This window comes from Bombina bombina, chromosome 1 (assembly GCF_027579735.1).
Source record: "Bombina bombina isolate aBomBom1 chromosome 1, aBomBom1.pri, whole genome shotgun sequence".
Classification (NCBI taxonomy): Eukaryota; Metazoa; Chordata; class Amphibia; order Anura; family Bombinatoridae; genus Bombina; species Bombina bombina.
The window spans coordinates 1,491,478,113-1,491,622,291 of NC_069499.1; positions in this window are offsets into that span (position 1 = coordinate 1,491,478,113).

Genomic DNA, 144,179 nt, shown 5'->3' on the forward strand with positions numbered 1-144,179 from the left:
CTCTAAGTCCTCCAGATACTCACTTCATCTATACTACTTTTATTACCACCTCCCCCCACCATAATGAACCTCCTGTTTCAGGAGTACTAACTACGTGGCTTGTCTTGTCTATGCCACATCTCATCTTTGAATTTTACCATAATGCTGACTTTATTTTTCCTACCTTGTCATGTGAAATTGATTAGCCTCACTTACAAATCGAGTTATAAGTTTTCAAGTTCAATATTTTCAATTCAATTACACTACTTATATATAGTGAAACTTATCCTGTTATATTATTAAAAATATAGAAGGCACATGAAGGCTATTCTTTATTTCCACATTGTGCAATGTATTCCACAACTATTGTCTGCACTTACCTAACTTTAAAATTTTGAATACTTTTCATTTGCAGGTATGTACATTCTTAACTTCCCTACAGATCTAGACTATGTACAATTTTGCATTCCTATATATTTTTATGTTTATGCAACTCTGTGATAACATTCTTGTAACCTTAATGCCTTTCTTTGTGTCTTCAATAAAAAGAATTAAAAAAAAACAAAAAAAAAACACTACACTAAGTCACCACATCTCTCTTGATACTTCCTTTCTTGTCGAGAGCTGCAAGAGAATGACTGGGGGTGGCAGTTAGGGGAGGAGCTATATAGACAGCTCTGCTGTGGGTGTCCTCTTGCAGCTTCCTGTTGGGAAGGAAAATATCCCACAAGTAATGGATGAACCCGTGGACTGGATACACCTTTACAAGAGAAAGACTCTCCCAGCATCTCCGGACTGCAACTTTCACCCATGCTCTCACTAAGAGGCTGACAGGACTACTTAAAACTCCAGTCCTATGCCGAAGAGTACTATCCTTCATAAAAGGCTATCGAAAACTTCTGACACTTCTCTGCCAACCTCCTGGGACAAAAGGCAAAGAATGACTGGGGGATGAGGGGAGTGAGAGGAGTATTTAAGCCTTTGGCTGGGGTGTCTTTGCCTCCTCCTGGTGGCCAGGTTCTGAATTTCCCAAAAGTAATAAATGCAGCTGTGGGCTCTTTCCAATTATGAAGAAAAACTAAATTTAAACGATTACAAGATTTCTCATCAGAAACTTTAGGATCTTTGACCCCTAAAGTAATTAAGGCCTCCTTTAGAAGAGAACAAATATGTTCAACTTTAAACAAAAAAGAGGACATATCAGGTTCAACATCAGATGAGGAATCCTCATCCCAAGAGGAAACTTCACAATCTGAAGACAGAACAGTAATCCCTAGTCTCAGGACACATAGTACTTGTAGAAGGTAAAAACTGAACTACCCTTTTACGCTTGTTTGAAGAAGAGCATCCAACACATTAGTAACTGCAGCCTTGATAAAAAATTATTCATGGCAGGAGGCACTACATCAGCATTATCCTATAATGAACAAACAGTAGGTGCATTAGTACCCAAAGAAACAGCATTAGAATGTTCTGATTGCATTAACAAATCTAAACAAGAGCCACATAAATGAGCTAGAGAAGGCAAACGTGGGTAAACTATAGAAAAACTAAAAAGGGACATGCACTAACCCGACAGACAAAAGCCGGCACACGGGTAAACTATAGAAAGACTAAAAGGGACGTGCGCTAACCCGACAAGTGTTAACCTATGTGCTCAACCCCGACGAGCATAATCCAAAGGCTGATGTGCGAAAAACTAAACAGGTCAAAAAATTTGATGCGTGCAAAACAGCAAAGGAATAGTAAAAAGGAACAGTCCCAGGGATATATATATATATATATATATATATATATAAATATAAAAGTGCCCAAAACATAGCTGCCAGCAAAACCAGTACTGAAACATTTTAGCAGAGGTTATGGAAAAGGAGTATATTGTAGATCCATAAAGGGAGGCAAAAGACAAGTCCCTGCAACCAATTATAGAGGGTTTATGAAATGAGTTGAAAAAAATAATCAAACCATACCCCATATACATCCCTCTGACAAGCACTGTACTCTGAGGGGAAACCAGGCATTAATATAGACTGAAAACCACTCTCTCTGAAGAATCAAATGCATATCTTCAACCACCTCCAGTGGAGGAAAAGTAAAGGCAGAGGTATGTGTGAGGTGGGTTGGGTTTTATAGGGCTCTTGGTTTGGGATCTTTGCCTCTTCCTAGTGGTAGAGAAGCATATGAGTAATGGATCATGGACTCTTACCAACTGTATGAAAGAAAACTGCAGATTCCTGGGAATTCTAAAAGAATTCCACTAAAAACCTTTACTATCACACCATGAAAAAAAAACTGTTCAAACCTTGTGATAAATTATCGTAGTCACAGATTTCCAGGCTTCAATAAGTGTATCGATGATTGAATCAGAGAAACCTCTAAGACTCGGGAAAAAGCACTGAATCGCCAAGCCATTAAATTCAGAGCTTTTAGATCTTGATGAAAATATGGACCCTAAGACAGAAGAGCTTCCCTTAAACTAAGAGTCCAAGGAGGAAAACTGGACATTTGAACCAGATCTGTGTACTAAGTCCTATGTGGCCACACCAGAGTTAGCAGAATTACTGATGAATGCTCCTGCTTGATCCGCACAAAAAGGCAGGAAGATGTAACTTGATTGAATCACCACATCTATGAGATCTGCTTGCACATCCCAAGACCTAGCACAATATCTAGAAAGCTTACGATTCAGATGAGAAAACCATTAAATTTATCTCTGAAAGGCCCCACCGACTTATAATCTGATTGAACAACTCCTGATTCAGGGACCATCTTCCTGGATGAAGACTTTGATGGCTGAGGAAATCCGCTTCCCAATTTCCCATTAATGAAATATAAATTATTGATATTGTACTTTAATTTTGTTCTGCCCATTTTAAGATGTGGGATACCTCCTTCATAGCCAAGGACTGATATATGCTACATCCATGATGTTGTCTAAATGAAATATCAGAAGGATTCTTGTTTGAGAAGAGGCCAACTCTTAACAGCCTTGAACATAGAATGGAGCACCAGAATGTTAATTGGTAAAACTACATGTGCTCTCCGATAACTGCCAGACTGTACCCCATCCTAAAAGACTGGCATCTGTGGTAATGACAACACAAGATGGTATAAGAAAAGAAGTTTCTTGAATCACCAATGAAAGAGTTAGCCTCCAAAATTGAGAACGCCTGGTCTTGATGTCCAGGAAGATTCTGAGTTCGATGAGTGTAATCCCCGTTCCACTGCCTTAACATTTATAGTTGCAGAGGAAGTGAAACCTTGCAAAGGGAATCATGTTGGAAGCAGCAATCATTAAGCCCACTATCTCCTTTAACTAAGCTACTTAAAAGGGATAGTTAACCCAAAAACTTTTTAAATCTTTATTAAAACTTAATTATGTATGTGAAATATTTCAAATAAGTACCTGTTAAATTTTTTCACTCGTTTTCCAATTATTCTTCATCAAATATCTTTAGATAGTAACGCATGCGCATTTTGGCCTCTCAGTCCTAGCGTGACCGTCACTATTCTGGCACAGGAAGCAGGGCGGACTTCATGATAGTGACGTCAACGTTGGTGGGAGTGGCGCACCAGAGCGCTGAAGATTCACGGAACACAAGCATGGGGAATCATCTGTGTTACTTTGCTAGAGGTAAGTATAATAATTACCCCTAGGCTAACGAGCAAGTTGATTTGATCTTAGTAATAGGACGTTAACCCCTAGACTGACTATAATTTTTTTTAACACCTAGAAAAACGAGCATGTTTTTTTCTTATGATAAGGCAGTGACTTATGATAAGAGTGACTAACCAGCAATTATTTTTAACCCCTAGACTAACGAGAAAGTTGTTTTGTTCTTACAACACTCAGATTAAACGCAGGAGCTGCAAAGATTAAAAGCAATAGCAAATTCGGATGCGACTAAAGTTAATTATTAACATCTGAATTTGCTATTGCTTTAAATCTTTGCAGCTCCTGCAATTAATCTGAGTGTTGTAAGAACTAAACACCTTGCTCGTTAGTCTAGGGGTTAAAAATAATTGCTGGTTAGTCACTCTTATCATAAGTCACTGCCTTATCATAAGGAAAAAACATGCTCGTTTTTCTAGGTGTTAAAAAAAATTATAGTCAGTCTAGGGGTTAACGTCCTATTACTAAGATCAAATCAACTTGCTCGTTAGCCATGGGGTAATTATTATACTTACCTCTAACAAAGTTACGCAGATGATTCCCCATGCTTGTGTTCCGTGAATCTTCAGAGCTCTGGTGCGCCACTCCCACCAACGTTGATGTCACTATCATGAAGTCCGCCCTGCTTCCTGTGCCAAAATAGTGACGGTCACGCTAGGACTGAGGGACCAAAATGCGCATGCGTTACTATTAAAATAATTATATGCGCATGCGGACCGCCATGATGTTTCTACCTAGGTAGAACATCATTATAGGGTCCACATAATGTGATAAAAATGGGCTTGGCAATATAAAGATATTTGATGAAGAATAACTAGAGAAAAAATTTAACAGGTACTTATTTGAAATATTTCACATACATAATGAAGTTTTAATAAAGATTTAAAAAGTTTTTGGGTTTACTATCCCTTTAAGGATGCAACAGAGTCTGTTACGTTGCTCTGTGCTGGTCAGTGAGAGACAGTCACATGGCCAAAGAGTCTATAAATACTCCTAGAAAGGAAATCTTTGCCCAAGGACACAAAGAGCTCTTTGGAATATGCATCTTGGGCATGGGCATGAAGAAGCATTAAATGGTTTTCACTGTGACTGGGGAGGTATCAGTTTTCTGGCTAAAGGAGGAAGATTTCTGATTCTTGGACTGGAAAAGGAAGAAAACAAGTAAATCTATTCTATCATTTGGACTTCTTGTCCTGATGTAAAAAAGCATCTATACCATCAGTTACTGTGGCAATAATCGTGTCCAAACCTGGAACAAATAAAAATTTCAATGAAAGGGAACAGAGTGTCTGCCTTTAGACACTAAATACGCAGACCAAGATTTCAGCCACAAGGCTCTTCTTCTCAGAACTGCTACAGCCACATTTTTGCCATTAATGCAAATAATTTCCACAAATGAAAAGCAAATAAAGGTGTTAGCAATCGTAATCATCTGTACATGCTCATGAATTTCTTCAAACAAAATTTCTTCTCTGACTGGCTTCTGCCACACAGGCTCAATCTCAGGCCTGACTAAAACAAAGCTGCCTGTTGAAAGGCCCTTCTATGATAGGCCTCTAACTTCATATCCATAGGATCTTTAATAGAAGTACTATCCTCTAAAGAGATAGTAATTATTTAAGCTAGGGTAGAAATTGTGCCATCCACTTTTGGAATAGTTTCCCAAAGTTCCAAATTTGCAGGAAAAAAAACGAAAACATCTTCTTGAATTTTGAAGAAGGCACAAAAGAAAGACCAGGCTTATTCCATTCCTTGGAGTTCACCTCTGAAACCACTTCAGGTACCCAAAACTTTAGCAGAAGGCTTGAACAATAAGTCCAGCTCAGCTGTTTAACTGAGTTAACCTCCACAGGTTCAGCTTCTTGGATTCCCAGAGTCAGTAAAATGTCTCTTATAAAAGTCTGCTAAAAACAAAGAATGAATACTATAGATTAGATTTTTTTTTATTTAAATGAGGATTTCTAAAGCACAAATAATATATAGTCTTACAACTAACAAAATCCACATTACTATAACAATACATAAATAGCATGTTTTATATATAAGGAATTTCAAAAAATAGTAAAATAAAAAAATAAAAGTATATGGAATACGGAAGTATACATAGGAAAACATGAACAATACCTGATTTTGACTGGAAGAGATCATGTTTCCATTGAAAAGAGAAATTGTCGCAAGCATGATCAAGGCAGTTATCTTGCCCAGCAATGGCCTAAACATGTAAAATATAGAAAGAAAAATAAAACAAAGCTGTCAAAATTAATTTATTTTGATCCATTATTAAATTTAAATCAGGGCTTGACATACACAAAACAGTGGTTATTAATCCACTGGCTACCAGTAAAGAACACAAAAACAGAATTTATGCTTACCTGATAAATTACTTTCTCCAACGGTGTGTCCGGTCCACGGCGTCATCCTTACTTGTGGGAATATCTCTTCCCCAACAGGAAATGGCAAAGAGTCCCAGCAAAGCTGGCCATATAGTCCCTCCTAGGCTCCGCCCACCCCAGTCATTCGACCGACGGACAGGAGGAAAAATATAGGAGAAACCATATGGTACCGTGGCGACTGTAGTTAGAGAAAATAATTCATCAGACCTGATTAAAAAACCAGGGCGGGCCGTGGACCGGACACACCGTTGGAGAAAGTAATTCATCAGGTAAGCATAAATTCTGTTTTCTCCAACATTGGTGTGTCCGGTCCACGGCGTCATCCTTACTTGTGGGAACCAATACCAAAGCTTTAGGACACGGATGAAGGGAGGGAGCAAATCAGGTTACCTAAACGGAAGGCACCACGGCTTGCAAAACCTTTCTCCCAAAAACAGCCTCCGAAGAAGCAAAAGTATCAAATTTGTAAAATTTGGCAAAAGTGTGCAGTGAAGACCAAGTCGCTGCCTTACATATCTGATCAACAGAAGCCTCGTTCTTGAAGGCCCATGTGGAAGCCACAGCCCTAGTGGAGTGAGCTGTGATTCTTTCAGGAGGCTGCCGTCCGGCAGTCTCGTAAGCCAATCGGATGATGCTTTTAAGCCAAAAGGAAAGAGAGGTAGAAGTCGCCTTTTGACCTCTCCTTTTACCAGAATAGACGACAAACAGAGAAGATGTTTGTCTGAAATCTTTTATAGCTTCTAAATAGAATTTTAGAGCACGGACTACGTCCAAATTGTGTAACAAACGTTCCTTCTTTGAAACTGGATTCGGACACAAAGAAGGTACAACTATCTCCTGGTTAATATTTTTGTTAGAAACAACCTTTGGAAGAAAACCAGGCTTAGTACGCAAAACCACCTTATCTGCATGGAACACCAGATAGGGTGGAGCACACTGCAGAGCAGATAACTCTGAAACTCTTCTAGCAGAAGAAATAGCAACCAAAAACAAAACTTTCCAAGATAACAACTTAATATCTATGGAATGTAGAGGTTCAAACGGAACCCCTTGAAGAACTGAAAGAACTAAATTTAAACTCCAGGGAGGAGTCAAAGGTCTGTAAACAGGCTTGATCCTAACCAGAGCCTGAACAAATGCTTGAACATCTGGCATAGCTGCCAGTCGTTTGTGTAGTAAGACAGATAAAGCAGAAATCTGTCCCTTTAGAGAACTCGCAGATAATCCTTTATCCAAACCTTCTTGCAGAAAGGAAAGAATCTTAGGAATTTTTATCTTATTCCAAGGTAATCCCTTGGATTCACACCAGCAGATATATCTTTTCCATATCTTATGGTAAATCTTTCTAGTTACCGGTTTTCTGGCCTGAACCAGAGTATCAATCACAGAATCTGAAAACCCACGCTTTGATAGAATCAAGCGTTCAATCTCCAAGCCGTCAGCTGGAGGGAGACCAGATTTGGATGTTCGAATGGACCCTGAACAAGAAGGTCCCGTCTCAAAGGTAGCTTCCATGGTGGAACCGATGACATATTCACCAGGTCTGCATACCAAGTCCTGCGTGGCCACGCAGGGGCTATCAAGATCACCGAGGCCCTCTCCTGTTTGATCCTGGCTACCAGCCTGGGAATGAGAGGAAACGGTGGAAACACATAAGCTAGGTTGAAGGTCCAAGGCGCTACTAGTGCATCCACTAGAGTCGCCTTGGGATCCCTGGATCTGGACCCGTAGCAAGGAACCTTGAAGTTCTGACGAGACGCCATCAGATCCATGTCTGGAATGCCCCATAATTGAGTCAATTGGGTAAAAATCTCCGGGTGGAGTTCCCACTCCCCCGGATGGAATGTCTGACGACTCAGATAATCCGCTTCCCAGTTTTCCACACCTGGGATGTGGATCGCAGATAGATGGCAGGAGTGATTCTCCGCCCATTGTATTATTTTGGTTACTTCTTTCATCGCCAGGGAACTCCTTGTTCCCCCTGATGATTGATATACGCAACAGTCGTCATGTTGTCTGATTGGAATCTTAGGAATCTGGCCTTTGCAAGCTGAGGCCAAGCCCTGAAAGCATTGAATATCACTCTTAGTTCCAGAATGTTTATCGGGAGAAGAGACTCTTCCCGAGACCATAGTCCCTGAGCTTTCAGGGATTCCCAGACCGCACCCCAGCCCACTAGACTGGCGACGGTCGTGACAATAACCCACTCTGGTCTGCGGAAGCTCATTCCCTGGGATAGGTGGTCCAGGGATATCCACCAACGGAGTGAATCTCTGGTCTTCTGATCTACTTGAATCACTGGAGACAAGTTTGTATAGTCCCCATTCCACTGTTTCAGCATACACAGTTGTAATGGTCTTAGATGAATTTGCGCAAAAGGAACTATGTCCATTGCTGCAACCATCAGCCCTACTACTTCCATGCACTGAGCTATGGAAGGACATGGAGCAGAATGAAGAACTTGACAAGCGCTTAGAAGTTTTGACTTTCTGACATCTGTCAGAAAGATCCTCATTTCTAAGGAATCTATTATTGTTCCCAAGAAGGGAACTCTTGTTGACGGAGACAGAGAACTTTTTTCTGTGTTCACTTTCCATCCGTGAGATCTGAGAAAGGCCAGAACGATGTCTGTATGAGCCTTTGATTTTGAAAGGGACGACGCTTGTATTAGAATGTCGTCCAAGTATGGTACTACTGCAATGCCCCTCGGTCTTAGAACCGCTAGAAGGGACCCGAGTACCTTTGTGAAAATCCTTGGAGCCGTGGCTAATCCGAATGGGAGGGCCACAAACTGGTAATGTTTGTCCAGAAAGGCGAACCTTAGGAACTGATGATGTTCTTTGTGGATAGGAATATGTAGGTACGCATCCTTTAGATCCACGGTAGTCATACATTGACCTTCCTGGATAGTGGGTAGAATCGTTCGAATGGTTTCCATTTTGAACGATGGTACCCTGAGAAATTTGTTTAGGATCTTTAAATCCAGAATTGGTCTGAAAGTTCCCTCTTTTTTGGGAACCATGAACAGATTTGAGTAAAATCCCATTCCTTGTTCCGTCATTGGAACTGGGTGTATCACTCCCATCTTTAACAGGTCTTCTACACAATGTAAGAACGCCTGTCTCTTTATTTGGTTTGAGGATAAGTGAGACATGTGGAACCTTCCCCTTGGGGGGTAGTTCCTTGAATTCCAGAAGATAACCCTGAGAAACTATTTCTAGCGCCCAGGGATCCTGAACATCTCTTGCCCAAGCCTGAGCAAAGAGAGAGAGTCTGCCCCCCACTAGATCCGGTCCCGGATCGGGGGCTACTCCTTCATGCTGTTTTGTTAGTGGTAGCAGGCTTCTTGGTCTGCTTACCCTTGTTCCAGCCTTGCATCGGTTTCCAGGCTGTTTTGGACTGTGAGGCATTACCCTCTTGCTTAGAGGATGCAGAATTAGAAGCCGGTCCGTTCCTGAAATTACGAAAGGAACGAAAATTAGACTTATTCTTGGCCTTGAAAGGCCTATCTTGTGGGAGGGCGTGACCCTTTCCCCCAGTGATGTCTGAGATAATCTCTTTCAATTCTGGTCCAAAGAGAGTTTTACCCTTGAAGGGGATGTTAAGCAATTTTGTCTTGGATGATACATCCGCTGACCAAGACTTTAGCCAAAGCTCTCTGCGCGCCACAATTGCAAACCCTGAAGTTTTCGCCGCTAATCTAGCTAATTGCAAAGCGGCATCTAAAATAAAAGTTAGCCAACTTAAGTGCGTGAACTCTGTCCATAACCTCCTCATATGGAGTCTCTCTACTGAGCGACTTTTCTAGTTCCTCGAACCAGAACCACGCTGCTGTAGTGACAGGAACAATGCACGAAATGGGTTGTAGAAGGTAACCTTGCTGTACAAAAATCTTTTTAAGCAAACCTTCCAATTTTTTATCCATAGGATCTGTGAAAGCATAACTATCCTCGATAGGAATAGTAGTGCGCTTGTTTAGAGTAGAAACTGCCCCCTCGACCTTAGGGACTGTCTGCCATAAGTCCTTTCTGGGGTCGACCATAGGAAATAATTTCTTAAATATAGGAGGGGGGAACAAAAGGTATGCCGGGCTTCTCCCACTCCTTATTCACTATGTCCGCCACCCGCTTGGGTATAGGAAAAGCGTCGGGGTGCACCGGAACCTCTAGGAACTTGTCCATCTTGCATAATTTTTCTGGAATAACCAAGTTGTCACAATCATCCAGAGTAGATAACACCTCCTTAAGCAGAGCGCGGAGATGTTCTAATTTAAATTTAAATGTCACAACATCAGGTTCAGCCTGTTCAGAAATTTTTCCTGAATCTGAAATTGCCCCATCTGACAAAACCTCCCTCATGGCCCCTTCAGATTGGTGTGAGGGTATGACAGAACAATTATCATCAGCGCCCTCCTGCTCTTCGGTGTTTAAAACAGAGCAATCGCGCTTTCTCTGATATGCAGGCATTTTGGATAAAATATTTGCTATGGAGCTATCCATTACAGCCGTCAATTGTTGCATGGTAATAAGCATTGGCGCGCTAGAAGTACTAGGGGCCTCCTGCGTGGGCAAAACTGGTGTAGACACAGAAGGAGATGATGTAGAACCATGTCTACTCCCTTCATCTGAGGAATCATCTTGGGCAATTTCATTATCTGTGGCAGTACTGTCCTTACTTTGTTTGGACGCTTTGGCACAATTATCACACAATTTTGAAGGCGGAGACACATTGGCTTTCATACATATAGAACATAGCTTATCTGAAGGCACAGACATAAGCGACACCAGAACACTACTCAGCGCTAGGTATAGATATTAAGCCTCAAAGAATGAAAAATATTAATTATTAAAATTAAAATACAACTATGTGCTGAAATACTGAATCATAAAAAATACACCTAAGTACTGAAATACTGAATCAGATTGTCTCATACGGCTATTGGGAAGCAACTTTCATAAGTTCTGCAAAATTTGCTTTCATAAGTTCTGCATAATTAGTCTTCCTTGTAAAAAGTTCCAATAGCCAGACAGTACCTTTTGTCTCACAAAATTGAGTGATTTTATTCTGCTTCTTTTTTTGATGGAATCGTTTTCAATCCTGTTGATAGCTTCCAAGCGGATCCTTTTTCCTTTTTGCTCCCTCTCTGCTGCTCCTTTAAATCCCCTCTTTCTCAAGGGATTGTGGGATCCAGGATCCAAAGTAGATAGACAGAAAAAACAAAAGCGCAAAAGAGAGAGGATTCAAGTGCAATTATAACACAAATTAGCGCAGATAAGTGATAAATCTACTCACCAGATGTATGATAAAAAAATGCCTTTATTTATTCACAAGGATAAAACACTTTGTTTCCGTGCACAGCACTCACAGACCACAGGTGACTGGTAACTGGAAGTTTGAAATGGCAAGTGTAAACTTGCGGCAGGGTTTTCCGGACAGCCCGCCCTCAGTATTACAGTCCTGTTTTTTGGTGCTCCTGACGGATGTGAACCCCAACGCGTTTCCCCCGGTGTTCGCCGGGCTTTATCAAGGGGATATTCTCCAGATAGTTTGGTATCAAGGCACAGACATGTTAAACTTGTCAATAAGGCACAAAAACCGTTTTAAAACAAAACCGTTACTGTCTCTTTAAATTTTAAACAGAGCACACTTTATTACTGAATATGTGAAAAAATATGAAGGAATTGTTCAAAATTTACCAAAAATTCACCACAGTGTCTTAAAGCATTAAGAGTATTGCACACCAAACCTTAAAATAACGAAACCGGAGCCGGTTACAGATTTAACCCCTATACAGTCCCAGCTACAGCCTTTGCTGTGACTTTACCAAGCCCAGAGGGGAATACGATACCAAATGACGCCTTTTAGGAACTTTTCCAACTATTTTCAGGTCCTCACACATGCATCTGCATGTCTTGCTCTCAAAAACAACTGCGCAGTAATGGCGCGAAAATGAGGCTCAGCCTACAACTGGGAAGGCCCTTCCTGACTGGAAAAGGTGTCTAACATAGTGCCTGACGTTAAAAAACGTTCCCCAAGTTTATAAGTGTGAAATATCAGCATAAACATGTATAAAATGTGCAAATAAAGTAATCGATTTAGCCCATAAAAGTGTCTGCCAGTTTTATAGCCCATATTAAGCCCTTTATTCTGTTTGAGACTAAGAAAATGGCTTACCGGTCCCCATGAGAGGAAATGACAGCCTCCCAGCATTACACAGTCGTGTTAGAAATTGTCATGACTGCCTAAGTTCTTTGCTTTATCCTTTGTATAGCTGTGTCTTTTCACACTTACATAATCTCCTCCCCATCAAGCTGTTTAAATTTCCCTCCTACTCATACCAAATTGCTTGATTGTTGAATCCAGCTTCTCACCCTCAAACTTCCTTGCAACCTTTGAGACAGACGCAGCTCACCTCTCTACCAAACACAGGACCGGAACCGGCAAGCGGTGACGTCACACGCCATCGCACACGCTGCAAATCCCCAGACTCTGCAGGGGAACTACTCTGTGTCCGGACACCACTCACCCATTACTTCTATAGTAACTTTAAAAAGCGCTTCCTTCACTCCTGTACCGCAGTAAGTTACCATTATTCAACATTTACTCCAGACATGTCTCAGAACCTTTAGTTAAGATGCCTTCGTATTCAAATGCGCTAATAATTACCTAACTTCGTTATTTGTCAGTCTCAGTACCTTAAAAAGCTCAAGTGTCATTAGCTGTATTTTGCCTTATTCTTGTACTGTTATCTGTGCTGCCAATTATGATCAGATACTTTCTGTTTAACTCTTTAACCTTGCAATTGCATGTTATTATTTAAGTGGGAACCAGTTTGTCAATACTGAGTGGGGCTATATGCTCTGTGGTCTCAGCCATTGTCTCACCTATCCTTATAATAAAAGTGAACTGTATCCATTGATTCTGAACCTTGCTGCCTCCCTTCACCTATACAGAATCATTGATACTTTCACAACACTTTTAAAACTGCAGTTGTGGTCCTAAAATTCCCCTCTCTCCTTTACAGGGGTGAGATTACCTTCCACAGGCTGACAATAACAATCAAGCCTATACTATGGACCCAGCAGCCTTATTAGCTCATGTAGAGAAATTAACACAAACTGTAGATAACCTCACTACAGGGTTAAATACACTACAGTTAGAAAATTCTGCTTTAAAGCAATACATCAATGATAAAATTGATACACTCACTACAAGTATTGGTTCTAGTGAACCCCAACCTAATCCTCCACAAACATTTAGTGGTATTCGTTCAGAATTTAGGGAATTCAAAAATTCATGTTCCTTATACTTCCAACTAAAACCCAAAACATATTTCAATGATCATTTGAAGGTTCTCACCACAATCTCTTATCTGCGTGGTGAACCACGTATATGGGCTAATTTGTTTTTTGAGACCAATGACCCATTGCTGTACTCATTTGATCAGTTTTTTTAAAGCAATGGGACAGCTTTATGATGATCCCTACAAACAGCTGTCTGCTGAGACAGCAATGAGGTCTCTGAGACAACATAAAAGGCCTGTGGAGGACTACATCTCAGAGTTTAAGAAATGGTCCCCAGATACACAGTGGAATGACCTCTCATTACGCAATCAATTCCGCCTAGGCCTCTCAGATACTCTCAAGGATGAGCTAGCCAGACAACCCCTCCCAGATACTTTAGAACTCCTAATAGATGCAAGCATCACTTTAGATAGACGCATCAGAGAGAGACGCTCAGAAAGGTCACACTTAGAATCATCCACTAAACATACAGCTACTACATTACCCCCACCTAAAACACCTACAAAAACTTCTGAAATTCCTATGGAACTCGGTTTCATCAGAGGTCCATTAACTCAACAGGAGAAACTAAGAAGAAAAGCTTTAGATCTCTGTATGTATTGTGGAGGGATTGATCACACTGTAAAGGACTGCTCTCAATTACAGCGTAGGAAGGGTAAGATGAACACTACAAATATATGTCTATCTGCTAAACAAACACAGTCTAATCATTGCTCCCTTCCTATCTTATTACAGTGGGATCAGCAAAGACTCAACTCACAAGCAATCCTTGACTCTGGAGCGAGCCATAATTATATAGATCACCAATTCACTACTGTAAATAAAATTCCACTCGTTAAGAAATTGGTGCCTAGTGTACTTCGATTTATTGATGGTAATGAAATAACTTCAGGACCCATCTTATACCATACCATACCATTAAGGCTCACCACACATGACCAACACACAGAGTATCTTACTTTTGATGTTATACCCTCACCTCTATATCCCATTATACTTGGTATCACTTGGTTTAAACAACACGATCCCACTATACAATGGTCAACTTCACAAGTTCTCTTTAATTCTCCATATTGTAAAAATTTGTGTCTCCATCAGGAACAAATTTTACTAGATGTTCCATTACAAATCCCCAAGGAATACATTACATTCGTTGATGTCTTTGATAAAAAAGAATCAGAGAATCTACCACCTCATAGGGTTTATGACTGCCCTATTGATCTCCTGCCAGGTGTTGATATACCTTACGGCCATATATTTCCCCTCTCAGAACCTGAGTTACAACACCTTAAAACTTATTTGGCTGATAACTTAAAGAAAGGCTTTATACGTCCTTCCACCTCCCCAGCTGGGGCTGGTATATTTTTTGTTAAAAATAAAGATCAGTCCCTAAGACCCATTATTGATTACAGAGAACTAAACAAGCGTACAATAAAAAACCGCTATCCTTTGCCTTTAATTCCCCAACTCCTTGATAGATTACAAGATGCTACTATATACACTAAATTGGATCTCAGAGGGGCTTACAACTTAGTACGTATCAAGGAGGGTCATGAATGGCTTACAGCATTCCGTACACGTTACGGCTTATTTGAATATACTGTGATGTCATTTGGCCTCTGTAATGCCCCGGCTACTTTTCAATACTTTATAAATGACATTTTTAAGGATTTTTTGGATTTATTTATGGTGATATATTTGGATGATATACTCATATTCTCTACCTCACGTACAGAACACATCAAACATGTTACCCTAGTATTAACACGGTTGAGAGAAAATTCTCTATATGTCAAACTAGAAAAATGCTTATTTCACTCCAAAGAAATAAAATTTCTAGGTTATATTGTATCACCCCAAGGTATCCAGATGGATAATGATAAGATATCGGTAATCCAAAATTGGCCTTCCCCAAAAAGTAAAAAGGATATACAAAGGTTCATGGGTTTCGCCAATTTCAACAGGAAGTTTATTAAAAATTTCGCTGATTTGACAAGACCATTAACTAACTTGACCAAATCTGATACACACTTTCGATGGAACGATGATTTAGAACAAATTTTCAATTTTTTAAAAAAGGCTTTCACTACGGCCCCTATCCTCCAATTCCCTAATTCTAAGTTACAGTATATCCTGGAAGTGGATGCATCTAATTATGCTTTGGGAGCAATCCTCTCACAGAGGCTGACTCCTAAGGACCCTCTACACCCTGTCGCCTTCTATTCACGAATACTTAATTCAGCTGAAATCAACTACCCAATTGGGGATAAAGAACTGTTAGCAATCAAGACTTCATTAGAACAATGGAGACACCTTCTGGAAGGGACCATTCTTCCAATCTTGATCTACACGGATCACAAAAATCTAGAATACTTACAATCTAATAGGACTCTTAGTGCACGGCAGGTCCGATGGAACCTATTCTTGGCTAGGTTTAATTATCTTATCACCTACCGTCCTGCAAACAAGAACAAGAAGGCTGATGCCCTCTCAAGACACTTGGTGGACCAAGTTCCGCATCCAAACCTCTCACCCTTAATTCCTCTTGACAGGTTCTTAGCTTTAACTGTAGAACAAAACAATCAGTTCAAATCGGCACAACAGGCTGACTCAAATAAACCATTACAGGTCTTGGATTTACACACGGATGGGTTGTATTATCACCAACAACAAATCTATGTACCCAACAGTCTCAGACCAACAGTCTTAAAAACTTTACATGACTCCCCATCTGCTGGACATATGGGCATAAAGAAAACTCAAGAATTAGTCTCCAGATACTTTTGGTGGCCAACTTACCTCTCCGATATCGCGGATTACGTTAAGACCTGTATGATCTGCGAAACTACTAAAAAAGGGAGGACTCCCCCGTACGGAAAATTGATCCCCTTACCGACTCCTGACCGTCCTTGGAGAGACATAGCTATCGACTATATAGTCGACCTGCCTATCTCAGAAAGGAATAACACCATATTAGTAGTCGTGGACCTATTTAGTAAAATGGCACATTTTGTGCCCTACCATAAACTCCCAACTTCTTCTGAAACCATTTCCTTAATGATCCACCATGTGTTCAAGTATCACGGACTCCCGAATAGTATCACCTCAGATAGGGGTACTCAATTTACCAGCCACTTCTGGAAACAACTTTGTCACTCACTAGGTATTTCTAGACGTCTCAGTACCTCTTTCCATCCACAAACTAATGGCCAGACTGAAAGAACAAACCAGTGCATTGAACAATACTTAAGATGTTTCATCTCAGCTAAACAAGAGAACTGGACCCAACTTCTGCCATACGCAGAATTCGCCTTCAACAATTCCATTCATTCTTCTACTAACTCCACACCGTTTTTCATTAATTATGGTTTCCATCCCTCTTTTGAATGGGATTCTATGGTCGGCAACACTTGTCCTGTTGTGAATGACCTCATCAACACTATTAGTGAATCCTTTTCATTAACTGCTGAAAATATTCGCATCGCCAAGGATCGGTATAAATTTCATTTTGACAAGAAAAGGATTCCCTCGCCTAAATATGCTGTAGGTGACTACGTTTGGTTATCGACACGTAATCTACATTTACCCCTTCCTTCCAGGAAACTGTCTTCCAGCTTTATTGGACCATTCCCCATCGTAAAGATTGTGAATATGAATGCTGTCACCCTCGCTTTACCAGCAAATCTGAAATCCCATCCTACCTTTCATGTGTCTCTCCTCAAGCCTTATAGACAGCTTCGTCACCATGATCCTTCTATTCCTATACTTCCTCATCTGCAGGATGCCACCCTGGAGTATGAGGTACAAGATGTGTTGGACTCCCGACGCTTTCGAGGGCAGCTTCAGTATCTGGTTCATTGGAAGGGCTATCCTGATTCTGAGGACTCCTGGGAACCGGCTTCTAATCTATCTGCCCCCCGATTGGTGGCCAGGTTCCATGAACGTTGTCCTGATCGCCCTGGACCCGATCCCCGGAGTTGATCCTTGGGGGGGGGGGTCCTGTCATGACTGCCTAAGTTCTTTGCTTTATCCTTTGTATAGCTGTGTCTTTTCACACTTACATAATCTCCTCCCCATCAAGCTGTTTAAATTTCCCTCCTACTCATACCAAATTGCTTGATTGTTGAATCCAGCTTCTCACCCTCAAACTTCCTTGCAACCTTTGAGACAGACGCAGCTCACCTCTCTACCAAACACAGGACCGGAACCGGCAAGCGGTGACGTCACACGCCATCGCACACGCTGCAAATCCCCAGACTCTGCAGGGGAACTACTCTGTGTCCGGACACCACTCACCCATTACTTCTATAGTAACTTTAAAAAGCGCTTCCTTCACTCCTGTACCGCAGTAAGTTACCATTATTCAACATTTACTCCAGACATGTCTCAGAACCTTTAGTTAAGATGCCTTCGTATTCAAATGCGCTAATAATTACCTAACTTCGTTATTTGTCAGTCTCAGTACCTTAAAAAGCTCAAGTGTCATTAGCTGTATTTTGCCTTATTCTTGTACTGTTATCTGTGCTGCCAATTATGATCAGATACTTTCTGTTTAACTCTTTAACCTTGCAATTGCATGTTATTATTTAAGTGGGAACCAGTTTGTCAATACTGAGTGGGGCTATATGCTCTGTGGTCTCAGCCATTGTCTCACCTATCCTTATAATAAAAGTGAACTGTATCCATTGATTCTGAACCTTGCTGCCTCCCTTCACCTATACAGAATCATTGATACTTTCACAACACTTTTAAAACTGCAGTTGTGGTCCTAAAATTCCCCTCTCTCCTTTACAGGGGTGAGATTACCTTCCACAGGCTGACAGAAATATGGCTAGTCATACCTTAAGCAGAAAAATCTGCTAACTGTTTCCCCCAACTGAAGTTACTTCATCTCAACAGTCCTATGTGGAAACAGCAATCGATTTTAGTTACTGTCTGCTAAAATCAGCTTCCTCTCACAAACAGAAATCTTCATCCTTTTCTGTTTCAGAGTAAATAGTACATACCAGCACTATTTTAAAATAACAAACTCTTGATAGTAGAATAAAAAAACTACAACTAAACACCACATACTCTTAACCATCTCCGTGGAGATGATGCCTGTGCAACGGCAAAGAGAATGACTGGGGTGGGCGGAGCCTAGGAGGGACTATATGGCCAGCTTTGCTGGGACTCTTTGCCATTTCCTGTTGGGGAAGAGATATTCCCACAAGTAAGGATGACGCTGTGGACCGGAGACACCAATGTTGGAGAAATATATGAATAAACCCTTGGCTGCAATTGTTGCGTCACTGTGGAGACACATATGTAACACATTGCTTTTTAGCTGGTTGCTTTATTTCTCATAGTAAAAAGGTGCAGGGTAGCGCTAATGAAAGCACAGAGCTCAATTTATATATGGTAAATCTATACTAATATGGTAATGTGTAAAAAATGTTTGTCTAAAAAAAGATAATAACTATGTGAATCTTTAAAAATTTATTATACAATAGTCATATAACAATAGTGCTGGCACTGATTAAAACAGTATAATGAAAAAGGACATAAGGATAAAATACATAAAAAATGGGTATTAATTTCAAGTAATATTGGCAAGAGATAATAATGGCAAGAGAAAAAGTTAGCTTGCTAAGTATTTTTGGCAGCCTAAACTGCAAATGTGTCCGTATTGGATAATTCACAAATGTTCTCAAATTGGGCACACAAAATTACCGTCTCTGCTATGTGTGGAGTTGTCCGTTGTTTTTATTGAGTCCCGTGACTTTGTGCAGAGTGATTCTCCTGGTGTAAGTAGAGCAAGTATTATTGTAGAGAGCACGCTGATAATTGTAATCCTTCAGTGCTTGCTGTGAATGATCCTGTAGCGTCCTAGGAAAATGGCCACAGTAGCAGATGTAAGGGTAGGTCCTGGGACCGAAGGTATTAGCTGGCTTCTGATGCTTTGTTTGACAGCTGTACCAAACGAGTCCTATTACCCTTACAGTATCAGAGTCGGGAGTGTACTTAAAACCCCAGATGTATTGCGGTAATCATAAGGTGGACACAAGCGGTAGGCAGATCATGGGCCGGTTAATTAAGCATATATCAGCCTCTGTGTATTGTGAGAGGGATATTGCACCGTACCTACTGTAACCACTTGAATCAGAGTAAAAAGTTAGATGCAGACGAGCAAATCTACGCGTTTCAGCCCGATAGGCCTTTATCAAGATGCTCGTTCTGTGTTAATCCAGGTTTAAATGTCTATAAGATCCTCCTTATTGGTTGGGAAGTTCCCTCCTTGGTGGGTGTGTTTCCAATTGGATTCGCAGGTGTGTTTGATGTCATTCAAGTTTTGGGAGCTTGTTTTCCAATTTGTATGGGAAAAAAAACTTTTTCTCTTTTTAGACACATTCGTTACAAACCTTGCAATAAATGTATGTACATATGTACAGGGAGTCACAATTGAATATGAAGCATAAATGTAAAGTGTACAGATATTCCATATCTATCTCTCATATAAGGAAAAAAAAGTTAATAATAATAATAATAATATTACTAACTCCTATTATTAACTTTTTTTTCCTTATATTACTAACTCCTTTAAATTCATTTATTCAACAAAAGTACTCCCATACAAAAATATTGTTCTGCATTCACACATTTCGAAACATTGTTTCTCATTCGATACGTCAAAGTGAACTCTTCATTTTCTCTTGAATTTCTGCTGTCACTTTCCTAGGTTATATATGAAGATCACGATTACATGCAACATAGCAAAAATACGGCATCACATAGATCGTTTTTTCTAAGATCGATTTTCTAAGTTCATACATATTACACCTATGAGAGATAGATATGGAATATCTGTACACTTTACATTTATGCTTCATATTCAATTGTGACTCCCTGTACATATGTACATACATTTATTGCAAGGTTTGTAACGAATGTGTCTAAAAAGAGAAAAAGTTTTTTTTCCCATACAAATTGGAAAACAAGCTCCCAAAACTTGAATGACATCAAACACACCTGCGAATCCAATTGGAAACACACCCACCAAGGAGGGAACTTCCCAACCAATAAGGAGGATCTTATAGACATTTAAACCTGGATTAACACAGAACGAGCATCTTGATAAAGGCCTATCGGGCTGAAACGCGTAGATTTGCTCGTCTGCATCTAACTTTTTACTCTGATTCAAGTGGTTACAGTAGGTACGGTGCAATATCCCTCTCACAATACACAGAGGGTGATATATGCTTAATTAACCGGCCCATGATCTGCCTACCGCTTGTGTCCACCTTATGATTACCGCAATACATCTGGGGTTTTAAGTACACTCCCGACTCTGATACTGTAAGGGTAATAGGACTCGTTTGGTACAGCTGTCAAACAAAGCATCAGAAGCCAGCTAATACCTTCGGTCCCAGGACCTACCCTTACATCTGCTACTGTGGCTATTTTCCTAGGACGCTACAGGATCATTCACAGCAAGCACTGAAGGATTACAATTATCAGCGTGCTCTCTACAATAATACTTGCTCTACTTACACCAGGAGAATCACTCTGCACAAAGTCACGGGACTCAATAAAAACAACGGACAACTCCACACATAGCAGAGATGGTAATTTTGTGTGCCCAATTTGAGAACATTTGTGAATTATCCAATACGGACACATTTGCAGTTTAGGCTGCCAAAAATACTTAGCAAGCTAACTTTTTCTCTTGCCATTATTATCTCTTGCCAATATTACTTGAAATTAATACCCATTTTTTATGTATTTTATCCTTATGTCCTTTTTCATTATACTGTTTTAATCAGTGCCGGCACTATTGTTATATGACTATTGTATAATACATTTTTAAAGATTCACATAGTTATTATCTTTTTTAGACAAACATTTTTTACACATTACCATATTAGTATAGATTTACCATATATAAATTGAGCTCTGTGCTTTCATTAGCGCTACCCTGCACCTTTTTTCCATGTTTTCTCCCATTAGCGTTTTGGAGATTCGCTAATGTTCTGGGTCAGCTACAGAGCCTGAGAGTGTTAGTATCTTTTACATTAACTTTTGCAGTTATTTCTCATAGTAGCAACCTCAGTGTGTGGCATGGGCAAGCTGTCTAATGGTCAACTTTTTTATTTATACACACACACTATATATATCTATATATATATATATATTTTATATATAACATAATTTATGTAAGAATTTACAAGATAAATTAATTTCTTTCATATTGGTAAGAGGTAGTGACTAGTGATGTCGCGAATAGTTTGCCGGCGAATAGTTCCCGGCGAACATAGTATGTTCGCCTTCGCCGCGGCGGGCGAACATATGCTATGTTCGATCTGCCCCCTATTCGTCATCATTGAGTAAACTTTGACCCTGTATCTCACAGTCTGCAGACACATTCCAGCCAATCAGCAGCAGACCCTCCATCCCAGACCCTCCCAGCTCCTGGACAGCAGCCATTTTAGATTCATTCGGAAGCTGCATTGTTAGTGAGAGGAGGGACAGTGTAGCTGCTGGTGATTTAATAGGGAATGTCCACTACAGTCCTGAAGGACTCATCTGATCTCTGCTGTAAGGACAGCACCCCAAAAAGCCCTTTTTAGGGCTAGAACATCATTTTTTTTATTTATTTTTTTTCCCTGTGTAATCTAATTGCAGTTGCCTGCCTGCCAAGCCACTTGCCCAGTGCCACCACTCATATCTGTTGTAACAGTAGTGTAAATTTAAAAAAAAAAAACTTTTTTGACTGTGAAACATCAGTCTGCTTATGTAATCTTATTGCAGTTGCCTGCCTGCCTGCCTGCCTGCCAGCGTGTGTGCCAGGACCACTTGCCCAGTGCCACCACTCATATCTGGTGTAACAGTAGTGTCAATTTAAAAACAAAAAACTTTTTGGACTGTGAAACATCAGTCTGCTTTTTTGTGTCAGGCTCACAGCGTATACTGTGCCCACTTGCCCAGTGCCACCACTCATATCTTGTTTAATAGTAGTGTAAGTGTAAGTGTACATTTAAAAACAAAAAAAACTTTTTGGACTGTGAAACATCAGTCTGCTTTTTTGTGTCAGGCTCACAGCTTATACTGGGCCCACTTGCCCAGTGCCACCACTCATATCTTGTTTAATAGTAGTGTAAGTGTACATTTAAAAATATATATATATTTTGGACACTTTCTGCCTGGGAAACAAACATCAATTTTTCTGGCCGCTGCTACAGCAGCGGCTGCAACAATACTTAATTTTTCAGGCATGTGTACATGCCTAATTTTTCTGGCCTCTGGTGCAGCACTGTGGCTTCAAAAACCAAACCAATAAAAAAAGGCACATAACAGGGATTAAACTGATAGGAATAGTACTACTTAACACACCACTCCTATCTGGTGGCACGCGCAGTGCCCCAAATTTGAAGTAGGAGGACCGACCAAGCATCTTTTTCCATCTCCCGGTTCCTAAAATCCATGCCATATACACATCCCCTGATAGGGAACGGAACAGGGATTAAACTGATAAGAATAGTACTACTTAACACACCTTATAATAACGCAGAGAGAGGAGTCTGAAGAAGAGGAGTCAGAGGAGGAAGGTGGCTTTGAGGAGGTGGAAGACCAAACACAGCAGGCGTCCCAGGGGGCTTGTTGTCACCTTTCGGGGACCCTTAGTGTTGTACGTGGCTGGGTGGAGGAAGAGACCTTCAATGACATCAGTGAGGACAAGGAACGGGACATGGCTAGCTTGGTATCCAAACTTGTGCAAATGGGGAGTTTGCGGTTGTGCAAATGGACTGTTTGCGGTGCGTTAAACGGGGAGTTTGGTCTGTCACTGTGAAGCGGGCGTAACCCTTACACTACCTGATCGATACAAAATCATACCTGATGTTTTAAAGCACGTTATTCTAAACAATTTAGGAATGTTAGGTGATTTATGCCCTTTATGGATTAAAACCAGACTCTGCATCAACTATGTAATTTTCCGTGGGAGTTTTGCCATGGATACCCCTCCGGCATGCCACAGTCCAGGTGTTAGTACCCTTGAAACAACTTTTCCATCACTAATTCGCCTGCCTATTGAAGTCAATGGGGGTTCGCCCGGTTCGCGAACGGAAAATTTTAAGTTTGCGACATCACTAGTAGTGACGTATGGGATATACAATCCTACCAGGAGGGGCAAAGTTTCCCAAACCTCAAAATGCCTATAAATACACCCCTCACCACACCCACAATTCAGTTTAACGAACAGCCAAGTAGTGGGGTGATAAAGAAAGGAGTAAAAAGCATCAACAAAGGAATTTGAAAATAATTGTGCTTTATACAAAAAAAATAATAACCACCATAAAAAGGGTGGGCCTCATGGATTCTTGTCAATATGAAAGAAATTAATTTATCTTGTAAACTCTTACATAAATTATGTTTTCTTTCATGTAATTGGCAAGAGTCCATGAGCTAGTGATGTATGGGATATCAATACCCAAGATGTGGAACTCCACGCAAGAGTCACTAGAGAGGGAGGGATAAAAATAAACAGCCATTTTCCGCTGAAAAAATAATCCACAACCCAAAATATAAGTTTATTCTTCAAATGACAAGAAAAACTTAAATCAGCAGATGAATCAAACTGAAACAGCTGCCTGAAGAACTTTGCTACCAAAAACTGCTTCTGAAGAAGCAAATACAACAAAAAACAGTAGAATTTAGTAAATGAATGTAAAGACCACCAAGTTGCCGCTTGCAAATTTGACCAACTGAAGCTTCATTCTTAAAAGTCCACGAAGTGGAGACTGATCTAGAAGAATGAGCGGTAATTCTCTGAGGCGGTGCCTGACCCGACTCCAATAAGCTTGAAGAATCAAAAGCTTTAACCAAGAAGCCAAGGAAATAGCAGAAGCATTCTGACCTTCCTAGGACCAGAAAATATAACAAATAGACTAGAAGTCTTCCTGAAATCTTTAGTAGCTTCAAAATAATATTTCAAAGCTCTCACCACATCCAAAGAATGTAAGTATCTTTCCAAAGAATTCTTAGGATTAGGACACAAGAAAGGGACAACAATTTCTCTACTAATGTTGTTAGAATTCACAACTTCAGGAAAAAATGTGAATGAAGTCCGCAAAACCGCCTTATCCTGATGAAAAATCAGAAAAGGAGATTCACAAGAAAGAGCAGATAACTCAGAAACTCTTCTAGCAGAAGAGATGGCCAAAAGGAACAACACTTTCCAAGAAAGTAGTTAAATGTCCAAAGAATGCATAGGCTCTAAAACAGAAAGAACAAAGATTTGTCCCTTCAAGGAACTTGCAGACAAACCCTTATCCAAACCATCCTGAAGAAACTGTAAAATTCTTACAATTCTAAAAGAATGCCAAGAAAATTCATAAGAAGAACACCAAGAAATGTAAGTCTTCCAAACTCGATAATAAATCTTTCTAGAGAGATTTACGAGCTTGTAACATAGCATTAATCACTGAGTCAGAGAAACCTCTATGACTTAGCACTAAGCGTTCAATTTCCATACCTTCAAATTTAATGATTTGAGAACATGCTGGAAAAACGGACCTTGAAACAGTAGGTCTGGCCTTAACGGAAGTGGCCAAAGTTGGCAACTGGATATCCGAACAAGACCTGCATACCAAAACCAGTGAGGCCATGCTGGAGCCACCAGCAACACAAACGATTGTTCCATGATGATTTTGGAGATCACTCTTGGAAGAAGAACTAGAGGCGGGAAAATATAAGCAGGTTGTAAACACCAAAGAAGTGTCAGTGCACCCACTGCTTCCGTCTGAAAATCCCTGGACAGGCATCTGGGAAGTCTCATATTTAGATGAGAAAACACATCTGGATGGAGGGACCACCCCCCTGGATGTAAAGTCTGACGGTTGAAATAATCCGCCTCCCAATGTCTATACCTGGGAAATGCACCACAGAAATTAGACAGGAGTTGGATTCCGCCCAAGCAAGTATCCAAGATACTTCTTCATAGCTTGTGGACTGTAAGTCATACGCTGGAGATTGACAAATGCCACTGTTTGAGATATTGTCTGTCTGAAAACAAAATGAACGGTTCTCTCTTCAACAGCTCCCCAACCTGAAAGACTTGCATCTGAAGTGAACATAGTCCAGGTTAGCCGAACAAAAGAAGCCCCTTGAACCAAATGCTGGTGATTTAACCACCACGTCAGAGAGAGTCAAACATTGGGATTTAAGGATATTGTGATATCTTTGTATAATCCCTGCACCATGGATTTAGCAAACAAAGCTGGAGAGGTCTCATGTGAAAATGAGCAAAGTGAATCGCATCCGATGCTGCAGTCATGAGACTTAAAATTTCCATGCACATAACCACAGAAAGGAATGACTGAGACTGAAGGTGCCGACAGGCTGCAACCAATTTCAAACGTCTCTTGTCTGTTAGAGAGAGTCATGGACACTGAATCTATCTGGAAACCTAAAAAAGGTGACCCTTGTCTGAGGAATCAAGAAACTTTTGGTAAATTGATCCTCCAACAATGTTTCCAAAGAAACAACACTAATTGATTTGTGTGAGATTCTGCAGAACGTAAAGACTGAGCTAGTACCAAAATATCATCCAAATAAGGAAACACCGCAATACCCTGCTCTCTGGTTTCCATAAAGCAGGGCACCTAGAACCTTTAAAAAGATTATTTGAGCAGTTGCTAATCCAAATGGAAGAGCAATTAATTGGTAATGCTTGTCTAGAAAAGAGAATCTCAGGAACTGAAAATGATCTGAATGAATCGGAATATGAAGGTATACATCCTGCAAGTCCATTGAGGACATAAAATGTTCTTGCTGAACAAAAGGCAGAATAGTCCTGAAAGTCACCATTTGAAAGATGGTACTCTTACATAACGATTCAAAATTTTCAGATCCAAAAATTGGTCTGAATGAAATTTCCTTCTTTGGGACAAATGAATAGATATGAATAAAACTCCAGACCCTGTTCCTGAAAAGAAACTGACATGACTACCCCTGAAACTCCAGGACTGAAACACACTTCAGGAAAGCCTGAGCTTAACTGGATTTGCTGGGATAAGTGAGAAAAAAAATCTTCTCACAGGAGAACTTACTCAGAATCATATTCGATACCCTTGAGAGACAATACTCTGAAACCATAGATTTTGGACAGAATTTATCCAAACATCCTTGGAAAAAAAGCTTAATCTGCCCTCTACCAGCTGAGCTGGAATGAGAGTCGCACCTTCATGTGGACTTAGGGGCTGGCTTTTGGTTTCTTAAATAGCTTGGAATTATTCCATTTAATGAAGGTTTCCAATTGGAAACAGATGCCATAGGGAAGGAATAGGTTTTTGTTCCTTAATTGACAAAAAGAACGAAAACGATTAGGAGCTTTATATTTACCCTTTAGGTCTCTTATTACCTTGGAAAGAAAGAGATAGCAATCTAGACTTAAAAAGTCATATCAGCATTCCAAGAATAAAGCCACAAAGCTCTTCTAGCTAAAAAACAAAATTTATGCTTACCTGATAAATTCCTTTCTCCTGTAGTGTGGTCAGTCCACGGGTCATCATTACTTCTGGGATATTAACTCCTCCCCAACAGGAAGTGCAAGAGGATTCACCCAGCAGAGCTGCTATATAGCTCCTCCCCTCTACGTCACACCCAGTCATTCGACCAAGAACCAACGAGAAAGGAGAAGCCAAAGGGTGCAGTGGTGACTGGAGTATAATTTAAAAATTTTTAGACCTGCCATAAAAAACAGGGCGGGCCGTGGACTGACCACACTACAGGAGAAAGGAATTTATCAGGTAAGCATAAATTTTGTTTTCTCCTGTTAAGTGTGGTCAGTCCACGGGTCATCATTACTTCTGGGATACCAATACCAAAGCTAAAGTACACGGATGACGGGAGGGACAGGCAGGCTCTTTATACGGAAGGAACCACTGCCTGAAGAACCTTTCTCCCAAAAAACAGCCTCCGAAGAAGCAAAAGTGTCAAATTTGTAAAATTTGGAAAAAGTATGAAGAGAAGACCAAGTTGCAGCCTTGCAAATCTGTTCAACAGAAGCCTCATTCTTAAAGGCCCAAGTGGAAGCCACAGCTCTAGTAGAATGAGCTGTAATTCTTTCAGGAGGCTGCTGTCCAGCAGTCTCATAGGCTAACCGTATTATGCTACGAAGCCAAAAAGAGAGAGAGGTAGCCGAAGCTTTTTGACCTCTCCTCTGACCAGAATAAACGACAAACAGGGAAGACGTTTGTCGAAAATCCTTAGTTGCCTGTAGATAAAATTTCAGGGCACGGACTACATCTAGATTGTGTAGCAGACGTTCCTTCTTCGAAGAAGGATTAGGACACAAAGATAGAACAACAATCTCTTGATTGATATTCCTGTTAGTGACCACCTTAGGTAAGAACCCAGGTTTAGTACGCAGAACTACCTTGTCTGAATGAAAAATCAGATAAGGAGAATCACAATGTAAGGCAGATAACTCAGAGACTCTTCGAGCCGAGGAAATCGCCATTAAAAACAGAACTTTCCAAGATAACAGCTTGATATCAATGGAATGAAGGGGTTCAAACGGAACACCCTGTAAAACATTAAGAACTAAGTTCAAACTCCATGGTGGAGCAACAGTCTTAAACACAGGCTTGATCCTAGCTAAAGCCTGACAAAAAGCTTGAACGTCCGGAACTTCTGACAGACGTTTGTGTAAAAGAATGGACAGAGCTGAAATCTGTCCCTTTAAGGAACTAGCGGATAAACCCTTTTCTAAACCTTCTTGTAGAAAAGACAATATCCTAGGAATCCTAACCTTACTCCATGAGTAACTCTTGGATTCGCACCAATATAAGTATTTACGCCATATTTTATGGTAAATCTTTCTGGTAACAGGCTTCCTAGCCTGTATTAAGGTATCAATAACTGACTCAGAAAAACCACGTTTTGATAAAATCAAGCGTTCAATTTCCAAGCAGTCAGCTTCAGAGAAATTAGATTTTGATGTTTGAAGGGACCCTGGATCAGAAGGTCCTGTTTCAGAGGTAGAGACCAAGGTGGACAGGATGACATGTCCACTAGATCTGCATACCAAGTCCTGCGTGGCCATGCAGGCGCTATTAGAATCACTGATGCTCTCTCCTGTTTGATTCTGGCAATCAATCGAGGAAGCATCGGGAAGGGTGGAAACACATAAGCCATCCCGAAGGTCCAAGGTGCTGTCAAAGCATCTATCAGAACCGCTCCCGGATCCCTGGATCTGGACCCGTAACGAGGAAGCTTGGCGTTCTGTCGCGACGCCATGAGATCTATCTCTGGTTTGCCCCAACGTCGAAGTACTTGGGCAAAGACCTCCGGATGAAGTTCCCACTCCCCCGGATGAAAAGTCTGACGACTTAGGAAATCCGCCTCCCAGTTCTCCACTCCCGGGATGTGGATTGCTGACAGGTGGCAAGAGTGAGACTCTGCCCAGCGAATTATCTTTGATACTTCCATCATTGCTAGGGAGCTTCTTGTCCCTCCCTGATGGTTGATGTAAGCTACAGTCGTGATGTTGTCCGACTGAAACCTGATGAACCCCCGAGTTGTTAACTGGGGCCAAGCCAGAAGGGCATTGAGAACTGCTCTCAATTCCAGAATGTTTATTGGCAGGAGACTCTCCTCCTGATTCCATTGTCCCTGAGCCTTCAGAGAATTCCAGACAGCGCCCCAACCTATTAGGCTGGCGTCTGTTGTTACAATTGTCCAGTCTGGCCTGCTGAATGGCATCCCCCTGGACAGATGTGGCCGAGAAAGCCACCATAGAAGAGAATTTCTGGTCTCTTGATCCAGATTCAGAGTAGGGGACAAGTCTGAGTAATCCCCATTCCACTGACTTAGCATGCACAATTGCAGCGGTCTGAGATGTAGGCGTGCAAAGGGTACTATGTCCATTGCCGCTACCATTAAGCCGATCACCTCCATGCATTGAGCTACTGACGGGTGTTGAATGGAATGAAGGACACGGCATGCATTTTGAAGCTTTGTTAACCTGTCTTCTGTCAGGTAAATCTTCATTTCTACAGAATCTATAAGAGTCCACCAGAAGGGAACTCTTGTGAGTGGAAAGAGAACTCTTCTTTTCGTTCACCTTCCATCCATGCGACCTTAGAAATGCCAGTACTAACTCTGTATGAGACTTGGCAGTTTGAAAGCTTGAAGCTTGTATCAGAATGTCGTCTAGGTACGGAGCTACCGAAATTCCTCGCGGTCTTAGTACCGCCAGAAGAGCACCCAGAACCTTCGTGAAGATTCTTGGAGCCGTAGCCAATCCGAATGGAAGAGCTACAAACTGGTAATGCCTGTCTAGGAAGGCAAACCTTAGATACCGGTAATGATCTTTGTGAATCGGTATGTGAAGGTAAGCATCCTTTAAATCCACTGTGGTCATGTACTGACCCCTTTGGATCATGGGTAAGATTGTCCGAATAGTTTCCATTTTGAACGATGGAACTCTTAGGAATTTGTTTAGGATCTTTAAATCCAAGATTGGCCTGAAAGTTCCCTCTTTTTTGGGAACCACAAACAGATTGGAGTAAAACCCTTGTCCTTGTTCCGACCGCGGAACCGGATGGATCACTCCCATTAGTAAAAGATCTTGTACACAGCGTAGAAACGCCTCTTTCTTTATTTGGTTTGTTGACAACCTTGACAGATGAAATCTCCCTTTTGGGGGAGAGGATTTGAAGTCCAGAAGGTATCCCTGAGATATGATCTCTAACGCCCAGGGATCCTGGACATCTCTTGCCCAAGCCTGGGCGAAGAGAGAAAGTCTGCCCCCCACTAGATCCGTTCCCGGATCGGGGGCCCTCAATTCATGCTGTCTTAGGGGCAGCAGCAGGTTTCCTGGCCTGCTTGCCCTTGTTCCAGGACTGGTTAGGTCTCCAGCCTTGTCTGTAGCGAGCAACAGCTCCTTCCTGTTTTGGTGCAGAGGAAGTTGATGCTGCTCCTGCTTTGAAATTCCGAAAGGAACGAAAATTAGACTGTCTAGCCTTAGGTTTGGCTCTGTCTTGAGGCAGGGCATGGCCTTTACCTCCTGTAATGTCAGCGATAATTTCTTTCAACCCGGGCCCGAATAAGGTCTGCCCTTTGAAAGGTATGTTAAGTAATTTAGATTTAGAAGTAACGTCAGCTGACCAGGATTTTAGCCACAGTGCTCTGCGTGCCTGAATGGCGAATCCGGAATTCTTAGCCGTAAGTTTAGTTAAATGTACTACGGCATCCGAAATAAATTAATTAGCTAGCTTAAGTGTCTTAAGCTTGTTTGAAATCTCATCTATAGTTATTGAGTCAAGAGTCTCTTCCAGGGACTCGGACCAAAAAGCGGCCGCGGCCGTGACAGACGCAATACATGCAAGGGGTTGCAATATAAAACCTTGTTGAACAAACATTTTCTTAAGGTAACCCTCTAATTTTTTATCCATTGGATCTGAAAAGGCACAGCTATCCTCCACCGGGATAGTGGTACGCTTGGCCAGAGTAGAAACCGCTCCCTCCACCTTAGGGACCGTCTGCCATAAGTCCCGTGTGGTGGCGTCTATTGGAAACATTTTTCTAAACACAGGAGGGGGGGGGAAAGGGTACACCGGGCCTATCCCACTCCTTAGTAATTATCTCTGTAAGCTTCTTAGGTATAGGAAATACGTCAGTACTCGCCGGTACCGCATAGTATCTATCCAGCCTACATAATTTCTCTGGGATTGCAACGGTGTTACAAACATTTAGAGCTGCTAAAACCTCCCCTAACAGTACACGGAGGTTTTCGAGTTTAAACTTAAAATTAGAAATGTCTGAATCCATTCTATTGGGATCAGAACCGTCACCTGCTGATTGAAGCTCTCCGTACTCATGTTCAGCATACTGTGACGCAGTATCAGACATGGCCCTATTATCAACAGCGCACTCTGTTCTCACCCCAGAGTGATCACGCTTACCTCTTAGTTCTGGTAATTTAGCCAAAACTTCAGTCATAACATTAGCCATATCCTGTAATGTGATTTGTAATGGCCGCCCTGATGTACTCGGCGCTACAATATCACGCACCTCCCGAGCGGGAGATGCAGGTACTGACACGTGAGGCGAGTTAGTCGGCATAACTCTCCCCTCGTTGTTTGGTGAAATATGTTCAATTTGTACAGATTGACTCTTATTTAAAGTAGCATCAATGCAATTAGTACATAAATTTCTATTGGGCTCCACTTTGGCTTTAGCACATATAGCACAGAGATATTCCTCTGAATCAGACATGTTTAACACACTAGCAAATAAACTAGCAACTTGGAAATACTTTTCAAAGTAATTTACAAATAATATGAAAACGTACTGTGCCTTTAAGAAGCACAGAAAAAAGTTATGACAGTTGAGAAATAATTAACTGAGAAACTATAACATCAAAGGTAAAAACACAATTTTAGCAAAGGATTGCCCCCATTAGCAATGGATAACTAACCCTGATAGCAGAAAAAAAGTACAGAAATAAACGTTTTTTATCACAGTCAGCTACAATCTCACAGCTCTGCTGTGAGTGATTACCTCCCTCAAAATAAGTTTTGAAGACCCCTGAGCTCTGTAGAGACGAACCGGATCATGCAGGGAAGACAAGAGACTTCTGACTGAATTTTTTGATGCGTAGCAAAAGCGCCAAAATAGGCCCCTCCCCCTCACACACAACAGTGAGGGAGATCAGTAAACTGTCTTAAATTAAATAAAACGACTGCCAAGTGGAAAAAAACAGTGCCCAAAACATTTTTTTTTTTTTTTTTTTTCACCCAGTACCTCAGAAAATTAAACGATTTAACATGCCAGCAAAAACGTTTAACATCAAATAAATGAAATGACATTAGAAAGCCTGTTGCTAGTCACTGCAAATTAGGCTAAAGTCTTATGCATACAGTATTATCCCAGTGAAGTGCCATTCCCCAGAATACTGAAGTGTAAAATATACATACATGACAGCCTGATACCAGTTGCTACTACTGCATTTAAGGCTGAGCTTACATTATATCGGTATGGCAGAATTTTCTCAGTCAATTCCATTGTCAGAAAATAATATGCTGCTACATACCTCTTTGCAGATTAACCTGCCCGCTGTCCCCTGATCTGAAGTTTACCTCACTCCTCAGATGGCCGAGAACAGCAATATGATCTTAACTACGCCGGCTAAAATCATACAAAAAACTCAGGTAGATTCTTCTTCAAATTCTACCAGAGAAGGAACAACACACTCCGGTGCTGTTATAAAATAACAAACTTTTGATTGAAGGTATAAAACTAAGTATAATCACCACAGTCCTCTCACACATCCTATCTATTAGTTGGGTGCAAGAGAATGACTGGGTGTGACGTAGAGGGGAGGAGCTATATAGCAGCTCTGCTGGGTGAATCCTCTTGCACTTCCTGTTGGGGAGGAGTTAATATCCCAGAAGTAATGGTGACCCGTGGACTGACCACACTTAACAGGAGAAATAGCTGAAGACATAGATCTAACATCCATCTTGATGATATAAAAAAAAAATGGCATCAGAACTGATTAGTATGTTGCAGAAAGCAAACAATGCTATATAAATCAGAATCCAATTCTTGTTGCGCTAATTCTACAACAAAAATGTTGATGCAGCTGCAACATCAGCCAAAGAAATTGCAGGCCTGAAATGACCCAAATATAAATAAACTTTCCTTAGAAAAGATTCAAGTTTCCTATCTAAAGGAACTTAAGTACTATCTTCCATAGGAATAGAGGTACGTTCAGCAAGAGTAGAAATAGCCCCATCAACTGGAGGATCTTTTCCCAAACTCTATATTAATTGCTGGTAAAGGATACAATTTTTAAAACCTTGAAGAAGGAAAAAAAGAAGTACCCGGCTTATTCCATTCCTTATAAATCATATCAGAAATAGCATCAGGAATAGGAAAAAAAACCTCTGGAGTAACCACAGGAGGTTTAAAAACAGAATTTACTAGTTCTAATATCAAGAGGACTATTTTCCACAATATCCAAAAATAATTAACACTTCTAATAAAGAACGAAAAATACTTCATTTAAAATAAATAAGTAGGTTTGTTAGTGTCAATATCTGAGGAAGGATCTTCTGAATCAGATAGATCCTCATCAGAGGAGGATAATTCAGTATGTTTTCGGTCATTTAAAATTTCATCAACCTTATGAGAAGTTTTAAAAGACCTTATAATAATTAGAAGGCAGAATAGCAGACAAAGCCTTCTGAACAGAATCAGTAATAATTCTTTAAATTTCATAGGTATAACACACATATATACATAAACATACACACAATATATATATATATATATATATATATATATATATATATATATATATATATATATATATATGCATATGCAAAAAAAGAGAGAGGATAGATGAAAGAAGGGCGCAATCACTAATAATATGTCTTTGGACAATAATCAACAATAATTCAGAGCAACTAACCCTATTTAAAGGGTAGAAAAAAGTAAATGCATAAAAATAGTAAAAAAAAATTTGAGAAAGATAGTATGATAAACTATCTGTATCTATTAGTCAGTAAAATAGATACTTTGTATGTAAACTGTAATGCATAGAGGTAGGTTTCTAGAGTGTATATTATTTTATAATGTCAAATAAAAGGGACCTTTGAATGCATTAGGCAGATCCTCTGAGGAAGAAGGCTGTAAAGTATTAATGCCTTTGAAACACGTCAGGATAACTTGTCTGCACTATCTAATTTTAAAAAAACTTTTTAGCAAACAGCTGTGGACTTTAAGTCACAGAGTGAGGTCCTTATATTCTGCCCTTATATTGTTGGTCTGCGGACTATGTGCTGTGTTAAATTTGAAATAAATTGAGCTTGTAGTGTATTTATCAACAGAGTTGCACTATTACTATCTATATTTATTTTACATGCACATGGCCACTTGAGACCTAAACATCGACAAAGACAGAGATAAAGACCCAACAGCTGTTACTTACATCCCTGGGAGACGGAGGGAGTTTTCTGCTGACACTACCCGACACTTACCTCATACAGATTGAGGTTGAGTGTGAGTAGACACCCTAAGGGGACCTTTTATTCCGAGCACTGGGTATTACTATTATCACCATTTATTCTACTTCTTCTACCTAATATGCAATATTGTCTTGGTGCTTAATTCACCCTGTTTGTCGGAACTGCTACCATCTGTTCACGTGCCACTAGCACTATAGCTCATAATACTGTAAAAGACTATTTTCTGTATTGTTAATATTTATTATCTGCATTTTATTTGTTATTGTTGTTTTCTTATGTGAACCTGCTCCTGCTGCTTATATTTATATTTTTATTTTTGTGAAATCAAGCATTCAAAGGTCCCTTTTATTTTGACATTATAAAATAATATACACTCTAGAAACCTACCTCTATGCATTACAGTTTACATACAAAGTATCTATTTTACTGACTAATAGATACAGATAGTTTAACATACTATCTTTCTTTTTTACTATTTATGCATTTACTTTTTTCTACCCTTTAAATAGGGGTAGTTGCTCTGAATTATTGTTGATTATTGTCCAAAGACATATTATTAGTGATTGCGCCCTTCTTTCATCTATCCTCTCTCATTTTTTGCATATTTTATCTTATCAGGACTGAGGGGTGTAGGGACCCACCGGCCCTGATAGATAGATTAGGGCTGCAAATTGTTCACACATTAGTTACACTCTTTTGGTTCTTCTTTGAGCCAAATGTACACCTTCTCTGTTTTTTCAAATACATATATATATATATATATATATATATATATATATATATATATATCTCTAAAAAGACAAGCGCACAGAGACACCTCTCATAGTGCAGATCAATTGGATTTATTTACACAAACATTTAAAATACAAGATAAGCTGTGGAAGGTATTCCTTACTCACAAATATGACCTCAATCGAAATGAGGTAAGATAAGGCAATTGGGTACTCAAAGTGTCCCCACTTGTAGCCTGGAAAGCGCCGGGCTGTAAAGGCAGTCCTCAAATCTCAATTCCGTAGATGAGGCTTTATGTTATTCTTTCCGGTAATAGTGGTCACAGTTCCTCATATGCTTGTTAGCAATCAAAGATGAACTTAGGTAAATATAGCACAATACGCTCTATTCAGAGCTGTAAAATACCGCTATGCTTCTCTTGTGATACTCAAAGAGAGCTCTCGGCGTGTCTGTCGGCAGTGACGTAAGGTGGGCGAGGCCCAAATTTTGGTGCATCGCTAGCATTATTCTTTATTTAGTTCTGTGTAACAGAATCGTATTTAACTGTTTTTTGTTGTTTTTTTTAGTATAGTCCTAGAAAACTATTATTATGTGCAAAATAGTAAGTCAAGTAATGAACTCAAACAGCAGCTCTAGGCTGGCATCAAATTTGAAATATGCTATACAATAATTTTACCGAAAATATAAGGCAAAAAAAAGAAAAACAAAAAAACAAAAAATCCAAATTTCGGCCGAAACTATCTGCGGCCGTAATTTCGGTGCATCCCTAGTTTACATTATTTTAGTGCTCTTTGAGTGTTTTATTAGTCCCACAGCTGGTACACTTTATATATATTACATACTATACTTTATATATACATTTTTTGTCCATTTGCCATGTACCAGCAGTAAGAGGCTTAGAATACCATTTATATATATTAGATTATTTACCAGTTTTTGTCAGTCATGTTTCTATGTATGGTTTAAGTACATTAGCATGTCACATTGTATTATGTTTCTTAGCATTCTTAGTATGGTCACTGTTTTAACACTTTGTGATTGGTTGACATTTTGTATATCAGCACACCTTTTGAGCACACCTGAAGATCTCTGATGAAGCGCACTGAGTATGCGCGAAACGCATCAGATCCGCACTACCTAACCTTGTACACAGTTTAGTGCACCACCTGTACTTCTTGAATAAAACTATTTGGTTTATCGTTCCTGATGGTCCTCGTTTTTTGTTGCTTTTGAGAGATATATATATATACACACACATATATTCTCTCTCTCTATATATATATATATATATATATATATATATATATATATATATATATATATATATATATATATATATATATATATATATATATATATATATATATATATATATATATCCCCCTCAGTTTACGCCGGGGTTAGGTTCCAGAAGGAATGGTTGCAAATCGAAACCGTTGTAAATTGAAACCCAGTTTATAATGTAAGTCAATGCGAAGTGAGGGAGTTAGGTTCCAGGCCCCTCTCAAAAACAGAATTTATGCTTACCTGATAAATTACTTTCTCCAACGGTGTGTCCGGTCCACGGCGTCATCCATTACTTGTGGGATATTCTCCTCCCCTACAGGGAATGGCAAAGAGAGCACACAGCAAGAGCTGTCCATATAGCTCCCCCTCTGGCTCCTCCCCCCAGTCATTCGACCGACGGTTAGGAGAAAAAGGAGAAACTATAGGGTGCCGTGGTGACTAGTGTATAAAGAAAAAGAGAAATTTTTCAAACCTGATTAAAAAACCAGGGCGGGCCGTGGACCGGACACACCGTTGGAGAAAGTAATTTATCAGGTAAGCATAAATTCTGTTTTCTCAAACATTGGTGTGTCCGGTCCACGGCGTCATCCATTACTTGTGGGAACCAATACCAAAGCTTTAGGACACGGATGAAGGGAGGGAGCAAATCAGGTTACCTAAACAGAAGGCACCACGGCTTGCAAAACCTTTCTCCCAAAAACAGCCTCCGAAGAAGCAAAAGTATCAAATTTGTAAAATTTGGCAAAAGTGTGCAGACAAGACCAAGTCGCTGCCTTACATATCTGATCAACAGAAGCCTCGTTCTTGAAGGCCCATGTGGAAGCCACAGCCCTAGTGGAGTGAGCTGTGATTCGTTCAGGAGGCTGCCGTCCGGCAGTCTCATAAGCCAATCGGATAATGCTTTTCAGCCAGAAAGAAAGAGAGGTAGCAGTAGCTTTTTGTCCTCTCCTCTTACCAGAGTAAACGACAAACAAGGATGAGGTTTGTCTAAAATCCTTTGTTGCTTCTAAATAGAACTTTAAAGCACAGACTACATCTAAATTGTGTAACAAACGTTCCTTCTTTGAAACTGGATTCGGACACAGAGAAGGAACAACTATTTCCTGGTTAATATTCTTGTTGGAAACAACTTTTGGAAGAAAACCAGGCTTGGTACGCAAAACAACCTTATCTGAATGGAACACCAGATAGGGTGGATCATACTGCAAAGCAGATAATTCAGAAACTCTTCTAGCAGAAGAAATAGCAACCAAAAACAGAACTTTCCAAGATAGCAACTTGATATCTATGGAATGTAAGGGTTCAAACGGAACCCCCTGAAGAACTGAAACAACAAAATTTTGACTCCAAGGAGGAGTCAAGGGTCTGTAAACAGGTTTGATTCTGACCAAAGTCTGTACAAAAGCTTGTACATCTGGCACAGCTGCCAGTCGTTTGTGTAACAAGACAGATAAAGCAGAAATCTGTCCTTTTAGAGAACTCGCTGACAATCCCTTTTCCAAACCTTCTTGGAGAAAGGAGAGGATCTTAGGAATTTTAATCTTACTCCAGGAGAATCCCTTGGATTCACACCAACAGATATATCTTTTCCATATTTTATGGTAAATCTTTCTAGTCACAGGTTTTCTGGCTTGGACCAGAGTATCTATCACTGAATCTGAAAACCCACGCTTGGATAAAATCAAACGTTCAATTTCCAAGCAGACAGCTGCAGAGAAACTAGATTTGGATGTTCGAATGGACCTTGTACTAGAAGATCCTGTCTCAAAGGTAGCTTCCATGGTGGAGCCGATGACATTCACCAGGTCTGCATACCAAGTCCTGCGCGGCCACGCAGGAGCTATCAGAATCACCGAGGCCTTCTCCTGTTTGATCCTGGCTACAAGCCTGGGAAGGAGAGGGAACGGTGGAAACGCATAAGCTAGGTTGAACGACCAAGGCGCCACTAATGCATCCACTAGAGTGGCCTTGGGATCCCTAGATCTGGACGCGTAGCAAGGAACCTTGAAATTCTGACGGGACGCCATCAGATCCATGTCTGGAATGCCCCATTATTGAGTCAACTGGGCAAACACCTCCGGGTGGAGTTCCCACTCCCCCGGATGGAAAGTCTGACGACTCAGATAATCCGCCTCCCAGTTGTCTACTCCTGGGATGTGGATTGCAGATAGGTGGCAGGAGTGATCCTCCGCCCATTTGATGATTTTGGATACCTCTCTCATGGCCAAGGAACTCCTTGTTCCCCCCTGATGGTTGATGTAAGCTACAGTCGTCATGTTGTCTTGACTGGAATCTTATGTATCCGGCCTTCGCTAGTTGAGGCCAAGCCCGGAGAGAATTGAATATCGCTCAGTTCCAGGATGTTGATCGGGAGAAGAGACTCTTCCCGAGACCATAAACACTGAGCTTTCAGGGAATCCCAGACCGCGCCCCAGCCTAATAGACTGGCGTCGGTCGTGACAATGACCCACTTTGGTCTGCGGAAACTCATTCCCTGAGACAGGTGATCCTGGGACAACCACCAACGGAGTGAGTCTCTGGCCATCTGGTCTACTTTAATCTTTGGAGACAAGTCTGTATAGTCCCCATTCCACTGCTTGAGCATGCACAGTTGTAATGGTCTTAGTTCCTTTTGCTCGAATTCATCTATGTCCATTGCTGCAACCATCAACCCTACTACTTCCATGCACTGAGCTATGGAAGGCTGCAGAATAGAGAGAAGAACTTGACAAGCGTTTAGAAGCTTTGACTTTCTGACTTCTGTCAGGAAGATCTTCATTTCTAAAGAATCTATTATTGTTCCCAAAAAGGGAACTCTCGTCGACGGAGACAGGGAACTCTTTTCTACGTTCACCTTCCACCTGTGAGATCTGAGAAAGGCTAGAACAATGTCTGTATGAGCCTTTGCCTTGGAAAGAGACGACGCTTGAATTAGAATGTCATCCAGATAAGGTGCCACTGCAATGCCCCTTGGTCTTAGAACCGCTAGAAGGGACCCGAGTACCTTTGTGAAAATTCTGGGAGCAGTGGCTAGTCCGAATGGAGAGCCACGAACTGATAATGTCTGTCCAGAAAGGCGAACCTTAGGAACTGATGATGATCTTTGTGGATAGGAATATGTAGATACGCATCCTTTAAACCCACGGTAGTCAAATATTGACCCTCCTGGATTGTAGGTAAAATTGTTCGAATGGTTTCCATTTTGAACGATGGAACTCTGAGAAATTTGTTTAGAATTTTTAAATCCAGAATTGGTCTGAAAGTTCCCTCTTTTTTGGGAACTACAAACAGATTTGAGTAAAACCCCATTCCTTGTTCCACAGTTGGAACTGGGTGTATCACTCCCATCTTTAACAGGTCTTCTACACAATGTAGATAATCCATATACACCAATGTAGATAATCCATATACACCTGTAATGTATGTTCTACCCAAAATACATAAGGACATTAAAAACCCTCCAGGGCATCCTATTGTTGCAAGTACCAATTCAGTCTTTACAAATATTTCAATATTTTTGGATAAGATCTTACGGCCCTATGTTGAACGCTCCAGTTCCTTCATTAAAGATACTAATGATTTTTTATGCAAATTGGACTCCTTAGATCTCCCTAGTAGTAAATTTATTATGTTTAGTTTAGATGTAGAGAGTCTCTACACTAATATAAAACATTCAAGTGGCATTGACGCTGTAGAAAATACATTAAGAAATGACATTCAATACACCTCTGCACAAATAGATTTTTTTATCCAGCTTCTGACAATTATACTATGTGGGAATTACTTTCTCTTTCAGGATGACTATTTCCTCCAACTCCAAGGTACCGCCATGGGTTCCAACGTCGCCCCAAATTATGCAAATATTTTTATGAACCTCTTTGAGGAAAAATTTGTTTTTTGTAACGAATTATTTGTTCAGTATGGCGCCACCTGGTGGCGGTATATTGACGATATTTTCGGCATCTGGTGGGGCGACGTTGGAACCCTTGAAAGGTTTGTGAATGATTTAAATTCATCAACAAGATATATAAAATTGAAATTGACTTGGAGTGAGGAGGTGGTTGATTTCCTGGACGTGAGAGTAATGAAATTTGGCAATCAGTTTAAAACTGATTTATTTAAGAAAAAAACTGACCGAAATAGTCTTTTGCGCTTTGAAAGTGCTCATCCGCCTTCTCTCCTAAAGTCTCTACCCCACAGTCAAATGTTGCGAGTGCGCAAAATTGTCTCAGATGAGAAAACATTAAATAAGAGATTGACTGAGATGGGTGAGAGATTTCTGGAAAGGGGTTATCCCAATAGTCTAATAACGAAAGAAATTGAGAATGTAAAATTGATTCCAAAAATAGATTTATTGCACCCTAAGGATAGAGCAAAGAAGGAAAACAATCAGAAAGATAGACTTATCCTTGTAACAGAATATAATGCACAGAGTAATGAAATACAGCGCATCATTAGGAAACACTGGAATATTTTATCTGACTGTAACCCATCTATTATAGAATTTCAGAGCCCTCCTATGTCTGCTTTTAAAAGAAGTAGTAATATCCAAAATAAATTGGTCAAAGCTGACATTGGTCCTAGCACTAAAAACAAAAATAAACCTAGGTATATTACTACAAAAAATACAGGTTGTTATCCCTGTCTAGGGTGTTCCTGTTGCAGCAACATGAGTAAAGGGTCAGTTTTTTATCACCCTCACACTGGCAAAAAGTATAACATAAAAGGTTATTTTACATGCTTGACCACTTTCATAATATATATGATTAAATGTCCATGTGGGGGGGTTTATATAGGGGAGTCCACCAGATCCGCTAAGGAAAGAATAATTGAACATAAGAGCAATATTAGAACTGGCAATGTGAAAGCTCCTCTAGCTGCCCATTTTATAAAAGCAAACCACTCTATAAGTCAATTGAAATTTCAAATAATTGACAAAGTTGATATTCCACGTAGAGGGGGGGATAGAGAAATTCTATTAAAGCAAAAAGAAGCATATTGGATATATGAATTAGGGAGTCTGGAGCCTAAAGGTTTAAATAGAGACTGGGACCTCACAGTATTTCTATGATTATTATTGATAAGATGTAAATTATAACTGTTGTGAAAGTTTGATAAGAAATTAGTAATTTTACTAATCATGGATACACTGCAATGTATACAGAATAAGAAATGTATAAATGTAAGCTTATGAGTAAGTTAAGTGTTTGAGAAAGAAGAAAGAGTTAAATACACTTGAGCGCCACCTAGTGGTACACATGTATATAAGTCACTTGTTAGTTTGTATCAGGTATGGCATGAATAAGGGAGACTAATCCCGAAACGTTGCCTTTTTTACCTCCTTAATAAAAGAATATTGCATCTGCTGTCACCTGCCTGCTTTTCCTTTGACACAATGTAAGAATGCCTGTCTCTTTATTTGGTTTGAAGATAAGAGAGAAATGTGGAACCTTCCCCTTGGGGGTAGTTCCTTGAATTCTAGAAGATAACCCTGAGAGACTATTTCTAGTACCCAGGAATCCTGAACATCTCTTGCCCAAGCCTGAGCAAAGAGAGAGAGTCTGCCCCCCTACTAGATCCGGTCCCGGATCGGGGCTTACCCCTTCATGCTGTTTTGGTAGCAGCAGCAGGCTTCTTGGCCTGTTTACCCTTGTTCCAGCCTTGCATTGGTTTCCAAGCTGGGAAACGTTACCCTCTTGTCTAGAGGCTGCAGAGTTGGAAGCCGGTCCGTTCCTGAAATTGCGAAAGGAACGAAAATTGGACTTATTCTTAGCCCTGAAAGGCCTATCTTGTGGGAGGGCATGGCCCTTTCCCTATTAAGCAATTTTGTCTTGGAAGATACATCCGCCGACCAAGATTTTAGCCAGAGCGCTCTACGCGCCACAATTGCAAACCCTGAATTTTTCGCAGCTAAACTTGCTAACTGCGAAGCGGCGTCTAAAATAAAGGAATTAGCTAACTTAAGTGCGTGAATTCTGTCCATGACCTCCTCATATGGAGTCTCCCTACTGAGCGACTTTTCCAGTTCCTCGAACCAGAACCACGCCGCTGTAGTAAAAGGAATAATGCACAAAATAGGTTGAAAGAGGTATCCTTGCTGTACAAAAATCTTTTTAAGCAAGCCCTCCAATTTTTTATCCATAGGATCTTTGAAAGCACAATTGTCCTCAATGGGAATGGTCGTGCGTTTGGCTAGTGTAGAAACCGCCCCCTCGACCTTAGGGACTGTTTGCCATGTTTCCTTCCTGGGGTCGACCATGGGGAACAATTTCTTAAATATAGGAGGAGAAACAAAAAGGTATGCCTGGCTTCTCCCACTCCTTATTCACTATGTCCGCCACCCTTTTAGGTATTGGAAAGGCATCAGGGTGCACCGGGACCTCTAGGAACTTGTCCATCTTGCACAATTTTTCTGGGATGACCAGATTGTCACAATCATCCAGAGTAGATAGCACCTCCTTAAGTAATGCGCGGAGATGCTCTAATTTAAATGTCACAACATCAGGTTCTGCCTGCTGAGAAATTCTTCCTGTATCAGAAATTTCTCCATCTGACAAACCCTCCCTCACTGCCACTTCAGACTGGTCTGAGGGTATGACAGATAAATTATCATCAGCGCGCTCCTGCTCTACAGTGTTTAAAACTGAGCAATAGCGCTTTCTTTGAAAACCTGGCATTTTGGATAAAATATTAGCTATGGAGTTATCCATTACTGCCGTCAATTGTTGCATAGTAACAAGCATTGGCGCGCTAGAAGTACTAGGGGTCGCCTGCGCGGCCATAACTGGTATAGACACAGAAGGAGAGGATGCAGAACTATCCCTACTTCCTTCATCTGAGGAATCATCCTGGGCAACCTTACTAAATGTGACAGTACTGTCCTTACTTTGTTTGGACGCCATGGCACAATTATCACATACATTTGAAGGGGGAACCACCTTGGCCTCCATACATACAGAACATGATCTATCTGAAGGTACAGACATGTTAAACAGGCTTAAACTGGTTAATAAAGCACAAAAACCGTTTTTAAACAAAACCGTTACTGTCTCTTTAAATGTTAAACAGGGCACACTTTATTACTGAATATGTGAAAAACTATGAAGGAATTATCCAATCTTTACCAAATTTTCACCACAGTGTCTTAATGCATTCAAAGTATTGCACCCCAATTTTCAAGCTGTTAACCCTTAAAATGCGGAAACCGGGAGGCAGAGCCAAGCCTTGCTGGGACATGGCTGCTTTTCTGTGAAGCTCCGGAGCTGTTGCTGCTCACATAACAGGAGCCGATGTGATGGGGACCTAACCTAGCAGTTGCTTTTACCTACAACGACTCCTACCAGCCAAGGGGATACCCCGATACCTTTATCTACCTCCCTCCCTCTTCCCTTTCCACCTGAACTTAAGGAGCCTCAGAGCGCCACAAAAGTCCGGTCGCTATCTTGGACCGGATCATTCTCTGCTTACAGCCGTCAGTGCTCACCTCCATCAAGCCTAGCCCAGCATCACCAGTGGAGCGCCAGGAGCAGACCCCGGATCGCGATCTAGAAGATTGAAAATTGAGGACTGGCCTCACTCATCTCCCGGTGGTCACGGGCGCCCGCTTTTAAATTGTACACGCCGCTCCCACGTGGCGCTCCTCTCAGAAGACGAAGGGGATTGACGGAGACAGTCAAGGCTCCAACTTCCAGACTACGGGTAAAGTAGTAACATACTGACACAGTCTATACACCATACAGGGGGTCAGGAGGGAGGGAGCTCCTTGCCTGTTGGGCTATACACAAAGGAAGAACTAATATAGGCCTGTCACCCCTTATATGGCCTTGCAGACAGACAACTTTCTCAGAGACTTAAATTTTTTATTAACGAAGCAACATTAGGATATCAATCTAAAGCTGCAAACTCACTCCATTCACACAGCTAGATGAACTACATCCTATAAATAACCATATGATCAGTTGTCAGACTGAGGCCTAGCAGTTCCGTATATCAAAGGAGAAGGAGACATCTCTTTTTGCAGAGTCATTATATATCCAATAGGTTGGGGTCTGATACAGACCAAATTAGAATCTTCTCACAGATTATTTCTACTGAGCCGCACGCAGGGGGCAAGTTCACAGCAACCTGACAATCCTTCCTCAACCTCCTAAATTAACGGCCCTTATAGAGGTCAAAACCATAAACAATAAAGCCACACTGTGTTACTATACTAAAGCTGCCAACCCACTTTATACCTGCAACGGGTTGAACTATACTCTAAAAGCAGCCACAGAATCTGCTGCAAGATTGAGGCCTACTGACTTCAGACACCCAGAGAAGAGAAAAGACACGTTTCTTTACATAAAGTTGCCCCAAATTTCAAAGGGAGCGGGCCTGGTGCAGATCAAATTAGAACTCTCTCAAATAATTTCTATCTAGGGGGTATAGGACATTGGGGACCCTGCACTGTTCACTTCAGGCAGACCAGGATGTCACAGCGCAAAGGGCCTAAACCAGAGAAAGGCAACAAAATGGTAGCAACCACACCCTCAGTATCTGCCTTTTTCCAACCTTCAGATTCCAACCCAGTAGAACTCTCTCACTCACAAGAATTACCTTCTACAGAGATGCAATTAGAATATACCCCCTCACAATATAAAACATTACTGTCTCTACCGTCACAAATTGCAGGTCTCCCCTCTAAGTCAGATTTCGAGTCACTGAAGTCCTTTATAAAGGGCGAAATGAGAGACCTGAAAAAGGACCTGAATGATATGAGCTCCAGACTTGATTATACTGAAGAGGGTCAGGGGGCGCTCAACTCTATGGTTAGCACTAACTCCCAACAACTCTCCATACAGGACTCAATGGTGCATACCTTACAGGAAAAGCTTGAGGACCTCGACAACCGTGGGAGGAGAAATAATCTTAGGATTAGAGGAATAACTGAGGAGGTATCACCAGAGCAACTGAAACCTTATGTTACAGACCTGTTCCACTTTCTAAATCCCAGAGCATCCCCACTACTAAACGACGACATTGAACGGATCCACAGAGCGTTGAGACCTCCACCTAAGCCTCCTGCCCCACCCAGAGACGTGATCCTCAGGTTTTTGAGGTTCACTACTAAAGAAGAGATCTGGCAAGCTGCGAGATCTAGAAGATCTATAAATTTTAGGGATCACACCTTACAAATTTTTCAAGACCTTTGCCCACAAACTATACAGAGACGAAGAGAGGTCAGGTTTCTCACTAAAGCTCTACAAGACCACAACATCAGATATCGTTGGGGATTCCCATTCAGTCTGATCATCAACCACAACTGATCACAAATCATCTATAGAACTTTTCAAGACCTGGACAACGTGTCCAAGAAACTGAATATCAACATTGAACCTCCAGATGAAGATGTCCTGGAAACTGCTGCAAGACCCACGGACAAAATTAAAAACCCACCCAAAGAGCAACGTTCCCAATGGAATAAAGTCCAATCCAAGAGAAGGAAAACGGACAACGCAGTCTCAGGCCCATCAAGTCCTCAGGACCCTTAAACATACTACTATCTGGCACTAAAATCCAAACTCCAAATTCCATGCTGCCAGAGTCAACTGGATGTGTCAGGGAGCTTCTCCTGACCTATACTCACCCGGACTGTTCCTGGTCGTAGGTAATGGGTAAGAACTTCCAATTAGTCAAAACAACTGAGTTTGTTTTTGAGACTTTTGTTGCTATGACCCTGTTGAATATTGTTGCTTGCTTCTTATCCTCTCATTTATAGCCCCTTGCATGGATAATCAGACTAGCTTCATGAATAATGGACAAATTAAAGCTTAACACATGTCATGTTAGTAATGTTGGGACTAAGTACTGACAATATCAGCTAATAATGATGATATGATTTTGACCATTACGATCTCCATGTCTTATTCCTGATGTTTTCACCTCCCTTCCATATCTCCCTTCCCCTCTCTCCTCTTCCCATCCCCTTATCCTCTTCACAGGTCCCCGCCTGAAACTCCTACTTACTTTTTGACAATTCATTCAGAGCAATATGCAACACCAGTTACTCCCCAAACAAGGTGTATAGTTTTACAAATACACTTTATGTTGGATTAGTTAAAATGCTTATTTACATTGTTTATGCAATATCTCTTGCCTTTTACTGGACAAAGTTCAGGTCTACCATGATATATAAAATAGAAATGTGCCTGTCATTTGTATTGTTACATGTACAGAAATACTCTAATGTCGATGGATAAATCACATTTTAAAATACTCTCTCATAATGTAAAGGGGCTCAATATCCCACAAAAGAGAACTATTGCTTTTAAAGATTACAAACGACTTAAATGTGACATTGTGATGTTACAGGAGACCCATTTTAAAAGGGGACGGGAGCCCAGAGCTTCCTTTAAGAAATTTGGGTCAGCTTATTTCTCTTCCAATAACTCTAAACATAATGGGGTATGCACAATGATTAACAAGAATTTTCCTTTCCAGGTGACCTCAATAGATAAAGACAAACAGGGCAGGTACTTAATTATCTCAGGGCTATTGAATCATAAACCCTTAACCTTAGCCAATGTCTATGCCCCCAGTCTGAATACCCCTATTTTCTTCAACCAGTTTTGCAATAAATTACTATAATCCACTAGGGATGGTTTGGTCATTGGGGGGGGATCTCAATGCTGCCCTAGACCCAACACTAGATTGCTCAGCTGGCAAATCAGCCATTCCCACTAAGACCCTGAAACTAATTAGGTCCAAGTTAACCACACTAGCCATACACGACGTCTGGAGGCTCCACCACCCATGTGAAAGGGATTTCACCTTTTACTCACACCCACACCAAAATTATTCAAGAATAGACTACATACTTACTGATGTTAATAGTTTAGCACACGCAAGTCACTCGGAGAAATACCCCATAACATGGTCTGACCATGCTATGGTCAGCTGAACATTTAGTCTCCCTATAGACACCAAACAATCACGGTCATGGAAATTAGACGAATCCCTCTTAACCCCTTAACGACCAAGGACGTACGCCACACGTCTGGAAAGCAGCTGGAAGCGATCCTGCTCGCTTCCAGCTGCTTTCCGGTTATTGCAGTGATGCCTCAACATCGAGGCATCCTGCAATAACCCCCCTTGGCCATCCGATGCAGAGAGAGCCACTCTGTGGCCCTCTCTGTACCGGACATCGATGGCCGGTTTCGTTGGTGGGTGGGAGCCAGTCTGGGAGGCGGGTGGGCGGCCATCGATGGGCTGTATCATGTGGAGGGGGGCGGGATCGTGGGCGGGAACGCCGGGCACGAGGGTGCGCGCGCGCGCAGGGGTAGGAAGCGGGTGGGAACCGCTACACTACAGAAAAGTGATGGGATTAAAGTGGCAGTGATTGCCAAATTTATTTACATATATGTGAATCTAAGAGATCTGGGAGGGGTGGTGGGTTGGTCTTTTGGGGGGGGGCAAGCTACACTACAGAAAATCATTAAAAAAATAAAAATAAAAACATATTTTACTATAAACTGGGTACTGGCAGACAGCTGCCAGTACCAAAGATGGCTACTAATAAGTTAGAGGGGGATGGGTAAAGAGCTGTTTGGGGGGTATCAGGGAGGTTGGTGGCTAAGGGGGGATCCTCCAGAGCAGCATATGTAAGTATGCCTTTTTTTTTATTTATTTTTTATCAAGGATAGCTTTTTTTTTAGTACTGGCAGACTTTCTGCCAGTACTTAACATGGCGGGGACAATTGTGGGGTGGGGGAGGGAAGAGAGCTGTTTGGGAGGGATCAGGGGGTGTAATGTGTCAGGTGGGAGGCTGATCTCTACACTAAAGCTAAAATTAACCCTGCAAGCTCCCTACATGCTACCTAATTAACCCCTTCACTGCTAGCCATAATACACATGTGATGCGCAGCGGCATTTAGCGGCCTTCTAATTACCAAAAAGCAACGCCAAAGCCATGTATGTCTGCTATTTCTCAACAAAGGGGATCCCAGAGAAGCATTTACAACCATTTGTGCCATAATTGCACAAGCTGTTTGTAAATGATTTCAGTGAGAAACCTAAAATTGTGAAAAATTTTACTTTTTTTTTTATTTAATCGCATTTGGCGTTGAAATGGTGGCATGAAATATACCAAAATGGGCCTAGATCAATACTTAGGGTTGTCTACTACACTACAATAAAGCTAAAATTAACCCTACAAGCTCCCTACATGCTCCCTAATTAACCCCTTCATTGCTGGGCATAATACACGTGTGGTGCGCAGTGGCATTTAGCGGCCTTCTAATTACCAAAAAGCAACACCAAATCCATATATGTCTGCTATTTATGAAAAAAGGGATTCCAGAGAAGCATTTACAACCATTTGTGTCATAATTGCACGAGCTGTTTGTAAATAAATTCAGTGAGAAACCTAAAGTTTGTAACAAAATGTGTGAAAAAGTGAACAATTTTTTTTATTTGATCGCATTTGGCGGTGAAATGGTGGCATGAAATATACCAAAATGGGCCTAGATCAATACTTTGGGATGTCTTCTAAAAAAAAATATATACATGTCAAGGGATATTCAGGGATTCCTGGAAGATATCAGTGTTCCAATGTAACTAGCGCTAAGTTTGAAAAAAAGTGGTTTGGAAATAGCAAAGTGCTTCTTGTATTTATTGCCCTATAACTTACAAAAAAAGCAAAGAACATGTAAACATTGGGTATTTCTAAACTCAGGACAAAATTTGGAAACTATTTAGCATGGGTGTTTTTTGGTGGTTGTAGATGTGTAACAGGTTTTGGGGGTCAAAGTTAGAAAAAGTGTGTTTTTTTCCATTTTTTCCTCATATTTTATATTTTTTTTATAGTAAATTATAAGATATGATGAAAATAATGGTATCTTTAGAAAGTCCATTTAATGGCGAGAAAAACGGTATATAATATGTGTGGGTACAGTAAATGAGTAAGAGGAAAATTACAGCTAAACACAAACACCACAGAAATGTAAAAATAGCCTTGGTCCCAAACGGACAGAAAATGGAAAAGTGCTCTGGTCACTAAGGGGTTAAAGGACCCATTAATAAAGATTCACTTAACTAAGGCTATTGAAGATTACTTCAAGATAAATAACACCCCAGATGTGTGTCAGCAAAACATATGGAATGCCCATAAGTGCGTTCTTAGGGGCGAGTTGATTGCTCTAAAAGCTGCCAGATTAAAGCAACAGCAATGCTACTTAACTTCACTACTTACTGACTTATATAAACTCCAGGAAATACATAAATTATTTCCTAAAGACCGATCCCTCCTAGATAGTCTAGAACATAAGCGACTGCAGCTTAATTGTTACTTAGGAAAAGAGGCTAAACGCAATGCTCTCTTCCTTAAAAAAACATATTTTGAAGGTGCTAACAAACAAGGCAGGCTCTTAGCCAGGCAGCTCAGAAGAAAAACTCTCAATAGATACATTCTTCACATTAAGGACGAGACAGGGAAAGACGGGCACTCATCAAAAGATATTGCAGATTGCTTTAGGCGCTACTATCACTCATTATATAACTTGTCAGTAAACATTCATCCTCCAGCGCAGGTGGCCATTCATGATTATCTGACTCAGTTACACCTGCCCCAAATTAGCGACGAACAGAGGACTAATTTAGACGCCCCCATATCAACTGAAGAAATCAAACTAGCCATAAAATCTCTAAAATCAGGTAAATCTCCAGGCCCAGACGGATTTAGTAACACTTACTACACAACCTTCAAAGATATCCTGATCCCACACCTTCTGACATACTTTCAAAGTATAGAACAAGGTAAGGCCTATCCCCCCACGGCCCTACAAGCTAACGTTACACTAATCCCAAATCCAAATAAATCTTCTCTATCTCTAACTATAGACCGATCTCCCTTCTGAATTCAGATGTGAAGATCTTCGCTAAAATCATTGCTAACAGACTCAATTTAATATTGCCTACTATTATACATCGCGACCAAGTTGGCTTCGTACCATATCGAGAAGCAAGGGACAACACAGTGCGTAACCTGCACTTGCTATGGTATGCTAAGACAAATCATATCCCCTCTCTCTGGATTTCCACCGATGCTGAAAAGGCCTTCGACAGAGTAGGATGGCCTTTTCTAAAAGCAACACTACAGGCATATGGACTTGGCGATAAAATATTAAATAAGATCTTTGCGTTATATAACGAACCCAGTGCTAGAATTGCCCTTAATGGAGTCCTATAACCCCCATTCCAGATCACAAATGGTACTAGGCAAGGTTGTCCCCTATCTCCCTTGCTCTTCACTTGTCTTATTGAAACTTTAGCCACTAAAATTAGATCCAATAACAAAATCCAGGGCCTGAGGGTGGGGGGAAAAAGATTACAAATTGTCACTTTTTGCAGACGATATCTTGTTTTCTTTATCATCACCAATGGAATCAATTCCCCACTTACTTGAGGAATTGGAGACATTCCATAACCTCTCTAATTATAAAATTAACCAAAATAAATCCGAGATGCTAGGGGTGGCCATCGACTCTTCAACGAAAGACTTGATCACCCAAATTTGCCCATTTAAATGGAGTAAAGATTCATTAAAATATCTGGGAATCCACTTAACAGACTGCCCTGAGCTACTGCACAAGCTGAATTACTCAAACATAAAAACAGATTTAACGAGAGACCTCTCGTCCTGGACCAGGAAACGCCTTTCCTGGTTAGGGAGGACAAACACAATTAAAATGAATATCTTCCCAAGACTGCTTTACATCATGCAGACCCTTCCTATCCAACTCCCTAGCACATACATCCCACAGCTGCAGCAGCTGTTCAGCTCGTTCATCTGGAACAGACGTCCCCCTAGGATAAATAAACTTACAATGTTCCGCCCCACGTCCCAAGGCGGCCTAGGAGTCCCGGACATTGATTCATACCGTAGGTCTATATTCCTCCAAAGAATTCACGACTGGAGAATCCATAGGGAACACAAAAGATGGGTCTCATTAGAAGAAGCACTTAACCCTTGTCTTCATCTTCCTTCCCTATGTTGGAACCCAGGTTTCCAGGCATTTTTTTAAACGAATCAATAACCCAATTACCCAAGAAACATTGAAGATCTGGGAATCATCCAACAGGATGAACCCATATATCTCTTCTTGCCCAGGCCCATTGACATCACTCCTACACAATATTGAATTCTCCTTACTCTCCCTAGCTAACGGCTTAGAGACACAATATAAAGATTCTAACATCCAACTCCTGACTTTAGCTACTAATGAACAGATAAAATCCCAAGGACAACTAACTGATACAGGCCACGATTGGGCCAGAAATTGGTTCACGTACAGAAAGGTGCACCATTACATCACAACACATCAGCAACACCTTAACATGTTGCGACCACTAACCAACATCGAGAAGATATACACCTCAACACCACCGGTTAAGCATAGTCTTTCATATATTAATAGCATTATTACCCAGTGGCCTCCAGGCAACCTGCCACGCTCCATAGAGATGTGGGAGAGGGAACTGGGGATCGTCATTACACCTCCGACTGCGACAAATATCTTTCATAACACCAAGTCAGTCTCAGTGTCTGCATCTATTAAGGAACTTAACTATAAAATACTACATGGGTGGTACCTGACTCCTAGGAGACTCCACAAGCTCTTTTCGCAGACCAATAATCGCTGCTGGAGGTGCGGACATGTTGGCAGCGGCATGGGTCACATGTGGTGGTGGTGCTCCCAGATAAACACACTGTGGCGAACAATGATTTTAGAAATAGAACATATTTTTCAAACAAACATTCCATTGGACCCTCTTGTGTGGTTACTAAATAAACCATTTAAACTACCCCAACTTCACTTCAAACCTCTGCTAAAAATTATGACGAATAGCCTGAAAGTCCTAATAGCGCAAAATTGGAGATCATCAGAGATTCCCTCGATGGCTATGTGGCGTAGCAAAGTCACAGATTTGATCGACCTAGAGGAATATGGCTCCTTTTTGCATGATAAAAGGGAACAATTTATAGAACTACAAATAACCTGGGTAAATTACATTAAATCCATTGAACCCCAAACTAGTCCACCCGACAACATGTAGAGGCCTTCTGGTCAGTAAATAACGTTAGAATCTGTCCAAACACAAGCGCAGCCTTTGAATCACATTTCTAGGTAGATTTCTGTACATGAAGAGATGAGCATTGAGATGTCCTTATTTTATCACTGTCAGTTTAATATTGTTTCAGAAAACGGTTAAAACGAGAATCTAAGATGCACGGTAATTATTTTTTCTTGTGAGATTGATATTGCAACTATTATTGCATTTCTTCTTGTTCATGTTTTTGATTTAACTGTATCATGGATTCTTAATAAAAAGTATTGGAAAAAAAAAATGCGGAAACCGGAGCCGTTTGCAATTTAACCCCACTACAGTCCCAGCCACAGCCCTTGTTGCGACTTCACCTATCCCAGGGGGGTATACGATACCAATTCAAGCCTTCTAGGAACGTTTTCAGTGGATACCAGACCCTCTCACATGCAGCTGCATGCACTGCACTTAAAAGAAACTGCGCAATAATGGCACGAAAATGAGGCTCTGCCTACTACAGTGAAAGGCCCTTCCTGACTGGGAAGGTGCCTTAACTAGTGCCTGGCGATAAAAAACGTTCCCCAAATAATAAAAAGTGTGAAATCCACTTCAAACTTTAAATAAAAACTTAAATAAACAAATCGATTTAGCCCTTAAGAGTGTCCACCAGTTAATAGCCCATAATAAGCCCTTTATTCTATTTGAGTCTAAGAAAATGGCTTACCGATCCCCATGAGGGAAAATGACAGCCTTCCAGCATTACACAGTCTTGTTAGAAAAATGGCTAGTCATACCTTGAGCAGAAAAGTCTGCAAACTGTTCCCCCCAACTGAAGTTCTCTGGGCTCAACAGTCCTGCGTGGGAACAGCAATTGATTTTAGTTACTGCTGCTAAAATCATACTCCTCATCCCTTTCTGTTTCAGAGTAAATAGTACATACCAGTACTATTTCAAAATAACAAACTCTTGATAGAAGAAATAAAAAACTACAACTAACACCACAAACTCCTCACCATCCCCGTGGAGATGCTACTTGTTCAGAGCGGCAAGGAGAATGACTGGGGGGCGGAGCTATATGGACAGCTCTTGCTGTGTGCTCTCCTTGCCATTCTCTGTAGGGGAGGAGAATATCTCACAAGTAATGGATGACGCCGTGGACCAGACACACCAATGTTGGAGAAATGGTCATAAGTAACACCTAATACATTATTTTAAAAAATTTGAAATGAAGAATTTAAATGCTAGACAGATTTAAAACCTAATAAAATAATCACACAACACAGCATATATTATTAAACTAAGTTAAATGAACAAAAATATTTGCTAAACAGCATTATAAACCTAATAAAAAAATCACAACACAGACTTCACTTGCATTTTTCTGCAAACTGTTCTTTCTATGCATTCCAATCTGGACTGAGTTAGACAGGAAGATCTTGTTCCTTTGAAATCTGTTCAAACGCTCAGGTCTGGTTAAACTGATTAATTTCAGCTTGCTTGGCTTTGCTGCAACACAAGCAGACAGCTCCACCTACTGGCTATTTTAATAAATGCACTGCTTCTCAATGCTTTTCAATAGCAGTCACATGACTGGAAAAAAAGGTTGTTATTCTGAAACTGTGTAAATTGAACCGTTGTAAAACGAGGGCTGTGTGTGTGTGTGTGTATGTGTGTGTGTGTGTGTGTGTGTGTGTGTGTGTGTGTGTGTGTGTATATACACGTATATATGTAAGTATATATGTATTGACAAGCTTGCATGTCTGAGACTTTATCTGCACAACCCGCTATGACATGAAACCCAAAAGACATGAAACCCAATTTTTTTTCTTTAAGTATTCAGATAGAGCATATAATTTTAAAGAACTTTCCAATTAACTTTGATTATCAAAATTACTTAGAGGGACAGTCTACACCAGAATGTTTATTGTTTTAAAAGACAGACGATCCCTTTATTACCCATTCCCTAGTTTTGCATAACCAACACAGTTATAATAATACACTTTTTACCTCTGATTACCTTGTATCTAAGCATGTGCAAACTGTCCCCTTCTTTCAGTTCTTTTGACAGACTTGCATTTTACCTAATCAGTGCTGGCTCCTAGGTAACTTCACTTGCGTGAGCTCAATGTTATCTATATGACACACACAAACTAATGCCCTCTAGTGGTGAAAATCTGTCAAAATGCATTTAGATTAGAGGCAGTCTTCAAGGTCTAAGAAATTAGCATATGAGCCTTCTAGGTTTAGCTTTCAACTAAGAACACCAAGAGAACAAATTGGTGATAAAAGTAAATAAGAAAGTTGGTTAAAAGTACATGCCCTATCTGAATCATTAAAGTTTATTTTGGACAAGACTGTCCCTTTAATTCTCTCGGTATCCCTTTGCTGAAGTATCAAAAATACTCTACTGGTAGCTAGCTGAATAACTGACATTAATTTGAGAAATTCACTAAGCGCCTGCTGTAAATGACCCTTAGCTCAGATAAATTGAACCCAAGATATTTACGATGATATTTATTGCAATATATTGATTAAATTATATTAATTTAAAATAGGGCAACTGGTTGATTAAAACCTAACTTTGTGCAATGACAATAAATGACCATAGAACTGACAAATATATAATGTCAATAATACAGTAATAAATACAATGTTAAAAATACAATGTTAAAATAGTAAGTCCCTCATGGATCCATGTGATAACAATACTAATACAAGCAATACACAATTAAAATACCTCGGTATCAGTGGATGTTACAAATAATTAAATAATTAAACTGATGCACAGTAATTCCTAGGACAGGTTAATATTGTTGGTACATAAGTAAATACTTCAACTTTGCCCTCCTTCGAGCTGTAACTCAGTTGTTTAGACTGATGCACATAAAACGCCTAATGTGTTCTGATGACCTTGAATGTTAGGTTTTAAAACTATATCCAACTTAGGTCAAACTGGGACTCTTATCCCCGGTAACGACCGTGGCTAATACGGTTCAATTTACCCTTTATATAAGGTGCTGCTGAGAGTGACGTTCCTACTGTGTAAGATACAAAATCGTAAAAATGTGCAATTTTTAACAATAATAATAATGTGGATTATGTGCAATAACAATTTGTACTAACACACAGTGATTCCAAAGACAGTTGAATCTTGTGGATGCGTTGGTGAACGTGTGCCCTCCTCCTAGCTGTGAACTCAGCACTTAGGGCTACAAATAAACCTTCAAATATAATGTATTATGATGCCAGATGTTGTGGGCTGGACAAACTCTCTCTTACTTGGGTCAAACCGGGACTTCCGCTCCCGGTAACGACCGCGGTCAATATGATATAGTACACCCTTTTATTAGGGTGCTACTGTGAATGTTCCTATTGTGTAAACAAAAAAATTAAAATATTGTTGAAAATGTGCAATGGTGTACCAACGTGCTGATTTGTATGTGCTAAAATAATCAATGTGAAAAATATACAAATTTGACAATGAAAATGGGAATAAAAATACAAAATCCAATGAATGAGTGAAAATAAATTCAAGTGTTTATACGGTGAATAATAGTGTCTCGCTAATGCTGTGACTCAGCTGTCACGGGATGCAGCTGTTTTGGATACAAAAAAATCAACAGAGTGGTGTAAGAGTTCAAACACTATAGTGCATAATCTTCAGTGCGGCTTTTCAAAATGTGAGGTTCACGGATTCAATAACCCAAAACAGTTTTTTAGAAAAGACCTTAGCTTCGACGTATGTAAACGATCCCAAAGTCAGTGGAATTTGATGCTTATCCTACTTGCATCTTCTATGCATTGAAAAACTGATCAAAGAAACCCCCCTTTATAACCATTTCTCCGAGAAACATCATGGAGATACAAAATCCTTGAAATACATAGGAATACAGAAGGTCCCTATGAATTGGAGAGGGGGAAACCATGAAAAAGTTACTAACAGAAGAATCAAAATGGATCTTTTATCTGGACTGTCTATACCCGAGAGGGTTAAATAATAAAGATGATCTGTCCCAGTCAAATCAATTCTCCCTGTTCCCAAGGAATGAGTGAAAATAAAGTCAAGTGTTTAGACGGTGAATAATAGTGTCTCGCTAATGCTGTGACTCAGCTGTCACGGGATGCAGCTGTTTTGGATACCAAAAAAATCAACAGGGTGGTGTAAGAGTTCAAACACTATAGTGCATAATCTTCAGTGCGGCTTTTCAAAATGTGAGGTTCACGGATTCAATAACCCAAAACAGTTTTTTAGAAAAGACCTTAGCTTTGACGTATATAAACGATCCCAAAGTCAGTGGAATTTGATGCTTATCCTACTTGCATAGTTTGTGTGGTGGTTTTTCTGTGTAGTGGTTGTTCTTTAAGTGATAGTGTTCAATCTTGCCTTAGGATTGAGTCCTTCTGCCGAAAAAAGAATATAATAGTGTAGATTGCTACGTGAAAGTAACTAATATTGAAAATTTCCTTACCAGCCAACGCGTTTCGGTTGTGTATTGACCTTTATCAAGACTGGTTTTATTTTTCAAACAAGGTCTCTAAATACCCTGTTATGTGTGACCTTTTCGTAATACCGGAAGTGATTATCTAAACGCTCCGGATTTGGAAACTGTTACTTTCTTCATAATTTTTTCGTATTGCCCTTTTACAAATTTAGGGATCTTTATCTTTCTGGTGTTACTTCTTACCTGATAAGTGTAAGATGAGTCTAATGGTCTTTTGTAAGACTGCCTGCATGTTCCGATTTCTACTTTTTCTTATTGGGTAATGGGAGTATATTGTGTCGCTTCTATGATTGGCTGAATCTAGGGGTATGTGAAAAGTTAGTTCCCCCATTGGTTGTATGACAAGGTGTGTGCTCGAGCTGTCGTTTGATTGGGTGGATATCGCTACAGACGAAACAGACCCTTATTTATAAATAATAACGTTAATGTGTATAGTTTCTAATTTATACATCAACTAAAAACAATTCCTCTACAGATGGATTTATAAAAGATCCTCGCCTGATATATTCGGGTTTTCCATCAGTTTCAACTAATAACACTTTATCCGGGAAAATGTAGCTTATTTTTTCATTTAAGTATCCCAGTTTAGAATGTTTGGATAGAACACTTCGATACATCCGTGATTTTTCACGAATTCCAACAATGCAGAAGTTATACGGTTTGGGAATGTCAACATTTCTATCTTTGAGTTTATAATTTATATTATGGATTGTTCAGGGGGTTACGCGTTCCCTATATACAAATAGCAGTAAAAGAATATATGTCTATTATTTTAGATTATCTATAAGTTGTACCTAAAAGTGGATTCCTCCTAAATATTGGAGCGGTTAGCTACTACCCAAAAGTGTCGTCACATTCTCAAATGTCTGATCATTTGTGTTTTTAACTCTTAGCCTTTGAAATGGTTTACATATAAAGTGTTCAGATTTCTACTGAAAAAAGCCTACATCTACTATGATGAGTTAATTTGGTGTTAACTGTTGAGATCTATATTTTTCATTAAGGCAAGGGTTTTGAAGTAGTGTGTTTCATTATACTTCTTTACCATTACACGTCTTTTTGGTTAGGTAGTCAAAATGGTTAAATTTAGCCTACATTAGCTGCATAATTAAATGTTATTTTTGTGGGACTACAACTGTAGTTATCTAAGTGTGAGGGCGAATCTAGCAGGGAAGAGAGAATACTAAAATTCATTAGTTGCCGGATGGAGATCATGATGCTACTGGTTGGGTGTAATTATACCTAGCACAGAAGAGGCGGTTTCTTCTTCAAGTGGTTTGCTTAAATTAATAATCTACAAAGGGTAATTCTATAATGGACAGTTTATAGTGTGCAGAGTTTAGAGATAAATATATTGTAAAAACTATAATCAAAGGGTTCCTTCAACGCAAGGGAGATGCTTAATTTATGAGAGTTTCTTATTATTTAGTTTTTTTAAATCCTTGGGAACAGGGAGAATTGATTGAATCGAAGTGTGTTAGATTCTAAGGTTTCCACTGGTTAAAAGTCTCTTGGTTTTCAAAGTTGTTCAGAGTCTAAGACATTGGATATATTTGTGCTTCCTTACTTTCATTAATAGATGTAAAGTTCCTTTTCTATATCACTTGAGGTGAGGAGGGTGAGACAAATTTATGTTGTTATTTTCATCAATAGGCCCAGAGGTTTCTAATGGCTAGTTCAAGAGATTAGTAGATTTAAACATATCTCTTAGATTTTTCAAAGTTCTTTTAATTGAAGTTTAGAAGGTAGGACAGATCCTCTATTATTTAACCCTCTCGGGTATAGACAGTCCAGATAAAAGATCCATTTTGATTCTTCAGTTAGTAACTTTTTTCATGGTTTCCCCCTCTCCAATTCATAGGACCTTCTGTATTCCTATGTATTTCAAGGATTTTGTATCTCCATGATGTTTCTCTGAGAAATGGTTATAAAGGGGGGTTTCTTTGTTCAGTTTTTCAATGCATAGAAGATGCTCACGTATTCTGTCCCTTAATGGCCTGGACGTCAGCCCAACATATTGAAGGCCACAGGGACATTGAATCAAGTAGACATTTCTGTCTTGACAGCGAATTAGATCTTTAATTTTATATTTCTTTGTGCTGTTATTTGCTTGGAATTCAGCGGTCTTTACACCGCTTTTACATGCTTTGCATGTATGACAAGGGAAAAAGCCCCTCACTGTCTTCCCGAATGGATCTTTTATTTCGGGTAACTTCTTCCTTTGTGTACTGAGTGCCAATTTGTTTTTTCAAATTATTGGCCCTCCTGTACACGAAAGTTGGTTTCTGTGGTAATTTTCCCCCAAGAATATCGTCGTCTTTAAGTATATTCCAATGTTTTCGGAAGAGGTCTTCGATAATTCGACTGTGATTAGAGGTACATTAAGGACATATTTCTCCTCATTCTTTTTGGTCCTTTCTTTATATTTAGTTAGATTTCTTCTTTCAATTCTTCTTACTTCTTCTATCTTTCGATCCAATGCTCCTTCAGTATAACCTCTGTCGAGAAACTTAGCCTTAATTATTTGTGCTTGCTCTTCCCATTTGGAGGGATTAGAGCAATTTTTCTTCATCCTGAGAAGCTGTCCCTTTGGAATATTACTTTTCCAGTTTGTGTGGTGACAGCTTGTTTGGTAGACATAGTTATTACTGTCCACCTTTTTGAAGAAAGTTGATGTCTCGATTACCCCTTCCTTTACCTCTATGTTTAAATCAAAATAGGTAAGTGATGTTTCACTCCATTCATAAGTAAAGTGCAGGTTGGCCTCATTCCTATTCATGACATTTATAGTATGTTCTAGATCTTCTTGTGACCCTTTCCAGATCATTATATCATCAATGTACCGGTGATAGAGGACGAAGTCCGCGCTTGCTGGGCAGGATTCCCAGAAGATCTCTTCCCATTTAGCCATGTAGAGATTGGCATAGCTGGGCGCGAACCTGGTCCCCATCGCCGTGCCACAGACCTGTCGATAAAACTTCCCATTATTACAAAAGTAATTATGATGTAGTATGTAATGGATACTGTCCAAAATAAAGTTGCATTGTTTTGATGGAATTTCCGTATCTTTCTCCAAATATAATCTAACCGCTTTCAACCCTTCCTCATGGGGTATGCTGGTGTACAGGGCGGTTACATCACACGTCACCAAAGTATAGTTGTTCCCCCACGTCAAATCTTCCAGAAGGTTTATTATCTGGGTTGAATCCCTTAAATAGGTGGGACGTTCCTTTACACATTTCTGTAAATGTCTGTCAACATACTCGGACAGATTACTGCTCAAGGACCCTATCCCTGATATTATCGGCCTTCCGGGGGGTTTGTTAAGATTTTTGTGGATCTTTGGGAGATGGTATATAATTGGAGTTCTAGGATGCTGTACATTGATATAGTTGTACTCTTTGTCATTCAGAATGTCATCTTCCTTAGCTCCCTTCAACAAATCAGTCAACCTCTTACTGTATACACTGACTGGATTTTCTTTTAGTTTTTGATATGTGTTCTTATCACCCAGGATCCTCTCTGTCTCTTCATTGTAGTCTGTTCTATTCATCACCACAATTCCCCCGCCCTTGTCCGCGGGTTTGATCGTGAGGTTGTGGTTCTGTTCTAGTTCTTTAATTGTTTGAAACTGTTTCCCGGATAAGTTCTTATTTTTCAAACTCAACTTCTTGAGATTAATGTCCCGTATCTCTCTGCATACTATTGTCTCGAAGGCCTCTAATGCGCTCCCTTTATGAGTTAGGGGATAGAATGTGGACTTTGGTTTAAGATCTGTGTGTTTATAACCATCTTCTTGTACTATATGGTCATATTCTTTAAATCCATACCCCATCCTCTCAAGGGGGGATTTGAGAAAAAACTTTTTTAAAGTGAGTTTCCTGATAAATTCTTTGTATTCACAAAAGTATTAAATGTATCAAGACTCCTGGATGGTGCGAATGATAAGCCCAGTCCTAGAATAGATTTCTCATTTTCATTTAGTTCATAAGAACTCAGATTGAATATCCCTTTATCACTCCCCTTGTCCTTGTGATCATTCTTATTATCTTCTTTCTTCCTCATTTTCGCACCTCCTCTCTTCCCTCTATGGGTCTTGTTTTTACCCTTGTTGTTGATTGGTTTTGCTCCCACTCTTTGTGGTAGTGATGATCCAATTCTAAAAAAGAAGAGGAGGAGGAGGAGTGGGGTATTTGCGTGTTGTGTGGTGTTGGGATATTGGATCCATTGGTTCTGGTGTCTTTTTCTCTGACACTTTGTTCTTCATAATTCTCACTTCTCTTAGCTTCTTTTGGTTTCTCAGTGTTAAGATGGTCTCTTGGTTTCTGCTGTCTTTTCATCCCTCTGGGTTTTTCAAAATGTTGATCACGTCTTGTGTCAAAGGGTCTCTCTTCTTCATGGTCCCATCTATATTGGAAATCTCTTCTATCAGGATGAGGTTGTCTGTATGAGTCGTTCTGATTTTTCCAATCTCTCTCAGGGTAGTTTTGATTACTCCAGTTTCTTTGTTCATATCTCTCTCTGTAGTGGTGTTCATTTTGTCTTTCTTTCTCCATATAAGCCTGTTTTGTGCTCCATTCTTCCCCTTCTTTTTTCGTAATGTTCGTTCTCCCATCTTTGATTATTGTATGGCCCCTCATAGTTGTTTCTGTAGGGCCTATTATAAGTGTGTGGCCCCCCCATGATTGTGGTACGGCCCCCCATAGTTTCTATAGGGCCTATTTGAAATTTGCGCCCCCCCATAGTTGTTTCTGTTGTATCTATAAGAGTTATTCAAAAAATTTATATTTCTTTGATTGTATGGTCGAGTATAATACTCATCTCTCGGAGTGTTCAATCTATATGATCGTTCTGTTTGTATATTGTCCCTATAATTTTCTTCTGTATTATTATTCCCAAAGTGGGGGTGTGTGGTTGAATTTCTAAGTTTTTTGAGTTAGTATTGACTCTTAAAATTTTAGTTTTTCTATATGATACTTTTGTCCATGTGTTAGGATCATCAGTATCATTTTCCACATGTGTATTCTTCCAATTTGAGTTCTCCTCAACCTCCAAATTGTTCTGTTCTTCCTCATTTTTCTTCTCTATCTCCCTCATAAGTTTCTTGGTCTTCTTTTTTATGATCTCCTCCTTAATTTTACTTACTCTTTTAACTAAAGTTTCTTTCTTATATGCAATATCCTCACATTCTGGCCCTGAACTTTCTAAGTTTACAATAAAAACTTCATTATCTTTAATTTCAAGATCTATATTGGTGATTAGTGTTTCTCTATATTCAATAATTAATTTCATCAACTGTTTTGAAGTCTCTATTAGCACATTCTTCCATTTTTCTGCTATAGTGTCTGAGAGTGGAAATGCACAGTCCTTTTGTACCAATAACCCCTTTGGGATGACTTCTAGTTCTAGACATTTCTTGAGGAATGAAATTTTCCCTTTATATTTAACCTCAGAAACTAGCAGTTTTTCCATTTCTCTAAATATTAAATGTAAGTCTATAGTGTCTTCTTCTCCCATTAAGTTATCTTTTTTTTCATTTTTATTAATACTGATATCAATGGGCTGTCTCAGGCTTTGAAAAGAATTCATAATATTCAGATGTGCTACTATCAGCGGCTGCTTTGTGAAAACTAGGGTGAGTAAGATTTTAATTTGAGAAATTCACTAAGCGCCTGCTGCAAATGACCCTTAGCTCAGATAAATTGACCCCTAGTGGTCAGAAAGACGTGAAAAATCAAGGATATATCAGAGCGCCAACTGGTGGAGGCAGGGTCCTAATAAACCAAAAGCACTCTCCAAGATATTTACGATGATATTTATTGCAATATATTGATTAAATTATATTAATTTAAAATAGGGCAACTGGGTGATTAAAACCTAACTTTGTGCAATGACAATAAATGACCATAGAACTGACAAATATATAATGTCAATAATACAGTAATAAATAAAATGTTAAAAATACAATGTTAAAAAAGTAAGTCCCTCATGGATCCATGTGATAACAATACTAATACAAGCAATACACAATTAAAATACCTCGGTATCAGTGGATGTTACAAATAATTAAACTGATGCACAGTAATTCCTAGGACAGGTTAATATTGCTGGTACATAAGCAAATACTTCAACTTTGCCCTCCTTCGAGCTGTAACTTCGTTGTTTAGACTGATGCACATAAAACTCCTAATGTGTTCTGATAAAAAATGACCCTGAATGTTAGGTTTTAAAACTATATCCAACTTAGGTCAAACTGTGACTCTTATCCCCGGTAACGACCGTGGCTAATACGGTTTAATTTACCCTTTATATAAGGTGCTGCTGAGAGTGACGTTCCTACAGTGTAAGATACAAAATCGTAAAAATGTGCAATTTTTAACAATAATAATAATAATAATAATGTGGATTATGTGCAATAACAATTTGTACTAACACACAGTGATTCCAAAGACAGTTGAATCTTGTGGATGTGTTGGTGAACTTGTGCCCTCCTCCTAGCTGTGAACTCAGCACTTAGGGCTACAAATAAACCTTCAAATATAATGTATTATGATGCCAGACGTTGTGGGCTGGACAAACTATATCTTACTTGGGTCAAACCAGGACACCCTTTTATTAGGGTGCTACTGTGAATGTTCCTATTGTGTAAACAAAAAAAACAAAAAAATTAAAATATTGTTGAAAATGTGCAATGGTGTACTAACGTGCTGATTTGTATGTGCTAAAATAATCAATGTGAAAAATATACAAATTTGACAATGAAAATGGGAATAAAAATACAAAATCCAATGAATGAGTGAAAATAAATTCAAGTGTTTATACGGTGAATAATAGTGTCTCGCTAATGCTGTGACTCAGCTGTCACGGGATGCAGCTGTTTTGGATACAAAAAAAATCAACAGAGTGGTGTAAAGGTTCAAACACTATAGTGCATAATCTTCAGCGCGGCTTTTCAAAATGTGAGGTTCACGGATTCAATAACCCAAAACAGTTTTTTAGAAAAGACCTTAGCTTCGACATATGTAAACGATCCCAAAGTCAGTGGAATTTGATGCTTATCCTACTTGCATCTTCTATGCATTGAAAAACTGAACAAAGAAACCCCCCTTTATAACCATTTCTCCGAGAAACATCATTGAAATACATAGGAATACAGAAGGTCCCTATGAATTGGAGAGGGGGAAACCATGAAAAACATAATTTATGTAAGAACTTACCTGATAAATTCATTTCTTTCATATTAGCAAGAGTCCATGAGCTAGTGACGTATGGGATATACATTCCTACCAGGAGGGGCAAAGTTTCCCAAACCTCAAAATGCCTATAAATACACCCCTCACCACACCCACAAATCAGTTTAACAAATAGCCAAGAAGTGGGGTGATAAGAAAAAAGTGCGAAGCATAAATATAAGGAATTGGAATAATTGTGCTTTATACAAAAAAATCATCACCACCACAAAAAAGGGTGGGCCTCATGGACTCTTGCTAATATGAAAGAAATGAATTTATCAGGTAAGTTCTTACATAAATTATGTTTTCTTTCATGTAATTAGCAAGAGTCCATGAGCTAGTGACGTATGGGATAATGACTACCCAAGATGTGGATCTTCCACGCAAGAGTCACTAGAGAGGGAGGGATAAAATAAAGACAGCCAATTCCGCTGAAAAATAATCCACACCCAAAACAAAGTTTAAATCTTATAATGAAGAAAACTGAAATTATAAGCAGAAGAATCAAACTGAAACAGCTGCCTGAAGTATTTTTCTACCAAAAACTGCTTCAGAAGAAGAACACACATCAAAATGGTAGAATTTAGTAAAAGTATGCAAAGAAGACCAAGTTGCTGCTTTGCAAATCTGATCAATCGAAGCTTCATTCCTAAACGCCCAGGAAGTAAAAACTGACCTAGTAGAATGAGCTGTAATCCTTTGAGGCGGAGATTTACCCGACTCGACATAAGCATGATGAATTAAAGATTTCAACCAAGATGCCAAAGAAATGGCAGAGGCCTTCTGACCTTTCCTAGAACCAGAAAAGATAACAAATAGACTAGAAGTCTTTCGGAAATTCTTAGTAGCTTCAACATAATATTTCAAAGCTCTAACTACATCCAAAGAATGCAATGATCTCTCCTTAGAATTAGGACATAATGAAGGAACCAAAATTTCTCTACTAATGTTGTTAGAATTCACAACCTTAGGTAAAAATTTAAAAGAAGTTCGCAACACCGCCTTATCCTGATGGAAAATCAGAAAAAGGAGATTCACAAGAAAGAGCAGATAATTCAGAAACTCTTCTAGCAGAAGAGATGGCCAAAAGAAAACAAAACTTTCCAAGAAAGTAATTTAATGTCTAGTGAATGCATAGGTTCAAACGGAAGAGCTTGAAGAGCCCCCAGAACCAAATTCAAACTCCAAGGAGGAGAAATTGACTTAATAACAGGTTTTATACGAACCAAAGCTTGTACAAAACAATGAATATCAGGAAGAATAGCAATCCTTCTGTGAAAAAGAATAGAAAGAGCAGAGATTTGTCCTTTCAAGGAACTTGCAGACAAACCTTTATCCAAACCATCCTGAAGAAACTGAAAAATTCTCGGAATTCTAAAAGAATGCCAGGAAAAATGATGAGAAAGACACCAAGAAATGTAAGTCTTCCAGACTTGATAATATATCTTCCTAGATACAGATCTACGAGCCTGTAACATAGTATTAATCACAGAGTCAGAGAAACCTCTTTGACTAAGAATCAAGCGTTCAATCTCCATACCTTTAAATTTAAGGATTTGAGATCCTGATGGTAAAAAAGGACCTTGTGACAGAAGGTCTGGTCTTAACGGAAGAGTCCACGGTTGGTAAGAAGCCATGCGGACAAGATCCGTATACCAAAACCTGTGAGACCATGCTGGAGCCACCAGCAGAAAAAACGAGCATTCCTTCAGAATCTTGGAGATTACTCTTGGAAGAAGAACTAGAGGCGGAAAGATATAGGCAGGATGATACTTCCAAGGAAGTGACAATGCATCCACTGCTTCCGCCTGAGAATCCCTGGATCTGGACAGATACCTGGGAAGTTTCTTGTTTAGATGAGAAGCCGTCAGATCTATTTCTGGAAGTCCCCACATTTGAACAATCTGAAGAAATACCTCTGGGTGAAGAGACCACTCGCCCGGATGTAACGTTTGGCGACTGAGATAATCCGCTTTCCAATTGTCAATACCTGGGATATGAACCGCAGAGATTAGACAGGAGCTGGATTCCGCCCATACCAGTATTCGAGATACTTCTTTCATAGCCAGAGGACTGTGAGTCCCTCCTTGATGATTGATATATGCCACAGTTGTGACATTGTCTGTCTGAAAACAAACGAACGATTCTCTCTTTAGAAGAGGCCATGACTGAAGAGCTTCTGAAAATTGCACGGAGTTCCAAAATATTGATTGGTAATCTCACCTCCTGAGATTTCCCAAACCCCTTGTGCTGTCAGAAACCCCCATACAGCTCCCCAACCTGTCAGACTTGCATCTGTTGAGATCACAGTCCAGGTTGGAAGAAAAAAAGTAGCCCCCTGAACTAAACGATGGTGGTCTGTACCACTTCAGAGGGTGTCGAACAATCAGTTTTAAAGATATTAAATGAGATATCTTTGTATAATCCCGGCACCACTGGTTCAGCATACAGAGCTGAAGAGGTTGCATGTGAAAATGAGCAAAGGGGAACACGTCCAATGCAGCAGTCATAAGAACCTAGAATTTCCATGCATAAGGCTACCGAAGGGAATGATTGAGACCTAAGGTTTCGATAAGCTGAAACCAATTTCAGACGTCTCCTGTCCAACAGAGACAGAGTCATGGACACTGAATCTATCCGGAAATCTAAAAAAGGTTACTCTTGAGGAATCAACAAACTGATTGGTTAATTGATCCTCCAACCATGTTCTTGAAGAAACAACACTCATAAAAAGCTGGAAAGGATCTTTCCATTGAAAATGAGCAAAGGGAATTGAATCCAATGCTGTTAAAACTTCTATGCATATATAGCAACTGAAGGAAATAGAGACTAAAGGTACCGACAGACGGAACCCAATACAAATTGTCCCTTGTCTGATAGAGACAAAGATAGTGACATAAACCATCTGGAAACCTAAAAAAGGTGACCCTTGCGTGAGGAATCAAGAGCTTTTGAAAAAAGATCCTCTAACTATGTCCTGAAGAGCAAATGAAACATATGAGAATCCGCATCCACAGGAAATAATCTGAATGAAAACAGAAAAATGAAGAATATGCATTTATTGTATCTAAAGAAAACAAATAATGCTATCAATGACCACAAAAAGGCAGAATAGTTTGAATAAAACTCCAAAACCCAGTTCCTAGAAAAGGAACTGGAATAAAAACCCCAGAAGATTCCAGGTCTGAGCAGCGCTTGAACCCCATGGGTACCCAGCCATGCTTCAACAGTATCCAAAATATATAGGACAGAAACACACTGAAAGAAAGTGTTAGTCTTACTGGAATAAAATCAAAGAAATTTGGACAAAATAGAACCAAATAAATTTCAAAGAAGTCTAAACCTGCCCCTTACCAGCCAAGCTGGAATACGGCACGTACATCGCAACATTAGGGAGCTAATTTCGAACCCCAATTAAAAACATGTTACTTGGGAAAGAACTCAGGATTTGTTCCTTAATAAGAACAACCAAACTAGTATAAGCTTAAAGTTTTAGTCTTAGAACTGAATCTTGAAGCCCATAGTAACAGTTAAGAATTGAATCCAATTATAATTGATTATCTTAGAACAAAAGAAATATGGATTTTTTTTATTTTTTTATTTTTTTTTTAAAAAAAATCACAGAATTCTTCTAGCTAAAATAGCTAAAGACATAGATAACCTACATTTGCGAATATATTCAATAAAATGAAGACACAAATGAAATCATTAGCATGATAGTCCAGTTTAAAGGACCAGTCAAAACATAGGACTTGCAAAATGCAAAACAACAAGACAAATGCAACGGCACCTAAGTCTAGTAAATGTTGTCCCTTTAACAATGCTAAAATAAATCATGATCTGATACTTGATCTTAAAGTAAACAGAAAAAAATGAAGCAATTGCAATATCACAGGACCAAGAAAAGTACCTGAAACTAAATAATTTTCCAAAAATAAGATACAACTATATAAAGGAAAATAAATACTATTTTGCTATAAAAAACAATAGCATAATTAGTAGGAGTAGAGATAGCTCCAATAAATTGGAGAACCCTCCAAATTGAATTTAACTGCTGACAAAGAATATAGTTTAAAAATAAAAGAAAATTCTCAGCCTATTCCATTCCCTAGTATGGGGAATTGGAAAGAAAACCTCTGAAATCACAGAAGAATAAAAAGGCAGAAATAGTGTCAGCTAGTCTTAAAGAACTAGTTACCTTAATATCCAAAATAATCAACACCTTTTCAACAAAGAACAAATGTACTTTAATAATAAAAAAATTATATAAAAAAGTAGATTTGTTAGTGTCAATATCTGATAAAGAGAATTTCTGAAAGAGAAAAAAACATCATCAGAGAAGGATAAATCAGTATGTTGTTGGTCATTTGAAACTTCAATAATTAAAAAGGAAGTGAAAAAGACCTAAAAATCGTATTAGAAGGCACGAAGTCCGACATAGCCTTAATCAGAAAAAATATTTCTTATAAATCTTCTAAACATTTCTTGCACTTAAGAATGGAAATGTATAAAGCATAAATACTAATGGAATCTGCACGTAAAACAGAATTTATGCTTACCTGATAAATTACTTTCTCCAACGGTGTGTCCGGTCCACGGCGTCATCCTTACTTGTGGGAATATCTCTTCCCCAACAGGAAATGGCAAAGAGTCCCAGCAAAGCTGGCCATATAGTCCCTCCTAGGCTCCGCCCACCCCAGTCATTCGACCGACGGACAGGAGGAAAAAAATAGGAGAAACCATAGGGTGTCGTGGTGACTGTAGTTAGAGAAAATAATTCATCAGACCTGATTAAAAAACCAGGGCGGGCCGTGGACCGGACACACCGTTGGAGAAAGTAATTTATCAGGTAAGCATAAATTCTGTTTTCTCCAACATTGGTGTGTCCGGTCCACGGCGTCATCCATTACTTGTGGGAACCAATAGCAAAGCTTTAGGACACGGATGAAGGGAGGGAGCAAATCAGGTCACCTAAACAGAAGGCACCACGGCTTGCAAAACCTTTCTCCCAAAAATAGCCTCCGAAGAAGCAAAAGTATCAAATTTGTAAAATTTGGCAAAAGTGTGCAGTGAAGACCAAGTCGCTGCCTTACATATCTGATCAACAGAAGCCTCGTTCTTGAAGGCCCATGTGGAAGCTACAGCCCTAGTGGAGTGAGCTGTGATTCTTTCAGGAGGCTGCCGTCCGGCAGTCTCATAAGCCAATCGGATGATGATTTTAAGCCAAAAGGAAAGAGAGGTAGAAGTTGCTTTTTGACCTCTCCTTTTACCAGAATAGACGACAAACAGAGAAGAAGTTTGTCTGAACTCTTTTGTAGCTTCTAAGTAGAATTTTAGAGCACGGACTACATCTAAATTGTGTAGCAAACGTTCCTTCTTTGAAACTGGATTCGGACACAAAGAAGGTACAACTATCTCCTGGTTAATATTTTTGTTGGAAACAACCTTTGGTAGAAAAACAGGCTTAGTACGCAGAACAACCTTATCTGAATGGAACACCAGATAGGGTGGAGTACACTGTAGAGCAGATAACTCAGAAACTCTTCTAGCAGAAGAAATAGCAACCAAAAACAAAACTTTCCAAGATAACAACTTAATATCTATGGAATGTAAAGGTTCAAACAGAACCCCTTGAAGAACTGAAAGAACTAGATTTAAACTCCAGGGAGGAGTCAAAGGTCTGTAAACAGGCTTGATCCTAACCAAAGCCTGAACAAATGCTTGAACATCTGGCACAACTGCCAGTCGTTTGTGTAGTAGAACAGATAAAGCAGAAATCTGTCCCTTTAGAGAACTCGCAGATAATCCTTTATCCAAACCTTCTTGTAGAAAGGAAAGAATCCTAGGAATCTTTATCTTATTCCATGGGAATCCCTTGGATTCACACCAGCAGATATATCTTTTCCATATTTTATGGTAAATCTTTCTAGTTACCGGTTTTCTGGCTTGAACCAGAGTATCTATCACAGAATCTGAAAACCCACGCTTTGATAGAATCAAGCGTCCAATCTCCAAGCCGTCAGCTGGAGGGATACCAGATTTGGATGTTCGAATGGACCCTGAACAAGAAGGTCCTGTCTCAAAGGTAGCTTCCATGGTGGAACCGATGACATATTCACCAGGTCTGCATACCAAGTCCTGCGTGGCCACGCAGGAGCTATCAAGATCACCGAGGCCCTCTCCTGTTTGATCCTGGCTACCAGCCTGGGAATGAGAGGAAACGGTGGAAACACATAAGCTAGGTTGAAGGTCCAAGGCGCTACTAGTGAATCCACTAGAGTCGCCTTGGGATCCCTGGATCTGGACCCGTAGCAAGGAACCTTGAAGTTCTGACGAGACGCCATCAGATCCATGTCTGGAATGCCCCATAGTTGCGTCAACTGGGCAAAGATCTCCGGGTGGAGTTCCCACTCCCCCGGATGGAATGTCTGACGACTCAAATAATCCGCTTCCCTGTTTTCCACACCTGGAATGTGGATCACAGATAGGTGGCAGGAGTGATTCTCCGCCCATTGTATTATTTTGGTCACTTCTTTCATCGCCAGGGAACTCCTTGTTCCCCCCTGATGATTGAGATACGCAACAGTCGTCATGTTGTCTGATTGGAATCTTATGAATCTGGCCTTTGCTAGCTGAGGCCAAGCCCTGAGAGCATTGAATATTGCTCTTAGTTCCAGAATGTTTATCGGGTGAAGAGAATCTTCCCGAGACCACAGTCCCTGAGCTTTCAGGGATTCCCAGACCGCGCCCCAGCCCACTAGGCTGGCGTCGGTCGTGACGATGACCCACTCCGGACTGCGGAAGCTCATTCCCTGGGATAGGTGATCCTGGGTTAGCCACCAACGGAGTGAGTCTCTGGTCTTCTGATCTACTTGAATCACTGGAGACAAGTCTGTATAATCCCCATTCCACTGTTTCAGCATGCACAGTTGTAATGGTCTTAGATGAATTCGCGCAAAAGGAACTATGTCCATTGCTGCAACCATCAATCCTATTACTTCCATGCACTGAGCTACGGAAGGAGGAGGAATAGAATGAAGAACTTGACAAGCGTTTAGAAGCTTTGACTTTCTGACTTCTGTCAAGAAAATCCTCATTTCTAAGGAATCTATTATTGTTCCCAAGAAGGGAACTCTTGTCGACGGAGACAGGGAACGTTTTTCTATGTTCACCTTCCATCCGTGAGATCTGAGAAAGGCCAGAACGATGTCTGACTGAGCCTTTGCCTTTGAAAGAGACAAAGCTTGTACTAGAATGTCGTCCAAGTACGGTACTACTGCAATGCCCCTTGGTCTTAGAACCGCTAGAAGGGATCCGAGTACCTTTGTGAAAATCCTTGGAGCAGTGGCTAACCCGAATGGGAGGGCCACAAACTGGTAATGTTTGTCCAGAAAGGCGAACCTTAGGAACTGATGATGTTCTTTGTGGATAGGGATATGTAGATACGCATCCTTTAGATCCACGGTAGTCATAAATTGACCTTCCTGGATTGTGGGTAGAATCGTTAGAATGGTTTCCATCTTGAACGATGGTACTCTGAGAAATTTGTTTAGGATCTTTAAATCCAGGATTGGTCTGAAAGTTCCCTCTTTTTTGGGAACTACAAACAGATTTGAGTAAAATCTCATTCCTTGTTCCGCTGTTGGAACTGGGTGTATCACTCCCATCTTTAACAGGTCTTCTACACAATGTAAGAATGCCTGTCTATTTGGTTTGAGGATAAGTGAGACATGTGGAACCTTCCCCTTGGGGGTAGTTCCTTGAATTCCAGAAGATAACCCTGAGAAACTATTTCTAGCGTCCAGGGATCCTGAACATCTCTTGCCCAAGCCTGAGCAAAGAGAGAGAGTCTGCCCCCCACTAGATCCGGTCCCGGATCGGGGGCTACTCCTTCATGCTGTTTTTTTAGCAGCGGCAGGCTTCTTGGCCTGCTTACCCTTGTTCCAGCCTTGCATCGGTTTACAGGCTGGTTTGGTCTGTGAGGTATTACCCTCTTGCTTAGAGGATGCAGAATTAGAGCCCGGTCCGTTCCTGATATTACGAAAGGAACGAAAATTAGACTTATTCTTGGCTTTGAAAGGCCTATCCCATGGGAGGGCGTGGCCCTTTCCCCCAGTGATGTCTGAGATAATCTCTTTCAATTCTGGCCCAAAGAGAGTTTTACCCTTGAAGGGGATATTAAGCAATTTTGTCTTGGATGATACATCCGCTGACCAAGACTTTAGCCAAAGCGCTCTGCGCGCCACAATTGCAAACCCTGAATTTTTCGCCGCTAATCTAGCTATTTGCAAAGCGGCATCTAAAATAAAAGAGTTAGCCAACTTAAGTGCGTGAACTCTGTCCATAACCTCCTCATATGGAGTCTCTCTACTGAGCGACTTTTCTAGTTCCTTGAACCAGAACCACGCTGCTGTAGTGACAGGAACAATGCACGAAATGGGTTGAAGAAGGTAACCTTGCTGTATAAAAATCTTTTTAAGCAAACCCTCCAATTTTTTATCCATAGGATCTTTGAAAGCACAATTATCCTCGATAGGAATAGTAGTGCGCTTGTTTAGAGTAGAAACTGCCCCCTCGACCTTAGGGACTGTCTGCCATAAGTCCTTTCTGGGGTCGACCATAGGAAATAATTTCTTAAATATAGGAGGGGGAACAAAAGGTATGCCGGGCTTCTCCCATTCCTTATTCACTATGTCCGCCACCCGCTTGGGTATAGGAAAAGCGTCGGGGTGCACCGGAACCTCTAGGAACTTGTCCATCTTGCATAATATTTCTGGAATGACCAGGTTGTCACAATCATCCAGAGTAGATAACACCTCCTTAAGCAGTGCGCGGAGATGTTCTAATTTAAATTTAAATGTCACAACATCAGGTTCAGCCTGTTGGGAAATTTTTCCTGAATCTGAAATTTCCCCATCTGACAAAACCTCCCTCATGGCCCCTTCAGATTGGTGTGAGGGTATGACAGAACAATTATCATCAGCGCCCTCCTGCTCTTCAGTGTTTAAAATAGAGCAATCGCGCTTTCTCTGATATGCAGGCATTTTGGATAAAATATTTGCTATGGAGTTATCCATTACAGCCGTCAATTGTTGCATGGTAATAAGCATTGGCGCGCTAGAAATACTAGGGGCCTCCTGCGTGGGCAAAACTGGTGTAGACACAGAAGGAGATGATGTAGAACCATGTCTACTCCCTTCATCTTGTCATGTTTGCATCCGTTCATCGCCGTGTCGCCGCGGCTCCCGGAACTTCTCTGTGTGTCTGACGTCATGTTGCTTAGCAACATGACGCTTTCTCAACACACCCCTCTGATGACGATTACGCTCCTGCCCTTTAAACAACGGCGGGAGATCTGAATCTGGGCCCGTTTGTTTGCTACCCTTTGGATTGTGAGTACCGTATCTTTCTGATCTTTTGTGTACCGATTTCTGCCTGCCTGACCAAGCCTCTTGCCTAATCCCTACTTGCTGATATTTGGATATAGACTTCTGCCTGCCTGACCTTGCCTGTAGCTTTTACCCTTTTGCTGATACTTGGATGCCGACTTCTGCTTGCCTGACCTTGTCTTTTGCCTATACCTTTTGCTGATATTTGGATGCCGACTTCTGCCTGCCTGACCTTGCTTTTGCCTTTACCTTTAAACCTTATCTTTGATAAACAAAACCTGCTTAAAGGGACATTCTACTTTTACAAGCTGCAAAAGAGAACTTTGCCTTTCTGTTTGTTATAAACCTGCTTAAAGGGACATTTTACTTTTACAAGCTGCACAAGAGAACTTTGCCTTTCTGTTTGTTATAAACCTGCTTAAAGGGACATTTTACTTTTACAAGCTGCAAAAGAGAACTTTGCCTTTCTGTTTGTTATACACCTGCTTAAAAGGGACATTTACTTTTACAAGCTGCAAAAGAGAACTTTACCTTTCTGTTTGTTATACACCTGCTTAAAAGGAACTTTTACTTTTACAAGCTGCAAAAGAGAACTTTTCCTTTGTTTTACAAGCCTGTTAAAGAGGACCTATTTCAGAAGCTTCAAGTAAGAGCATTTCCTTTTTGTTCTTTTTACTACTTAAAGGGACGTTTTATCCTTTGTGGCTTTCCTGCATTCTGGAACAATATTCATTTTTGTTTTCTTCTAATCTGCTTCCTGAGTGGGTCACGTCCTGGATATTTCTCAGTGTGCTAGCGTGTGCTTTTCAATTCACGCTAGCAGTTGGGTTACATCCCGGATTGATTCCAGAGCGGCTGACATTACAAACGGGCCACTAAAATGGACCCCACTGAATTATCTATGGCCGTGGCTCACCAGGGACAGCTCTTGGGTTCTCATGCCACTCACTTGCAGTCTCTGGACACTAAACTTGATCAAATTACTGCTCTATTACAAAATTTGGTTGCTACAGCACCTCCCAATCCTAATCCCAATCCAAATCCGATTGAGGCATTACCTCCTCCGATTCCTAACAATCAGTCTCAGGTACAACTAAGTCCCAGGATACCTCTTCCGGATAAATATGATGGGAATCCTGAAGAATGTAGAGGCTTTCTGAATCAATGCCGTCTTCATTTCCGAAATAGCCCTACTCTCTTTGCTACTGCCTCTTCTAGAATCACATTTCTTATTTCCTTAATGAAAGGAAAAGCCTTGGTTTGGGTATCACCTTTGCTAGAAAAGAATGATCCTATACTGTTGGATGTTGATACATTTTTATCTACATTCTCAAACGTATTCGATAAACCTGGAAGGTCATCCGCTGCTGAAGCTACTCTCCTGGATTTACGTCAAGGAAATCAACCAGTCTCTCAATATGCTATTGAGTTCCGCACCCTTGCCTCTGAAACCACTTGGAATCAGGGAGCACTCAGAGCCGCTTTCCGTAAAGGACTTTCTGAGCGTCTCAAGGATGAATTGGTGTATCGTGAACTTCCAGAGTCCTTAGAAGCCTTAATAAATCTCTGTATCAGTCTCGACGCCAGGTTTCGTGAACGCCAACAAGAAAAGGATAGAACACAGAGGACTTCAACTCGAACTCCTTTTCGTTTGGCTCCTCGTTTTTCTAATCCAGTCACTCCAGCCTCTCCTACTACTGATCAGGCTGAACCCATGGAAGTAGGAAGTATAAAATTAACTGAGACTGAACGCTTGAGAAGACGGACTCTTGGCTTATGTCTGTACTGTGGCCTTAAAGGGCATTTATTAAGGGATTGTCCTACAAGGCCAGTAAAAGCCAGGGCTTAACTCTAGTCCAGGGAACTGAGTTAAGCCAAAATAGTGGTCATTCCCTATACAAGAAACTCTTTGTTCCAGTAACTCTTCTAATTGGACATAAGAAGATCTATACCCAAGCTCTAATTGATTCTGGTGCTGGAGGTGTGTTCATTGACTCTACATTTGTTTCTACTCATTCTATACCCTTACTAAAGAAGGAGTATTCCATTTCAGTCTCTACGGTCAGTGGAGATCCTTTGGGTTCTGGATACATTCAGTTTTCTACTCAACCCTTACTCTTCACCGTAGGAATACTTCATTCCGAGACAATTTGTTTCGATGTCATTCCCACTCCACAATTTCCCATTATCTTGGGATTACCCTGGCTCCAGATTCACAATCCCATTTTTTCTTGGACTTTCGGTGAACTCATTTCCTGGGGATCTACATGCCAGACTAAATGTCTTCAAAAGATTACTAAGTTACCACTCACTATTGCTCTCACAGTTGAAACTCCGGAATCCTTACCTATGCATTACCATGACTTTGTGGATGTTTTCTCCAAAAAAGAAGCTGAACGTCTTCCTCCTCATCGCCCTTTTGATTGTCCCATTGATCTCCTTCCTGGGGCTGCCTATCCTCGTGGCAAGACATATCCACTTTCTAAACCAGAAAACATGGCTCTGGAAGAATATATAAAAGACAATCTGGCTAGAGGATTTATTCGACCCTCTTCTTCCCCCGTAGGGGCTGGTTTCTTTTTTGTGGGAAAAAAGGATGGCGGATTAAGACCCTGTATTGATTATCGTGGATTGAATCAGATTACCATCAAGAACAGTTATCCTCTGCCCCTTATTCCTGAACTTTTTACTTATCTTCAGGGAGCCACCATTTTCACCAAACTCGACCTACGTGGTGCATACAACTTGATCCGTATACGCGAAGGAGATGAGTGGAAGACTGCCTTTAACACTCGATTTGGGCATTATGAATATTTGGTCATGCCCTTCGGGCTATGCAATGCTCCGGCGGTTTTCCAACATTTTGTAAACGAGATCTTTCGTGATTTTTTGAATATTTTTGTTATCATATACCTGGACGACATCTTAATTTTTTCTCAGAACCATCAAGATCATGTGCATCACGTCAAGAAAGTACTTCAACGTCTAAGAGAATTCCATCTGTTTGCTAAACTGGAGAAATGTTCCTTCCATCAAAAATCCATACCCTTTCTGGGTTATGTAATATCGGCATCTGGATTCGAAATGGACCCTACTAAACTTTCTGCCATATTGGATTGGCCTAGACCTGATTCTTTGAAGGCTTTACAACGTTTCCTAGGCTTCGCCAATTATTACAGAAAGTTCATCAAGAATTTTGCTACTATTACTTCTCCTCTTACTTCTCTCACTAGAAAAGGACAAAACTGTAAAGTATGGCCGTCTGAGGCTATAGAAGCTTTTGAATCTCTCAAAGAAGCTTTTTCCTCAGCTCCTATCCTTCGTCATCCAAATCCTGAGTTTCAATTTATTCTGGAGGTAGATGCTTCCTCTGTTGCTGCTGGAGCTGTTCTGTCTCAACGAATACCAGAGACTGGAAGGATTCATCCTGTTGCTTTTTTCTCTAAAAAATTCACTCCTTCCGAATTTAACTATGACGTAGGGAATAAAGAGTTGCTTGCCATCAAAATGGCATTGGATGAATGGAGACATTGGCTGGAAGGTACTTCTTTGCCATTTACTATACTTACTGATCATAAGAACCTTCTGTATCTCCAAACAGCCAAACGATTAAATTCCAGGCAAGCACGCTGGTCATTATTCTTCTCTCGGTTTCACTATAATTTGTCTTACATACCTGGTTCAAAAAATATTAAAGCAGACGCACTTTCCAGACAATTTCAAGATACCCCAGTTCCTGAGTCTGGTACCATTCTTCAACCTCATGAAGTCATTGCCCAGTTAACAACTTCTTGGTTACAAGAATTACAGTCCGCTCAAAAGCATCTTCCTTTGTCCTGTAAACCTCCCGATGGTTTACTCTTTGTTCCTGAACGCCTTCGTTCCAAGATTTTATTTTGGGCTCATGATAGTCCCCTTTCTGGACATCCTGGCATCAGTATTACCACTCGAAACCTCAAACAACATGTCTGGTGGCCTACACTCTCTCAAGATGTGAAGGATTACGTCTCAGTATGCACACAATGTGCCATGAACAAAACTCCACGCCAACTTCCTTCAGGGTTACTCCAACCATTGCCTATACCTCACCAGCCTTGGACTCATGTATCCATGGACTTTATTACTGATCTTCCCTTGTCCACTGGGAACAATACTATCTGGGTGGTGGTCGACAGGTTCACTAAGACGGCTCATTTTGTACCCTTGCCAGGATTACCATCTGCCAAAAGACTCTCTGAACTTTTTATTCTACATATTGTAAGAATCCATGGATTTCCTCTAGATATTGTGTCAGATAGAGGGGTACAATTCGTTTCACGATTTTGGAGGTCACTTTGTAAACATTTTGGTACTACTATATCTCTCTCTACTTCTCACCACCCACAATCGAATGGTCAGACTGAAAGAGTAAACCAGTGTCTTGAAACATATCTTAGACATTATGTGGATCATTATCACTCTAACTGGACTTCTTACCTTCCTTTGGCTGAATTGGCTCATAATGCCCGGTACAATTCCTCCCTTCAGACTTCTCCTTTTCATGCAGCTTACGGATATCAGCCTAGGACATTCCCTTTGCATACTTCCTCCACAGTGAATCCTGCTTCTGATCTTACAGCCCGAAGATTAACTCGACATTGGCAGAAGATACATCGTATTCTTTCTGTAACTTCTAGACGTTACAAGTTCTTTTCAGATCTTCGACGGAAGAAGGCTCCCAAATATCGCCCTGGTGATAAAGTTTGGATTTCCTCTCGATTTCTTCGCCTGAAACAACCTTCTAACAAATTGGGACCACGATATGTGGGTCCTTTCCGAATACTGGGTCAGGTGTGTTCCACTGCTTATCGGGTAGCTTTACCCAAGTCTCTCAAAGTCCATCCGGTATTCCATGTTTCTCTTTTAAAACCTGTGATGATTAACAGGTATTCTAAGCCTTTTTCTAAACCTCCACCGTTATTGGTGCATGGACATCCTGAGTTTGAAATCAGCCATATTCTAGATTCCAAGTTGCGGGGCAAGAAATTGTATTATCTCATTCATTGGAAGGGTTATCCAGTCACGGAACGTTCCTGGGAACCTGCTCATCAAGTAAATGCTCCTGTTTTGGTCAAGACCTTCCACAAGACTCATCCTGATAGACCTGGTCCTGTCCCCCGGAGGGGTCCTTGAGGAGGGGGGTGCTGTCATGTTTGCATCCGTTCATCGCCGTGTCGCCGCGGCTCCCGGAACTTCTCTGTGTGTCTGACGTCATGTTGCTTAGTAACATGACGCTTTCTCAACACACCCCTCTGATGACGATTACGCTCCTGCCCTTTAAACAACGGCGGGAGATCTGAATCTGGGCCCGTTTGTTTGCTACCCTTTGGATTGTGAGTACCGTATCTTTCTGATCTTTTGTGTACCGATTTCTGCCTGCCTGACCAAGCCTCTTGCCTAATCCCTACTTGCTGATATTTGGATATAGACTTCTGCCTGCCTGACCTTGCCTGTAGCTTTTACCCTTTTGCTGATACTTGGATGCCGACTTCTGCTTGCCTGACCTTGTCTTTTGCCTATACCTTTTGCTGATATTTGGATGCCGACTTCTGCCTGCCTGACCTTGCTTTTGCCTTTACCTTTAAACCTTATCTTTGATAAACAAAACCTGCTTAAAGGGACATTCTACTTTTACAAGCTGCAAAAGAGAACTTTGCCTTTCTGTTTGTTATAAACCTGCTTAAAGGGACATTTTACTTTTACAAGCTGCACAAGAGAACTTTGCCTTTCTGTTTGTTATAAACCTGCTTAAAGGGACATTTTACTTTTACAAGCTGCAAAAGAGAACTTTGCCTGTTTGTTATACACCTGCTTAAAAGGGACATTTACTTTTACAAGCTGCAAAAGAGAACTTTACCTTTCTGTTTGTTATACACCTGCTTAAAAGGAACTTTTACTTTTACAAGCTGCAAAAGAGAACTTTTCCTTTGTTTTACAAGCCTGTTAAAGAGGACCTATTTCAGAAGCTTCAAGTAAGAGCATTTCCTTTTTGTTCTTTTTACTACTTAAAGGGACGTTTTATCCTTTGTGGCTTTCCTGCATTCTGGAACAATATTCATTTTTGTTTTCTTCTAATCTGCTTCCTGAGTGGGTCACGTCCTGGATATTTCTCAGTGTGCTAGCGTGTGCTTTTCAATTCACGCTAGCAGTTGGGTTACATCCCGGATTGATTCCAGAGCGGCTGACATTTCTGATGAATCAGCTTGGGCAACTTCATTATCTGTGACAGTACTGTCCTTACTTTGTTTGGACGCTTTGGCACAATTATCACATAATTTAGAAGAGGGAGACACATTGACTTTCATACATATAGAACATAGCTTATCTGAAGGCACAGACATGTTAAACAGGCTTAAACTTGTCAGTAAAACACAAAAACCATTTTAAAACAAAACCGTTACTGTCTCTTTAAATTTTAAACAGCACACTTTATTACTGAATATGTGAAAAAATATGAAGGCATTGTTCAAAATTTACCAAAATTTCACCACAGTGTCTTAAAGCATTAAAAGTATTGCACACCAATTTTCAGAGCTTTAACCCTTAAAATAACGAAACCGGAGCCGGTTACAGTTTTAACCCCTCTACCAAGCCCAGAGGGGAATACGATACCAAATGACGCCTTCTAGGAACTTTTCCAACTATTTTCAGGTCCTCACACATGCATCTGCATGTCTTGCTCTTAAAAACAACTGCGCAATAATGGCGCGAAAATGAGGCTCAGCCTACAACTGGGAAGGCCCTTCCTGACTGAAAAAAGTGTCTAACATAGTGCCTGACGTTAAAAAACGTTCCCCAAGTTTATAAATGTGAAATACCAGCATAAACATGTATAAAATGCCCAAATAAAGCAATCGATTTTGCCCATAAAAGTGTCTGCCAGTTTTATAGCCCATATTAAGCCCTTTATTCTGCTTGAGACTAAGAAAATGGCTTACCGGTCCCCATGAGGGGAATGACAGCCTTCCAGCATTACACAGTCTTGTTAGAAATATGGCTAGTCATACCTTAAGCAGAAAAGTCTGCTAACTGTTTCCCCCAGCTGAAGTTACTTCATCTCAACAGTCCTATGTGGAAACAGCAAAGGATTTTAGTTACTGTCTGCTAAAATCATCTTCCTCTCACAAACAGAATTCTTCATCTCTTTCTGTTTCAGAGTAAATAGTACATACCAGCACTATTTTAAAATAACAAACTCTTGATAGTAGAATAAAAAACTACAACTAAACACCACATACTCTTAACCATCTCCGTGGAGATGTTGCCTGTGCAACGGCAAAGAGAATGACTGGGGTGGGCGGAGCCTAGGAGGGACTATATGGCCAGCTTTGCTGGGACTCTTTGCCATTTCCTGTTGGGGAAGAGATATTCCCACAAGTAAGGATGACGCCGTGGACCGGACACACCAATGTTGGAGAAAAGTATATCATAATAACTTATTACAAACCATAGCTAAAGATAAACATTTATAACATTTAAAATAAATCAACTTAGCTTTGGTAGAACTGAAACTCAGTTAAGCATTTTTCCAGAAGTGGCTTCTGACTCAGGGACAAACGGAGACATCTTGCAATATGTAATAGAAAAAACAACATATAAAACAAAATTGATCAAATTCCTTAAATGACAGTTTCAGGAATGGGAAAAAATGCCAGTGAACAAGCTTCTAGCAACCAGAAGCAATAAATAATGAGACTTAAATAATGTGGAGACAATAGTGACGCCCATATTTTTTAGCGCCAAAAAAGACGCCCACATTATTTGGCGCCTAAATGCTTTTGGTGCCAAAAATGACGCCACATCCGGAACGCCGACACTTTTGGCGCAAAAAAACGTCAAAAAAAATGACGCAACTTCCGGCGACACGTATGACGCCGGAAACAGAAAAAAAATTTTGCGCCAAAAAAGTCTGCGCCAAGAATGACGCAATAAAATGAAGCATTTTCAGCCCCCGCGAGCCTAATAGCCCACAGGGAAAAAGTCAAATTTTAAGGTAAGAAAAAAAATTGATTAATTCATATGCATTATCCCAAATATGAAACTGACTGTCTGAAATAAGGAATGTTGAACATCCTGAGTCAAGGCAAATAAATGTTTGAACACAAATATTTAGAAGTTTATATAAAAGTGCCCAACCATAGCTTAGAGTGTCACAGAAAATAAGACTTACTTACCCCAGGACACTCATCTACAAGTAGTAGAAAGCCAAACCAGTACTGAAACGAGAATCAGTAGAGGTAATGGTATATATAAGAGTATATCGTCGATCTGAAAAGGGAGGTAAGAGATGAATCTCTACGACCGATAACAGAGAACCTATGAAAAAGACCCCGTAGAAGGAGATCATTGAATTCAAATAGGCAATACTCTCCTCACATCCCTCTGACATTCACTGCACGCTGAGAGGAAAACCGGGCTCCAACCTGCTGCGGAGCGCATATCAACGTAGAATCTAGCACAAACTTACTTCACCACCTCCATAGGAGGCAAAGTTTGTAAAACTGATTTGTGGGTGTGGTGATGGTGTATTTATAGGCATTTTGAGGTTTGGGAAACTTTGCCCCTCCTAGTAGGAATGTATATCCCATACGTCACTAACTCATGGACTCTTGCTAATTACATGAAAGAAAAGTTACTAACAGAAGAATCAAAATGGATCTTTTATCTGGACTGTCTATACCCGAGAGGGTTAAATAATAAAGATGATCTGTCCCACCTTCAAAACTTCAATTAAAAGAACTTTGAAAAATCTAAGAGATATGTTTAAATCTACTAATCTCTTGAACTAGCCATTAGAAACCTCTGGGCCTATTGATGAAAATAACAAATTTGTCTCACCCTCCTCACCTCAAGTGATATAGAAAAGGAACTTTACATCTATTAATGAAAGTAAAGAAGCACAAATATATCCAATGTCTTAGACTCTGAACAACTTTGAAAACCAAGAGACTTTTAACCGGTGGAAACCTTAGAATCTAACACACTTCGATTCAATCAATTCTCCCTGTTCCCAAGGATTTTAAAAAAAACTAAATAATAAGAAACTCTCATAAATTAAGCATCTCCCTTGGGTTGAAGGAACCCTTTGATTATAGTTTTTACAATATATTTATCTCTAAACTCCGCACACTATAAACTGTCCATTATAGAATTACCCTTTGTAGATTATTAAATCAAGCAAACCACTTGAAGAAGAAACCGTCTCTTCTGTGCTAGGTATAATTACACCCAATCAGTAGCATCATGATCTCTATCCGGCAACTAATGAATTTTAGTATTCTCTCTTCCCTGCTAGATTCGCCCTCACACTTAGATAACTACAGTTGTAGTCCCACAAAAATAACATTTAATTTGCCTTAATGAAAAATATAGATCTCAACAGTTAACACCAAATTAACTCATCATAGTAGATGTAGGCTTTTTTCAGTAGAAATCTGAACACTTTATATGTAAACCATTTCAAAGGCTAAGAGTTAAAAACACAAATGATCAGACATTTGAGAATATGTGACGACACTTTTGGGTAGTAGCTAACCGCTTCAATATTTAGGAGGAATCCACTTTTAGGTACAACTTATAGATAATCTAAAATAATAGACATATATTCTTTTACTGCTATTTGAATATAGGGAACGCGTAACCCCCTGAACAATCCACAATATAAACTCAAAGATAGCAATGTTGACACTCCCAAACCGTATAACTTCTGCATCCCGGATAAAGTGTTATTAGTTGAAACTGATGGAAAACCCGAATATATCAGGCGAGCATCTATTATAAATCCATCTGTAGAGGAATTGTTTTTAGTTGATGTATAAATTAGAAACTATACACATTAACGTTATTATTGATAAATAAGGGTCTGTTTCGTCTGTAGCGATATCCACCCAATCAAACGACAGTTCGAGCACACACACCTTGTCATACAACCAATGGGGGAACTAACTTTTCACATACCCCTAGATTCAGCCAATCATAGAAGCGACACAATATACTCCCATTACCCAATAAGAAAAAGTAGAAATCGGAACATGCACGAAGTCTTACAAAAGACCATTAGACTCATCTTACACTTATCAGGTAAGAAGTAACACCAGAAAGATAAAGATCCCTAAATTTGTAAAAGGGCAACCCAGAGGCAGAACTTTTTTTCACTTTCTGCGATGAGGTTTTTTTTTATGGAAACATTTTCTGCAGGTTATTTTAAAATAAAATACAATTTTAAATTAGGCAATAACACTAAAGCACCTGCTCAGTTCTAATGTGTTGATTAACTGGAGAATAATACAATTGTAAAAGTTTTATAATATATTGCAGCAGTTGAAAATTGGATTGCAAATTAGCTGCAGACAAAAAAATGAATTGTAAAATGTATCCAATAAATATGTTTCCTTTTCTCTTGATCTAACATAGAAATGTAGTAATAAAAAAGGTGCATTGCTCATAAGAATGTAATTCAGAAAACACACCTTTACAGAATGGGAAAAGTTAGGGGGCTTGGAGCCAGTCAATACTGCATATTTGCGCGGTGTTAAAGAAAACTTACAGTGCTGCCAGAGCAAAGCTCTTTTTGAAGAGAACAGCCTGATGTGGAGCAGCGCTGCAAAGATAAAGCAGTAACAGTTCCTGCATGTGCCCTTTTCTTTCTGCAGACATTAGAGCTGCGCATCTTCACCTGTCTCACGATTCGATTACGATTATCATCGTAACGATTCGATAAGATTCTACGATGCATCGCGATTACCGCCCAATTTTTAAATTTTTCAGAAAAAATAATTCAAGCAGTCAAAATATTGAAATAAACTCTTTATTTTATTAGCTCAAAAAAAGGACACTCTTCCTGTGGCAAAGTCTGAACACAGCAGACAACAACAGTTTATAGAACAGTAAATACTAACAGGCCCATTTATCAAGCTCCGTATGGAGCTTGAAGGGCCGTGTTTCTGGCGAGTCTTCAGACTCGCCAGAAACACAAGTTATGAAGCAGCGGTCTAAAGACCGCTGCTTCATAACCCTGTCCGCCTGCTCTGAGCAGGCGGACAGGAACCGCCGGAAATCAACCCGATCGAATACGATCGGGTTGATTGACAGCTCCCTGCTGGCGGCCGATTGGCCGCGAGTCAGCAGGGGGCGGCGTTGCACCAGCAGCTCTTGTGAGCTGCTGGTGCAACGTTAAATGTGGAGAGCGTATTGCTCTCCGCATTTAGCGAGGTCTTGCGGACCTGATCCGCAGTGTCGGATCAGGTCCGCAAGCCCTTTGATAAATGGGCCCCTAAATGGCAATTGTTGTATTGGTTTGGAAACAATATTATGGCATCAAACTGTAGTTACAGAGTACGTAGTGTAAAAAGTGCAGTGCTCACAGTGTACTTCTTCAATAAAAGAAAATATTTAAATGTATATTTTATATATAGTAAGTACACTATACACTTGTAAAGAAACATGAACAACAAATAAAATGTCTAACCTATCTATGTTGGTTTTAATTTAATGTATTTACTTACTTAGTAATAATAATATAATAATAGACATTAAATTAAAACCAAAATAGATAGGTTAAGCTTACCACCATAATACCTTATTTGTGTGAAAATTGTCCTCAGAAAACAAAACATAAATCCCTTATAGGTACAAAATTACAGGTGCAGTCCACTGTGCCTTCATGACTGTCAATTTGTGGCAAACAAACATCACGTGAAGAATCTGGAACGCAACACACAGCACAGAGTGTGCACACAACACACATGTGATTGTGACATATACAATTAGTTTACACAGTTACAGACTTACAGTAGTACTAGAGAGACATTTAAAACAAGTAGCATTGAACTGAACTACTATAACTACAGTTTCTTCTTGATTATATTATCTTTATGGGATCACAAATATAATTAGTTAGTTATTAGTTACTGTTAAAGCAGTACTACACACAACTGAACAGTGACTGAGTCTGTCACTGAACAGTACACAGCAGTCACACACAAACAAACAATACATAAAAAAGGACACAGACATCAAGGAGTAAATCATGGTGAAGAAAGGGTGGCACGCCACTCACCTGAGGTGTGTGTGCTTTATTTTTGTATTGTGCTGTTGTGTGTGTGCTGTACTGTCTGTAGTGTACAGTATATTTGTGATCCAATAAAGATTTACTCAAGGCTTTTCCTTCCCCTAATATAGTGGTTTGGCTTCAGTCTCACTCTCTGCACACTCAGACAGTTAGACAGTCACACTCACTAGACACTCAGACACTAGAGACACAGTGGGACACACACAAACAAAAACATTCAAAGGCACCACAGCCAGTCAGCCACAGTCACATTCACACTCACAGACACACAATCTTATCACATACAAACAAAAACATTCAAAGGCAGTTAAGACACTCATCTCACACACACTCATAGATATAGATACATACAAACTTTTCAAACTGGCACTCACTCACAGTCACACTCACACACTCATAAAGACAGTTAGACAGTACACACATTGTTATTGTTAACTGGTTGGTTATATTAGGTTAACCCCTACAGATCTGCCTGGGAGTGGGATGGCATTTGGGATTGGGATCATAAACAAAAACATATGATATCTTTCTTAAAGGGTCTATTTAAAATAGACAATTTTTAGTGTGAATAATATTGATAATCCCTTATGCACTATGCACTCACTGCATTGCAAACAATACAGGGGTGTGCTGTAAACAATAGCACAACATCTACAAAACAGAGCACTTCCTGATTGGCAAACATCACAGTAACACTAGAAGTAGTAATAGACATTATACAACAAGTAGCATTGAACTACTAGATTTACTAACTTTGATTATCTTTATGGGATCACAAATATATTGTTACACAACACACACAGTCACACACAGTCAAACAATACCAAAAAAAACACACATCATAAAAAGAGTGAATCATGGTGAAGGATGACACTGACACGCACACATGAGGTGTGTGCAGTTGTGTGTGTGTGACTGACAATGAGTGACGTGGTCGGTCGTGTCGTGTACTAGTATATTTTGTGATCCAACAAAGATTTATTCAAGGTTTTAAGCTTCATTTTTCAAAAAGCTATAAGCTATATAACAGTAACAAATATAAAATAACTTAACAGTAGTCTGCACTGGGCAGTGGGGCACACAGCACATTCTTCTGGATGTGCCAAAAAACATTAAATATTAATATTCTAAACCTGAATCACTACTCAGAATTATGGAATATGTTGGTTTTTCTGTAAGAACACTAGTTGATCCACATGCTCTGGTTTGAGGGTGCTTCTTTTTGCCGTTACCACATCTCCTGCAGTGGAGAAAACCCGCTCTGCAGACACGCTTGTACCTGGGATACACAAGTATCGCTTTGACAAATGAGAGAGGAGGGGAAATATGACCTCATGTACATGCCACCATTTCAAAGGGTCTTCAGTGAGAGGCAGAGATGGGGCTTTACAATATTTCTCTATTTCCTCTTCAGCCTTGGCATAGGGGGTCTTGGGTTCTATTGTACCTTCAGTGTCAGTGAAAGACTGTCCCAGCAAAGTCATGAGCAGCGATGTGGACTTTCTTTTGGGAGGAGAAGGGTTATCCTCCTCGATGGGTGATTCTTCTTCCAGAGTTTCTTTTCCCTCAGGCAGTGGCACTTCATCCACGTTTGTCCTCCTAGATGTAACTGTACTAGTACACTCAATCTGTGTTTGAACAAAAGAATAGAAAAAATAGCATTCATTATTACCTCGAGCAGCCAGCCAGCTAATGCTATGTGTGTGCTCAGAGAGACAGTAATGCATAAATAAATGCATGCAACAGCTCACATCTATTAGGAAGGACTCGGGAGTGGACGGAGGAGGAGGAAAGTTGACTTACTGTGGCGTTTTCGAACTGACTTATATAATAAACCTTGTACTCATTAAACTAGCTACTAATCAAGCTACTGCTAGCTAGCTAAGCCTATTTTGTTATGGATGGTATGTTTTATGTTTGTTTTCAATTTATACATTTTTCAAGAAACATGATGCAATTAAAATTACCTCCAAGGATGCAGCCTCCTCAGTCACTCCTCTGTATATCTCCAATCTCTCCTCCTCTGTGAGAATAAAAGGCAGTCCCTTAAAACGAGGATCCAGGGCAGAGGCTGTATAAAGTATCTTCTTCTCTGCCTCACTGCTGTACCTCTTCAGGAGATCTGTTTTGATGGCATTCTTGATCTCATGGATCATGGGTGTGTCTCCCATGGTGTCTGTCATGTTCTGGAGCAGTTGTGCATTTAGAGGGGCAATGAGAGAAACAGTTGGATTGCGCTCTTCTGACATCAGTGTGGTTACATCTTTCATTGGCTTTAATGCACTCACAGCATCCTCTGCATTTGACACATCTGTTTCGTTGAGAGTGCAGAGATCTGACTCACTTTTTCTGACTTCTGGAGACAACAATGTGGCACAGATTGCAGGTTGCTGTTCTAGGAACCTCTCGACCATGTCATATGAGCTGTTCCACCTTGTTGTCACATCAGTTATCAGCTTATGATTCTTCAGGCCAAGACATTTCTGTTTTTCTTTCAGACAGTGGTTTGCTGTAGTGCTGCGGTGAAAAAATGTTGATATTCGTCGCACTCTGCCTAAAAGCCTGGAGAGCGTGGCCACTTTCAGCGCCCGCTGGGATGCGAGATTCAGTGTATGGGCGAAGCATTTTACATGAGGGAATTTTCCAACTTGAGCAGCAACAATCATGTTCAACGCATTGTCGGTCACAAGCACTACAGATTTATCGGACAGCTGTCATTCTTCCACGACACGAGACAGTAGCTCTGCCAGATGAGAACCCGTGTGAGATTCATAAACTGCTCTTGTTAGCAAGGACTGGAAGATCTTGTCGCATGTGCTGCAAACGTAATGTGCAGTTACTGTTACATAAGACTCCGTCGTGACTGAAGTCCATGAATCACACGTTATTGCGACTCGACTGGCTTGGCTCATTGATGCAATTACCTGAGCTTTTGTTTTGTGGTAGAGTGCAGGTATAACGTTTTCTGTTAAGTGATTGCGTGACGGGATCTTATAACGTGGCTCTAGCGTCTTCAACAGGTTGCGAAACCCAAGGTTTTCCACAACAGAGTAAGGCCGTAGGTCCTTCGCTATGAAAGTTGCCACAGCTTTGGTTATTCTCTTCCCTTTTTCAGAGTTGGGCGGCAAAGTTGACAGCATTGCATCAATTCTTGGCTGATGAGCTTCAGCTAGTCTTGTTATTTCCTTGGCAGTGGCACTGGCGGCAGCGGCAGGGGTTAGCATCTCAGAGTGAAAACGTCTAACGTGATTTCTCAAGTTAGTAGTATTCCCTAGGTATTTAATTTTTGTGTGACAGGCTTTACAAACCGCGTGTGTCTTGTCCAATTTGTGCTTTCCAGTATGTTCATAAAATCCAAAATGTGTCCAGATGCTTGCTTTTAAAATGCTAGGTGCATTTTTTATCTCTATCTTTTTTGTCTCCCTCTGTCATTTTAGCATGACATGTACATATGTGACGGATGATGTTGTTGTCAATGTCTAACTCTGTCAGTGTTAAAAAAAAAGAAAAACCACTAAGTTCCAGTTGTCAAAATGTCAAGCCGCAAATGTAAAATCAACAAGTACTAGTAACTTCAACTACTTGCCAATGCCATACATTTTGCGAACATAAATTTTAAAACAAATTGCATTGCAGGGGACATATCTCACTGACACTGTAAGTTACTGTAATATATTACACACTTAAAGGTGCAATGAAACCCAAATATTTACTTTCATGATTCAGATAGAGAATACAATTTTAAATAAACATCATAACTAACTTCTATTATTTAATTTGCTTCATACTTCTCAGATATCGTTTGTTGATGACATATTAGCAATGCATTGCACAGCACACACATTACTTACTATATAATACTTAGTGCACGACACAAGGAGGAGGCTATGCATTTCAACAAAGGATAAGCAAATTATATAATAGGGAAAGTTGTTTAAAATTGCATGCACTTTCTTGAATCACAAAATGGGTTTTATGGCCTTTAGTTTAGTATGTTTAAAAATGCAGCTTTTAGCCTTGTTAAGTTTTGTTAACTTATAAAATAAAAACAGGGATTGGGTTCTTCGGATTGGCATCTTTTAAGAGAGCACTCAGAGTCAGCACATGCATTTGCAATTGCATATTAAATTGCATATATAAAATTTATTATATTAAAAAAATAAATACTATTATTATATATAAAAAGTGTGTATTATTAAAATATTTGAACTTCAGACCAGGCCATCCATCCATGTGAAAAACATGTAGATAGATATAGATAGATACAGATTAGACTAATAGAGACATTAGACAATAATAGTATACTATATTTATAATACATTTTATATATGCAATATTATTCAATAATGCAGCAATTAATTATGCAGCAGCCTGAGCCTCAGTCAGCTCAGCAGTAGTAGTAGTACATACTACGTTAAGTAAATAAGGCAAGTATTTAATTGTACCCCTTATTGTGTAATAAATGTGTACCCCTTATTGATTTGCTCTTTCAGTAAGTTAATAATTAGTTTACCTATGGCAAGTAGGCACTAGGCAGGCATTGAGGCAATAGGCATGGCAATGGCAATTATGGCATGGCATTGGCAAAATGTACAACGTTTTGGTAACTAAGCAGTTAGTCTAATTCTCACCATAGGTCTCCTCCTCTGTCTCCCACAAAATAAAAATGAGCCCGCCGTGTAGACTCTGAGTCGGAATCGTCATCACATTCACCATCATCAATCTCAGGCAACACACTCCTGCTTTGCTCCTACTGCGTAACTTCGGCACTTCCAGAGACCGCCCATGGTTGCTTTATTGGGTGACGTGACGTCAGTGACGTCAAAACGCTGTACCGCGCACTTTCTGTTACTTGTCCTGGAGGCTGGTCACGTGGGTAACGTTAACCGATTATCGCGTCTCAGCGCATCGATGCAGAATCGTTTCGTGTCGCATCGCGATGCATCGTCAAAACGATTATTTTTGACAGGCCTAGCAGACATGCTGCATTTTCTGCGATGACATCTCAGATCACTGCATGTTCTGCCTTGGGGAAGGGCAATACGAAAAATTATGAAGTAAGTTTCCAAATCCGGAGCGTTTAGATAATCACTTCCGGTATTACGAAAAGGTCACACATAACATGGTATTTAAAGACCTTGTTTGAAAAATAAAACCAGTCTTGATAAAGGTCAATACACGACCGAAACGCGTTGGCTGGTAAGGAAATTTTCAATATTAGTTACTTTCACGTAGCAATCTACATTATTATATTCTTTTTTCGGCAGAAGGACTCAATCCTAAGGCAAGATTGAACACTATCACTTCGCTTAAAGAACAACCACTACACAGAAAAACCACCACACAGAAACTATGCAAGTAGGATAAGCATCAAATTCCACTGACTTTGGGATCGTTTACATACGTCGAAGCTAAGGTCTTTTCTAAAAAACTGTTTTGGGTTATTGAATCCGTGAACCTCACATTTTGAAAAGCCGCACTGAAGATTATGCACTATAGTGTTTGAACTCTTACGCCACCCTGTTGATTTTTTTGTATCCAAAACAGCTGCATCCCGTGAAAGCTGAGTCACAGCATTAGCGAGACACTATTATTCACCGTATAAACACTTGAATTTATTTTCACTCATTCATTGGATTTTGTATTTTTATTCCCATTTTCATTGTCAAATTTGTATATTTTTCACATTGATTATTTTAGCACATACAAATCAGCACGTTAGTGCACCATTGCACATTTTCAACAATATTTTAATTTTTTTGTTTTTTTTGTTTACACAATAGGAACATTCACAGTAGCACCATAATAAAAGGGTGTACTATATCATATTGACCGCGGTCGTTACCGGGAGCGGATGTCCTGGTTTGACCCAAGTAAGATATAGTTTGTCCAGCCCACAAAGTCTGGCATCATAATACATTACATTTGAAGGTTTATTTGTAGCCCTAAGTGCTGAGTTCACAGCTAGGAGGAGGGCACAAGTTCACCAACGCATCCACAAGATTCAACTGTCTTTGGAATCACTGTGTGTTAGTACAAATTGTTATTGCACATAATCCACATTATTATTATTGTTAAAAATTGCAAATTTTTACGATTTTGTATCTTACACAGTAGGAACGTCACTCTCAGCAGCACCTTATATAAAGGGTAAATTGAACCGTATTAGCCACGGTCGTTACCGGGGATAAGAGTCCCAGTTTGACCTAAGTTGGATATAGTTTTAAAACCTAACATTCAAGGTCATCAGAACACATTAGGAGTTTTATGTGTATCAGTCTAAACAACTGAGTTACAGCTCGAAGGAGGGCAAAGTTGAAGTATTTACTTATGTACCAGCAATATTAACCTGTCCTAGGAATTACTGTGCATCAGTTTAATTATTTAATTATTTGTAACATCCACTGATACCGAGGTATTTTAATTGTGTATTGCTTGTATTAGTATTGTTATCACATGGATCCATGAGGGACTTACTTTTTTAGCATTGTATTTTTAACATTGTATTTATTACTGTATTATTGACATTATATATTTGTCAGTTCTATGGTCATTTATTGTCATTGCACAAAGTTAGGTTTTAATCAACCAGTTGCCCTATTTTAAATTAATATAATGTAATCAATATATTGCAATAAATATCATCGTAAATATCTTGGAGAGTACTTTTGGTTTATTAGGACCCTGCCTCCACCAGTTGGCGCTCTGATATAAGCCAATAACAAGAGACATATGTGCAGCCACCAATCCGCAGCTAGCTCCCATTAGTGCACTACTGCTCCTGAGCCTAACTAGGTATACTTTTCAACAAAGGATACCAAGAGAATAAAGCAAATTAGGTAATAGAAGTACATTGGAAAGTTTTTTTTAAAATCGCATGCTCTATTTGAATCATGAAAGAAAAATTTGAGTGTTATGTCCCTTTAAGGAAAACACATCCAAAACCAAATGTCAAGTTTAAAAAAAAACTCACAGTAAATCTCCAGCAAATCAAACAACTGCTTTCAGCCTAATTTTCATATTACAGCAAAGTATATTTTAAAGGGACATTGCACTGTAAATGTTTCTCCTCTTTAATGTGCTCTCAATGATCTGTTTTACGATGAAGTATCAAATTGTTTAGAAATAGCGCCTTTAACTTTATTTTGACATTTCACCTCTTAACAACTGTACGTTGCTAGTTGTTAAGGGATTGTTTGGCTATAATACCAGACCCTCCCTGCTGAAGGATAGCTAAAATAGCGCAGTCTCGCCTATTGAAAACATCACCCCATAGAAAGACCATCGATATACTGAATATGATTTTTTTAATATGCTTTATAGAAACAAAAGACAGCAAGCAGCAATTAAGTTCCTAGTTGGGGGTGGAGGAAAATGGTAATACATTTTACTTTTTTTTTTTTTAAATTGTTCTCTCAAAGTATTGGCCATTGTGTGAAAACAGAGAGATAAGATAAGGAGGACTTAAAGGGACATGAAACCCAATTTTTTTTTCTTTACTGATTCAGATAGAGAATACAATTTTAAACAACTTTCTAATTTACTTCTATTATCTCATTGGTTTCATTCTCTTGGTATCATTTGTTGAAGTAGCAGCAATGCACTAATGGTTTCTAACTGAACTCATGGGTGAGCCAATCACAATAGATATATATATGCAGCCACCAATCAACAATTAGAACCTAGAGTTTCTGCTGCTCCTGAGCTCTCCTAGATAAAGCTGTCAGCAAAGGATAACACAAGAAGGAAGCAAATTAAATAATAGAAGTAAATTGGAAAGTTGTTTAAAATTGTATGTTCTATCTGAATCATGAAAGAAATTTTTTAGGTTTCATGTCCCTTTAATGTATAGAAATATAAGATAAGGAGGTCTGCTGTTTCTGCAGGCTCAGTCCATTTATATTGGCATGTTCGTGAGGCTTCAATAACCAAAAACAGTTCGGAGTGGATGTTAGCTGTGGCGTCCTAGCACGCAGAACCTCAAGCTCGCGTGTACTCACGATACCCCTCCTCCATGGGCCCCTACCAGTCTCTACACTCCAGCACATTCGTTTTACCAATAATAATACACCATCCCACACATCAGTAATGTAATGAGATCCAAACATCAAATATTAAAAAAACAGTAAAATTGGGACTTAATCCTGTAAACACAATAACCATGATAGTGGGACGGAGAATTGCCCCACCATACTCTTCCAAATACTCAACCCCAGTGAACCCTTAATGCACAATGGACAAACAGGTCAGTTTGAACACAGTCTTTCCCTTGGACTGCCTGTATTATCCGACACATTAGGGTCTTTACATACATACCATACAAAACTAGTGTTTTTGCCAACTAGTGTTTTTGCAAATGGATAACAATCTTGCGAAACTACTGCCATAATGTGCTCCACAAATGGTTAGGCTCCTAAGCATACGCATTTTAAACAACTATCTGAATCATGAAAAAACATTTGCTACAGTTAATTTTCAGTAGCTACATTCACCCACCACTTGCCTCATTTGGAGTAGCCAATCTGGCCATGGTCATTATGATAGTATAAAGTGTACTGTTTTTCAGTTCTTATCTAGTGATTTATGCGGCCATATTGAAATCTAGATTTCACTGCATTCCAGTGCTGATGTGTGTTTGCACATGTGCATCAGATCTCCTCCAGATACCTACAGTGAAATCTAGGTTCCAAAATGGCAGCATCCATAATTAGTGGGAGGTGTATAAAATGTATTTAGTGTCTAATGCCCCTTTAACAATAAAAAGGACAATAAGCACCTTACCAACATTGGGTAAGACATGAAAGTTCAATGAAAGGGAAGGTTGCACAAAAAAAAAAAAGTAAAGTGGGGGAGGCACATTTTGGAATTTTGCCATGGGAGCTACATACCCTAGAAACTGCTCTGATGGTTACTGTCGCTTTCCACACAGCCTTGTTTGCAGACTCGTATTGCCTGTTTTATACGTCTTTAAAGGGATAGTAAGCACCTTGAGATTTTAATATTATATATTTAGTTTTGTGTAGCAAACATGATTCCAACATACTTTTATTATTTATTTTGCCCCTTTTAATCAAATCTAACTGAAAATTGTAGATATGTTTTAGAGGTGGAAATGCAGACTGCTGATTTTTCAATACTAATTCAGCTATGTCTTTCCCAAATTGGCTTTAGCTGATAACAGTTAAACAATTTACTTTATACTAACTTAAAGGGACACTGAACCCATTTTTTTTTTTTCGCGATTCAGATAGAGCATGCAATTCTAAGCAACTTTCTAATTTACTCCGATTATCATATTTTCTTTGTTCTCTTGCTATCTTTGTTTGAAAAAGAAGGCATCTAAGCTAAGGAGCCAGCAAATTTTTTATTCAGACATCTGGACAGCACTTGTTTATTGGTGGATGAATTTATCCACCAACCAGCAAGAACAACCCAGGTTGTTCACCAAAAATGGGCCAGCATCTAAACTTACATTCCTGCTTTTTCAAATAAAGATACAAAGAGAAGAAAATTTGATAACAGGAGTAAATTAGAAAGTTGCTTAAAATTGCATGCTCTATCTGAATCATGAAAGAAAAAATTTGGGTTCAGTGTCCCTTTAAAGCAGGGGTATCAAACAATGTATCGGAGGGCCACTGGCCTAGTGTCCTGCGCTCATGGGGGCCGCTTTAACTGAGTAAGTGCTAGATATACTAGGAACTGTAAGTGACATTTACCCAAGTAGTAGTGCATGGTGGGAGTTGTAGCCCACAACAGACATACACAGTTGTTTATATTTCTCTTGTGAGTGCCAAGTGAAGTGATCATTCTGGAACTGAATAACAACGTCAAAAGTGGCATTTATCCAAGCAGTGCATGGTAGGAGTCTATACTGGACTCTTGTTCTATATAGGCACTCAAAATATAAATATAAAGACATCAACTTGTTACACTTCTTAGAACCCTAAAACAAATTGACAGCCCAAATTAATGGTTTACCTTAAACAAGGAAGGACCACATGAAACTATCTTTGGGGTCGCATTTGGCCCCAGGACCTGTACTTTGAGACCACTGCTTTAAAAGGGACAGTCTACTCCAGAATTTGTATTGTAAAGAAAGAAACCCTATTTTACCCATTCCCCAGTTTTGCTTAACCAGCACGGTTATATAAATATTCTTTTTACCTGTGTGATTACATTTTATCTAACTCTGCAGACAAATCGCTTATTTCAGTTTTGCATTTCAGCCAATCAGTGCTGACTACTAAGTAACTCCACAGGAGTGAGTACAATTATCTACAACGACACAAATTAGCACCGTCTAGCTGTAAAAAAAAAAAACTGTCAAAATGCACTAAGAGGCGGCCCTCAAGGGCTTAGAAATTTGCATATCAGGCACAAAAAGGGGGCGCACAGTGAATTATAAGTAAATATAATACCACGTCAGAGAAAACAACTCAACAGACCAGCAGTTCAAAACAAATTGTCCAAAAATGCTGTCGTCCAAAAGGTAGGTCCTGCAAGATTCACTTCTAGGACAGGCTGCACTCTCCTCACTCAGTGAAGGAACTGAATCTCTAAATAAAATGTGAGGTGCCACGTGTGTATCGATATATACACACACGTTTCAATAGGTATATAGCTGGTATAAAGGTACCCAAATGTGCTATAAGACGCAGGCTGGATTTTCTGCAGTAGACCAGCTAGCTGGTCTCCGGTCAACAGGAACACTGTCACACTGGAACAGGGCAAACTGCTTATGGTTGAAATACTCGGTAGCTCAAGCTCATAGAAGGCCAAGGTTAAAAGTTTTAAAACTAAACATTTATTCAAGATAATGACACGTTCACAACTTAAAGTGAAAGTCAATCCTAGTGTTTTACAGACGCTAGGATTGACTATTGAAACAAATAAATGGGACTTATTCATGAAGTATCTTATACTTCATGAATGCAAGTCCCCTTTATTTGTTTCAATAGTCAATCCTGGTGTTTGTACAATGCTAGGATTGACTTTCACTTTAAAACCAAGTTCCTTAAAAACAATGAGCAAAGAATAAAATATACAACGCGTTTCTCAGCGGTAACACTGTTTCATTAGGCGTCATTTGGGTTCTATAGTGAAATGAGTTCCTTTATACCAGCTATATGCCTATTGAAACGTATATATATATCTCTCTCGACACACACATGCGGCGCCTCTTGTTAGATTTTTTAGAAAATAGCATATGAGCCTACCTAGGTTTAGCTTTCAACAAAGAATACCAAGGGAACAAACAAATTTGATGATAAAAGTAAATTGGAAAGCTTTTTAAAATTGCATGCCCTATCTGAATCATGAAAGTTTAATTTAGACTTGACTGCTCCTTTAACCTACAGGGTACGTCGGCAGTTGTTGACATACCCAATGTCGGCAAGACTGCACTAGCATGCCTCCGGAAGTGAGGCATGCAGCACTAGCGCAGCTTTGCCACAGCTGGCAAAGCTACTCTAGCAAACCCCTTAATGACCACGCAACATACAGGGTACGTTGGTCATTAACCCTTTGAGTGCCAATGACGGCTCTGAGCCGTCGCAAATTGTCCCAGTCAGGTGCTGACGACAGCTCAGAGCCGTCGCTAGCACTCACCCACCTTAAGGGCAATCTGGGGGCTCCCACTGACTCACACACCGGTGATCTGGCCTGTATAGTGACAGGCATTGCCGATGCTTCACGTTTGGCGCGGTGACATCACGCGCAATGACTTGATGTCACAGCGCAACTTTATTTAAAATTGACATTGGACAAGTATAGGGAGATGGGGGCATGCTGCTTAGAAGCCTAAGCCTACATACCCCCAACACCCACCAATGGAAAGGTAATCACATAATCTTTCCAACAGTATAAGTCTTGGGGATATGGGGGTGGGAAAGGGTTAAAAAATAAATATATTTTAAAAATAATAAAAAAAGTAAAAATAAAAAAAATAAAAAAAGCTCAAAAGCAGCTTAGCACCCAGGTGAGAAATGGCTTAGCAGCCAAAGGGTTAAGGGGTTAATGACTATGACCATCCATGAAGTCAGCAAACTAAAAACCATATTGGCTCCTCCAAATATGGAAGTTTGGCCATTGACAAAACAATTGCTGTAAAAATTATGTTATTTTGCTTTAAAAACCAATAAGGCTTGGCTGATATGTTATTATATAGTAAAACAGAATTGTCTCATAATTACAAGGTGTTTACTCTCCTTTTAATTGTCCTCAGCATAAGAAAATGATAGATAAGGCTAAACCTATACAGAAATTCAGTGGTAGACAGTGAGAAAAGCAACACATGTTCAACGTTACATTACAGGGAACTAATTATAAAGAAAGTATAAAGCAAAAAATAATACAATTGTACTATACAAATAAACATTTTATATAAATAATAGAACACTTTGCATGCTCAATAAGATGGTTATCAATGGGGCAATATATTGTATGCTGATTTTAGCAAGCACTCTCAGCGGAACTTATTACAAATAACCACCCTCTCACATTCTGCCCCTGCTCAGCGACTCAGATAACGGTAAAACTTTATCCTCATGTGCTGCCTGAATGTCTATAGTGGTGTAAGCTAAATGCAACACTCAAGCAATTACACGTGCAGCCTGTCTGACGTTTCACTCCATTTTTGCAGATTAGCCAAATTTCCACTCACCCCCAGCTGGCTTTTAACCTCTTCCCTTTCCATTGAGGACGCGGAAAGGTGTGTGTTTTTTGTTTTTTCTTGGTACGTGACGTCACTAGCTCCGCAGAAGCGCGTCGCCTCCTTCTTCTTAGATTCCCCTCCCCAGCTCCCCTCGAATGTTCAGAGGCGGAGCCGCACCCCTTCACTGGCCTTGAAAATGGCGCGTATTATCTGTCATATATATGGTATTGGGGCGTTGTTTCAACACATTAAAAGTTTGAATGGTTCAAGTACTGTGTGCCTTACTAATGTCTGAATTCAATATTGACTGAACTAATATACTGATACTATAGAAAAAAAATATATTTCCTCAACAAAAATATTTTAAGAACAGCTTTTAAAATGTAATTATTGTGCAATTGAGAATTACTCCAAGGTAAATATTGGGGAGTTATTTTAAAAATAACCTGTAGGGTGGGGGAACACGAAGTTCTTGAGAACCTCTCACCTGATGCAAATTATGAAGCTTCGCCATAAACCCTGGATTACTGAGACATCAAAATCTGAAATCATTCCCTGAAACCGATATCTAACCGCATTCCTCTTTAATACAGTACCTTGTAAAACCGTGTGTGTCACATTTAATTTAGTCATCATACCCAGAAGAGGATAAATTACCATTGATATAATAAGCAACATAAAGTAACAATTTATTGTGTCACACAAGGGAAGATAGTAAGCCAGCCATTAAGAACTTTGGGGGGGGGGGGGGGTATTTGTTAGGATAAGATGACCAGATGTCTTATTTATACAGGATTGTTCCTTTTTTTTTTTTATCATTACTGTTAACGCTGGTTTTTACTTTTCTGTCCATCACAGTGCTATAGCATGCAATATCTGCAGCTAACCAGAGAAACATGGCTGAGGTGGCAACTAGGGTTGCCAATTCAGCCATGTTTTCCTGGACACATGTGAATTATACATGCTGCAGGGTGTGCAGGTAGGAACACAAATTTAAAGCCTGGACAGCACACAAATAGTGACATTGAGCAGCACTGGCAACCCTAAACTAGATACTTCAGCTGCTGTCCAGCTATGAGTTGAAAAGAAAAACAACAATAGCCAATTAGCAGTGCTGAGGTCATGCTTTGTTTTGCTGTGATCTCATTGTAAACGTCCTTAAACTGAATAGGAAAATAACATGACTGTTTCTGCACATGACAGATGCACGCTCCCTTGCAAGTCCTGGGACTAGCATCTTAAGTGGCTGCTTAAAGTCTCTACAGTTTTTAGATAAAATATCTTCCTTTTTTACATAGAGATGTTTAGGTAATATTTTCTAGTCAGCTTTTTACAGCTATGCTGCATCACTTTCAAGTGCTTCAACATTTGGGCGTCAATTTATTTTCATTCATTATTCAATTTAAAATAATAGTTTGAAATGCTGCAACCAAAACCTAGCCTAATAATTCATCCTTTTAATTTTGAGTCGTCGTCAATTAAGTGTCTTTTTTTTTCTCCTCAGATCAAATTTACCACAGGATCATATGTTAGGGTAAGAGTTTGAATCTATTCTCCGGGGGAAGGTAACAAAAATTAGAATACCACATGAGAAACTGTGGGGATATAAACTTCCATTTTCACACCAGGAAACCAAACTAAATGAAATTCCACATAACAAAAAAACGTTATAGCACAAAATTCTCTACCACACCTGGACAACCCTGGGGTGTCAAAAATCCGACACTGAACCCAATTTTTTTTCTTCCGGGATTCAGATAGAGCATGCAATTTTAAAGGGACAGTCTAGTCCAAAATAAACTTTCATGATTCAGATAATGTAATTTTAAACAATTTTCCAATTTATTTTTATCACCAATTTTGCTTTGTTCTCTTGGTATTCTTAGTTGAAAGCTAAACCTAGAAGGTTCATATGCTAATTTCTAAGACCTTGATGGCCACCTCTTCTCTCAGGGCATTTTGACAGTTTTTCACCACTAGAGGGTGTTAGTTCACGTGTGTCATATAGATAACACTGTGCTCATGCACGTGGAGTTCAGGTGAGCCAGCTCTGATTGGCTAAAATGGATGTCTGTCAAAAGAACTGAAATAAGGGGGCAGTTTGCAGAGGCTTAGATACAAGGTAATCACAGAGGTAAAAAGTGTATTTATACAAATGTGTTGGTTGTGCAAAAATAGGGAATGGATAATAAAGGGGTTATCTATCTTTTTAAACAATGAATATTCTGGTGTAGACTGTCCCTTTAAGCAACTTTCTAATTTACTCCCATTATCAAATTTTCATTCTCTTGGTATCTTTATTTGAAAAGCAAGAATGTAAGTTTAGATGCCGGCCCATTTTTGGTGAACAATCTGGGTTGTTCTTGCCGATTGGTGGATAAATTCACCCACCAATAAATAAGTGCACTCTCAGCGGAACTTATTACAAATAACCACCCTCTCACATTCTGCCCCTGCTCAGCGACTCAGATAACGGTAAAACTTTATCCTCATGTGCTGCCTGAATGTCTATAGTGGTGTAAGCTAAATGCAACACTCAAGCAATTACACGTGCAGCCTGTCTGACGTTTCACTCCATTTTTGCAGATTAGCCAAATTTCCACTCACCCCCAGCTGGCTTTTAACCTCTTCCCTTTCCATTGAGGACGCGGAAAGGTGTGTGTTTTTTGTTTTTTCTTGGTACGTGACGTCATTAGCTCCGCAGAAGCGCGTCGCCTCCTTCTTCTTAGATTCCCCTCCCCAGCTCCCCTCGAATGTTCAGAGGCGGAGCCGCACCCCTTCACTGGCCTTGAAAATGGCGCGTATTATCTGTCATATATATGGTATATATGAAAAGCAAGAATGTAAGTTTAGATGCCGGCCCATTTTTGGTGAACAATCTGGGTTGTTCTTGCCGATTGGTGGATAAATTCACCCACCAATAAATAAGTGCTGTCCAGGGTGCTGAACAAAAATTGCCTGGCTCCTTAGCTTAGATTTCTTAAATAAAGATAGCAAGAGAACGAAGAAAAAATTATAATAGAAGTAAATTAGAAAGTTGCTTAAAATTGCATGTTCTATCTGAATCACGAAAGACAATTTTTTTCCGTTCAGTGTCCCTTTAAGTAGAGGAAGTTAATCCCTTGAGTGCTAATGACGGCTCAGAGGTTCTCCTACCCCGGCGATCGGCCTGCATAGTGACAGGCATCGCCGGGGCTTCAAGTTATGTGCGGTGACATCACACGCAATAATGTGATGAAGTCACCGCGCAACTTTGTTTATACTTAACAATGTTAAGTATAGAAGCAGGGGGCATGCTGCTTAGAAACCTGTATCTCAGACATCTAAGCAGCTACAGACCGGGGGGGGGGGGAGTTCAAAACATATTGTTCAAAAAATAAAAAAAAACTTTAAAAATCTTAGCACTCAAAAGGTTAAAGGACCAGTCAATACAGTAGATTTGCATAATCAACAAATGCATGATAATAAGACAATGCAATAGCACTTAGTCTGAACTTCAAATAAGTAGTATATTTTTTTAAAATAAATTGCAAAGTTATGTATATTTCCACTCCCCTTGTATCATGTGACAGCCATCAGCCAATCACAAATGCATATACGTATATGCTGTTAACTCTTGCACATGCTCAGTAGGAGCTGGTGACTCAAAAAGTGTAAATATTAAAAGACTGCACATTTTTTTAATGGAAGTAAATTGGAAAGTTGTTAAAAATTGCTGCTCTATCTGAATCATGAAAGTTTAATTTTGACTTGAGTGACCCTTTAAAAAAAAAAAAAAAAGTCTGTGCTATCTTTCTTCAAAGCCAGACTAATATTCTTAAAAAATACACATCCAAATTTGCCTACATATATACTGTAGTTCATATTTAATTTTGTATTATATCCATGGAGTCCATAATCATTGTATTATATCCCTTTAACCCCTTAATGACCAGACCATTTTTCAATTTTCTTACCCTTAAGGACAAGGGCTATTTTTACATTTCTGCAGTGTTTGTGTTTAGCTGTAATTTTCCTCTTACTCCTTTTCTGTACCCACACATATTATATATAGTTTTTCTCTCCATTAAATGGACTTTCTAAAGATACCATTATTTTCATCATATCTTATAATTTAGTATAATTTTTTTTTATAAAATATCAGGAAAAAATGGAAAAAAACACACTTTTTCTAACTTTGACCCCCAAACATCTACAACCACCAAAAAACATCCATGCTAAATAGTTTCTAAATTTTGTCCTGAGTTTAGAAATACCCAATGTTTACATGTTCTTTGCTTTTTTGCAAGTTATAGGGCAATAAATACAAGTAGCACTTTGCTATTTCCAAACCACTTTTTTTCAAAATTAGCGATAGTTACATTGGAACACTGATATCTGTCAGGAATCCCTGAATATCCCTTGACATGTATATATATTTTTTTAGAAGACATCCCAAAGTATTGATCTAGGCCCATTTTGGTATATTTCATGCCACCACTTCACCTCCAAAATACAATCAAATAAAAAAAATCGTTCACTTTTTCACAAATTTTGTCACAAACATTAGGTTCTCACTGAAATTATTTACAAACAGCTTGTGCAATTATGGCACAAATGGTTGTAAATGCTTCTCTGGGATTCCCTTTGTTCAGAAATAGCAGACTTTTATGGCTTTGGGGTTGCTTTTTGGTAATTAGAAGGCGGCTAAATGTTGCTGCGCACCACACGTGTATTATGTCAAGCAGTGAAGGGGTTAATTAGGGAGCTTGTAGGGTTAATTTTAGCTTTAGTGTAGTAGACAATCCCAAGTATTGATCTAGGCCCATTTTGGTATATTTCATGCCACCATTTCACTGCCAAATGCGATCAAATAAAAAAAACTTTACATTTTTCACAATTTTAGGTTTCTCACTGAAATTATTTACAAACAGCTTGTGCAATTATGGCACAAATGGTTGTAAATGCTTCTCTGGGATCCCCTTTGTTCAGAAATAGCAGACATATATGGCTTTGGCGTTGCTTTTTGGCAATTAGCAGGCCGCTAAATGTCGCTGCGCACCACACTTGTATTATGCCCAGCAGTGAAGGGGTTAATTAGGAAGCTTGTAGGGAGCTTGCAGGGTTAATTTTAGCTTTAGTGTAGAGATCAGCCTCCCACCTGACACCCCCCCTGATCCCTCCCAAACAGCTCTCTTCCCTCCCCCACCCCACAATTGTCCCCGCAATCTTAAAGGGACACTGAAACCAAATTTTTTATTTCGTGATTCAGATAGAGCATGACATTTTAAGCAACTTTCTAATTTACTCCTATTATCAAATTTTCATAATTCTCTTGGTATCTTTATTTGAAATGCAAGAATGTAAGCTTAAATGCCGGCCCATTTTTGGGTCTAGGTTGTCCTTGCTGATTGGTGGATAAATTCATCCACCAATCAAAAACTGCTGTCCAGAGGTCTGAACAAAGAAAAAAGCTTTTTTTTCAAATAAAGATATCAAGAGAATGAAGAAACATTGATAATAGGAGTAAATTAGAAAGTTGCTTAAAATTGCTTGCTCTATCTGAATCACAAAAGAAAAAGTTTGGGTTCAGTGTCCCTTTAAAGGGACACTGAACCCAAATGTTTTCTTTCGTGATTCAGATAGAGCATACAATTTTAAGCAACTTTCCAATTATCAAATTTTCTTAATTCTCTTGGTATCTTTATTTGAAATGCAAGAATGTAAGTTTAGATGCCGGCCCATTTTTGGTGAACAACCTGGGTTGTTCTTGCTGATTGGTGGATAAATTCATCCACCAATAAAAAAGTGTTATCCAGAGTTCTGAAACAAAAAAAATCTTAGATACCTTCTTTTTCAAATAAAAATAGCAAGAGAACAAAGAAAAATTGATAATAGGAGTACATTACAAAGTTTCTTTAAATTGCATGCTCTATCTGAATCAGAAAAGAAAAAATTTGAGTTCAGTGTCCCTTTAAGTACTGGCAGAAAGTCTGCCAGTACTAAAATACATTTTTTTTATTTTTTTTTATTATTTATTTAGCTCTGATGAACCCCCCTTAGCCCCCAACCCCCCTGATCCCCCCCAAAACAGCTCTCTAACCCTCCTCCCACTACCTATTTGCCTCCATCTTGGGTACTAGCAGCTGTCTGCCAGTACCCAGATTGCTCCCCAAAATAAAGTTTTTTTGGGGGGTTTTTTTATAATATATAGCTTTTTCTGTAGTGTAGCTGCCCCCTTCCCTCTCCCTGATCCTTTGATATTATTTTTTTTTTTATTTTTCCCCCCTCCCTCTCAAGCTGCATTTCCTTGATCATTGGTGGCAGTGGTTGCTGCGCACACGCCCCCGCAGGCCCCCCCCCCCCGCCCGCGCCCGGCACCCGGCGTGCACATTGCACTTACAGGAACCGGTTAGCCATGGGCTGCCCACCCGCCTCCCTGCTAAGCTCCCACCCACCAACAATCGGCACCATCGTTACCGGTGCAGAGAGGGCCACAGAGTGGCTCTCTCTGCATCGGATGCTTGAAAAACGGTATTGCAGGATGCATCAATATGGAGGCATCACTGCAATACCCTGAGAGCTGCTGGAAGCGATCGCAATCGCTTCTAGCACTCAATTAGACCAAGGACATGCCAGGTACGTCCATTGTCACTGACAGTTTTTGCAGGACGTACCTGGCATGTCCTTGGTCGTTAAGGGGTTAAAGGGACATAAAACCCAAAATTTTTCTTTCACGATTCAGATATAACACACAATTTTAAACAAATTTGCAATTAACTTATATTATCAATTTTTCTGTTTTCTTGTTACCCTTTGTTGAAAAGCAGGAAGGTAACTTCAGGAGTGTGCATGTGTCTGCAGTTTTGCAACAGCGTAAAACATTAGCAAGAGCACTAGATGACAGCTCTATTTCTTCTTATGTAGTGCTCCAGATCCATTACTCCTGGGAATTACTGTTTCCTACCACTAGCAGGAGGCAACAATTGCCAAACCCCAAGAACTCTATAAAACCCCTCCCACCTCACCAGTACCTCAGTCTAACGTATAGCCGAGCACAAAGATGACGGAAAAGTAATGAGCAACAAAATAGGAGCAGGGGAAAAAAATTGTGCACAAATAAGAGAAGAAAAACCACCAAGAAAAAAAAAAAAAAAAAAACAGGGTGGGGTCTTGTGGACTCTCACCCCTATGATAAAAAAATATTTTATCAGGTAAGCATAAATTATGTTTTCTTTCATAGAGGTGGTATGAGTCTAAGATCCATTACTCCTGGAAACTAATACCCAAGCTGTGGAGTCCACAAGTAATAACAGAAAAGGATGGTGTAACATCTGGGTGGACAGGAGTTCACTCTTTCACTGTTATTGACAAAACTGAAAGTTCACACATATATGCAATATAATAACAATATGGTTTATTATGCGTGTATTACAAACATATTAATCAGCTTATCAAGCAAGACCATTATTAAAGGGACATTAAACACTTTGAGATGGTAATATAAAATAATAAATTGTATATACTGTTTAAAAAAATAACTCTGCAATATACTTTCAATATTTATTTTGTTTCCTTTTCCTGTAATTCCATTCTGAAATTGTGAGCTTTTCAGTTCCTGTTAGAAGTGGAAGTGCAGAACACGGTTAGATTCAACCCAGCCATTGGCTGCACACTCTAGAAACCTATTTATAACTGTCCCTAATTGGCCACAGCAGAGAAGGTAACCTACGTTACAACATGGCAGCTCCAACTGTTTTATAGACACTAAAACTTTACACTTATATTGTCAATATTTCAACAGCTAATTAAACTTTAAAAAATTAATCTACGTGCTATTCTCAGACTAATCTTTTATTTGAATGCATCATTCTATCTAGCATTTATTTAGTGTTTAATGTCCTTTTAAACTATCTTGTGTAACTTAGCTTCAGAAATTTGCAGATGTAACAGGGATGTCATCTAGTCAGCACAATTACATCATTCTTTACTCTATTGCATTACTCCAATCTTCTTCTGTCTAATTTTGTAATTTAGTCAAATCTTTCAGTCTCCTCACATTAAGTCTAGTCTCAAACTAGCACGTTCTACTAATTTAAAACAGTAGTATAAGACGTGTCTATGTGTTATATCAACCATATAAAAGAAACAAAAAACAGTAGAGAAACCTATGCAACAACATCTTAAAGACATTTTCATTAAAGGGATATATGCTAAACATGCACATATACTGAAGCTATGTATGCATACTGAAAACTATTTATCTATGCTGTGTATATATTCTCTACTAAGCAATATTGATTAATATTTGTTTATGGAATCATGAACATTATCCCATCCATTACAGATGGGATCCAAAAAAAACATTTTTTTTCCACTGAGAAACCAAATCCACAACCCCAATAGAGCCCTTTAAAAAAAAAAAAAAAAAAGACAACTAAAAATAACCAACAGGCAAAAATAAATCAACCTTAGACAACTGCCTGAAGGACATCCTACCAAAGGCTGCATCAGAAGAAGCAAAGACATTAAAATGGAAGAAAAACGAATATGAAAAAGACCAAATATGCGATTTGCCAAATTGTTCCATTTGATAAAACATTCTAAAAACACAAGTAGTAATAACTGGTCTGATGGAATGAGCAGAAAACCATCTAGATATAGGCAGACCTGCTTCCAAGAAAGCTATATAAACCAGTAGCGTCAACCAAAAAGCCAGAGAAACAGCAGAAAATGTCTGCCCTTTCATAGAACCAGCAAAAGGAACGAAGAAACTTACAGTTTGTCTGAAAATCTTAGTAGTGTCTACATAACACTACAAAGCTCTAACAGAATCCAAAACAGGAAGCGATCACTCTGAATAATTTTAAGGATCAAGACATAAAGAAAAAAACAACAAAGTCCCAACTAATAATGTCAGGGAAGGAACACAACCGTATCATAAAATAATATAAAAAATAAGATAAGGAGCAACAGAAGAAAGAGTAGAAACAAAACTTCCAGAAAGAAGTTTAATATCCACCTGATGCATAGGTTCAAAAGGAAGAAACTGCAAAATCCTCAAGACCAAATAAATGATCAAGAGGGGGACAAAATGGATAATAACAGTCTTAATTCTAGGCCAGGCTAGAACTAGACTTTAAAGGACAGGAAGATTAGCAATTGTCTATGGAACATAACTAAAAAGGGCAGAAATCCAACCCTTCAAAGAACTGGCAGATTAACCCATATCCAAGCCATACTGTATAAACAGTAAGAAAACTAGGAGTTCTAAAAGCATACCAAGAAATAAAGGCCTTCCAGACCTTTAAATAAAAATTCCCCTAGTCACAGACTTACAAAGCCTGCATAAGAAACTCAGCAACTGAGCAGATAGTTTAAACACAAACAGAGTTGTCTAGATCAGAATTGATCTGATAGTTCCCTCCTACTAATGAACAATGAATAGGTTGGATTTCCCATCAACTTGAGTCTTTACAGGGAACCTAGGAACATAGGACAGAAAAAAACATCCCTTGGGAGGCCTGGAGGCCTTGATCTGAAACCTATTAAATATCCTTGAGACTATAATGAGAAAAGAACCAAGACAGATTAAAACCAAGCTTCCTGAAAAAGGAATAACCTACCCCCTACCAGAGCCTCTAGATCAAGGACTGTATCTACATGCAAACTTGGATAGGGGGAGAGGATAAATAAAACTGCTGGAAATGTTCCAGTTAAACCAATAGGAACTGGACGTGTCAGCATTCTCCAGAGCATATAAATAGGCCTGGTAAATAGGTTTGCAGCCTTGCAAACAGAGGGATTAGTGCTCAAATTCAGTTATAGACACTGAAGCATTTATAAAAACTATTCTATTATTTCCAGACAGAACCAGAAGAACTCTGATACCTAGCGGAGGAAAGAGATTTCTGAGCCCTGTTCTGACGAAAGGTACAAACACAAAGCTTTAAAATAAAACACCTTGGACTTCAAGTCCTAAGGAAGAAAAGCTCCTAAACCCCCAGACACCATAGACATAATGGAAATCCAATTCAGAATCAAATACAATCTTTCCCTGTAAAGAAAGAGTTAATAGTCTGGAAAAAAAAAATCACTGCAGCAGACCAAGATTCTAGTTATATTGCTTTTCTAGAAAGAACAGCTAAAACCATTCTCTAGCACAGTGATTTTCAACTTTTTTTTGCCGTGGCACACTTTTTTACATTAAAAAATCCTGCGGCACACCACCATCCCAAAATTTTACAAAATCACACATTGTAGCCTAATACAGTATATATATATATATATATATATATATATATATATATATATATATATATATATATATATATACATACACTGTACTGTGCTGTCATGCCATGCCTCCTACAAACTAAAGAGGGACACCCCCGCACTGTTGTCAGTCTGCCGCGGCACACCTGAGGATCTCTCATGGCACACTAGTGTGCCACAGCACACTGGTTGAAAAACACTGCTCTAGCATTAAAGAAATATGTCATAAAATACATCACAAATGAAAGCATTTGCACATTTAAACATCATAAAGAAATTTAAAAAAAATCTTACTGGCAGGATCATAAGAAATCTGGCCAGAAAGACTATATAACCAAAAGAACAAACAGCCACATCAGCAATATATATTACTGGACTGGAAATATAACTTGCTTGCAAATAAGTCCTCATAAAGAAGGTTTATAACATCCTATCTAAAGGGACTATAAAGAAAGAACTATCTTCCAAAGGAACATAGCACATTAGTCAGAGTAAAAATGGCCCAACCACTTTGGGAAAAGCTTCCCAAAGCTGAATAAGAGAAGCATGAAAAAGATACAAATTCTTAAACCTTGAAAAAGGAAAACAAATTAAACCTGGCTTAGTCCAATTTCTGGATATAATCACAGAAACAAATTTAACCAAGGGTTTTACAGTATCTAAACACATAACTGGTATATCCTGCATCTACTTTAGGATCATTAACCCCAAAAGTAAGAAAGCAAATTCTCCTAAAAAGAGAATTAATATGCTAAACATAAAACAGAATAAAACGATGTCAGTAAAAATATCAGAGGACTCTTGATGACATAGAAAACCACCCCTCTGAGGACACAGCAGCCTCAAAACTAGAAACATTAAATGGACAGTCTACTCCAGAATGTTTATTGTTTAAAAAGATAGATAATCCCTTTGTTACCCATTCCCCAGTTTTGCATAACCAAAACAGTTATATTAATATAATATTTACCTCTGTGATTACCTTGTAACTAAGTCCCTGCAGACTGCCTCCTTATATCAGTTCTTTTGACAGACTTGCATTTTAGAAAATCCGTGCAAACTCCTAGGCACACATGAACTAACGCTGTCTAGCTGAAGAAAAAAAAAACAGTCGTATAGTCTAGATCTAAATGGGACACCATTCCCGCTAATCCCACTACGCACCTGAACTTACTAATACACCTGTTGGTAGCTGCCAGATTACTCACTATGCAAAGCCGATTCTTACTAATGCATATGTTCAATATATTGATACCTGTATCTGTTTATCCTATGCAGAAGCAATGTCTTTATTCAGGAGGGACCCTACGTCATGGAAAATTTAAATTTGAAGAGCTTCCTGCTCTGTCCGACCCATCTCTACTGCTGGAGTGTGGGGCCTGGGGGGCCCGCGGACTAGCCGGACCCGGAACGAGTCATGGCCACATACACACAGTGAGTTCTCCCCTTGTTCACAACATATATACACTCATAGCTAAATGTTATCCATGGCCCTTGGGAGTGCATGTACTCCAGATCGTGACCCACCATTATGGCTATGAAGCTATGAATTATAAGATAACCTCATGGAATATTGGGGGAATAACCTCCCCTGCTAAACGAAGCATGATTTTACAACACCTTAATACAATGCGCACAGACATAGCTCTACTCCAGGAAACCAGGCTGTCTGCAATAGAACATGAAAAGCTAAAATCTAGGTGGGTAGGCCAGGTCCTTTACACGCCAACAGAGGGCAGAAAACGTGGTGTGGCCATATTAGTTAGGAAAGGACTCTCGATATCCTTTACAGACACAGTGACGGATAGTGGGAGTAGATATATAATCACATTAATGCACGCTCATAATTTTACCTACGTGGTGTGTAATGTTTATGTCCCTAATGCTTACTGCCCCAGTTTTTGGTCTGAATTGCTGGCAAAGCTGGCCACTTACGACAATCCACTTTTAATTGTTGGTGGCGACTTTAACCTAGCACAAACTATGCCCTTAGACAGATTCAAAGAGCCCACAACACCTAACACACCCATAAGAGACATCTCAAGACATAAGAGGGAAGCACATCTAATGAGTATGTTTATGGAGAATTTAGACCTAGTGGATACATGGAGGGCGCAACACCCCGACCAGAGAGATTACACTTGTGTCTCCAAATCACACAGCACACTGTCACGTATCGACTTTTTCTTGACTTCTAGAGCTCTTACATCTCAGATTCATTCACCCAAGATTGGACAAATCACAATTTCGGATCATGCTCCGATTCATTTGAGGCTCCAGCCGATAGCACAGGAACATGTAAATAGATCCAGGAGGTTTCCTGTATATTTATATGATAACGCAGAATTTAGGCAAGGCCTTAAGCAGGCATGGACGCAGTACATAGCAGACAATAACCAACACATGGCAGAGCTAGATTTGTTCTGGCATGCCTCCAAAGCAGTCATGAGAGGCCACATTACTTCACACACCGCTCACTTTAACAAGTTGTCCAAGAAAATAGACGGGCAATTTCTATCACGACTAACAGAGGCTTATAATAATTACCTTTTGAGCCCCTCTCATGTCACGAGACAAACCTACTATGAGCTTAAGAAAACTAGGAACACCTACTTGATTCAAAAAGATAACAGATACAATATCCATAGACAAGGCCAATTCTATAGACACGGAAACAAGGCAGGCAAATTGATGGCTAGATTGGTAAAGGCACACAAACCTAGATCATATGTAACTTCAATTCAAACGCATTCCGCTATGGTGACACACACAAAAGAAATTATGGTGGAATTGGTTAAATATTACCAATCGTTATATCCTCAACAATGCATAAATGTAGAAAATAAAAGTAAATTCTGGGGAGAAATTATAACTCCTTCTTTGACTGATGCACAGAGAGACACCTTAAATGCTCCAATAAGTGCCTGAGAGTTATCAAGAACGATTAAACAACTTAAACTGGGCAAAGCGGCTGGCCCAGATCGGCTTCCTGCCGAGTACTATAAACTCCTAAATGAAAAAGTTAGCCCCATACTGGCATCCCTATACTCAGAATACTTACTTAACAGCACCCAGCCCAATATACACTTCGCAGAAGCAAACATTTGCATCTTACCTGATAGAAATCCCACACTCACATCTTCCTACAGACCGATTTCACTGCTTAACAGTGACTACAAATTACTAACAAAAATAATGGCGGATAGACTGGCACTGGTCCTCCCCTTTCTGGTTCACCCTGACCAGACTGGATTCGTCATGGGACGCTCCTCTGTGGTGAATATAAGGAAACACTGGCTGTATCCTCTCACTATTGGTATAACACACAGTCAAAAAAAGAATCTACTCTACCAGATGCCTGTCTTTTGGCGTTAGACGCCGAAAAAGCTTTTGACAGGATTGAATGGGACCATCTTTACACCGCCATGACTCGCTTCGGTGTAACTGGTGCATTCTTTAACCTTATCCAGACTTTATATACTGCCCCCAGGGCCTCAATTATAATAAATGGCGGATTATCTAACCCTTTTAACCTGCAAAGAGGGACCCGACAGGGATGCCCCCTCTCCGCGTTGCTCTTTGATTTGGCCATAGAACCTTTGGCCTGCTACATTCGACAGTACAGTGAGGGAATCGACATTAAAGGCCACAAACAACATTTATCACTATACGCAGATGACTTCCTTCTGTTTGTCAGTAATCCGTAATTAAATGTACCCAAACTCTTGGAGATTATAGACACTTTTGGAACTTTTTCGGGTTACAAAATTAACAAGGATAAGTCAGAAGTCACTTGGCTAAAAAACACGAAGCGACATACACTTAGTAACACTGGCCTTCAAATAACAGACGGCACATTCAAATATCTGGGCATCCACATACATGTAGATCCAAACAAACTACACCCGTTAAATATCAGCAAAACTCTTTCAAACATACGGGATATGCTGCTCGGATGGGACAAACTCCCCCTGTCCTTGACGGGTAGGATACACCTCTTTAAAATGATAGCTCTACCCAAAATACTTTACCCCTTACAGATACTTCCATTAATGCTAACGCAACGAGATGCCAAGACAATACAATCTGTCTTAGGTCAATTTATATGGAAAGGAAAAAAGCAGAGAATAGGCAGGCTTAGCATGGTTATGCCATTTACCAAGGGGGGACTCCACCTCCCAAATATTCTATGGTACAATTGGGCGACGTTGACCAAGATAGTACTGGACTGGTTAGTTGGGAATGAAAAATGTATAATCCCCACATTAGAGTCAGGTCTCACACATCCGATACACCTAGCCTTTTTACCCCACACAAAGCTAAACTCTCTACCACCTGAAATCCAACATCATGTTCTATTTAGGGACCCTCTAAGAGTATGGGCAAAATTGTGGGGAATAAAATTTACCACTGGCAAATTCCTCCCTATCCAGGGAAACCTGTCCTTCCTACCAGGATATACCCCAGCCATATTTAAAACCTGGAAAGAGAATCACCTCACTACAATCGGACAACTATTTAATCCATTGACACTAGATATCCATTCTTTTCAAGAACTACAAAATACCTATCAGATACCGATCACACATAGATTTGCATATCTTCAATGTAGGCATTATGTTGCAAAATTAAAATCAGAGGGCTTGCTCACTACGGGAAACAATCATATTAACACTTTATGCTTGTTAGCTAAACAGGGCACATACAAGCTAGCGAACACATATGACCTCATCCTTAAACACCATTACATTCTGACCACCCAAAAGATGTCACTGTAATGGTTCACCTGCAGGGACATAGAAATAGATTCCAAACAGCTGACAGCTAGTTTTGAAGTAGTCAGGAACACAACTTTATCAGCAAATCTGAGAGAAACACATACAAAAATCCTCCAAGCATATATTACTCCGGCCCTTAGATCCAAGTGGATACCCGATGCGGAAAATGTCTGCATCAAATGTAAACTAGCAAACCCTGATTGGATTCACTTGTTTTGGGATTGTCCCAAGCTAAAATGGTTCTGGAATAAAATAGCATTCTGGTTAACAAAAGTAACCAAAAAACAAACACTCCTCTCGGCACAGCAGGTCATGTTCCTGCTTCCCGCCAACAATACACAGCCACAAGACATTCTAGTTAAAATAACTATTCTAACCGCAAGACAGCTGATATTACAACACTGGGTGGATAAGAAGTCTCCTCCATTCCAAAAACTCCTCACTAAGTTGCACACCCAGATGCTTATAGAACAGGCAGACGTCAGGGGGAATATTGAGAGGAGAATAGCTAGATTCATTAAAAAATGGGAACTATACTTGCTGTACTTACCAGATACTGTTAGAGAAAGAGTCCTATATCCATTTAGAAATAGTGATTTCATCCTAAAAGAGAACCTTAGGGGGAACTGGTTCCTTTTGAATAACCACATACAGACTGCCTAGTCACATAATTCACACACACTTCATGCTCATGTTGGTGAGGGGAGTTACTCTGGGTCTGGTGGTCCGTGGGCGTTCCGGGTGAGTATGGCCGGCTCTGGGTTTTGTTGGTATATAGTAATTTACTTTAATTTTTAAGTTTGTTATATATTATTATTGTTTATAATATATTGTAGTGTTTTGAAAAAAATGGAAAATGAGAGAGGATGACATGACTTATGGCATACTTGTCGTGTTGACACAGGACTATTATGCATCTTTTAATGGACTATTCATTACCATCAGAGTCTTGTGTTTAATTATATGTTAAAAATCTTCGTGTAATAATCTCTCTGAGTGAATAAAAAAAAAACTGTCAAAATGCACTGAGATAAGAGGCTGGCCTTCAAGGGTTTAGAAATTAGAATATGAGCCTACCTAGGCCTAGGTTTAGCATTCAACAAAGAATACCAAGAGAACAAAAAAACTAAATTTATGCTTACCTGATAAATGTATTTCTTTCTTGACACGATGGGGCCTAGTTATCAAGCCGTCAACCTCAAATACGCTGGAATTCCGCATCGTATTTGTGGCGAGGCTGATACGCCTTAGTTATCAAAGGCTCGAGACCGGCAAAAGTAGAATTTTGTGACGTAAGCATCGATCCGCCGGACTCAGTCCGACACAGATCGATTCTTACGTCACTCCAGATGTTCCACACACAAGTGCGGCACATTCTCACTACTTTTGCTAGTTATCAAAAAACTAGCAGGTACGCTCGGCACTTTTACGCCCCAGCGTACCTGGTTTTCAATCCGCCACCCCTGGAGGCGGCGGATCCCATAGGAATCAATGGGAGTCTGACCATAGCGAAAGTACAAGTTCGCTGCTGACAGACATCCCATTGATTCCTATGGGAGATGTCTACACCTAACACCCTAACATGTACCCCGAGTCTAAACACCACTAATCTGTCCCCCCCTACACCGCCGCAACTAAATAAAGTTATTACCCCCTAAACCGCTGCTCCCGGAGCCCACCGCAAGCTACTCTATACATATTAACCCCTAAACCGCCGCTCCCGGAGCCCACTGCAACTATAATAAATGTATTAACCCCTAAACCGCCGCTCTCTGAACCCGCCGCAACCTATATTAAATGCATTAACCCCTAATCTGCCCCCCCTACACCGTCGCCACCTATAATAAATTTATTAACCCCTATCCTGCCCCCCCTACACCGTCGCCACCTATAATAAATTTATTAACCCCTAATCTGCCCACCCCTACACCGTCGCCACCTATAATAAATTTATTAACCCCTATCCTGCCCCCCACTACGCCGCCGCCACTGTAATAAAATTATTAACCCCTAAACCTAAGTCTAACCCTAACCCTAACGCCCCCCCTAACTTAAATATTAATTAAATAAATCTAAATAAATTAACTCTTATTAACTAAATGAATCCTATTTAAAACTAAATACTTACCTATAAAATAAACCCTAATATAGCTACAATATAAATAATAATTATATTCTAGCTATCTTAGGATTTATTTTTATTTTACAGGTACCTTTCAATTTATTTGAACTAGGTACAATAGCTATTAAATAGTTATTAACTATTTAATAGCTTACCTAGCTAAAATAAAGAGAAATGTACCTGTTAAATAAATCCTAACCTAAGTTACAATTACACCTAACACTACACTATACTTTAATAAATTATTCCTATTTAAAAATAAATACTTACCTGTAAAATAAACCCGAAGATAGCTACAATATAATTAATAATTATATTGTAGCTATCTTAGGATTTATATTTATTTTACAGGTAACTTTGTATTTATTTTAGCTAGTTAGAATAGTTATTAAATAGTTATTAACTATTTAATAACTACCTAGCTAAAAGAAATACAAAATTACCTGTAAAATAAATCCTAACTTAAGTTACAATTAAACCTAATACTACACTATCATTAAATTAATTAAATAAACTATCTACAAATAACTACAATTAAATACAATTACATAAACTAACTAAAGTACAAAAAATAAAAAAAGCTAAGTTACAAAAAAATAAAAACAGTTTAACATGTTAAAAATATTACAACAATTTTAAGCTACTTACACCTAATCTAAGCCCCTAATAAAATAACAACCCCCCCAAAATAAAAAAATGCCCTACCCTATTCTAAATTAAATAAATTTCAAAGCTCTTTTACCTTACCAGCCCTTAAAAGGGCCATTTGTGGGGGCATCCCCCAAAGAAAACAGCTCTTTTGCTGTAAAAGAAAAATACAACCCCCCCCCAACATTAAAAACCCACCACCCACATACCCCTAATCTAACCCAAACCCCCCTTACAAAAACCTAACACTAATCCCCTGAAGATCATCCTACCTTTAGTTGTCTTCACTCAGCCGAGCCACCGATGGAACCGAAGTGGACATCTGGAGCGGAAGAAGTTAATCCTCCAAGCGGCGCTGAAGAAATCTTCCATCCGATGAAGTCATCATCCAGGCGGCGCTGAAGAAAAGTCTTCGATCCGGCCGATGTCATCTTCAAAGAGGCGCTGAAGAGGTCTTCTATCCGGGCGAAGTCATCTTCCAAGCTGGGTCTTGAATCTTCCTTCCGCCCACGCGGAACCACCTTCTTCATCGATGGACTACGACGAATGACGGCTCCTTTAAGGGACGTCATCCAAGATGGCGTCCCCTCAATTCCGATTGGCTGATAGGATTCTATCAGCCAATCGGAATTAAGGTAGGAAAATTCTGATTGGCTGATGGAATCAGCCAATCAGATTCAAGTTCAATCCGATTGGCTAATCCAATCAGCCAATCAGATTGAGCTTGCATTCTATTGGCTGATCGGAACAGCCAATAGAATGCGAGCTCAATCTGATTGGCTGATTCCATCAGCCAATCAGATTTTTCCTACCTTAATTGCGATTGGCTGATAGAATCCTATCAGCCAATCGGAATTGAGGGGACCCATCTTGGATGACGTCCCTTAAAGGAGCCGTCATTCGTCGTAGTCCGTCGGTGAAGAAGGTGGTTCCGCGTCGGCGGAAGGAAGATTCAAGACCCAGCTTGGAAGATGACTTCGCCCGGATAGAAGACCTCTTCAGCGCCTCTTTGAAGATGACATCGGCCGGATCGAAGACTTTTCTTCAGCGCCGCCTGGATGATGACTTCATCGGATGGAAGATTTCTTCAGCGCCGCTTGGAGGATTAACTTCTTCCGCTCCGGATGTCCACTTCGGTTCCATCGGTGGCTCGGCTGAGTGAAGACAACTAAAGGTAGGATGATCTTCAGGGGATTAGTGTTAGGTTTTTGTAAGGGGGGTTTGGGTTAGATTAGGGGTATGTGGGTGGTGGGTTTTAATGTTGGGGGGGGGGGTTGTATTTTTCTTTTACAGGCAAAAGAGCTGTTTTCTCTTGGGGCATGCCCCCACAAATGGCCCTTTTAAGGGCTGGTAAGGTAAAAGAGCTTTGAAATTTATTTAATTTAGAATAGGGTAGGGAATTTTTTTATTTTGGGGGGGTTTGTTATTTTATTAGGGGGCTTAGATTAGGTGTAAGTAGCTTAAAATTGTTGTAATATTTTTAACATGTTTGTAACTTATTTTTTTATTTTTTGTACTTTAGTTAGTTTATGTAATTGTATTTAATTGTAGTTATTTGTAGGTAGTTTATTTAATTAATTTAATGATAGTGTAGTATTAGGTTTAATTGTAACTTAGGTTAGGATTTATTTTACAGGTAATTTTGTATTTCTTTTAGCTAGGTAGTTATTAAATAGTTAATAACTATTTAATAACTATTCTAACTAGCTAAAATAAATACAAAGTTACCTGTAAAATAAATATAAATCCTAAGATAGCTACAATATAATTATTAATTATATTGTAGCTATCTTCGGGTTTATTTTACAGGTAAGTATTTATTTTTAAATAGGAATAATTTATTAAGTATAGTGTAGTGTTAGGTGTAATTGTAACTTAGGTTAGGATTTATTTAACAGGTACATTTCTCTTTATTTTAGCTAGGTAAGCTATTAAATAGTTAATAACTATTTAATAGCTATTGTACCTGGTTAAAATAAATTGAAAGGTACCTGTAAAATAAAAATAAATCCTAAGATAGCTAGAATATAATTATTATTTATATTGTAGCTATATTAGGGTTTATTTTATAGGTAAGTATTTAGTTTTAAATAGGATTCATTTAGTTAATAAGAGTTATTTATTTAGATTTATTTAATTAATATTTAAGTTAGGGGGGCGTTAGGGTTAGACTTAGGTTTAGGGGTTAATAATTTTATTACAGTGGCGGCGGTGTAGTGGGGGGCAGATTAGGGGTTAATAAATTTATTATAGGTGGCGACGGTGTAGGGGGGGCAGGATAGGGGTTAATAGGTTTAATATAGGTTGTGGCGGGTTCAGGAGCTGCGGTTTAGGGGTTAAACTATTTATTTAGTTGCGGAGAGGTGCGGGATCAGCAGGATAGGGGTTAATAATTTTATAATAGAGGGCGACGGTGTAGGGGGGGCAGGATAGGGGTTACTAGGTATACTGTAGGTGGCAGCGGTGTCCGGGAGCGGCGGTTTAGGGGTTAATACATTTATAAGAGTTGCGGCAGGGTCTAGGAGCGGCGGTTTAGGGGTTAATACATTTATAAGACTTGCGGCAGGGTCTAGGAGCGGCGGTTTAGGGGTTAGTAACTTTATTGAGTTGCGGGAGGGCTCCGGGGGCGCCGGTATAGGGATAGAACAGTGTAGTTTAGTGTGGGTGCTTAGTGACAGGCTAGCAATAAAGCTGGGAAAAAAGCCGAAGAGCAGCGAGATCGGATGAGTGATAACTCTCACAGTCCGCTGCTCATCGCTCATAGGCGTATTTTTTCAGGTCCGCGGGCGGCGATGTGAGGCGAGCTTAGGCGGGCGTATTGGGCCGTGAAGCCAGAAAAGTAGACGGCTTGATAACTACCCCCGATGAGTCCCACGGATAATCTAATTACTAATTGGAAATATCACTCCTGCCCAGCAGGAGGCGGGTAAAGAGCACCACAGCAAAGCTGTTAAATATCACCTCCCTTCCCTCCCACCCCAGTCATTCGACTGAAGTAAAGGAGAGAAAGGAAGCAACAAGGTGCAGAGGTGTCTGAAGTTTATAACATACTAACAACCTGTCTAAAAAACAGGGCGGGCCGTGGAATCATTGTGTCAAGAAATAAATTAATTTATCAGGTAAGCATAAATTTTATTTTCTTTCTAATGACACGATGAGTCCACGGATCATCTAATTACTAATGGGATTCAATACCCAAGCTAAAGTACACAGATGATAAGGGAGGGACAAGACAGGGAACTTAAACGGAAGGCACCACTGATTGAAGAACCTTTCTCCCAAAAGCGGCCTCAGCTTAGGCAAAAGTGTCAAATTTATAGAATTTTGAAAAAGTGTGAAGAGAGGACCAAGTTGCAGCCTTGCAAATCTGTTCCATAGAAGCTTCATTTTTGAATGCCCATGAGGAAGCTACAGCCCTCGTGGAATGAGCCGTAACTCTCTCTGGAGGTTGCTGTCCAGCAGTTTCATAGGCAAAACGTATATACTCTTAAGCCACAAAGAGAAGTAGCCGTAGCTTTCTGTCCCTTACGTTTTCCAGAGAAAACCACAAATAAGGCAGAAGACTGACGAAAATCCTTAGTCGCCTGTAAATAGAATTTTAAAGCACGTACCGCGTCCAAATTGTGTAGAAGCCGTTCCTTCTGAGAAGAAGAATTAGGACACAAGGAAGGAACAACAATCTCCTAATTAATGTTCCAGTCAGAAACTATTTTAGGGAGAAACCCTAACTTCGTACGTAAAACTACCTTATCCGAATGAGAAATAAGATAAGGAGTCATACTGTAATGCCGAGAGCTCTGACACTCTACGAGCAGATGAAACAGCAACAAGAAACAAAACTTTCCAAGATAACTTAATATCTAAGGAATGCTTAGGCTCAAACGGAGTCCCTTGAAGAACCTTAAGAACTAAATTAAGACTCCAGGGAGGAGTAACTGGTGTAAACACAGGCCTGATCCTGACCAAGGCCTGATAAAACAATTGCACGTCTGGTACGTCCGCCAGACGTTTATGTAACAAAATAGACAAGGCAGATATTTGACCCTTTATGGGAAGTTGCCGATAATCCCTTCTCCAAACCTTCTTGGAGAAAGGACAGAATTCTAGGAATCCTAACTCTACTCCAAGAGTAGCCCTTGGATTCACACCAATATAGATATTTACGCCATATCTTGTGGTAAATCTTTCTAGTCACATGCTTACGAGCCTGAATCATGGTCTCTATGACCAATTCTGAAAATCCCTGCTTGGATAAAATTAAGCGTTCAATCGCCAAGCAGTCAGCTTCAGAAAAACTAGATTTGGATGAAGGAAGGGCCCTTGAAGTAGAAGGTCCTTCCTCAACCCAAGTCTCCAAGGTGGAAGAGATGACATGTCCACCAAATCTGCATACCAAATCCTGCGAGGCTACACCGGTGCAATGAGGATCACTGACGCCCTCTCCTGCTTGATTCGAGCAATGATCCGAGGAAGAAGAGCGAACGGAGGAAATATGTATGCAAGACTGAAGGTCCAAGGTACCGCCAGGGCATCTATCAGTACAGCCTGAGGGTCCCTTGACCTTGACCCGTACCTCGGAAGCTTGGCATTCTGCCGAGATGCCATGAGATCCAATTCGGCTGACCCCATTTGAGAATAAGGCTGGAAAACACTTTCGGATGGAGTTCACATTCCTCAGGGTGAAAGGTCTGCCTGCTCAGGAAGTACGCCTCCCAGTTGTCCACCCCTGGGATATGGATCGCCGATAAACAGCAATTGTGGGTCTCCACCCACCAAATTATCTTGGCTACCTCTGTCATGGCTAAGGAACTCCGCGTTCCTCCCTGATGGTTGATGTAAGCCACTGAAGTTATGTTGTCCGACAACCTGATGAACCGGGCCGAGGCCAACTGCGGCCAGGCCAAAAGAGCATTGAGGATTGCTCTCAGGTTTGCTCTGCAGGTAAGTCCGCCACACCTTATGATAGATGCATCGAGTAACTGGCTTACGAGCTTGAATCAAATTGTCGATTACCCTCTCAGAGAAACCTCTCCTGGCTAAGACTAAGCATTCAATCTCCACGCAGTCAGCCTCAGAGAATCTAGATTTTGATGAAGGAAAGGTCCCTGTATCAGCAGGTCCCTGCGACAAGGTAACCTCCACGGAGGAGATGAGGACATCCCCACCAGATCCACGAACCAAGTCCTTCGCGGCCAGGATGGAGCAATTAGAATCACTGATGCTTTCTCCTGTTTTATGCGGGCCACCACACGAGGAAGAAGAGGTAATGGAGGAAAGAGATATATGAGTCTGAACCTCCGTGGAACTGCTAGGGCATCTATTAGAACAGCTTGATGATCCCTCGATCTCGACCCGTACTTGGGTTGTTTGGCAATGAGACAGGAGGTCATGAGGTTTATGTCCAGCATCCCCCATCTGCTGCATATCTCTGCAAAGACCCTCGGGTGGAGAGAGGACCATTACCCTGGGTGAATGGATTGCCTGGCTGAGGAAGTCTGCTTCCAGTTGTCCACACCCGGAATGTGGATCGCTGACAGCATACAGTTGTGGGGCCTCCGCCCATTCTAGGATTTGAGATACTTCTCTCATCGCTAAGGAACTTCCCGTTCCTCCCTGATGGTTGATGTAGGCTACCGAAGTTATATTGTCTGATTGGAATCTGATAAACTGGGACAAACCCAGGAGGGGCCAAGCCTTCAGAGCATTGAAGATTGCCCGGAGTTCCAAGATATTGATCAAAAGAGTGGACTCCCCTGTGCCTTCCAGGCACCCCAAACTGCTTCCCAGCCAGATAGACTGGCGTCCGTAGTCACAATCTCCCAGGACGGTCTTAAGAAGCACGTGCCTTGAGACAGGTGATCTTGACAGAGCCACCAAGAGATTGAGTCTCTCGACAGACTGTCCAGAACTATCTATTGTGACAGAGAAGAATGGTCGCCGTTCCATTGTCTCAGCATGCATAGCTGTAAAGGTCTGAGATGGAATCTGGAAAAGGGAATGATGTCCATACAAGAAACCATGAGTCCAATCACCACCATACACTGTGCCACCGAAGGTCTCAAGGAGGCCTGGAGAGCAAGACATGCTGTTGTTAGCTTGCAATGTCTCTGATCTGAGTCTATAACTGTGCCCAGGAAATTCTCTGGTATTTGGAGTAAGCAAACTCTTTTCCAAGTTTATCTTCCATCCATGTGACCGAAGAAGACTTAGAAGAAAGTCTGAGTGATCCCTTACTAGATGAAAAGATGGTGCCTGTACCAAGATATTGTCCAGGTAAGGAGCTACGGCTATACCTCGGGTTCTGGCAACCGCTAGAAGAGCCCCCAGAACCTTTGTATATATCCTTGGAGCAGTAGCAAAGCCAAACGGAAGTGCTATGAACTGGAAGTGTTGATCCAGAAAGGTGAATCTCAGGAACTGGAAATGTTACCTGTGGATCAGAACGTGAAGGTATGCATCCTTCAGATCTATGGTAGTCATAAACTCTTCTTCCTGAACCAGGGGAAGGATAGATCTTATAGTCTCCATCTTGAAGGAGGGGACACTTAGAAATTTGTTTTTGGATGAAAAGTTCCCTCCTTTTTGGGTACCACAAAGAGTTTTGAATAGAACCCCAGACCTCTTTCTGATGCAGGTAGCGGGACTATTACTCCTAGGAGGATAGATCCCTTACGCAATCTAAAAAGGCTGTCTTCTTCTCTAGTTTTGTAGACAGTCTGGAGACTAGAAATCTGCCCCTGGGCAGATGAGCTTTGAATCCTATCGGGTATCCCTGAGATACGACCTCCAGAACCCAAAGATCCTAAACATCCTGAAATCAAGTGCCTGAGAAATGCGAAAAATCTGCCCCCAATCTCGATCCAGTCCTGGATCGGGGGCCACCCCTTCATGCCGATTTGTTATCGGCAGGCTTTTTTGTCTGTTTGGACTTGTTCAGGACTGAGCCAGGCTTCCAAGTGCTCTTGGGCTGCTCCAGTTTGGATGAAGATTAAAATCGTTGGGATCTGTAACGAACGAAAGGAGCAAAAATTAGAGGACTGCCATTCCTTAGGTCTGTTCCTCTTATCCTGAGGTAGGAAGGCACCTTTCCCTCCAGTAACCTTAGAAATGGAGTACAGACCTGGTCCAAATAAAATCTTCCCCTTTAAAGTAAGAGAAAGGAGTCTGGATTTAGAAGTCATATCCGCAGACCAAAACTTCAACCAGAGAGCCCTGCGGGCTAGGACCGCAATACCTGAATCCTTAGCATTCAGCGCGAATAAACTGGATATTCGCATCCCGGATGAAAGAATTAGCTACTCTTAAAGCTTTAATTTTCTCCTGAATATCCTCTGGGGATTCTGACAGGGAGTCCCACCAGTAGGTGGCGGCCCCAGCTACTGCAGCTACTGCTGCCGCTGGTTGAAATAAAAATCCTGTGTGTTGGAACATTCTCCTTAGGAAAGTTTCCAACTTCTTATCCATAGGTTCTCTAATGGAAGAGCTATCCTCAAGTGGAAAAGTAGTATGCTTAGCTAGCGTCAAAATGGCGCCATCCACCTTAGGGATGGAACCCCCGCATCTCCAATTGAGAGACAGGGACCGGGAACAATTTTTTAAAAGTAGCCGAGGGAGAAAAGGATGTTCCAAATTCTTTCCCATTCATTACTTATGTTCGCCATACGAACTGGGACCGGAAAAGTTTGTGGGACCTTCCTGTCTTCATAAACCCTATATAACTTAGGGATCTTAGGTTCCTCAGGTAGCTTAGCCTCTGGAACTTCTAGCGTAGACAGGACCTCCTTCATTAAAAAACACAGATGTTAAATTTAAATCTAAAAGGGAGGGTTATTCCCATCGGAGATTAGTAATAGATTTCTCCGACTCCTTAAGTTCACCCTCTGACACCACATAGGTTAACTCATCCTCAGATAGCTGGGACATACAAGCTAGATCCGATTCGAAAGTAGGTAAATCTAAAACAGGAGAACACTGTATAACCTTTCTTTAACGTTCCCCAGAGATAAGTAGGGCACTCAGGGCCGCGGACACCGCCAATTGTAAACAACGCGGGGTAAAGTCTGCAGGAAAAAGGTCCCCTCTATACGGAGAAATAGCTGTGCCGTGGGGAACTGCATGTGAAGCGGTTAGGGTAGAAAGGGTTGTAATCTCTCGGTTAACAGAATCCTGAGAGGTTGATGGCTCAGAGGGACTAACAGCGCTAGAGTTAATAGTAGATTTAGCTCCCTTCTTAGACTTTAAAACAGTACCCAGCCAATTGGAACAAAATTGAGCAGGCAGGCAAACCACAGCCTCCTGACAATATAAGCAGGTATTATTCAGCACTACAGAAGGAGTGAAACCTTCTAACATTATCAGAGTCCTCCATAGTAGGTATCTAATCCCACAGTAGAAAGAGAAAAAACGATACAAAAATAAACGTTTTACAATATAGAAAGGCACCATCACAAAACCAATGGCTGGGCACTTACCACCTCTCAGACTCAGACAAGTTGTCAAGAAACGCTCCTCAGGAGTGCTGTCTGCAGCAGGATCGTAAGGAAGTGAATGAAGCCGCACCCGGTCACATGGTGTGCAAGGCAGGACCTCCCCTGCTATGAAAAAGTGTGCAAAGCTATTAGGAGCTGCGCAACTCACAAAAGTGAAACCTGCCTGTTCCAGCCAAAAGTCTAATTGAGCCCTGAAAATGTTCTTCACAAATGTTAAAGCAGTATACAAACTCCCCAAACTGTTCCCAATAAACTCCCACTGAGGAGATATTAACCCTCGATCCTACTGAGGTATAGAGGAGTCACACTGGGACCCTATATAAGGAGTCCCTGCTATATGAAAATAACACAGACTTACCCTCCAGGATCTGTACTGTGGAACAGATGCAGCCTCTCAAGTGTGACAGCCTTGTAGCGATGCTCTGACAGGGACCTGAGTGTGGAAAAGCAAGCATTGTAATTTGTTAACACAGATTGCTCAGGATTTGTTAGATCGAGTCTGGGTGGCTTTGCAGAAAGCTTTCCCTGCATCTCCAGACTTTAAATTTAATCAATACTCTCATTGAGTAGGTTTATTTATATTATTACTTAAAACTCCAGTCCTCTCTTGAAGGAAACATACCCATTATGGACTATCCAAATCTTTCTGACCACTTCTCTGCCATATTTAAGCCTTTGGCTGGGGTGTCTTTGCCTCCTCCTGGTGGCCAGGTGTTGAAATTCCCAACAGTAAGGAATGAAGTCCGTAGACTCTCGCTGCCTTATGCAAAGAAATTAAAATACCATTTTTTTCTGTAGTGTAGCTCGCCCCCCCCCTCAATACCCTACCCCCTCCCAGATTCCTTTCCGTCAACGGAACCCACATAGGACCCCCCCTCATCCCTACCACACCGATGCGGCTCTTATTTTATTTTTACCCTTGTCTGTAGCGTGGCGTAGCAGTCCCACCCGCTCCCAGCCTCCTTCCGCCCCCTACAACAATGGGCCGCCTACCCGCCTTCCTCCATACCCTCAGACCCACCAAAGATCAACACCACCGCTTGTCAGATGCAGAGTGGCTCTCTCTGCATCATTAACTCTGCAGGGTACGACACTGGTCCTTAAGGGCATAACGACCAGTGTCTTACAGGGTACGGCGCTGGTTTATTAAAGTGTTTAAAACCAAAACTAATGCTCTGGAATAATTAGAGTCTGACTGCTGTTGCAAAACTGTTTGCATTTCAAAGGCCACTGTAGCATAATACTCATTTTTGCATGTATACAATCTGTTAGACAAATAGGATTTGTATTACACATAAACACAAGCAGGGCAATGATTTCTTTTTATATTCAAGTTGATATTTCAAGCTGTCATCACCTATAGATCCACTAAGAGCCTAAAAAGCAATTTACTATAGTTAAGCTTGAGGTCACGTGACATACCTTTTGATATTTACAGAGGTGATTCAATCACAATACCATCATACCAGGTAGGAAATACTAAAACTTTACAGTTGTTTAAACAACTTGGATCTATATTGGATAGGTTAGTCCAAGCTTCCAATTTCGTTGTCCAGGTTGCTTCAGTCTGATAAAAATCATAGCCATGCCAAACGTTATACCCACTGAAAATGCTCCTATTCTGTTAACACCAGCTAGATATGTCGACAATAACGAGAGCATTTACTAAGTATTGCTTGGAATAATAGAAAGACTTATAGGCAAACTCAACAATAGGGGGGGGCCCTAAACTCCGGGATATACACTGCTACAAATGGGCTAATGGAAACTTTGTTCTTCAATGAGTGCAACCTAGAGCGAGTCATTAGTGCACATCGTTACATCTAGCCTTCCTACCCCCATGCTCACTATTCTACTTGCAAAGAATTAAAGACATTTTGTTTTGAGATCCTCTATGGGCCTGTGCTAAATTATGCAAATGGTGGGATTGGCCTCATAAAATCAGTAAATACCACACCTTTACGAGGCAATCCTTTTTTACCAGGTATGAACACCAAAACTTTTAGTCTTTGGGATAAATGTGTGTCTAAATACCGTTGCCCAACTGTTCTATGCAACCAACTAACCAGCTGTCTTCCCATTAAGACTTATTTTGAACTTCCCTCGTAATAGCACCTTTGCATTCTTCAAAGCAAACATTTACCTACAAAAACTACTAGTGGGAGGCCCTAGTATGTACTATCATTACTAATGTTGACAGATTATGTTCTTGTAGCCAAGCAAGGGATACGCTCTAATTTCCCAATTTATAATTTGATCGTTGCCCAGTTATACCTAACAGCCTATGCTAGAATTTTGCCTTAAATGGCAAAACATTAGTGCAGTAGAAGTCACTGAGGATACAAAACATCTAGCATTGAACAGACACATAAATCCACACTAATCAGCAAATTACAGGAAGATGTTGCACACTAAGGGGGTAAAATTTATCATGGTGCGGACAGACATGATCCTCTATAGCGAATCATGCATGCCGCACATTCGATAAATGCCGCAGCAGGCTCAAAAAAGGCTCTCCCCCCTCTTTTGCACTCTCTCTCCCCCCCTCTCCTCTCCCCCTCTCTTTTGCGCTCTCTCCCACCCTTTCTTTTGCGCTCCCTCTCCCACTCTCTTTTGCGCTCTCTCACCCCCTCTCTTTTGCTCCTCTCTCCACCCTCTTTTGCCGCTCTCTCCCCCATCTCTTTTGCGCTCTCTCTCTCTCCACCATCTCTTTTGCGCTCCCTCTCCCCCTCTCTCTCCCCTCTTTTTCGCTCTCTTTCTCCCCTCTCTTTTGCGCTCTCCTCCCTCTCTTTTGCTCTCTCTCCCCCTCTCTCTTGCGCTCTCCCCCCTCTCTTTTGCGCTCTCTCTCTCCCTCTCTTTTGCGCTCTCTCTCCCCCTCTCTTTTGCGCTCTCTCTCCCACCCTTTCTTTTGCACTCTCTCTCCCCCTCTTTTGCGCTCTCTCACCCCCCCCTCTTTTGCGCTCTCACCCCCTCTCTTTTGCTCTCTCTCCCCCCTCTTTTGCGCTCTCTCCCCCATCTCTTTTGTTCACACGGGCCATTTTTTGCAGTACAGCGATCCCACCCCTTGCGCTCTCTCCCTCCCCCTCTCTCTCTCCCCCCTCTCTTTTGCTCTCTCTCCCCCTCTCTTTTGAGCTTTCTCTCTCCCCCCCCCTCTCTTTTGAGCTCTCTCTCCCCCCTCTCTTTTGCGCTCTCTCCCCCTCTCTTTTGCGCTCTCTCTCTCCCCTCTTTTTCGCTCTCTTTCTCCCTCTATTTTTTTGCGCTCTCTCCCCCCCTCTTTTGCGCTCTCTCCCACCCTTTCTTTTGCGCTCTCTCCCCCCTCTTTTGCGCTCTCTCACCCCCCTCTCTTTTGCGCTCTCTCCCCCCATCTCTTTTGCGCTCTCTCTCTCCCCCATCTCTTTTGCGCTCTCTCTCTGCCCCATCTCTTTTGCGCTCTCTCTCTCTCCCCCCATCTCTTTTGCGCTCTCTCTCTCCCCATCTCTTTTGCGCTCTCTCTCTCCGCCATCTCTTTTGCGCTCTCTCTCCCCCCATCTCTTTTGCGCTCCCTCTCCCCCTCTCTCTCCCCTCTCTTTTGCGCTCTCTTTCTCCCCTCTCTTTTGCGCTCTCTCCCCCCCTCTTTTGCGCTCTCTCCCCCTTTCTTTTGCGCTCTCTCTCCCACCCTTTCTTTTGCGCTCTCTCTCCCCCTCTTTTGCGCTCTCTCAGCCCCTCTCTTGCCGCTCTCTCCCCCCATTCTCTTTTGCGCTCTCTCTCCCGCATCTCTTTGCGCTCTCTCTCTCCCCCTCTCCTTTTGTGCTCTCTCTCCCCATCTCTTTTACGCTCCCTCTCCCCCTCTCTCTCCCCTCTTTTTCGCTCTCTTTCTCCCCTCTCTTTTGCGCTCTCTCCCCCCACCTCTTTTGCACTCTCCTCTCCCCACCCTTTCTTTTTGCCGCTCTCTGTCCCCCTCTTTTGCGCTCTCACCCCCCCCCCTCTTTTGCGCTCTCTCCTCCCCCCTCTCTTTCGTGCTCTCTCTCCACCCTTTCTTTTGCGCTCTCTCCCCCCCCCCTCTTTTGCGCTCTCCCAGTCTCTTTTGCGCTCTCCTCCCCCCCATCTCTTTTGCTGCGCTCATCCTCCTCTCTCCCCATTTCTTTTGCGCTCTTTCTCCTCCCCATCTCTTTTGCGCTCTCTCTCCTCCCCATCTCTTTTGCTCTCTATCTCTCCGCCATCTCTTTTGCGCTCTCTCTCTCTCCATCTCTTTTGCGCTCTCTCTCCCCCCCATCTCTTTTGCGCTCACTCTCCCCCTCTTTTTCGCTCTCTTTTGCGCTCTCTCTCCCCCCTCTCTTTTGTGCTCTCTCTCCCACCCTTTCTTTTTGCACTCTCTCTCCCCATCTCTTTTGCGCTCTCTCTCTCCCCCCCATCTCTTTTGCGCTCTTTCTCTCTCCCCCATCTCTTTTGCGCTCTCTCTCTCCCCCCATCTCTTTTGCGCTCTCTCTCTCCCCCATCTCTTTTGCGCTCTCTCCTCTCTCCCCCATCTCTTTTGCGCTCTCTTTCTCCCCCATCTCTTTTGCACTCTCTTTCTCCCCCATCTCTTTTGTGCGCTCTCTCTCTCTCTCTCCCCTCTCTTTTTGCGCTCTCCCCCATCTCTTTTGCGCTCTCTCTCTCCCCCCCCCCTCTCTTTTTCGCTCTCTCTCCCCCGGCCACTTCTGCCGCAGATCATCAGCTAGGCTAGGGACTCAAAGGCCAGGTGTAGGTCTCTACTGCGCATGACAGCTTCGGACAAACAAACTTGGCCTTTTATTATATAGGATAACGATCTGGTTGTTTTCTCCAGTAAGAATTAGTTCATAACATAATAATGAGTTCATATCTTCTGTGCTCTCTCTTTTTGTACTATACTCATGCTGATTTTATGTGTTTTGCATTATTATATAGAACTTGAGTTTTGATAGATTAAATTTTTTTTTTAAGGTTAGCGTACTTAAAGGGACATGAAACCCAAAAATTATTTCATGATTCAGATAGAGAATGCAATTTTTAACAACTTTCCAATTTACGTCTATTATTTAATTTGCTTCCTTCTCTTGATATCCTTTGCTGAAAGGTTTATCTATGAAAGCTCAGGAGCAGCAAAGAACATAGGTTCTAGCTGCTGACTGGTGGCTGCATATATATATATAATATATACACTGCTCAAAAAAATAAAGGGAACACTTAAACAACACAATGTATCTCCAAGTCAATCACACTTCTGTGAAATCAAACTGTCCACTTAGGAAGCAACACTGAGTGACAATCAATTTCACATGCTGTTGTGCAAATGGGATAGACAACAGGTGAAATTATAGGCAATTAGCAAGACACCCCCAATAAAGGAGTGGTTCTGCAGGTGGTGACCACAGACACTTCTCAGTTCCTATGCTTCTGGCTGATGTTATGGTCACTTTTGAATGCTGGTGGTGCTTGCACTCTAGTGGTAGCATGAGACGGAGTCTACAACCCACACAAGTGGCTCAGGTTAGTGCAGCTCATCCAGCTGTGGCAAGAAGGATTGCTGTGTCTGTCAGCGTAGTGTCAGAGCATGGAGGCGCTACCAGGAGACAGGCCAGTACATCAGGAGACGTGGAGGAGGCCGTAGGAGGGCAACAACCCAGCAGCAGGACCGCTACCTCCGCCTTTGTGCAAGGAGGAACAGGAGGAGCACTGCCAGAGCCCTGCAAAATGACCTCCAGCAGGCCACAAATGTGCATGTGTCTGCTCAAACGGTCAGAAACAGACTCCATGAGGGTGGTATGAGGACCCAACGTCAACAGGTGGGGGGTTGTGCTTACAGTCCAACACCATGCAGGACGTTTGACATTTGGCAAATTCGCCACCTGGCGCCCTGTGCTCTTCACAGATGAAAAGCAGGGGCACACTGAGCACATTTGACAGACGTGACAGTCTGGAGACGCCGTGGAGAACGTTCTGCTGCCTGCAACATCCTCCAGCATGGCCAGTTTGGCAGTGGGTCAGTAATGGTGTGGGGTGGCATTTCTTTGAGGGGCCGAACAGCCCTCCATGTGCTCGCCAGAGGTAGCCTGACTGCCATTAGGTATCAAGATGAGATCCTCAGACCCCTTGTGAGACCATATGCTGGTGCGGTTGGCCCTGGGTTCCTCCTAATGCAAGACCAATGCTAGACCTCATGTGGCTGGAGTGTGTCAGCAGTTCCCTGCAAGATGAAGGCATTGATGCTATGGACTGGCCCTCCCGTTCCCCAGACCTGAATCCAATTGAGCACATCTGGGACATCATGTCTCGCTCCATCCACCAACATCACTTTGCACCACAGACTGTCCAGGAGTTGGTGGATGCTTTAGTCCAGGTCTGGGAGGAGATCCCTCAGGAGACCATCCGCCACCTCATCAGGAGCATGCACAGGCGTTGTAGGGAGGTCATACAGGCACGTGGAGGCCACACACACTACTGAGCCTCATTTTGACTTGTTTTAAGGACATTACATCAAAGTTGGATCTGCCTGTAGTGTTTTTCCACTTTAATTTTGAGTGTGACTCCAAATCCAGACCTCCATGGGTTGAAAATTTTGATTTCCATTTTTTAATTTTTGTGTGATTTTGTTGTCAGCACATTCAACTATGTAAAGAACAAAGTATTTAATTAGAATATAGAATATATATATTTATATCTATATCTATATCTATATCTATCTCTATATCTATCTATCTCTATCTATCTCTATCTATCTATATCTATCTATCTCTATCTATCTATCTATCTATCTATCAATCTATATCTATATCTATCTATATCTATCTATATCTAATCTATCTATCAATATCTATCTATCTATCTTATCTATCTATATCTATCTATCTATATATATATATCTATATATATATATATATATATATATATATCTATATATATACTATATATATCTATATATATATATATATCTATATATATATATCTATATATATATCTATATATCTATATATATATATCTATATATATCTATCTATATCTATATCTATATATATATAATATATATATATATCTAGCCTGTGGCCCAGCACTCCAACCTAGGTGGTGTGTAGTAGACCTGGGTGCAATCCTCAGAGAGCAACTATGTAGATCCGATTCCAAGAAGGGCACTCTCAGGATTTGTAAATTCCAAATGAAATAGCTTTATTCGTACATTAACAAAGAATGGTTGACGTTTCGGCCCTTCATCTGGACATATTAAATCTGCAAACGGCTGTATAGCCAAACTCCCAAAGAGGAAAAAAACACATCTTTGTAAAACTGTGTCCCTGTTCCTCTATTGGAACTGAATGGGTCACGTACACAATGCAAGAATGTCTCTTTCTTTATCTGGTTTGCAGATAAATGTGAAAGGCAAAAACTCCCCTTTTTTGGGGGGGGAAAGCTTTGAAATCCAGAAGATATCTCTGTGGTATAATTTCCAATGCCCAGGGATCCTGGGCATCTCTTGCCCACGCCTGGGCGAAGAATGAAGTCTGCCCCCTATAGGATCCGTTACCGGATAGGGGTCCGTTCCTTCATGCTGCCTTAGAGGCAGCAGCAGGCTCCTTGGCCTGCTTATCTTTGTTCCAGGTCCGATTGTCTCCAGACCGCCTTGGACTGAGCAAAAATTCCCTCTTGTTTTGCCTTAGAGGAAGAGGATGCCACACCTGCCCTGAAGTTTTTAAAAGGCACCAAAATTAGACTTTTTTTTTTTTTTTTTTTTTTTTTGGCCCTATGATTTGGACCTATCCTGAGGAAGGGCATGACCTTTTCCCTCCAGTGATATAAGCAATAATCTCCTTCAACCAGGCCCGAATAGGGTCTGCCCCTTGAAGGGAAGTTAAGTAGCTTATTTATTAAAGTCACGGACAGCTGACCATGATATAAGCCATAGCGCTCTGCGCGCCAGTATAGTAAAAAACAGAATTCTTAGCCGTTAGTCTAGTCAAATGAACAAGGCATCAGAAAACAAAGGAATTGGCTAGCATAAGCTTGTCAAATATATTCATCCAATGAGTCGCTTAACTGTAAAGCCTCATAAAGAGACTCAACCCAGAACGCCGCAGCAGCAGTGACAGAAGCAATGTATGCAAGGGGCTGCAGGATAAAACCCTGTTGAATAAACATTTTTTATCCATTGGATCTAAAAAGCACAACTGTCCTCATCAGAGGTAGTGGTACGCTTAGCTAGAGTAGAAACTCTTCTCTCCACCTTAGGAACTGTCTGCCAGAAGTCCCCGTGTGGTGGTAACTATTAGAAAACATTCTTCTAAAAAATAGGAGGGGAAGAGAACGGCACACCTGGTCTATCCCATTCCTTATTAAAAAATTTTTAGTAAACCTCTTTAGGTATTGGAAAAAACATCAGTACACACCGGCACTGCAATATTATTTATCCAGTCTACACAATTTCTCTGGCCCTGCGATTGTACACATTCATTCAGAGCAGCCAAAGCCTCCCTGAGCAACAAGTGGAGGTTCTCAAGCATAAATTTTAAATGTAGAATATCAGAATCAGGTTAAATCATCTTCCCTGAGTCAAAAAAAATCACCCACAGACTAAGCATATTGTGAGGTAGTATCATACATGGTTCTTAAAGCGTCTGTATGCTCTGTATCTACCCCCAGAGCTAACTGCTTTCCTTTAATTTCAGGTAGTCTGACTAATACTGCTGCCAGAATATTATTCACCACCTTTGCCATGTCTTGTAAAATAAACGCTATGGGCGCCCTTGATGTACTTGGCGCCATTTGAGCGTGAGTCCCTGAAGCGGGAGTCGAAGGGTCTGACACGTGGGGAGAGTTAGTCGGCATAACTTTCCCCTCGACAGAATCCCCTGGTAAAAGAAACGCTATGGGTGCCCTTGATGTACTTGGCGCCATTTGAGCGTGAGTCCCTAAAGCAAGAGTCAAAAGGTCTGACACGTGGGGAGAAGTTAGTCGGCATAACTACCCCCACGACAGAATCCTCTGGTGATAATGTTTTTAAAGACAAAAAATGATCTTTATTGTTTAACATGAAATCAGTACATCTGTACAAGATTCTAAGTTGGGGTTCCACCATGGCTTAAAAACATAATGAACACAGAGCTTCCTCTATGTTAGGACATGTTAGAACAGACTAATAATGAGACTAGTAAGCTTGGAAAAACACTTTAAATCAAGTTAAACAAGCAAATATATAAAACGTTACTGTGCCTTTAAGAGAAACAAATTTTGTCAAAATTTGAAAAACAGTGAAAAAAAGGCAGTAAAAACAACGAAATTTTTACAGTACATGTAATAAGGTAACAGAGCATTGCACCCACTTGCAAATGGATGATTAACCCCTTAATGCAAAAAACAGATCAAAAAAACGAAATAGACGTTTTTTAAAAACAGACACAACAAACTGCCACAGCCAACAGTGGGAAGCTTCAGTTAAACTGTTTCTATGCAAAATTTAAGCCAGCCATGTGGAAAAAACTTAGGCCCCAATAAGTTTTATCACCAAACATATGTTAAAAAACGATTAAACATGCCAGCAAACGTTTTAAAACACATTTTTACAAGAGTATGTATCTCTATTAATAAGCCTGATACCAGTCGCTTTTACTGCATTTAAGGCTATAACCAACATTACAGTGTTATCACCAATGTACGTTAAAAAACGATTAAACATGCCAGCAAACGTTTTAAAAACACATTTTTATAAGGAGTATGTATCTCTATTAATAAGCCTGATACCAGTCGCTATCGCTGCATTTAAGGCTTTACTTACATTACTTCGGTATCAGCAGTATTTTCTAGTCAATTCCATTCCTAGAAAAATATTTTACTGCACATACCTTATCTGCAGGAAAACCTGCACGCCATTCCCCCCTCTGAAGTACCTCACTCCTCAGAATTGTGTGAGAACAGCAAATGGATCTTAGTTACGTCTGCTAAGATCATAGAAAAACGCAGGCAGATTCTTCTTCCAAATACTGCCTTGAGATAAACAGCACACTCCGGTGCCATTAAAAATAACAAACTTTTGATTGAAGAATAAACTAAGTAGAAAGCACCACAGACTCTCACGACCTCCTATCTATGTTGAGGCTTGCAAGAGAATGACTGAATATGGCAGTTAGGGGAGGAGCTATTATAGCAGCTTTGCTGTGGGTGGACTCTTGCAGCTTCCTGTTGGGAAGGAGAATATATTCCATAAGTAATGGATGATCCCGTGGACTGGATACACTTAACAAGAGAAAAACACATCTTTTTTCCTCTTTGGGAGTTTGGCTATACAGCCGTTTGCAGATTTAATATTGTCCAGATGAAGGCCCGAAACGTCGACCATTCTTTGTTGATGTAAGATAAAGCTATTTCATTTCCAATTTTACAAATCCTGAGAGTGCCCTTCTTGATACGGATCTATCTTTATATCTATATATATATACTACACATACAGTATACACACACATTATATATAATATATATATATAATGGAGTCTTTGTGGATATATTCCCTTCCCAGCAGGGCTAAGATCCATCCGCCCTGAGGAAAGCCCCGTCTATCATTTGGCATTGTGGGTGTGAAACGATCAAGGATCGTAGGCATTGGATCACGGACGCACATGTGACCAACCAGGAAGTGAGCACTCAGTCCTACACGCTGCAGTCTCAGCGTCCAGCATTCAACTGGCTCAGCAAAACTGTCTCATGGGACTCAATTACAAGGCAGTTTTTCAGGAGGCAACCGGTAACAAACAGCGGACCTCAATTGTGGACACCTCCAGAATCAGATAAGTGCATGCTTACGGCTTAATATAGGAATATAGCTGCTTTCACATGCAATATGGGGGATTAGCCTGGACTGACTCCCCCACTGCTCATTTGGCTTGTTTGCTGTTTTCACACAACATCTTCAGCAATAAGACGTACTATGCTTTACTAACACGCATGCAGCTTTGGCAGCACTTATCCCATTTTGCATACCTTGGACTTATGCTAAGTTTGGCTGAAGAAACAATACCGCTATATGTGGAAAATCAATCCTGGTGTGATTTGGTTGTTTTCTTCAGCAATACACTCTTGTGAGAATTTTATCTCAATATATGCAGGCATCTCTATGTAAACTGCTGTGTCTCTATGTAACTGCTGTACTGAGGCAATTCATTATGGAGGATGTATTACTATGTTCCACTATCTATCTTATTGCATAATAACCATTGCAATAGTTATTCTTCATACTTGTATGTAACCCACTATCTATCTTATTGCTAATACCCATTGCAATAGCTATTCTTCATATTTGTATGTAATTCTTTGTACAGGGAGTGCAGAATTATTAGACAAGTTGTATTTTTGAGGATTAATTTTTATTATTGAACAACAACCATGTTCTCAATGAACCCAAAAAACTCATTAATATCAAAGGCTGAATAGTTTTGGAAGTAGTTTTTAAGTTTGTTTTTAGTTATAGCTATTTTAGGGGGATTATCTGTGTGTGCAGGTGACTATTACTGTGCATTATGATTAGGCAAAATTAACAAAAAACAAATATATACCCATTTCAATTATTTATTTTTACCAGTGAAAACCAATATAACATCTCAACATTCACAAATATACATTTCTGACATTCAAAAACAAAACAAAAACAAATCAGTTACCATTATAGCCACCTTTCTTTGCAAGGGACACTCAAAAGCCTGCCATCCATGGATTCTTTCAGTGTTTTGATCTGTTCACCATCAACATTGCGTAGCAGCAGCAACCACAGCCTCCCAGACACTGTTCAGAGAGGTGTACTGTTTTCCCTCCTTGTAAATCTCACATTTGATGATGGACCACAGGTTCTCAATGGGGTTCAGATCAGGTGAACAAGGAGGCCATGTCATTAGATTTTCTTCTTTTATACCCTTTCTTGCCAGCCAGCCCGCTGTGGATAACTTGGACGCGTGTGATGGAGCATTGTCCTGCATGAAAATCATGTTTATCTTGAAGGATGCAGACTTCTTCCTGTACCACTGCTTGAAGAAGGTGTCTTCCCAGAAACTGGCAGTAGGATTGCGGAGTTGAGCTTGACTCCATCCTCAACCCGAAAAGGCCCACAAGCTCATCTTTGATGATACCCAGCCCAAACCAGTACTCCACCTCCACCTTGCTGGCGTCTGAGTCGGACTGGAGCTCTCTGCCCTTTACCAATCCAGCCACGGGCCATCCATCTGGCCCATCAAGACTCACTCTCATTTCATCAGTCCATAAAACCCTTAGGAAAATCAGTCTTGAGATATTTCTTGTGCCAGTCTTGACGTTTCAGCTTGTGTGTCTTGTTCAGTGGTGGTCGTCTTTCAGCCTTTCTTACCTTGCTTTTGGGCACTCCAGTGATGTTGCAGCTCTGAAATATGGCCAAACTGGTGGCCAAGTGGCATCTTGGCAGCCTGCACAGTTGACTTTTCTCAGTTCATGGGCAGTTATTTTGCGCCTTGGTTTTTCCACACGCTTCTTGCGACCCCTGTTGACTATTTTGAATGAAACGCTTGATTGTTCGATGATCACGCTTCAGAAGCTTTGCAATTTTAAGAGTGCTGCATCCCTCTGCAAGATATCTCAACTATTTTTTGACTTTTCTGAGCCTGTCAAGTCCTTCTTTTGACCCATTTTGCCAAGGAAAGGAAGTTGCCTAATAATTATGCACACCTGATATAGGGTGTTGATGTCATTAGACCACACCCCTTCTCATTTACAGAGATGCACATCACCTAATATGCTTAATTGGTAGTAGGCTTTCGAGCCTATACAGCTTGGAGTAAGACAACATGCATAAAGAGGATGATGTGGTCAAAATACTCATTTGCCTAATAATCTGCACTCCCTGTAATTGTTGCTAAAACTGCCATTATTGTTGTTCCTGAAATCTTTACAAAGCACCTATAACTACTAGATGCCTAAAAATGTACCTGTCCGGCAATTATCCCTTGTATTTGACTTGGGTACGTGTACAGCTTGGGTGTAGCAGTGTACTAGGTGTCTTTGGATTGTATTTTTGCCAATATTTTTGATTATGATGTGCACATCTTCAGGGTTTTAATGGCCACATGTACTATATTGTTTGTTCAACATACTTAACTTTGTGTGCTAACATATACCGAGGCCAGCGCACAACTGGCCTATTTGCTATGTTTGGACAGTTAGGATTTACCTCTTTCTGTACTATTAATAAATTATTTTTTGTTCTCTGTGATTGTACTGGGTCAGAGATTCATTTCACTTGTTTTATTAGCTATACTTTTGAGCTATTTTAATAAAAAAAAGAGTGCTGGATTCCCTATCTATACAGGGCCCTAGGAAATTTTTGATGGTCCTTGTTCTCCTCTTGTTGTTTGTTGAAGAATATATATATATATATATATTTATATTAGGGTTGCACCGATACCGAGTATTTGCATGAGTAACTTGTAATTCGTGTAAATGCACCGATGATTTTAAAACTGATACCTCCGCTTCCATACCCATATGCTATCTTGTGACGTTTTTTCAAACTGCATGTTCCCATTTCATTTTAAGCTGGAGTGGAGACTAAAACTAAAATTGTTTACTATTGTTCTGCCAATACAAATTGTTGTTATTTATATTATTGTAAGAGATCACTGTACCTCGTTCAGACAAACCCCTGAAGTAACTGGCAGTTAATAAACTGAGATTTCTAGCACTGGCCTAAAATGGCCCCAAAAATATCTTTCTGCCCCATGCAGTAGTGTGGAAAGTGAAAGACTGTTCAACTTAGAGTCGAACCTCCTTACTGATAGCAAAACAAGACTAATAGCTGAACATGCAAGAGATGCTTCTGTCTGTTCCTTAAAAGAACTTGCCACTTAGGTTTTGAAAAAACTATTCTTATTGCTTGATTGCCTTTTTTACTGCTAGTTCTCATCTTGCACAATTATGTTCAAAACATACTGTACTCTGGAACATCCATACCCTTAGATTATATAAATTGCAGGAAGAGTACTCATAGGACAAATTAAGTTAATTCCAATGAACACTCATCCTAACAATTATAGGACTAGATTTAGATTAAATTTGATTGGTAAGCTTTACCAATGCTCCGTTCACATTTCCAATTCCATAGACTTTAATGGAGAGTAGGACATATAATGAGATCATTGGTAAAGCTTGCCAGTCAAATATAATCTAGCCCATAGTGTTGTTCCCCATGATTAAACAGTGCACTGTTCTATTTTACTGTATTGCACTTTTGGTTGGTTGTAATTTTATATTTGTTATTTATTGTTATTGTTATTAATATATTTTATTGTAATATTTTATTTATAAACATGTTCTGTGAACTTTGTGACAAAAAAAAACAGTTTTATTATTTTATAATGTCTTGAGTTACAGGTCCTTCATAATTATAAAGAAGGAATCTTAAATAGTTAGTCTGTATTGTGCTTGGTAAACTGTCACATGACAGTAAAAAAAAAAAAGTATCGGTAAATTGGTATCGGCAAGTATTTGAAAACAAGTATCGGTACTTGTACTCAGTCTTAAAAAAATGGTATCGGTGCAACCCTAATATATATACGTACATACACACACACACGCACATATATTTATATATATATACACACACACCACACACAGTTGTATGCAAAAGTTTAGGCACCCTGACAATTTCCATGATTTTCATTTATAAATAATTGGGTGTTTGGATCAGTAATTTTCATTTTGATCTATAAAATTACTGAAGGACACAGTAATATTTCAGTAGTGAAATGAGGTTTATTGGAATTAACAGGAAAATGTGCAATATGCATCTAAAACAAAATAGACAGGTGCATAAATTTGGGAAGCCCAACAGAAATAGCACATTAATATTTAGTATAGCCTACCTTTAACCCCTTAATGACCGCAGCACTTCTTCCATTTTCTGTCCGTTTGGGACCAAGGCTATTTTTACATTTTTGAGGTGTTTGTGTATAGCTGTAATTTTCCTCTTACTCATTTACTGTACCCACACATATTATATACCCGTTTTTATCGCCAATAAATGGACTTTCTAAAGATACCATTATTTTCATCATATCTTATAATTTACTATAAAAAAAATTATAAAATATGAGGAAAAAATGGAAAAAAAAACACACTTTTTCTAACTTTGACCCCCAAAATCTGTTACAACATCTACAACCACCAAAAACACCCATGCTAAATAGTTTCTAAATTTTGTCCTGAGTTTAGAAATACCCAATGTTTACATGTCTTTGCTTTTTTTGCAGAGTATAGGGCCATAAATACAAGTAGCACTTTGCTATTTCAAACCACTTTTTTCAAAATTAGCGCTAGTTACATTGGAACACTAATATCTTTCAGAATCCCTGAATATCCATTGACATGTATATATTTTTTTTTTAGAAGACATCCCCAAAGTATTGATCTAGGCCCATTTTGGTATATTTCATGCCACCATTTCACCGCCAAATGCGATCAAATAAAGAAAATTGTTCACTTTTTCACAATTTTTTTCACAAACTTTAGGTTTCTCACTGAAATTATTTACAAACAACTTATGTAATTATAGCATAAATGGTTGTAAATGCTTCTCTGGGATACCCTTTGTTCAGAAATAGCAGACATATATGGCTTTGGCTTTGCTTTTTGGTAATTAGAAGGCTGCTAAATGCCACTGCGCACAATACGTGTATTATGCCCAGCAGTGAAGGGGTTAATTAGGGAGCATGTAGGGAGCTTCTAGGGTTAATTTTAGCTTTAGTGTAGTGTAGTAGACAACCCCAAGTATTGATCTAGGCCCATTTTGGTATATTTCATGCCACCATTTCACCGCCAAATGCGATCAAATAAAAAAAAACGTTAATTTTTTCACAATTTTAGGTTTCTCACTGAAATTATTTACAAACAGCTTGTGCAATTATGGCACAAATGGTTGTAAATGCTTCTCTGGGATGTCCTTTGTTCAGAAATAGCAGACATATATGACTTTGGCGTTGCTTTTTGGTAATTAGAAAGTCGCTAAATGCTGCTGCGCATCACACGTGTATTATGGCTAGCAGTGAAGGGGTTAATTAGGTAGTTTGTAGGGAGCTTGCAGGGTTAATTTTAGCTTTAGTGTAGATATCAGCCTCCCACCTGACACATCCCACCCCCTGATCCCTCCCAAACAGCTCCCTTCCCTCCCCCACCCCACAATTGTCCCCGCCATCTTAAGTACTGGCAGAAAGTCTGCCAGTACTAAAATAAAAGTTTTTTTTTGTTTTTTTCTAAAAGAAAAAAAAAAGCATATTTACATATGCTGTGTTTAGGATCCCCCCTTAGCCCCCAACCTCCCTGATCCCCCCAAAACAGCTCTCTAAGCCTCCCCCTCTGCCTTATTGGGGGCCATCTTGGGTACTGGCAGCTGTCTGCCAGTACCCAGTTTGCACACAAACAAATGTTTATTTTTTTATTTTTTTTTATTTTTTTTGCAGGGCACCCCACGGTCCCCCACGGACCAACCCCCACCACCTAAATGACTCCTAAGGTTTTTTTTTACATTCTAAGTCCCACTTTTATTTTGTTTTGGGACACATTTTTCTGTAGTGTAGCGGTTCCCACCCGCTCCCTCCCAGTGCACGCGCCCGCCCCCGCCCCCTCGTGCACGTGCGCGCGCCCGCGCGCGCCCCCGGACTCCCCCGCCCACGATCCCGCCCCCCTCCACATGACCAGGGCCATCGATGGCCGCCACCCACCTCCCACACCGGCTCCCACCCACCAACGATACCGGCCATCGATGTCCGGTGCAGAGAGGGCCACAGAGTGGCTCTCTCTGCATCGGATGGCCGTAGAAGGTTATTGCAGGATGCCTCCATATCGAGGCATCACTGCAATAACCGGAAAGCAGCTGGAAGCGAGCAGGATCGCTTCCAGCTGCTTTCCACACCGAGGACGTGCAGGGTACGTCCTCAGGCGTTAACTGCCTTTTTTCTGAGGACGTACCCTGCACGTCCTCAGTCATTAAGGGGTTAAATAACAGCCTCTAGATGCTTCCTATAGCCTGTAATGAGTGTCTGGATTCTGGATGAAGGTATTTTGGACCATTCCTCCTTGCAAAACAGCTCCAGTTCAGTTAGGTTTTATGGTTGCCGAGCATGGACAGCCCGCTTCAAATTACCCCACAGATTTTCAATGATATTAAGGTGTGGGGACTGGGATGGCCATTCCAGAACATTCTATTTGTTCCTCTGCATAAATGCCAGAGTAGATTTTGAGAAGTGTTTTGGGTCGTTGTCTTGTTGAAATATCCAGCCTCGGCGTAACTTTAACTTTGTGACCGATTTCTCAACATTATTCTCAAGTATCTGCTGATATTGAGTTGAATCCATACGATCCTCAACTTTAACAAGATTCCCAGTACCGGCACTCGGCACTGGCCACACAGCCCCACAGCATGATGAAACATCCACAAAACTTTACTGTGGGTAGCAAGTGTTATTTTGCCGCCATGCATAACGCCCCTTGTTATGACCAAATAACTCAATCTTTGTTTCATCAGTGCACAGCACCTTCTACCAAAATGAAGCTGGCTTGTCCAAATGTGCGTTTGCATACCTCAAGCGACTGTTTGTGGCGTGTGTGCAGAAAAGGCTTCTTCCACATCACTCACCAATACAGCTTCTCCTTGTGCAAAGTGTGCTGAATTGTTGAACGATGCACAGTGACACCATCTGCAGCAAGATGATGTTGTAGATCTTTGGAGGTGGTCTGTTTTTGACCGTTCTCACCATCCTTTGACATTTCGATATTTTACTTGGCCTGCCTCTTCTGGCCTTAACAAGAACTGTGTCTGTGTTCTTCCATTTCCTCACTATGTTCCTCACAATGGACAGCTTAAACCTCTGCGATAGCTTTTTGTAGCCTTCCCCTACCATAATGGTGAACAATCTTTGGCCTAGATTTAGAGTTCGGCGGTAGCCGTGAAAACCAGCGTTAGAGGCTCCTAACGCTGGTTTTGGCCGCCCGCTGGTATTTGGAGTCAGTGATTAAAGGGTCTAACGCTCACTTTTCAGCCGCGACTTTTCCATACCGCAGATCCCCTTACGTCAATTGCGTATCCTATCTTTTCAATGGGATCTTTCTAACGCCGGTATTTAGAGTCGTTTCTGAAGTGAGCGTTAGACATCTAACGACAAAACTCCAGCCGCCGGAAAATAGCAGGAGTTAAGAGCTTTCTGGGCTAACGCCGGTTTATAAAGCTCTTAACTACTGTGCTCTAAAGTACACTAACACCCATAAACTACCTATGTACCCCTAAACCGAGGTCCCCCCACATCGCCGCCACTCGATTAAATTTTTTTAACCCCTAATCTGCCGACCGCCACCTACGTTATACTTATGTACCCCTAATCTGCTGCCCCTAACCCCGCCGACCCCTGTATTACATTTATTAACCCCTAACCTGCCCCCCACAACGTCGCTGCCAGCTACTTACAATAATTAACCCCTAATCTTCCGACCGCAAAGCGCCGCCACCTACGTTATCCTTATGTACCCCTAATCTGCTGCCCCTAACACCGCCGACCCCTATATTATATTTATTAACCCCTAATCTGCCCCCCTCAACGTCGCCGACACCTGCCTACACTTATTAACCCCTAATCTGCCGAGCGGACCTGAGCGCTACTATAATAAAGTTATTAACCCCTAATCCGCCTCACTAACCCTATCATAAATAGTATTAACCCCTAATCTGCCCTCCCTAACATCGCCGACACCTAACTTCAATTATTAACCCCTAATCTGGCGACCGGAGCTCACCGCTACTATAATAAATGGATTAACCCCTAAAGCTAAGTCTAACCCTAACACTAACACCCCCCTAAGTTAAATATAATTTAAATCTAACGAAATAAATTAACTCTTATTAAATAAATTATTCCTATTTAAAGCTAAATACTTACCTGTAAAATACATCCTAATATAGCTACAATATAAATTATAATTATATTATAGCTATTTTAGGATTTATATTTATTTTACAGGCAACTTGGTAATTATTTTAACCAGGTACAATAGCTATTTAATAGTTACCTAGTTAAAATAATAACAAATTTACCTGTAAAATAAATCCTAACCTAAGATATAATTAAACCTAACACTACCCTATCAATAAATTAATTAAATAAACTACCTACAATTACCTACAATTAACCTAACACTACACTATCAATAAATTAATTAAACACAATTCCTACAAATAAATACAATTAAATAAACTAGCTAAAGTACAAAAAATAAAAAAGAACTAAGTTACAAAAAATAAAAAAATATTTACAAACATAAGAAAAATATTACAACAATTTTAAACTAATTACACCTACTCTAAGCCCCCTAATAAAATAACAAAGCCCCCCAAAATAAAAAATTCCCTACCCTATTCTAAATTAAAAAAGGTAAAAGCTCTTTTACATTACCAGCCCTGAACAGGGCCCTTTGCGGGGCATGCCCCAAGAATTTCAGCTCTTTTGCCTGTAAAAAAAAACATGCAATACCCCCCCCCCAACATTACAACCCACCACCCAC